Source organism: Somniosus microcephalus, chromosome 8 (assembly GCF_052327205.1).
Source record: "Somniosus microcephalus isolate GS21.2 chromosome 8, FLI_Smic_1.0, whole genome shotgun sequence".
NCBI lineage: Eukaryota > Metazoa > Chordata > Chondrichthyes > Squaliformes > Somniosidae > Somniosus > Somniosus microcephalus.
Window position 1 is genome coordinate 18,247,368 of NC_140994.1, and position 124,217 is coordinate 18,371,584.

The 124,217-nt window shown below is 49.8% G+C and overlaps 1 long non-coding RNA gene across 2 annotated transcripts; it reads left to right on the plus strand.

The window, feature by feature from the left end:
• Positions 1 to 7,308: 7,308 nt before the first annotated feature.
• On the plus strand, positions 7,309 to 109,366 carry LOC147113352 (uncharacterized). 2 transcript variants are annotated; one of them, XR_015079134.1, is made up of 3 exons: positions 7,309 to 7,430; positions 9,320 to 9,419; positions 109,150 to 109,366. It is a non-coding gene; the product is annotated as an uncharacterized LOC147113352 (long non-coding RNA). The 2 variants fall into 2 exon arrangements; XR_015079135.1 differs by lacking the exon at positions 7,309 to 7,430 and adding an exon at positions 7,571 to 7,827.
• Positions 109,367 to 124,217: the final 14,851 nt, after the last annotated feature.

The window sequence follows — 124,217 nt, forward strand, 5'->3', positions numbered from 1 at the left end:
AATCGGAGGATGACATTTTTAATTGTAAATGCTGTGGTTACAAACACCAGTTAAGACAATGCCCAGCGTTTGGGAAAATGTGCACAAAGTGTAATGGAAAGAATCACTTTGCCAAACAATGCTTTTCAAAAGTACAAACTAAGAAAGGGCAACGAGTTAATGTAATTGAGGACACTAATTTAAGTGAGACATATTTTGTAGGAATGGTGTCATGTGACAATATCAAAAAGGATACAGAAAATGTGCAGCCCTCAGAAATGGACAATGCTGAACATAAAGTTAATGCAGTAAAAGAGGACAAATGGATGATCCCACTGCAGGTAAATGGAGCATTAGTTACCTTGAAACTAGACACTGGGGCAAAAGCAAACTTAATCAGTATGAGTGACATTAACAGTATGAAAGAAAAGCCCAAAATACAGAAAAAGTCAGTACTACTGAAGGACTATAATGGACAGAAAATAGATAGCTTAGGTGTATGCAGACTTAAAGTGGCAGTCAAAGACAAAGTGCATCATCTCATGTTTTCTGTTGTGGCTGAAAGGCTTGATTCACTACTGGGTGACAAAGCTTGTGAGGACTTAGAACTGGTCAAAAGAGTCTACCGTATAAACTGTGCCATAAGCAGACCAGATGACTCGGTGGATTCTGTAGTGAATAATTTCCAGGATGTGTTCAAAGGATTTGGAGTTCTACCATTCACTTACAAGATCCAGCTAAAGCAGGATGCTCAGCCAGTGGTACATGCTCCACGAAGAGTTCCAGCACCCCTGCGTGACCGGCTCAAGAATGACTGGACAGAATGACCACACTAGGAGTCATCAGGAAAGTCGAAGAGCCAACAGACTGGGTTAACTCCATGGTATGTGTAAAGAAAAAGAACAATGATCTAAGAATATGAACATAACATGGTACCAGGGTGGTGAAGATCTGCTGAAAATTGTGAAAAGCGACATGGAGAATTTGAAGACACCAGAGCGTTTGAAATGCACAGAAAAAATCGGCTACAATTGGCAGACTTTTAAACAGCAATTCGAACTCTACATTGCAGCCATCGGATTCGGTACAAAGCCAGACGCAAGGAAGACTTAAATGCAAACATAAAACGTGAACACTACCAGATTCCCAAGCGAGAAGAAATCACCAGTGAAATGTCAGGTGCCAGATACTTTACAAAGCTCGATGCCTCACAAGGATTTTGGCAACTAAAACTGGATGAAGAGAGCACCAAATACTGTAACTTCAACACACCATTTGGCAGGTATTGTTTCCTCAGAATGCCTTTCGGGATAATATCTGCATCTGAAATCTTTCATAGAGCGATGGAACACATAATTGAAGGTCTGGAAGGAGTTTGGGTCTATGTTGATGACATCATCATCTGGGGCTCCACACTGAAAGAACACAATGAGAGACTGACTAAAGTGCTACAGAGCATACGCCGGAATGGACTGAAGCTCAACAAAGCCAAGTGTCAGTTTGGCGTCCAGGAAGTCACTTTCCTAGGAGATAATCTAGCTGGTAAAGGAATAGAGCCAGGTATGGAAAAAGTAAACGCCATACTCAAAATGCCCTGACCCACTGACAAAAAAGGAGTGCTACGCATCATGGGGATGATAAACTTCATTGGAAAGTTCATTCCTAACTTGTCAGCCAAGACAGCCTGTCTGCGAGACCTGCTACATAAAACAAATGAGTTCGTATGGACAGAAAGACATGAACAAGAGTGGATAAACCTCAAAACAGTGCTGACAACCACACCTGTACTCACCTTCTTTGACCCAACCAAAAGAATCAAAGTGTCAACGGATGCATCAAAAGATGGCCTAGGTGCGGTCTTGCTACAAGCAGAGGGTGAAGATTAGAAGCCTGTTGCCTATGCCTCCAGGTCTATGACTGATACTGAGTGTCGATACGCCCAGATTGAAAAGGAATGTCTAGGCTTGGTAGTTGGACTAGAAAAGTTTCATGGCTACATATATGGACTTCCCACCTTCACAGTTGAGACAGACCACAGCCCTCTGGTTGCCATCATAAAAAAAAAACCTGAATGAGATGCCTCCAAGGATTCAATGACTCATGATGAAGCTGCAAAGATATGACTTTGAACTGATCTACACACCAGGCAAATACATAGTGTTAGCAGATGCGCTATCCCGAGCACCCACAATGAGTCATGTGAGCTCTACTGAAGAAGACGTGGATGTTCATGTGAGTATGGTCGCTGCTGCGCTGCCCGTGTCAGACACAAAATCAAAGCAAATAGCAGAAGAAACAGTAAAAGATACAGTATTACAAACAGTAATAGAGAACATTCATCATGGTTGGCCAAAAGGTTCCTGTCCAAAATATTTTCACATAAGGTCAGAATTGAGTGTCGCAAGTGGACTATTACTAAAACAGAACAGAATAGTCATTCCACAGGCTCTACGTCAAGACATGCTCAAAAGGATTCATGAGGGACACCTCGGAATTGAAAAATGCAAAAGGAGAGCAAGAGACACTGTTTATTGGCCTGGCATAAATAAGGACATTGAGCACATGATAGGCAAATGTGAGACATGTCAGAAACACCAAAACAAACAAGCAAAGGAACCAATGATAGTAGCTGACATACCAACAGCAGCATGGCAAAAGGTTGGTATGGACCTTTTTCATTTAAATGGTAAAGACTATCTAATAGTGATTGACTACTATTCTAACTATCCTGAGATGGCGCTGCTCTCAAGCACCACAGCAAGCAGTGTCATAATGCATGTGAAATCCATCTTCGCCAGACATGGAATTCCCAGGATTGCCGTTAGCGACAATGGTCCGTGCTTCAACTGTAAGGAGTGGCAACAGTTTGCAGCACATTATGACTTTCAGCACATCACATCCAGTCCTTTGTATGCTCAGTCAAATGGTAAGGCAGAGAAAGGTGTTCAAGTTCTCAAGCAGCTACTGAAGAAAGCGACAGAAAGCAAGTCTGATCCTTATCTCGCCCTGCTGAGCTACCGAGCCTCACCTTTAGACTGTGGTTCTTCACCTGCTGAACTACTAATGGGTCGCAAGTTGTGCACCACGCTGCCCTGCTGTGCAAAAGAACAGCAAAGTGAGGAACTGAGACAGAGACTTCAACTGTTAAAGCTGAAACAGAAATCATACTATGACAAGTCAACCAAAACTCTAAAACCACTAACAAAGGATGATGTTGCCAGGATTGAGGATCCAGATGCATGGAACAGGAAAGCTACAGTTCTTGAGGAAGTAGGACCAAGGTCATACACTGTTAGAACTGAGGAAGGACAGATTCTCAGGAGGAACTGCCGTTCCCTCCTAAAAACACAAGAGACTATTCAAGACCAGATTGATGACAATGCCGCAACTGCATCTTGTCATTCACCGCCAGAACAATCTCATGAAGACACATCAGACTTACCCGTGTTGAGAAGATCCACATGTGAAGTAAAAGAGCCTGATAGACTTAATCTTTGAGTACAATGTAAAGCTTTGAAAATGTGTTGACTGTTTTGAAAATGTGTATGTTTATAGAGCACTAACAAAAGTGTTACTGATATTATCTTTATTGTTTTCTTGAAAGTTGATTGATATTGATTTTGTTAAACCTCAAAGAAAGGGGATGTAGTGATCAATAGCATGTCATTCTATAGTGGACACTAGGTGGAGCCTTAGAGCTGTATATAGCTGTATGTATAAGACTACACTACCCAGCTATATATTATATTAAGACTACATTACCCACAAGGCAGCAGTCAAGATGGAAGCCTCTACAAGATGCTGTACAAGTCCACATGGGCTCAATAAAGTAACTAGCAAAAGCTAGCTGTGTTCATAATAAGAATGTCTATTTATTAATGAACATAACACCAGAGAGTGGTGAACCTGTGGAATTCTCTACCACAGAAGGCAGTGGAGGCCAATTCATTAAATATATTCAAGAAGGAGTTGGATATATTTCTTAAGGCTAAAGGGATCAAGGGATATGGGGAGAAGGCAGGGACAGGGTACTGAATTTGGATGATCAGCCATGATCTCATTGAATGGTGGAGCAGGCTCGAGGGACTGAATGGCCTACTCCTGCTCCTATCTTCTATGTTTCTATGTAGGTCAGCGGGCACTGGAGGTTGCCTGTTGCACGGCTATCGATACGCCTTAACACCCCTATCAGCCTCATTATCAGTGGTGTAGGAATTGTGGCCGCATGCGTCACTCCCCTTTGAGAAATTATCTGCGAGCCAATGATTTTTTTTTGTGTGTGTAAAGAAGTGAAGCATGAGCCCAGTCCTGCTGCCGATACTTGTGTAAAACAGCACAATAACTGCAACGTACACTTTTCATCTGCCGGATGTCATAGAGGCGCAGTCAGAAACATGCCTTCTGCTTGTCAGTTTCTGTTCAGTGCCAGCTTCACAGTTCTGCAAATGAAACTGACGTGATGGTATTTTTAGTCACAGCTTATTGTGGATAGAGACAATTCAGACAGCAGTGACACAGCGCCTCATTAAACTGCGCTCATGTGCATCATTTCGACGGGGAAGATAAAAACAATTTACAATCAAATCCAATTTCCTGCAAATGTGACAAATGCCAAACCTACTGGTGACGGTTCTTTGGTTAAAGTCCCATTTTAACCACATCATTCATTCCTTTTTACTCACACCTCAATACAGGAAAAGTTCAATTCTAGAGCGAGACAGCTTTCAACTTTGTGGAATGGCTTGCTAATTCCCATTTGAAGCCTTATAAAAAAATGAAAATGAGGAGCTCCAACTCATGCAGGTGTCTGTTTTCACTCTCGGGGACTTGGGTGGAGGTGGCGATTGTACTGTAACAATACCAACACTGCTCAGGGCTACAAATTATGAAGAGAGACTCACATGATCCAGGCTCTTTAATAATTAAAAAGAATTGATAGCGTGCCTATTGCTAGCTTTTCTTTTTTTTTAAAAACTTGATCTGCGAAAGGGAGGCTGGGGTTTTAAATTGAATAGCATAGAGTGCGAGCAGAAATTAGAAGGTTTTTTTTTTCATTCCGCGGGCTGGTGGAACCTGTCAGACTCACTTTCAGTGAAAAATAGTCGATACTGTGCCAATCAACGTTCTCGTTAATTTTTGTTGCGGTGCGTGGCCCGTTTAAGGGATCAGTGCTTGGGCCCCAGCTATTCACGATATATATCAATGATTTGGATGAGGGAACCAACTGTAATGTTTCCAAGTTTGCTGACAACACAAAACTAGGTGGGATTGTGAGTTGTGAGGAGGATGCAAAGAGGCTTCAAGGCGATTTAGACAAGTTGAGTGAGTGGACAAATACATGGCAGATGCAGTATAACGTGGATAAATGTGAAGTTATCCACTTCGGTAGAAAGAACAGAAAGGCAGAGTATTATTTAAATGGTGATTGGGAAATGTTGATGTACAGAGGGACCTGGGTGTCCTTGTACACCAGTCACTGAAAGCAAACATGCAGGTGCAGCAAGCAGTTAGGAAGGCAAATGGTAGGTTGGCCTTCATTGCAAGAGGATTTGAGTACAGGAGCAAGGATGTCTTACTACAGTTATACAGGGCCTTGGTGAGACCACACCTGGAGTACTGTGTGCAGTTTTGGTCTCCTTACCTAAGAAAGGATATACTTGCCATAGAGGGAGTGCAGCGAAGGTTCACCAGACTGATTCCTGGGATGGCAGGGCTGTCGTATGAGGAGAGATTGGGTCGACTAGGCCTGTATTCACTAGAGTTTAGAAGAATGAGAGGGGATCTCATTGAAACGTATAAAATTCTGACAGGGCTAGACGGACTGGATGCAGGGAGGATGTTTCCCCTGGCCGTGGGGTCTAGAACGAGGGGTCACAGTCTCAGGATACGGGGTAGGACATTTAGGGCTGAGATGAGGAGAAATTTCTTCACTCAGAGGGTGGTGAACCTGTGGAATTCTCTATCACAGGAGGCTGTGGAGGCCAAGTCACTGAATATATTTAAGAAGGAGATAGATAGATTTCTAGACACAAAAGGCGTCAAGGGGTATGGGGAGAGAGGGGGAATATGGTATTGAGATAGAGGGTCAGCCATGATCATATTGAATGGTGGAGCAGGCTCGAAGGGCCGAATGGCCTACTCCTGCTCCTATTTTTCTATGTTTCTATGTTTCTATTCAAAATACGGCACATGCGCAGTTTTTTGCATTGAAAAGCCGGCGAGCCAGCTGCGCGGGAGGTCCAGAGAGCTGTGCGGTCATGCAGCTTAAAGGGAACAGTGGTGCCGATTTGTTCATTCAAAAAGGAGCTGAGTAAAAATCTGGTTAGGAATGGAAATTGAAGGCAATCATTATACGTGTAGACTAACATAACCAGCCACTGCATGGAACTTAATGTTGGGATAAGGCAACCTGCTATAGCCACACTATCAATTCTTCCTAATTATTTAAAAAAAAAACTGGATCATGTCCCCTCTCCATTGACTTTTCCCCAATGAAAACAAACTCAGTTCCGTCAGTCGCTCTTCATGATTTGAATATTGTAGCTGGCGGTGTAGATAAATATTGTGTAGTTTGGCTTGACTATCTGTTGTGGTCAGGGAGATACTTTGCATAAGTCTTTCCCTCGTCAGCTGTGGCTCAGTGGGTAGCACCCTCGCCTCCTGAGTCAGAAGGTTGTGTGGTTCAAGACCCACTCCAAGGAACTTAAGCACATAAAGCTAGGCTGACACTCCCAGTGCAGTGCTGAGGGAGCTCCGCTGTACTGTCAGAGGTGCCGTCTTTCGGATGAGACGTTAAACCAAGGCCCCGTCCGCTCTCGCAGGTGGACGTAAAAGATCCCATGGCACTATTTTGAAGAAGAGCAGGGGAGTTATCCCTGGTGTCCTGGCCAATTATTTATCCCTCAACCAACATAAGAAAAAACAGATGATCTGGCCATTATCACATTGCTGTTTGTGGGAGCTTGCTGTGCGCAAATTGGCTGCCGCGTTTCCCACATTACAACAGTGACTACACCGCCAAAAGTACTTCATTGGCTGTAAAGCGCTTTGAGACGTCCGGTGGTCGTGAAAGGTGCTATATAAATGCAAGTCTTTCTTGAAGGATTGAATGAGTGGCGCAGAACCCACATTAGAATAGATTGCACACAGTCTGTGGAAGGAGCTCTGTGTGTCAAATAGCCATTTCTTGACTTAAGCATGCTTATTATGAACATCACACTTCCCATTGTGTACATCACAGTCCCCATTGTGCGTAGCCCAGTTTTTCAGTTACACCTCAGAAGACATTTGACGCGTTTTGCTTTTTGGAGCATTGTTTTGTCATAATGTTCAATGAAATGGAACCAACTCATTACTTTGAGGACTCAGCGATTTTTTTTGAGAGTCTCACTGGTTTGGAACAGTTTGTACAATCTCACTTAGAAACTGCCACTTATCCTTTGATTCGTAACGTAAGTACTCTAGCCGTGCTCGGATGCACACCTCCTGTGTTCTTTGAGGTAGATGGCAAAAATGACGCAATTTCAACTTCAAGCTAGTTCTCGGAACATTTAAACATTTAACGGCTCGCACCTCCCAGAACATGCTCCATTTTGCACTGTCCCTTTCACTAGTGGGCTGGGAACTGGGCTTAAAGCAGCCCAGCCGGCTGGGTGAAGGGTCCTGTTTTCAGGGCGCAAGAGTCCCATTGAAATGAATATACAGCACAGAATGTACAGCACAGAACAGGCCATTCGGCCCAACTGGTCCATGCCGGTGTTTATGCGCCACACGAGCCTCCTCCCACCACTCTTCGTCTCACACTATCAACATAACCCTTCACTCCATTATATATGACAGAGTGATAAGGTAGGTGGGAGAAGACTGTGGCTGGGATTTTCTTCGGGGAGGCAGGTTGGGAGTGGGGGGGTCTGGGGCAGACGGGAAACCCGGCAGGACCTAATTTGAGAGGCTGGCTGGCTGCGGGCGGGTAGGCCTCAGCTGTGAGGGGTCGGTCCGGGGGTGGGATCGCGAGAGGGGGGTCGGCAATCAAAATCGGGAGGGGGTCGGCAATCGGCAGGGGGTGGGAGAGAGGATCGGCGGGGGGGTGGTGGCTGCAGGATCGTCAGGGGATTGTCAGGCGATAGGGAGTGGTGGGGGTTCAGGGAGGCCGGGGATTGCGGGGGATCGGGGATCGCGGGGGAGGGGTCAGCCAGGGATTGGGGTGGGGGGGCGGTGGCGACAGAGGATCATGGCCAGCTTCATCATCATCGTTGGGGGGGATGGCCTGGGGTAGGGAGGGGAGGCCTGGGAAGGTGATCGGAGGCCTTGTGGTAGGGTCTCCAATCGCGGGGGGTGGGTTAGGCAGGCACCCTGGATCCAGCAGGTCGGTATAAAGCCACTTACTGCCTGGATGCAGCAGCTCCCACCTCTATTTAACTGCCGGGTTCCATGAATTGTGTGAAACCCATCCCAAAACAAAATGGAGGGGAAAATAGAGGCTTCCAGCCTCATTATAATATTTAAATTGAGGTAAGGCCCCCCTGGTAGCGGGTTGGTGGCCCGCCCCTCTGTCCCGCCTCCAGCAAAACCGGAGGTGGGCAGGTTGGAGTCGGGATCAGGTCAGGAATCCCACTTTTAACAATTTAACTGCCCCCACGCTCCAAACCCACCCGTTTTTTAATGGGAAAATTCTGGCCTGTATTTCTACATGTGACTCATTTGCAGTGCAATATTGATAAGCCATCCAGCATAGGTGGCAGCATTGAGAAAACCCCTGGCCTAGAAGCTCCATCCCCTTGTAATGGGGAGATGGAACATTCTCAATCCAGTTCCGAGCAAGAATGAGCCCACAGTAAAAAAGAAATGCCTCTAATTAACCATGAATTGACTCTGTGTGGGCAACGTCACTGAGGTGTGCCACAAGCTGGCCTGTGTAGGAAATGGATACGTGTCACACTGGTACAGTGTAGTGCTACACACTCCCAGTGCAGTGCTGAGGAAGTGCTGCACTGTCGGAGGTGCCGTCTTTCAGATGAGACGTTAAACCGAGGCCCCGTCTGCTCTCTCAGCTGGATGTAAAAGATCTCACACCACTATTTCGAAGGAGAGCAGGGGAGTTATCCCCTGGTGTCCTGGTCAATATTTATCCCTCAATCAACATCATTAAAACAGATTATCTGGGTCATTATCATATTGCTATTTGTGGGAGCTTGCTGTGCGCAAATGGGCTGCCGCGTTTCCTACATTGCAACAGTGACTCCACTTCAAAAAGTACTTCCTTGGCTGTAAAGCGCTTTGAGACGTCCAGTGTTCGTGAAAGGCGCTATAGAAATGCAAGTCTTTCTTTCTTTTACTGTAGGAGATGCCCTTAAGTGTTTGGAGCCAAAGGTACCTCATTGTGATGAGCACCAAATTCAGCAAAATATGAGTTAATGAAGCACATTGAGGGACATGGAGAGGTGAGTGCTAGGCGGGATTAAAAGGTGGGCTTTTAATGGTCCAAGGGGCCTTTCCTTGTTCCTAAAATTCTTATGTTCTTACGTAAAACACTGATAAAGTGCTTTAATGGATACATAGAGGGCTTGGTCATTTTGTGGCTGAATCCAATAAAGTTGTGTGGAGTATGCTGAAGGTGGTTCAGTCTGCGTGAAGCCTGTGGATCTTATTGAAGGTGCCAAACTATTGTCCTTCTCCTAGTTCAGCCCAGTGTCAGCTGTGGCTCAGTGGGCAGCACTCTTGCCTTCCAGTCAGAAGGCTGTTGGGTCACAGTCCCACTGCAGAGGCATGAGCGCAAAATCCAGGCTGACACTCCAGAGCGGTACCGAGGGAGCGCTGCACTGTCGCAGGTGCCGTCTTTCGGATGAGACGTTAAACCAAGACCCCGTCTGCTCTCTGAGGTGGACGCAAAAAGACCCCATGGCACTATTGGAAGAAGAGCAGGGGAGTTAGCCCCGGTGTCCTGGGGCCAATATTTATCCCTCAATCAACATCATTAAAAACAGATTATCTGGTCATTATCACATTGCTGTTTGTGGGAGCTTGCTGTGTGCAAATTAGTTGCTGCATTTCCTACATTACAACAGTGACTACACTCCAAAATGTACTTCATTGGCTGTAAGGCGCTTTGGGATGTCCCGAGGTCATGAAAGGCGCTATATAAATGCAAGTCTTTCTTTCTTTCTTCCTATTTTTTCTGTGAGCTCTTGAAGGCAGAGATGTTTAAAAATGTATTCATTCCATTTTAAACTCTTCTTTCTCAGCAGTGACCACTCATTTAACTACAGAAATGAAGACAATAAGGATGAACTCATCTCTTCCCTACTCAAAAAAACACCCTCACCAAGCATATATTTACAAAAAGGCATTTCAGTTAAAAGATCATTTGGGGTGAAGGAAAATCTTATTAGAACGAAAGCAAAATACTGCGGGATGCTGGAAATCTGAAATAAAAACAGAAAATGCTGGAAACACTCAGCAGGTCAGGCAGCGTCTGTGGAGAGAGACACAGAGCTAACGTTTCAGCTCGATGACCTTTCGTTAGAGTATTAGAAACTGGAAATAAAAGCAGAAACAGCTTGAATTTCAGAGCAGCTCAGTCAGCATCTGAAGGAGGAAGCATCGGTCATCTTTAAGGTGGGATCCGTCATCTAATCTGGCTTGCCCAATAAGTCTGGGCTCCAAGTGCGATTCTTTCCTAAATCTCCCTGTGGGATCCAAAATGTCTCTGTGGGATCTGAAATGTCCCTATGGGATCCTAAATCTCCCTATGGGATCCTAAATGTCCTTTTGGGATGCTAAATGTCCCTGTGGGATCTGAAATGTCCCTATAGGATCCTAAATGTACCTTCGGGATCCTAAATGTCCCTTTGGGATGCTAAATGTCCCTGTGTGATCCTAAGTCACTCCATGGGATCCTAAATGACCCTTTGGGATCTGAAATGTCCCTGTGCGCTCCTAAATCTCCCTATGGGATCCTAAATATCCCTTTGGGATGCAAAATTTCCCTGTGGGATCCTAAATCACCCTGTGGGATCCTAAATGACTCTTTGGGATCCTAAATGTCCCTGTGGGATTCTAAATCACTCCATGGGATGCTAAATGTCCATGTGGGATCCTAAATCTCCCTATGGGATCCTAAATGACCCTTTGGGATCTGAAATGTCCCTGTGCGCTCCTAAATCACTCTATGGGATGTTAAATGTCACTGTGGGATCCTAAATCTCCCTTTGAAATCCTAAATCGCTCTATGGGATGCTAAATGTCCCTGTGGGATTCTAAATGTCTCTGTGAATTCCAAATCTCTTGTTCAATTTGGGAACCAGAAATTTCACGTATACAGTGTTATTAAAAAAATTTTAGAACACTATTGGGATCCAAAGGGTTAAAAAAAAAAATTCAACAGGGCATTGGAGGTAAATTTTCAATTTCTTCAATCAGCAAGTTCAAACTAATGACGGGAGGAATAAACAATTTTAAAAAAAGCAGAATGTGAAAAGTCAGTCAGTCTTCTTAACACAGAATGAATCTTAAATCCCACTTTTAATTAAAAAAAGACTCCAGCAGTATGTGCTGTTGAGCACTGGCCTATTTTCCAAGTCGAACTGCAAGACAGCAGATGATTGGAGAACTGCTTTATTTACAAGTAAATCTGCCTAGCATCTCTGCTTTATTACTGAGCAAAAGGATCTTAGTGGAGGCGGAGGAGTTGGGGAGGAGGAATAATTCAGCTGTGCCTTCAGCCGCCTGGGCCCTAAGCTATGGAATTCCCTCCCAAAACCTCTCCGCCTCTCCATCTCTCTCTTTCCTCCATTAAGGCGCTCCTTAAAACCTGTATCACAGAACGGGCAAATGTTGCTCTTGTATGAAGCATCTGACGGTGATATTTGGACAGTGACTGAAGGGGGCCAAACAGAATTCACCGCCCAAAAAAATAAATAATTGCTGCTCAGAAAGGCTCTGAAGAAAACTGGAATATTTTACATGTTCGATAGGCCCAGGCTACTAATTTGCTGCCCGCTGTCTGCGCGGCTTGTGACGAGTACAGTGCCCGTAAATGTAAACATTAAGGGGGAAAAATTCAGCATCGCCCCGTTTGGGGCGCCGTTATCGGCCGTGCGCAAAGTTTAGCGCCTGGCGCTAATTATCGCCTCCGACAGCAAACTCGTCTTTTATCGCCCCTGGAGGTGATTGGAGCACTAAATCAGGCGCTTCACACCTGTCTTAAGGCGCAAAGGCTGAGGAGCGAGGTGCTACCTCAGAGCGCTGGCGAAGCAAGGAAGAGCAAATCAAAATGAACCTGCAAAGTGCTGCTCAGTACTCAAAACTCCTTCACACAGCGTTGAATCTCTCCAGAAGTCTCTCTCTCTCTCTCAGAATACGTGGTGCAAAAATGTCACCAACAAAAAAAGGCAGGAAGCGATCGCCTTTACATAGCGCTCCCCCAGTCCCTTCCTGACTGCAAACCGCTCCCCTCTGACGTTGCTAGCGGCAGGCGGTAAGGCAGGGGGCGCCACTCAATATCCGGTCCGGGGCGCTACCGGGGCGTTGCGCACTCGACTGACGTCATGATCTGCCGGCGCAGGAGATCGTGGCGGTAGTGTTTAGTGCTGCCGCAAAATGCCTAGTTAATTTCGCGAGCGGTGCAAACATCGCCTCGCCCAGGCGCTAGTTGCTCTGTGCCCCATTAGCGCCCTCTTAAGGCGCTAATGGGAGGCGCAAACAACTGAATTTTCCCCCCTAACTTCCTCGCAAACAGCACGCGCTTCCAAAACCTAAGCGCACAGGTGGTGAATTCCTGCGGGGGTTCTCCTAATAATCGGCTGCTGTAACTTTGGTCGAAGATCCGCGGAGACCCTGGAGAAACCTAGGAGGTAGGAACAGGAGGAGGCCAGTCAGCCCCTCGAGCCTGCTCCCTCATTCAATTAGATCAGGGCTGATCTGTACCTCAAAGAACCAGTTAAAGTTACAGCAGTTAGTCGAAAGAATCCCCTGCGGAAAATCCCCACCCCACGTGCCTGAGTGCGGGAGGCGCTGTTAAAGATCTCTGGATTTACTAGTGATCAATCTTTTTTCCAATTTCCCCCGCTGAAGGTGTGACCTCTTTGCTCAGGCTTGCCACCACGGCTGCCGGCTGCGCTCCGCTATTTTCCCAAGTAACCACTCTTGGTGTGTGAGCCGGGACAGTACGCCAAATAATTTTCCCAATCGGTGTCATTTTATTGCCAGTGGTAACCCATTCATTTTACAATAACGGCAATTGGAAAATCCAGATTTTAAGTGTGACCAAGCAGAGTGGGAGGCAGCATCAAAAGCAAACCCAATCCTGTCCTCATCTGATGTCCGTCAATTATTGGATGGCAAGGAACCTAGTTTGATTTTTTTCCTTCTTTCTAGCCTAGGGATGCGGAGTTATTTTTATTCATTCGTGGGATGTGGGCGTCGCTGGCAAAGCCAGCATTTATTGCCCATCCCTAGTTGCTCTTGAGAAGGTGGTGGTGAGCCGCCTTCTTGAACCGCTGCAGTCTGTGTGGTGATGTTAGGGAGGGAGTTCCGGGATTTTGACTCAGTGACGATGAAGGATCGGCGATATATTTCCATGCCAGGATGGTGTGTGACTTGAAGGGGAACTTGGAGGTGATGGTGCTCCCATGCACCTGCTGTCTTTGTCCTTCTAGGTGGTAGAGGTCGTGGGTTTGGGAGGTGCAATCTCAGCAGGATTAGTTCCAGTAGGCAATCACCAGCTCAGTAGACTGGAGATTGGATGGGGTTTACTATAGATAGATATACAATTTATATGGCATATTCACTGTTACAGAGGTGTACACTTTTCATGGGACCTCAGGACGTCCCAAAGTGCTTTACAACCAAATACTTTTGAAGGGTAATCACCATTGTAATGCAGAAAATTCAGCAGCCAATCTGCAAACAGCAAGGTCCCGCAAACAGCAATGTGATAATGACCAGGTCATTTGCTTCAAGGTGTTTCTGAGGGATAGATATTGGCTAGGACACCAGGAAGAACTCCCCTGCCCTTTTTCAAGATAGTGCCACGGGATAGAGTCATAGGGCTAAATATTGAGTAGCGCCCCAATTAAGGCGCTAACTTCGCCGGGGCGCTAAAAGTAGCGCCCCAGAAAAATGAGCGCCTCCGCGCCAGAAATTGAATGGTTGCGCCCCAGGAGGGAAGCGGGGCGCTACTGGAAGCGCCCCGCCTCCCTCTTGGGGCGCTGCGAGTGAATATCGTGGCGCTACGTGCCACAGCGCCACACGCTGCGGCACGTCGCGCTGCGGTATTGCAGGCCTTCCTCCCCTTCTTAAAGGGGAGGGCCCTTGTGCAGAGCGACCTGGGGCCCAGCTGGGCCCCCGGGGATCGGGAGTGCAGGCAAAAGAGCCCGGCACTCAAGAGAAGTGCCAGGCTCTTGGAGCGCAGCCGGCACGGGGGGGGGGTGCTCAGGAGGCCGGGGACGGGAGTGCAGACAGGTGCTGGTAGGCGCCCAGCAACAAAAATGGCCGCCCCACTCCTCGCCTTTAAATTGCACCTCCCCGGCCGCAGGTACGTCACCCTGACCCTGTCGGACATAGCGCCCGGCGGTAAATCAGGGGGCGCTCCCGAAGATCGCGGCCGGGGCGTGAGCAGGGCGCTGCGCACACCAATGACGTCATCGCTAGCAGCGCAGCGATACCGGTTAGCACCACCATTAACCTCCCGCTGAATTTGGCGGGAGGCGTGGGCAGTGCCGCACCCGGGCGCTAGTTGGTTTGCGCCCCACTTAGCGCCCTCCTAAGGCGCTAACGGGTGGTGCAACCAACTGAATTTTCCCCCCATAGAGTCAGAGTTATACGGCACAGAAAGAGGCCCTCCGGCCCATCGTGTCCGCGCCGGCTATCAAGCCCTGTCTATTCTACTCCCATTTTGCAGCACTTGGTCCGTAGTCTTGTACGCTATGGCATTTCAAGTGCTCATCTAAATGCTTCTTGAATGTTGTGAGGGTTCCTGCCTCTACCACCCTTTCAGGCAGTGAGTTCCAGATTCCAACCACCCTCTGGGTGAAAAAGTTTTTCCTCAAATCGCCTCTAAGCCTCCTTCCCCTTATCTTGAAACTATGGCCCCTGGTTATTGACCCCTCTACTAAGGGGAAAGGTTCCTTTCTATCTACTCTATCTATGCCCCTCATAATTTTGTACACCTCAATCAGGTCCCCCCTCAGCCTTCTCTGCTCCAAGGAAAACAACCCCAGCCTGTCCAGTCTCTCTTCATAGCTGAAGCGTTCCAGCCCAGGTAACATCCTGGTGAATCTCCTCTGCACCCTCTCCAATGCAATCCCATCCTTCCTATAGTGTGGTGACCAGAACTGCACACAGTATTCCAGCTGTGGCCTAACTAGCGTTTTGTACAGCTCCATCATAACCTCCCTGCTCTTATATTCTATGTCTCGGCTAATGAAGGCAAGTATCCCATATGCCTTTTTAACCACCTTATCTACCTGTCCTGCTGCCTTCAGGGATCTATGTACATGCACACCAAGGTCCCTTTGATCCTCTGTCCTTCCTAGGGTCCTACCATTCATTGTGTATTCTCTTGCCTTGTTAGTCCTCCCAAAATGCATCACCTCACACTTTTCAGGGTTAAATTCCATTTGCCACTGTTCTGCCCATCTGACCAACCCGTCTATATTGTCCTGTAGCCTGAGGCTTCCCTTCTCGCTATTTACCAATCCACCAATTTTCGTGTCATCTGCGAACTTACTGATCATACCTCCTACATTCATATCTAAATCATTAATGTACACTACAAACAGCAAGGGACCCAGCACCGATCCCTGTGGTACGCCACTGGACACAGACTTCCAGTCACAAAAACAACCTTCGACCATCACCCTCTGCCTCCTGCCACTAAGCCAATTTTGGATCCAATGTGCCAAATTGCCCTGGATCCCACGATCTCTTACCTTCTTGACCAGTCTCCCATGCGGGACTTTGTCAAAAGCCTTACTGAAGTCCATGTAGACTACATCAACTGCACTACCCTCATCCACACACCTAGTCACCCCCTCTCAAAATTCAATCAAATTGGTTAGACATGATCTCCCCCTGACAAAGCCATGCTGACTATCCTTGATTAATCCTTGCCTCTCCAAGTGGAGACTAATTCTGTCCCTCAGAATTTTTTCCAATAATTTCCCTACCTCTGATGTTAGGCTCACTGGCCTGTAATTCCCTGGTTTATCCCTACTACCCTTCTTGAATAATGGTACTACGTTAGCTGTCCTCCAGTCCTCTGGCACCTCCCCTGTGGCCAGAGAGGTTCTGAAAATTTGTGTCAGAGCCCCTGCAATCTCCTCCCTTGCCTCACACAGCAGCCTGGGATACATCTCGTCTGGGCCTGGGGATTTATCCACTTCTAAGCCCGCTAAAACCGCTCCTCCTGACCTCCTTCCTTACTCCTAAATACTTCATTTTTAACTTGTGTCTCCTTTTATTTGAACCCTTGAGAAAAAAAAAACCACGGCAATCTAAACGGGTCGGCAGGGGTCTTTTATGTCCACCGGAAGGGACCTCAATTTAACGTCTCCTGCGAAAGAGAGGAACATCTGACAGTGCGGCACTCCCTCAGCACTGCTCTGGGAGTGTCAGCCTAGATTATGTGCTCAAGTCCCTGGAGTGGGACTTCAATCAAAACCTACTGACTCAGAGGCGAGGGTGCTAACAACGAAGCCATGGTGAAACCTAATAGATACTTAATGGGTATATGCATACAGGAGTAAACAGATTACGTGGGATATACACTTAATTGGTATATTTTTCTGGAGGTATACACTTGAGACATACCCGCTTAGAGGAATGCATGCTAAATTGCCGTGGTGTTTTTTTCCCTGAAGGGTTCAAATAAAAGGAGACACAAGTTAAAAATGAAGTAATAACAACAGAAAACGCTGGAAAAGCTCAGCAGGCCAGGGCAGCATCCGTGGAGAGAGAAACAGAGTTAACGTTTCAGGTCGAAGACCCTTCGTCAGAACTGGAAAAAAACGCAGGAAGAGGGAATAGATTTTAAAGCAAGTTTGGGGCTGGGAAAAGGGGGAGGGGATGAAAGAACAAACGGGAAGGTCAGAGATAAGATAGAAAGCGGGAGAGATTAAGAGACATTGAGAGACATTGAGATTTAAAAATGAAGTATTTAGGAGTAAGGAAGGAGGTCAGGAGGAACGTTTTTACACAAAGGATAATAGATTTTGGAATAAATTACATGGGGAGGTCACTGAAGCAGACAGTATAAGAGGCTTCAAGAAACATTTAGATGTGTTTCTGGAGGGAGAAAGGGTTCAGGTTCAGCAAAGGCAAAACGAATAAAATTAAGGTTTTGTTTTAAATTGTCAATCCTATTTTTTTAACAATAAGAGATGCACTAATTGGCAGTCTCTCCACAGGAAAATAACTCGGCATCTTTGCCATGTCTGATGTTTGAAATGGGATATTGCCATTTAAAGCCTGAAAGTGACACAGTGGACATAAAATACTTTTCGAAGTGTAGTCACTGGTTTTGTAGGATTTACAGCACAGAAACAGGCCATTCGGCCCAACTGATCCATGCTGGTGTTTATGCTCCACACGAACCTCTTCACCTAACCCCATCAACATAACCCTCTATTCCTTTCTCCCTCATGTGTTTACCTAGGCTTACCCATTAAATACATCTCTGCTATTCGCCTCAACCACTCCGTGTGGTAGCGAGTTCCACATTCTCACCACTCTCTGGGTAAAGAAGTTTCTCCTGAATTCCTTATTGGGTTTATTAATGACCATCTTATATTTATGACCACCAGTTATGGACTCCCTCTACCAGTGGAATCAGCTTCTCGACGTCTACCCTAGCAAGCCCCTTCTATTCTGGAGAAAAGAGCCCCAGCCTAGGAACTTACAGCACAGAAGGAGGCCATTCGGTCCGTTGTGCCTATGCTGGCTCTTTGAAAGAGCTGTCGCGCTGAGTTCCACATCTGCACTCGTTCAGTCTCCCCTGATAGTTATAGCCTCTCAGTTTTGGTATCATTCTTGTAAATCTTTTTTTGCACCTTCTCCAGTGCACCTTATCCTTTTTGTAATACGGAGACGAGAACTGTGGGAATTCCAGCCCACCGGGGGAAAAAATCCCTGCTCTTCTTTGAACAAGTGCTGTGGGATCATTAAAGTCACTTGAACATGCAGACAGGCTTCAGTTTATATGAACTTGGCACTCTCCATATCAAAGGCAGGGCAGACATGATAAGGAGCTGCATAAATGTAACTATCTATTAACTATACATTCTGCTCAATTATAAGGTAAGTAACATAATCTCATTCCAGTTATGCCAATTGAGATGAACAGCATTTGACAAGAATATAACAGGAAACAAAATTCCATTTGCGGGCAGGGCACAGAGGGATGGATGTAGGAGAATTATATATTGTCTGCCGTAATGAAGACAGAAAACCGTGTATTATAATTACTTTGCTGTGATGTGCATCAGTTTTCTTCTCAAGCCTTTGTGGCTGCCTGTATTTATTTGAGCAGATGGCTCCGCATTTGGGAATCGCAGCTGTTGTATTGTGCGCTGCCAACTTAATTCTAAAAATGCCAGCCGCAACCCACTGTCTGCATGTAAAAGATTTCCCCCTGACAAAAACAGTCATTAAGCTTGTGGGATCTGACCACACCTTGCACTGTTGCAAAAAAAAAAGCAACTGTCCCAAATACGAGCAGGGTAGACGCATGACTACCCGCCATTTAGAATATTTCAACTGGGGCACCAGCGAAATTGGCATTATAAAAAATATGGGACTCTGAGTTCAAACTCTTAAATGATTCACTTTCCTCCCCTCACACTGAAAGCGATCGGAAATCTATTATTGGCTGGAGCTCGGCAGTGGAATTAGAGAGCGATTAGTGCAGTAGCTGGCAGACTAGTTGGGTGAGAATCCCAGCTCATGTTCCACACTCCGGCTTGCCGCCCACGTGCGTGAACAGTTTCATTGGCCCTCAGCTGTGTTGCTAGGTCAACCATCTTGCGGAGAGTGTTGTGACAAAGGCATTTAAACTGGGGAGATGCGTCAAGTTGCCTGACACTTGTCACCGTGTGGTTTTTTTTTTTCGTCATGCTCTGCCAGGCTAGATCTTTTGGTAATCTAGAGGGATAGAATTGAAAAGTAGGGAAGTTATGCTAAACCTGTATCGAACCTTGGTTAGAACCACACTTCAGAATTACAGAATCACAGAATCTACAGTGCAGATAGAGGCCATTTCGGCCCATCGAGCCTGCACCGACACATATCCCACCCTATCCCCATAACCCCACGTATTTAATCCCCGAACACTAAGGGTCAATTTATCATAGCCAAATCAACCTAACCTGCACATCTTTGGACTGTGGGAGGAAACCAGAGCACCCGGAGGAAACCCACGCAGACACAGGGAGAATGTGCAAACTCCACACAGACAGTCGCCCGAGGCCAGATTTGAACCCGGGTCCCTGGCGCTGTGAGGCAACAGTGCTAACCACTATGCCACTTGTGGAGTATTGCGTGCAGTTCCGGTCGCCATATTATAAAAAGGATATAGAGGCACTGGAGAGGGTGCAAAGAAAATTTACAAGGATGATACCAGAAATGCGAGGGTGTACCTATCAGGAAAGGATGAACAGGCCGGGAGTCCTTTCTCTTGAAAAGAGAAGGCTGAGGGGTGACCTAATAGTGGTCTTTAAAATGATGAAAGGTTTTGATAGGGTAGACACAGAGAGAGCATTTCCACTTGTGGGGAAGAGCATAACTAGAGGCCATCAATAGAAGATAGTCACCAAGAAATCCAATAGGGAATTCAGAAGAAACTTCTTTCCCCAGAGAGTGGTGAGAATGTGGAACTCGCTACCACAGGGAGTGGTTGAAGCGAATAGTATCGATGCATTTAAGGGGAGGCTGGACAAGCATATGAGGGAGAAGGGAATAGAGGGTTATGCTGATAGAGTTAGATGAGGAAAGATGGGAGGAGGCTCAAGTGGAGCATAAACGCCGGCATGGACTGGTTGGGCCGAATGGCCTGTTTCTGTGCCGTATATCCCGTGTAATCCAATGTAACATTTTGTGGTTTATAGAACAATAAAGACCAACTCTTAAAAGAGCATCACCACTGTACTAAGGAGGTTCACACTCTCTCCTAGTCCCTGGAATTAACAGAGATATCAGCGTAAGGAGATGGGAAAAATCGAGGATGGGAAAAGGCTATCGATGCTATTGAAGCTCGCCCCGCTAACATCCTCCCGTTGTACATCCAGCTTTGGTTTCCATCGGGAGAAACGGTTTCCACTGGCAGGAGGGTCAGTAACCAGAGGATACAGGTTTAAGATCATTGGCAAAAGAATCAGGGGGGAGATGAGAACTTTTTTCACGCAGCGAGTTGTTGTGATCCGGAACACGCTGCCTGAAAGGGCGGTGGAAGCAGATTCAATAGTAACTTTCAAAAAGAAAGACTTGCATCTCTATAGCGCCTTTCACGACCACCAGCCATCCCAAAGTGCCTTACAGCCATTGAAATACTTTTTGAAGTGCAGTCACTGTTGTAATGTAGCAGCCAATTTGCGCACAGCAAGCTCCCACAAACAGCAATGTGATAATGACCAGATAATCTGTTTTTCAGTGATGTTGATTGAGGGATAATTATTGGCCAGGACGCCGGGGATAACTCCCCCTGCTCTTCTTCGAATAGTGTCATGGGATCTTTTACGTCCATCTGAGAGAGCAGACGGGGGCCTCGGTTTAACGTCTCATCCGAAAGTCAGCACTGACAGTGCAGCACTCCCTCAGCACTGCACTGGAGTGTCAGCCTAGATTTTTATGCTCAAGTCTCTGGAGTGGGACTCTAGACCCACAACCTTCGGACTCAGAGGTGAGAGTGCTGCCCACTGAGCCACGGCTGACACAAAAGGAATTGGATATATACTTAAAAAGGAAACATTTGCAGGGTTGTAAGGAAAGAGCGGAGAAGTGGGACTAATTGGATAGTTTTTGCCCCTTTGTTCTGCATTCCACCACACCAGAGGAAATGGTTTCCCTCTATCTACTCTATCAAATCCTTTTATCATTTTGAGCACCTCGATTAGATTACCGTCAACCTTCTAAACTCAAGGGAATATAAACCAAGTTTGTGCAACCTGTCCTCATAATTTAACCCTTTAAGCCTTGATATCATCCTGATGAATCTGTGCCGACCCGCCAACCCCGCCCCCCCCCCCCCCCCCCGCTCCCACCCCCCATGGCCATTATATCTCTCCTGAGGTGTGGTGTCCAACAAAACTGAACGCAGCACTCCAGGTGGTATCTAACCAAGGCTCTGAACAACTGAAGCATCACTTTGGCACGTTTGTATTCCCGCCCCCCTTTGAGGTAAAGGCCAACATTCCGTCTCTAATTTTTTTCTCTCAGTTCCGGTGAAACATTAACTTGTCTGTTCTCGCTACAGATGCTGACTGACCCGCTGAGTGTTTCCCAAGATTTTCTGCTTTTGGCTCAAAACCCACTTTGCTTTGGGTCTCTCCCCTCACTTCCTAAGACCAACAAACTCACTGTTCCAACAGAAGCAGCGCGACCCCGACATCTTGACATTGGGGCGGGAGGTCCTGTCAGGGGTACGGTACAGTGGTTACGTTACTAGACGAGTAATTTAAGAGGCCTGGCCTACTGATTCGGCGAAGTGAGTTCAAACCCCCATCCACAAGGCAGCAGAGAAATTTAAATTCAATTAATTAAATTAAATTAAAAGCTAGTATCAGTAATAGTGACCATGAAACTACTGGATTGTCATAAAAACCCCGTCTGGTTCACTAATGTCCTTTAGGGTAGGAAATCTGCTGTCCTTACCCGGTCTGGCCTATTTCTATATTCAAGAAGGAGTTAGATATATTTCTTAAGGCTAAAGGGATCAAGGGATATGGGGAGAAGGCAGGGGAACAGGGTACTGAATTTGGATGATCAGCCATGATCTCTTTAAATGGCGGAACAGGCTCGAGGGGCCGAATGGCCTACTCCTGCTCCCATCTTCCATGTTTCTATGTGTGACTCCAGACCCACAGCAATGTGGTTGACTCTGAACTGCCCTCTGAAATGGCCTAGCAAGCCACGCAGTTGTGTTTAAGAAGGCGGCTCATCTTCTCGAGGGCAATTGGGGATGGGCAATAAATGCTGGCGATGCCCACATCCCGTGAATGAATTAAAAAAAAAGTAATTATCATATGTATATGCAGGCGATGATTCCCTGTAGTGGTGTCATGACATCACCTGTTGCTGATATCTAAAATGTACACTGCCCAAATTGACACGGCCATGCATAAAAGTACCATTTTGCAGCCAGTATAGTCTACTATTACGATGTAAATGTGGCAGAGCTGTGCAAGTGGGTAACTCCCCTGGGCCCCTGGCCTATAGTGTAAAAGCAGCCTACGCAGCCCATCATTAGGTGCAAGTGGTACTGTTTAGGATGTAAATGAAGTTCAATTAATTCAGCCTCTCCTCTCGCTGAGAGCTTGAATGCCATTCACGTCCCTGCTTTACTATCTCAACCCTGCTTAATTGGCCCTTTAACCCACCTCAACCCACGTCCAGGGTGATGTGTAAAATGAGATCTAATAATAACAGACTCATCCCAGGAGGATATGAAACGGCAGCACTGAGGAATGAGCCCACATGGCACCTTATTGAGCAAGTTCAGCTCTGATTGCACTCGGAGTGAGTGCCTGGGGCATGAAAATATAATTTCGTCCAACAGGGACTTCTTCTATTTGCTGTTTCAGTTGGATTGTCCAAGCAGTTTAGAAGGAAAAAGTCCCATGGGAATAAACAGGGTGCTGCCCTCTTATAGTGCCTATCATTGTTATAGTGCCATCTCATTGAAACTTATAAAATTCTAACAGGACTAGACAGACTAGATGCAGGAAGGATGTTCCCGATGGTCGGGGAGTCCAGAACCAGGGGTCACAGTCTAAGGATAAGGGGTAAGCCATTTAGGACTGAAATGAGGAGGAATTTCTTCACCCAGAGAGTGGTGAACCTGTGGAATTCTCTACCACAGAGGGCCGTTGAGGCCAATTCATTAAATATATTCAAGAAGGAGTTAGATATATTTCTTAAGGCTAAAGGGATCAAGGGATATGGGGAGAAGGCAGGGACAGGGTACTGAATTTGGATGATCAGCCATGATCTCATTGAATGGCGGAGCAGGCTCGAGGGGCCGAATGGCCTCCTGCTCCTATCTTCTATGTTTCTATGTTTCTATAAGCTATGATAATCCAGCCGATGTGGTGGGAGGTGGGAGGTGGCGGGGGGGGGTCCTAATTGTGAACTAGCCTGGCACCCTTATTCCGCTGACAATGTGGACCCACTAAAATTTGGGTCTCTGATTCTGCTGTCAGGATATTGGAGCAGGTTCGATTTTAAAATTTCTCATCCTCGTGTTTCAAATCCCTCCCTGGCCTCGCCCCCCCCCCCCCTGCACCCCCCCACCCGCCCTATCTCTGTAACCTCCTCCAGCCCCACAAACCTCTGAGACCTCTTCATTCCTTCCAACCCTGGCCTCTTGTTGCGTCCCTGGCTTCCTTCGCCCCACCATTGGCGGCCGCGCCTTCAGCCATCTGGACCCTAAGTTCTGGAATTGCCTTTCCAAACCGCTCCACCTCTCCCTCTCCTCCTTTAAGATGCTCCTCAAAACCAACCTCTTTGACCAAGCTTTTTGGTCACCTGTCCCAAAGTCTCCTTCTTTGGCTCGGTGTCAATGTTTGACTGATTACGGTCCCGCGAAGGGCCTTGGGGCCTTGTACCAAGTTAAAGGCGCTATATAAACGCAGCTTGTTGTTGTTGTAATGTCACTATAACTAGCTGGTTTTTTGGTAGTGCAGCGGTTGTGGCACTGAGATAACAATGCAGATGTTATGAGTTCAAATCCCCTGGTGGCAAATTGTGAAAGTAAATTGAATAAAATCTGTCATTTTGCGGGCTCGCGCCAGATAAATGTGATGATGAAGGCGGCTGGATTGCTGTAAAAAAACGCAAGTGATTCATGAATGTCCTTCGGGGAATTGAAGCTGTCACCTCTATCCAGTCTGGCCTACACCTGCCTCTAGGCCTATGCTTCAAGGTTGGCTCTTCTTGCCCTGTGAAGTGGCCTAGCAAGCCACGCAGTTGATAGAGAACAGCAATAAATGCAGTCACATCCTAAGAGCAACCAATAATTAAAAAAATCTGGGAGCTGGTCCTTCACACTTGCTCTCTGTAGGGCTGTCTGGCGTCAGCCTTGGCTCATTGGTAGCACACTTAGCTCTGAGTCAGATTGTTCTGGGTCCAAGCCTTACTCCAGAGACTTGAGCACATAACCTCGGCTCTCACTTACGTACAGTACTGAGGGCAGTAGTGTCACAGGTGCCGCCTTTTGGATGAGGCGTTAAACCGAGGCCCCGCCTGCTCTCTCAGGTGGACGTGAAAAATCCCATGGCACTATATGCAGAAGTGGGGATGTTCGCTGATGACTGCACAGATTTCAGCGCCATTCACAACTCCTCAGATAATGAAGCAGTCCATGCCCACATGCAACAAGACCTGGACGACGTTCAGGCTTGGGCTGATAAGTGGCAGGTAACATTCGCGCCACAGAAGTGCCAGGCAATGACTATCTCCAACAAGCGAAAGTCTAAGCATCGCCCCTTGACATTCAACGGCATTACCATCACCGAATCTTCCACCATCAACATCCTGGGGGTCACCATTGAGCAGAAACTTAACTGGACCAGCCACATAAATACTGTGGCAACAAGAGCAGGTCAAAGGCTGGGTATTCTGTGGCAAGTGTAAGATTTGCAAAATTTTTACATTTCCCCAAAGGTTATTAATAATAAAAGGGACCCTGCAATGGACATTTTAATGAAAAGGGTACCCAAAGATGGCGTCCACACCTCGTGGCCAAAAGCCTGCAAGATTTAAAAAGCTTGGGCTCTGTGGCACAAGCAGCTTTTTGGGAAATCGAAACCCAAGCTGCAGTTTCTGTGAAGAGAGATTTTTGTATTTTGAAAGCAGACAGGACTTTGAATTATGCATTAAGTCAAATCGGAGACAGATCAAAACCAGTGAGGCCTATACTTAAGGCCATCAAGTTGTTTGCATAAATAATCGGAAACAGCTTAGGGAAGCCATCAAAGCTGGGCAGGCCGATTAAGATGTATTAATGACAAAAGCAACTCAGGAATCGGGCTGGTAGGTGCGATTACCGACCATCTAAAAATGGTTAGTTTAGATTGCTACAATTATTTAAACTAGCCCGCCAAGATTGGGACAATGAACTAACCTGATTTGGCACGCAGATAAGGGCCATCCGAAGGAGTATAATTGTAGGCCCACTGGCAACCTTCTCTCTCTGCTCTCTGTCCTTGCTCCTGGCTCCTGCTCCGGCCCCTCGCCCTCGTGGCTGCTGCTCTTCCCCCGTCCCGCACTTACCGCCCGGCCACTGCCCGTGCCTCTCCCATTCCACCAGGAACGCCCGGCATTGCACCAGGCGGACACGGACAAACCAGGCCAGGCGGGACGCGACGAGGCGAGGTGGTGAGGAAGACGAATGGAAAGACGATTGAAGAAAAGCTTCGAATAATCGGGCCTTCAGTCCAGCTGACCTGTGACTATCTTCATGCAAACTCCAACTGCCGGCCGAGGAAGAGGAACCATCATCCCTGCGAGGTAAATTACCCAAGCAGAGACTTTAACTTTGGGGTACTCGTACCTGGACAACGCCCTTGCAGCACCCAGAGACCACGTGACAACGGCAGGCTCCAGAGAGCACAAAGAGCGAACACCAAACCCCACCGCTGTTTTGAATTCAGCAGATCTTTGGATTGGTGAGCATGAATTCTGGCCCCTCATAGCTTAATCTAGTTAGGTATAGGGGGTGGGATAAGGATAAGGGGGTTGTTAAGATAGTCATTTTCCCTCGATGTGCCGTGTGTTCCCCATTCCCTGTATAAGTATAGTTATTTTGTATTTACCTACAATTTTTATACTAGTAACTTTTCATAAGATTGTGTTAATTTCTATTCCAATAAAAATCTTGGTTTTCTCACATCCGAACCACCTGTCTACCCGAGTCTTTTCTGTATCGCCGCCTGTACCTAAGTCCAGTGTCTAGAACCCAGGGGCGTGGGAGAGATTCGAACCGCTCATAAACAGTCAGAGGCATAACTGACTGGGCGCACATGCCACCCCACACCACCCCCTAATCAAGTGTCTCACCTCCTGATTCCCCAAAGCCTTTCCACCATCTACAAGGAACAAGTAAGGAGTGTGATGGAATACTGTCCACTTGCCTGGATGAGTGCAGCTCCAACAACACTCAAGAAGCTCGACACCATCCAGGACAAAGCAGCCCGCTTGATTGGCACCCCATCCACCAGCTTAAACATTCACTCCCTCCACCACTGGCGTACTGTGGCTGCAGTGTGTACCATCTACAAGATGCACTGCAGCAACTCGCCAAAGCTCCTTCAACAGCACCTTCCAAACCCGCGACCTCTACCGCCTAGAAGGACAAGGGCAGCAGGCACATGGGAACACCACCACCTGCAAGTTCCCCTCCAAGTCACACACCATCCTGACTTGGAAGTATATCACCATTCCTTCATCATCGCTGGGTCAAAATCCTAGAACTCCCTAACAGCACTGTGGGAGCACCTTCACCACATTGACTGCAGCGATTCAAGAAGGCGGCTCACTACCTTCTCAAGGGCAATTAGGGATGGGCAATAAATGCTGGCCTTGCCAGCGACACCCACATCCCATAAACGAATAAAAAAGAAGGGTAAGGGATCTCTCCCAATATTTATCCTTCCACCAGCCTCACTTAAAAAATAAACAGATTATCTAGATGTTTGCCTTATCGCTGTTAGCGGGAGCTTGCTGTGTGCAAATTGGCAGCCAGGTTTCCCTACATTACCACAATGACTACACTTGAAAAGTATTTAATTGGCTCGGAAACACTGTGGGATGCCTTGAGCATGTGAAAGGCGCTGTATAAATGCAAATTCTTTAAGTGCAGAAATGGTGCCCTCCCAAAATTGGATGAGGCTGCATGCAATTACAACGGTGCTGATAGGCAGTTAATGAGAGGAAAGAAACTCCATTTGCCTGATTTATTTTAAAAAATCCTCCTTTTATTTGTTTCACTTTTTCTTCATTCCTTCTTTAGCTTCATCGCACCACATAATCTTCCCCAATCAAGAAGGGTGAGCAGGGATCAGACCTGCTCCAGTGCTGACGTGTCTGTGACATAGAAACATAGAAGATAGGAGCAGGAGTTGGCCATTCGGCCCCTCGAGCCTGCTCCGCCATTCAATGAGATCATGGCTGATCATCCAAATTCAGTACCCTGTCCCTGCTTTCTCCCCATATCCCTTGATCCCTTTAACCTTCAGAAATATATCTAACTTCTTCTTGAATATATTTAATGAATTGACCTCCACTGCCTTCTGTGGTAGAGAATTCCACAGGTTCACCACTCTCTGGGTGAAGAAATTCCTCCTCATCTCCTAAATGGCTTACCCTTGACGTAATAAAACTCACTACGCACTTGGTTTGAGCATAAAGCAAGGCTTTAATCAACTTGTTTCAGAACATGGAGGTCTAGTTGTATCCACTAGCTGATAACAACCTGGCCCTTAACATCAAGAAAACCAAAGAAATCATTGTGGACTTCAGGAAGTCTAAAGGCGGAAGTCACACCCCCATCCACATCCATGGGGCTGTGGTGGAAAGGGTGGACAGCTTTAAGTTCCTCGGAGTCCACATCACGGAAGACCTCTCCTGGTCCCTCAATACCTCCTCTCTGGTGAAGAAGGCCCAGCAGCGCCTATATTTCCTAAGGAGGCTGAAGGGATGTAACCTGTCACCCCTGATCCTCTCTAACTTTTACCGCTGCACAATAGAGAGCATCCTGACAAACTGTATCACAGTATGGTATGGCAGCTGTAGCTACTATGACCGGAAAGCCCTGCAGCGGGTAGTCAAAATTGCCCAACGCATTACCGGCACCCGGCTACCGACCATAGAGCACATATACCAGAAACGCTGTTTACAGAGGTCACGGTCCATCATCAAAGACCCTACCCACCCCAGCCACAGTCTGTTCGCCCTCCTGCCATCTGGGAGACGCTACAGATGCATTCGCACCCGTACGACCAGATTTAGGAACAGCTTCTTTCCCAGGGCTGTCATCCTACTGAACTCCACAAATAAACTCTAAAGCCTGCACATCTGCCAATGCACTTTATTATGGTTATGTTTATGTTAATGTATTACAAGCCAAATGTATGTTGAATGTTTAAATGTCTTAATCTAAATGTACACTCTCGGGAGCCGCAAGCCTACATTTCGTTGTACTGCACTTGTGCACTAACAATGACAATAAAAGTTGATTTGATTTTTGATTTGATTTGTCTTTACAAAATGTCCCTGGCAAGCTGGGACCAACGCTCGAGTATTTATACTCCTTGGACGGCGCCACCAGCTGGCCGTCCAGTGTTATTTCATAGGTAGTTTCTCGATGATGAGATTTATGACACCACTTATCTTTAGACTGTGACCCCTGGTTCTGGACTCCCCCGCCATCGGGAACATCCGTGACCGGTTCCCTCATATTAAAGCGGCGAAACAGGAACAGGCCATTGAGCTCATTCCTCCCATGCACCAAATACAGCCAATTGTATCATTGGACCCACCGCATTTCACCTCCTGCAAAGCTGCCCCCCACCCCCCCGGGCTCCAAGTGTAAAGCAGGCAAAGCCTCCCATCACCTACCCGATCTGACACCCTATATTATTGGCCTTGACAAGTTGCCTTCCTCAGCAGGATATTCCTATGGGCCCAGCAGCTATGGGTCTTCGCAGCATTCACTCATCTCTGTCCCCCCGTCCTTATCCTCACAATACCCAGGGTTTAAGCAGGTGATCTAGGCTGACATCGCAGTGCAGTGCCGAGGGAATCCAGAATTACTGGAGCCGCCATCCTTTTAATTAAAGAAAGACAGACTTGCATTTCTATAGCGCCTTTCACAACCACCGGACGTCTCAAAACGCTTTACAGCCAATTAAGTACTTTTTGAAGTGTCGTCACTGTTGTAATGTGGGAAACGTGGCAGCCAATTTGCGCACAGCAAGCTCCCACAAACAGCAATATGATAATGACCAGATCATCTGTTTTTTGTTATGTTGGTTGAGGGATAAATATTGTCCAGGACAACAGGGATAATTCCCCATCTCTTCTTCGAAATCGTGCCATGGGTTCTTTTACGTCCACCCAAGAGGGCAGACGGGGCCTCGGTTTAACATCTCATCCGAAAGACGGCACCTCCGACAGTGCAGCACTCCCTCAGCACCGCACTGGGAGTGTCAGCCTGGATTTATGTGCTGAAGTCCCTGGAGTGGGAATTGAACACACAACCTTCTGACTCAGAGGCTAGTCATTGAGCCATAAACCCAGGCCAACCGCCCCCCTCCCTCCTCCTCCCCCTCCCCCTCCCCCCGCTCCCCCCGCCCCCCCGCCCCATCTGCTTTTTCTGGTGGTGTGGGCAGGATATTAAGGAACCCTCGGCACTATTCAAAGGAGAACAGGGAGTTCTCCCAGCATCTTTCTCCAATATTCATCCATCAGCCGAAACTGCCACAAACAGATTAACTTGTCATTCATCTCATTGCTGTTTGTGAACCTTGCTGTGCAGAAAATTGCTGCTTCAATTGCCGCAGTAAACTCAAAAGTAATTGAAGCACGGAATGTTTCTGAAGTCTGTGATCAGATGTTGTATAAACACAAGTCTTTCTCTCTCTCCTGCAGTACAGTGTTCTTTGCACCCCCCACAGTGCAGACTGCAGCTGATCAGCCCCATCCTCCCCCTGTAGCACACAGCACACAGTGCAGACTGCAGCTGATCAGCCCCATCCTCCCCCTGTAACACACAGCACAGTGCAGACTGCAGCTGATCAGCCCCATCCTCCCCCTGTAGCACACAGCACACAGTGCAGACTGCAGCTGATCAGCCCCATCCTCCCCCTGTAGCACACAGCACAGTGCAGACTGCAGCTGATCAGCCCCATCCTCCCCCTGTAACACACAGCACAGCGCAGACTGCAGCTGATCAGCCCCATCCTCCCCCTGTAACACACAGCACAGTGCAGACTGCAGCTGATCAGCCCCATCCTCCCCCTGTAGCACACAGCACACAGTGCAGACTGCAGCTGATCAGCCCCATCCTCCCCCTGTAGCACACAGCACACAGTGCAGACTGCAGCTGATCAGCCCCATCCTCTCCCTGTAGCGCACAGTGCAGACTGCAGCTGATCAGCCCCATCCTCCCCCTGTAGCACACAGCGCAGAGCGCAGACTGCAGCTGATCAGCCCCATCCTCCCCCTGTAACACACAGCACACAGTGCAGACTGCAGCTGATCAGCCCCATCCTCCCCCTGTAGCACACAGCACACAGTGCAGACTGCAGCTGATCAGCCCCATCCTCTCCCTGTAGCACACAGCACAGAGCGCAGACTGCAGCTGATCAGCCCCATCCTCTCCCTGTAGCGCACAGTGCAGACTGCAGCTGATCAGCCCCATCCTCCCCCTGTAACACACAGCACAGAGCGCAGACTGCAGCTGATCAGCCCCATCCTCCCCCTGTAACACACAGCACAGAGCGCAGACTGCAGCTGATCAGCCCCATCCTCTCCCTGTAGCGCACAGTGCAGACTGCAGCTGATCAGCCCCATCCTCTCCCTGTAGCACACAGCGCAGAGCGCAGTCTGCAGCTGATCAGCCCCATCCTCTCCCTGTAGCGCACAGTGCAGACTGCAGCTGATCAGCCCCATCCTCTCCCTGTAGCGCACAGCGCAGAGCGCAGACTGCAGCTGATCAGCCCCATCCTCTCCCTGTAGTACACAGCGCAGAGCGCAGTCTGCAGCTGATCAGCCCCCATCCTCTCCCTGTAGCGCACAGCGCAGAGCGCAGACTGCAGCTGATCAGCCCCATCCTCTCCCTGTAGTACACAGCGCAGAGCGCAGTCTGCAGCTGATCAGCCCCATCCTCTCCCTGTAGCACACCGCACACAGTGCAGACTGCAGCTGATCAGCCCCATCCTCTCCCTGTAGCGCACAGCGCAGACTGCAGCTGATCAGCCCCATCCTCTCCCTGTAGCACACAGCACACAGTGCAGACTGCAGCTTATTATGTCCGTGTATAATTGAGACACGGACTGCAGGAGTTGATTATAACAAGTCTTTACTGAATGGAGACAACCTGGAAACTGAAACTACAGAAGCCTGCTAGGGCCTTTTATACAGGGGTGGTCACTGCCGGTACTGCAGTCTGAGACCAGTTATTCCCTTAAAGGTACATACACAACAATTCCTCCCCTTTTAGATAAACAGCACATAACATTCATTTAACAGCTAAATAATAACTAATTACAATTACAATTACGGTTGCTAGATACTTTGGTTGAAGTTAAGCAATTATACGTTCAGTCTTTGAGGAGGCTTCCTGATTCTGTCTGGATAACGCCTCTTTGGGATATCAGGTTCTTCTGGCATGGTTGAGTCGGGATCAATGTCGTTGTTTGGTTCGTCTGCTTCCAATATCACCGATTCTGCGGTAGATGCAATTGGTACTTCGGTTTCATCGCCAGGTGTATCAGATCGTGGTGTGGAGTTGACGTTTTCCAGTGACTCTAGAATCTGGTCAGCATGGCGTCTTACAATGCTCTCTCCAACGTCCATGGTATACATGAGAGGTCCTTGCCATGTACAGATCGTTCCTGGCTGCCATTTCTCTGTGCGGTAGTCCCGGGCCAAAACTGGTTAACCTATCTTAAAACTCCTGGTCGGCCTTTCATTCATATTCTGAAACTGCCTGTTCTCCACATCTCTTCTGACGTTTGGCTTAACCAAATCCAAGCGGCATCGTAGTCTTCGATTGAAGAACATCATGGCTGGAGTTTGGTTGGTAACCGCATGTGTCGCATTCCGGTAGGCAAACAAGAAGTTATCCACCTTGTGTTGTAGGGGTATATCTTCATTACACATTGCCTTGATAGCCTTCTTGAATGTTTGAACAAACCTCTCGGCCAATCCATTAGTGGCTGGATGATATGGGGCGGATGTGTAATGCTTAACACCATTGTTCTTTAAGAACCTCCGGAACTCTTCAGACACAAACTGTGGTCCATTGTCAGAGCAAATCTGTTCAGGCAGCCCATTCCTGGCGAATATGGTTCGTAAGACTGTGATAGTTTTTTCTGTGGTGGTTGAGGACATTTTTATTACCTCTGGCCACTTTGAATGTGCATCCACCACAATTAAAAACATCGAGTCCATAAAGGGACCAGCAAAATCAAAGTGCACCCTTTGCCATGGAGATGAGGGCCACTCCCATGGATGTAGAGGGGCTTGTGGTGGGGCGTTTTGGACCTTCTGGCATCCTGTACAGCTCTTGGTCATCTCTTCGATTTCTCTATCGATTCCCGGCCACCACACAATCGCTCTGGCTAAGTTCTTCATTTTTACCCCTCCCAGATGACCCTCATGAAGCTCATTGAGCACTCTACCCTTCAATTTGGGTGGAATTACTACTCTGGATCCACACATCAAGGTTCCTCTGCACACTGACAGCTGTTCTCTTCTCGGCGAGAATGCTGGCAGCAGTGGTTCGCCTTGTGCTGGCCATCACTTCACCGTTAAATCATAGACCCAGGAGAGTGTTGGGTCATTTCGTGTTTCCTTTTCTATGTTTGCATTCGTCACAGGGAGACATTCGACTATAGTCGAGTGGAATAACTCCACTGGATCCACTGCCAGTTCTTCTTCCACCGTCGGCAACGGTAGGCGCGACAATCCATCAGCATTCCCATGCTGTTTAGTTCCTTTGTACTCGATGTCATATTGGTGTGCCCCTAGGAAAAGGGACCACCTCTGTAGCCGTTGTGCCGTCATTATCGGTACGCCCTTCTGAGGGTTGAAAATGGAGTCGAGAGGTTGATGATCAGTTAGTAGAGTAAATTTCTGACCGTGCAGGTAGTGATTGAACTTCTTCACCCCCCACACCAGGCTGAGGGCCTCTCTGTCAATCTGGGTGTAGTTACGCTCGGCTGAAGTTAACGAGCGTGATGCAAAAGCTATCGGCCTCTCTGAAGCATCAAGGAATTTATGTGACAGTACCGCCCCAATGCCGTAGGGAGACGCATCACACGCCAGTCTTATTGGTAGTGATGGGTTGTAGTGAGCCAATACTTCTCTTGAAGTGATTAGGTCCTTACTCTTCTGAAAGGCCTGCTTACATTCATCGCTCCATTTCCATGCTACTCCCGTTCGTAGTAGGGCGTTCAGTGGATGCAGAATTGTGGACAAATTCGGCAAAAACTTATGGTAGTAATTCACCAATCCGAGGAATGACCTCAGTTGCGACACATTTTCAGGCACTGGAGCCTTAACTACCGCTTCAATTTTGTCAGGGGACTTATGCAACCCCTCTTCATCAATCACGTGGCCACAATACGATATCTGTTTCTTAAAAAACTCGCACTTGGGGCGATTGGCTCGTAGCCCATGTTCACGTAGTCTAGTGAGCACCTGCTCTAGGTTGGCAAGGTGTTCACTGTCATCTTCACCTGTCACTAGGATGTCGTCCAAGTAACACTGAGTCCCCGGAATCCCTTGCAGGACTTGTTCCATCGCTCTTTGCCATATCGCCGGAGCTGATGCTACTCCGAATACCAGTCGATTATACTGGTAAAGACCTTTGTGAGTGTTTATCGTGAGATACTTCCTAGAGGATTCTTCAACCTCCATCTGCAAATATGCTTGTGCTGGGTCAATTTTTGTAAAACGCTTCTCTCCAGATAGTGAGGCGAAGATATCTTCTATCTTTGGAAGAGGATATTGTACTGTGTGAAGGACTGGGTTCACCGTCACCTTGAAGTCCCCACAGATGCGAACCTTCCTTGGCTCCTCAGACTTATTGTTTAACGTTTTCTTCATGACAGGAACGATGGGTGTCGCCCACTCGCTCCAGTCTACCTTAGATAACACGCCTGCATTCTCCAGATTCTCCAGCTCTGCCTCGACGGCTGGGCGAATTGCATATGGTACCGGTCTTGCTTTGAAAAACTTGGGAATTGCATTCTCCTCTATTTTTATTGAGGCGGTTACGCCTTTAAGAGTGCCCAGTTCTTGTTGAAATACCTCTTTGGCGTCAGCTAAGATTGTTGACAATCGTCCAGGAGTGACGTCGTCATCCTTTTTACCAGCCACCGTCAGTGCCTGAATGGAGTGCCAGTCTAAACTTATCTTTCTGATCCATTCCCGTCCCAATAACGGTGGTCCACCATCTTGCAGAATGTAGAGATACAATTTCCGTATTTTCTTGCCGTTGTATTCGACAGGCACCCTTATTTTTCCTCTGGGGTATACTTTTTGCCCCGTATACGTCCTCAAGACAATGGATGTCTCTCTCAAGGGTATGTGTGAGAACAGCCGCTCGTAGTCTCGTCGATTCATGACGGTTAGAGCTGATCCTGTATCCAATTCCATTTTGACTTGGACCCTGCTATCATGAGGGTGACCCAAATGGTTCGGTGATCCTCTTTTGCGATTACGTTGTGAAGTTTGAGACAGCTTAGTCTCCTGTTCCCGGATTCACTATCGCTCATCTGGTCTTCGGAACTACTGTCCGTCATCTTTTGTACTTTCCTGTACGGTTCCTTAGTAGCCTTTTTGTTGTCGTTGGTCTTCTTCCCAGACCTGCAAACTCGTGCAATGTGTCCCATCTTTCCGCATTGCCTGCATATTTTGTCCTTGGACCAGCAGTCCTTCTGGTCATGGTTTGCTCTGCCGCAGCGATAACATTTTGCAAATCCCCGTGTCATTTCGTGGGTGCCGTATTCCTGTGGCTTTTGTTGTATTTCCGCAGCTCCCCTTGCTGCTGCTTCGTACGATACTGCCACGCTGAAAGCCTTATCTAGCGTCAGCTCTTTCTCTGAGAGTAACCTCTTCTGGGTTCCTTCACTCAGGAATCCACAGACAAATTTGTCCCGTAGGGTATCTGCCAGTCCTGCTCCGAACTGGCAGTGCTTTGATAGCTTGCGTAGTTCCGTAAGGTAATCAGCATTGCTCTCATTTTTATGCTGATTTCTCCTGTGGAATTTAAATCTTTCTGCTATCAGCAGCGGTGTAGGATTTAGGTGTTCCTGTAGGATAGCAACAATTTCGTTAAACCTCTTCGCCTTCGGTTTGGCTGGAGTAATCAGGTCCCGCAATAGGCCGTACGTTCTTGCGCCCATTAAACTTAGCAATACCGATGCCTTTTTCTCATCGGCTATTTCGTTTGCCTCGCAATATACCTCGACTCTTTCCACATACGTGGTCCAGTCTTCTATTGCATTATCGAAGGCAGTGATATCGCCAGTCTTTGGCATCTTGGAAATCTAAGATGGCGCCTCCCGCGCTTTGCCTTCGTTCCCGATGGATCAAAACGGCGCCTCCTGCGCTTTTCCTTCTTCCCCGCCGAGTTAAGATGGCGCCTCCCGCGCTTTCCCACCGCTGCCGCTGCCAACGCCGCTCTCCGCGGTATTTTTATTTTTCTATCGCTCAATATTTGCTCCATTAATTGAAGAACCGTTCCCGTCGTGGAGCGGACCCTCTGGGACACTTCCCTCCCTCTTCTTAGGTCCGAACGCTGCCCGACTTCGAAGCACCGGCCGCGCCCTGTGTGCTCCACCCTTTCTCTCTCTCTTTGCTTCCCGACTCGCTGCCCGGCCCCGTTGCAGAGCCACCCGATTGAGCTCTAGCCCGCCGCAGCCCAGGAAGGATCAGTGCACTACCTGCCACCAGCCCGATTAGCTGGGAAACCACAGACTGGAGAACCAAGCCTGGCTCTCGACAGTCTCTCCTGCACTTTTCAATTCGATGATTTGGAGGGCGATTGCCCACGGTTGACGCCCGTTTCTCGAGTTTCTTTGGATTATTATTTTTTTTTTTTTCTTCTGGCTTCGACCTTCAATAACGTCGTCTGAGGTGCTGCCGAGTTGCAGGTAAGTTCGTTTCTTACTCGTCGCCAGCATTATGTCCGTGTATAATTGAGACACGGACTGCAGGAGTTGATTATAACAAGTCTTTACTGAATGGAGACAACCTGGAAACTGAAACTACAGAAGCCTGCTAGGGCCTTTTATACAGGGGTGGTCACTGCCGGTACTGCAGTCTGAGACCAGTTGTTCCCTTAAAGGTACATACACAACACAGCTGATCAGCCCCATCCTCTCCCTGTAGCGTACAGCGCAGGCTGCAGCTGATCAGCCCCATCCTCTCCCTGTAGCGTACAGCGCAGACTGCAGCTGATCAGCCCCATCCTCTCCCCACATCAGCACAGACCTCTGAGCCTTACAGCCCATGGCCTATAAACTGGGCCGAGCTGCACCCATTTTCTTGGGGCGCTAACTGGCCTACTGAGCCTTCAATGCGGCGAGCAGGAAGTGGGCCGCCCACCATAAGGGTGAAGGAAAGAAACAAATAGGTGTCCAGGGCCCACTCCTGAAAGAGATGCAAATATCAGCATTGCCCTGAGGCAGCCAGAGCCAGTTCCTATCTTCCCACCCTGGCTTCCGATCCCTTCCCCCGGATTCCTATTCACCCCCACCCCGCCTCCCCATGGGTCTCCAATCGCACTCCTGGTCTCCTATCTCCTGGGTTCTGTGTATTTGATATTGTGTGAATGTATGTGCATGTATCGCCATAAAAAATGAACTGGTTGGGCATCTCAGAGACTCTCCTAGCGGTATAAACGAGCGCCTCATGACTCTTCGGCTCACCCTAGCCCGGAACCAGTGCGCTACGGTCATCAGTGCGTACGCCCCAACATTGGAAGCCACAGACGAGACCAAAGAGGAATTCTACTCCAGCCTCAAACAATCCCTGTCGCGAGTTCCAACGGGCAACTAGCTGATCCTCCTTGGCGACTTTAACGCCAGAGTTGGAAAGGACACAGACCTCTGGGGAGGTGTCATCGTCAGAGAGGGGGTAGGGAAAGCCAACTTCAATGGTACCCTCCTCCTGTCGAAATGCTTAGAATATGGCCTTGTCATAACCAACACCTTGTTCCGTCAGAGAGTCAAGTACAAGGCTTCATGGCAGCACCCTCGCTCCAAGCACTGGCATCTGCTGGACTACGTCATCGTCCGAGCAAGGGACTGCAAGGACGTCCGCATGACCCGCGCCATGACAGTAGCTGATGACTGCTGGACAGACCACCGCCTAATCCGCTCTGTCATCTCCATCAATGTAGCTCCAAAACAGCGGCGGCAACAGAAGCAATGCCGCAGGAAAATCAACGCTGGAGGACTCAAAGACCCCGCTAAGAAAGCCCTATTCAGCCTGCGCCTCACAAACAGCCTGACGACTCCCAGTGATGCAGAGACACAGAGTGCCCACAGTGCCTGGTCTGCACTCAAGGCCTCCATAATCAGCACCTGTGAAGAGATGCTCGGTCACTCGACCAGGAAACACCAAGACTGGTTCGACGAGAACGACCAGGAGATCCAGGAGCTAATAAGCTGCAGGCGCAAGGCATTCCTGATCTGGAAACAGCAACAGAACTCAAGAGCAAGAAAGCAGCTCTACAGACGCCTGAAGGCCGAGGTCCAACAAAAAACTCGCGACCTAAAGAACAGATGGTGGGTGGAGAAAGCGCAGGAGATCCAGCAGCTAGCCGACAACCACGACATGCGTGGATTCTTTAGCACAGTCAAGACCACCTACGGCCCAAGCACCCAAGGTCCTACCCCACTGCAGGCCAAGAACGGAGAGGTACTCATCAAGGACAGAGAGGCAGACAGTGCCCACTGGAAGGAGCACTTCGAAGATCTCCTTAACCGCGACTCTGTCTTCGATGCGATTGTCCTCTACCCGCCACCATCTCAGCATCAACCCCAGCCCGGCATGAGGTTGAAAAGGCCATCTGACAACTGAAGAACAACAAGGCCTCAGGAGCAGATGGAATCCCTGCCGAGGCACTAAAGCATGGCGGAGAAACAGGACTGGCGCCAATTCATGAACTAATTTCTCTTATCTGGAAGGAGGAGAGCATGCCAGGGGATCTCAGAGATGCCGTAATTGTGACCATCTTCAAGAAAGGTGACAAGTCCGATTGCGGTAATTACAGAGGAGTTTCCTTGCTGTCTGCCACAGGGAAAGTCATCACAATAATCCTCCTCAATTGCCTTCTCCCAGTGGCCGAAGAGCTCCTCCCAGAGTCGCAATGCGGATTCCGCCCACTAAGGGGCACAATGGAAATGATCTTCACCGCACGTCAATTACAAGAGAAATGCAGGGAACAGCACCAACCGCTGTACATGGCCTTCTTTGATCTCACAAAGGCCTTCGACACTCAACTGTGAGGGATTATGGAGTGTCCTCCTCAAATTCGGCTGCCCTCATAAGTTTGTCACCATCCTCCACCTGCTTCACAACGACATGCAAGCCGTGATCCTGACCAACGGTTCCACCACAGACCCAATTCATGTACGAACCGGGGTCAAACAAGGCTGTGTCATTGCACCAACGCTCTTCTCGATCTTCCTTGCTGCAATGCTCCATCTCACCCTCAGTAAGCTCCCCACTGGAGTGGAGCTAATTTCTTCTTAGGCAGTCACTCGGAACCGAGGATGACTTGCTTCCACATTAAAAATGAGTTTGCAGGTTATAGTGTATGTACCTTTAAGAGAGAACTACTTTTACAGCTCCTGTATACTGTAGTACCGGCAGTGACCACACCTGTATATAAGCCTTGAGCATGCCTCTGTACTGTTAGTCTTTAGACTACCCTCCTCCAGTAAACACCTGTTGATTGTTAAGTTACAGCCTCCGTCTAGTTATTGTAAAACATCATACTTTAAGAATCACGGATTCAACAGTGGCGACGAGGTCGATTCGAATCTACCTGCAACTCTGCATTTCCTTTCAAGGATTTGCTCCAGGAGGACGGTGGAACAAAGTCGAGGCCAGAAGCACAGGCGTCGACCACGAGAAACCGCCCAGTCATCCGGCAGAGAGTGAACATCGCAGGGGAGGCTGTTGAGAGCTGGGCTTGGTTCTCCAGCCACTACGATCCAGCAACAGACTGGCAACAGGTACAGCGCAGACCCTTCCCGGACAGCGGCGGCTGGAGCCGACCGACGGCACAGAAAAGGCCGAGCAGCGTCGACAGGGTAAGAGAGAGGGTGAAGCGCACAGGGCGCAGCCGGGGGTTGAAAACTGAGCGGCGTCGACGGAAAACAAAAAGAGAGAGAGGGTAAAGCAGCAGCCGGGGTTCAGGACCGAGCGGCGGCAACGAGAGAGGCGCACAGCCAGGGCTCAAGGGCTGAACAGCGTCCGCGGGGGAAAGAAAGGAAGCGCGGGAGACGCCATTTTGTGCCAGCGGAGAAGAAGGGAGAGTGCGGGAGACGCCATTTTAGACAGTTTAATCACACCCAGGGATGCCGAAGAGTGGCAGTATCACTGCATTCGACAATGAAGTCGAAGATTGGGCGACATATGTGGAACGCATTGAGGTGTACTGCAAGGCAAATGAAGTGCCAGATGCTAGGAAAGCACTGGTTTTGTTGAATTCCATGGGTGCAAAAACTTATGGCTTACTGCAAAACCTAATAACCCCAGAGAAGCCAGTGGATAAGAATTTCGAAAGCATAGTGGAAATCCTACAGGACCACTTAAGCCCCACACCGCTGCTGATAGCAGAAAGATTTAATTTCCACAAAAGGAACCAGCATAAAGACGAAAGTAATGCTGAGTACTTAACGGAACTGCGCAAGCTATCGAAACACTGCCAATTTGGATTGGGACTAGCAGATACGTTAAGGGACAAGTTTGTGTGTGGGCTTCAAAGTGAAGGAACCCAGAAACGGCTTCGATCAGAAAAGGATCTTACGCTGGACAAGGCTTTCAGCATGGCAGTATCACACGAAGCAGCCGCACGGGGCGCTGCAGAGATACAACGGAGACCGCAAGAATATGGCACCAATGAAATGTCATATGGAGCAGGGAAGTGTTATCGCTGCGGCAGAACAACACACGACCAGAAGGATTGTTGGTGTTGTATCCGTGTGTTAATAGAGACACTGAAGGCAGGAGTTAGTTTCACAGGTGTTTACTGAACAAAGTCTGGAGGTGAACTAACTGATACAACACAATATACAGGCTTATATAGCCCGAGTGGCCATTACCGGCATTACAGTACACAGGGGGCTCTTAAAGGCACATACACTACAATTCCTCCCCTTTTAGCCAACCAGTACATACTATTTTAAGTAGTCATTAATTACATGTTACAAGAGCAATAATCTACACATTGCTGCAGTTAATCAATTCTCTCTGGAGGCTTCCTGACTCGGTCCGGATAACGCCTCGGTGGTGTAGTAGTTTCTGGTGGTGTAGTAGGTTCTTTTGGCAAGGCTGATTCGGCTTGAATGCCAGTGTCGGGTTCATCTGGTTCCAGTATCACCGGATCGGAGGTAGATACTATGGGTATCTCTACTTCATCATTAGGCGTATAGAGTTGTGGTGTAGGTTGTCCCTTTTCGGATGATTCTATGATCTGGTCAGCATGGCGCCTTATTATGCTTTCTCCAATGTCCACGGTATACATCAGCGGTCCTAGTCGTGTGCAAATAGTTCCAGGCTGCCATTTCTCGGTACGGTAGTCCCGGGCCAAAACTTGTTGACCTATCTGGAAGGTTCTAGTTGGCCTTTCATTCATGCCTTGAAATTGCCGGTTCTCCACGTCCCTTCTGATGTTTGGCTTGATCAAATCCAGCCGGCATCTTAGGCTTCTATTGAAGAACATCATGGCGGGAGTTTGGTTTGTAACCATATGTGTTGCATTCCTGTATGCAAACAAGAAGTTATCTACCTTATGCTGAAGTTTTATGTCTTCATTACCCATGGCTTTTATGGCCTTCTTGAAGGTCTGGACAAACCTTTCAACCAATCCATTGGTGGCGGGATGGTATGGGGCGGACGTGTAGTGCTTAACCCCATTGTTTTTTAAGAACTTCCTGAATTCTTCGGACACAAATTGCGGTCCATTATCAGAACAGATCTGTTCAGGCAGCCCATTCCTGGCAAATATGGTCCTTAATACTGTGATGGTTTTTTCCGTGGTGGTGGAGGACATCTTTATTACCTCCGGCCACTTGGAGTGTGCATCAACCGCGATTAAGAACATTGAGTCCATAAATGGACCAGCAAAGTCGATGTGTACCCTTTGCCATGGAAATGAGGGCCACTCCCATGGATGTAGAGGGGCTTGTGGTGGAGCGTTTTGGACCTTCTGGCATCCTAGACAGCTCTTGGTCATTTCTTCGATGTCTCCATCGATACCTGGCCACCATACAAACGCCCTGGCTAGGTTCTTCATTTTCACTCCACCCAGATGCCCCTCGTGAAGCTCCTTTAGCACTTTATCCTGGAGTTTGGGTGGAATCACCACTCTGGATCCACACATCAAGGTTCCTCGGCACACTGACAGTTGTTCTCTTCTTTGCGAGAATGCTGGCAACAGTGGTTCGCCATGTGCTGGCCATCCCTTCACTGTTAAATCGTAGACCCGTGAGAGAGTCGGGTCATTTCTCGTTTCCCTTTCAATGGCAGAATTTGTTACTGGTAGACATTCCACTATGGTAGAGTGGAACATCTCCACTGGGTCTACTGTAGGTGCCTCTTCTACCGTTGGCAACGGTAGGCGCGATAAACCATCAGCATTCCCATGCTGTTTTGATCCTTTGTATTCTATGTCATATTGGTGTGCCCCTAGAAAAAGGGACCACCTCTGTAGTCTTTGCGCTGTCATAATGGGAACACCCTTTTTAGGGTTGACTATGGAGATGAGGGGTTGATGGTCAGCCAACAAGGTAAATTTTTGTCCGTGTAGGTAATGGTTGAATTTCTTCACTCCCCATACCAGGCTGAGTGCTTCCCTGTCGATTTGGGCATAGTTACGCTCAGCTGAGTTCAATGAGCGTGACGCAAAAGCTATTGGCCGTTCCGAGCCATCAGGGAATCTATGCGATAATACCGCTCCTACGCCGTAAGGGGATGCATCGCACGGCAGTCTGATTGGCAGTGATGGGTTGTAATGAGCCAAAACTTCCTTGGACGTGATTAAGTCTTTGCATTTATGGAAGGCACGTTTACAGTCTTCGCTCCATTTCCAAATTACTCCTGTTTGTAGCAGTTCATTAAGAGGGTGCAGAAGAGTTGATAAGTTCGGTAAAAATTTATGATAGTAATTTATCAATCCCAGGAACGACCTTAATTGTGAAACATTTTCAGGTGCTGGGGCTTTTATGACCGCTTCAATTTTTTCAGGTGACTTATGCAACCCTTCCTTATTAATTATGTGGCCACAATATGATATTTGTTTCTGGAAAAATTCGCACTTGGGGCGATTTGCTCGTAGGCCCCGTTCTCTCAGCCTAGTGAGCACCTGCTCCAAATTGGCAAGGTGCTCGTTGTCGTTTTCTCCTGTTACAAGGATGTCGTCTAGGTAGCATTGAGTCCCCGGAATCCCTTGGAGGACTTGCTCCATAGCTCTTTGCCAGATAGCTGGAGCTGATGCTACTCCGAAAACCAGTCGATTGTACTGGTACAGGCCTTTGTGTGTATTTATCGTGAGATACTTTTTAGAGGCCTCTTCAACCTCCATCTGTAGATATGCCTGTGCTAAGTCAATTTTGGTGAAACGTTTCCCTCCGGATAGTGAGGCGAAAATATCTTCTATCCTCGGAAGAGGATACTGTACCGTGTGAAGGACCGGGTTTACAGTCACCTTGAAGTCTCCACAGATGCGAATTTTTCTCTGTTCTTCAGATTTATCATTATTCAACGTTTTCTTCATGACCGGGACGATGGGTGTTGCCCACTCGCTCCAATCTATCTTGGATAATACGCCTGCCTTTTCCAAATTCTCCAGCTCTGCCTCGACTGCAGGACGAATTGCGTATGGCACCGGCCTTGCCTTAAAAAACTTGGGAATTGCCGCATCTTCCACTTTTATTGAGGCGGTGATGCCTTTCAAGGTTCCTAGTTTCTCTTGAAACACTTCCTTGGCGTTGGCCAAGATGTCTTTTAATCGTTCAGGTGTGACGTCATCATCATTTTTTTCCTTACTGGTCACCGTCAGTGCCTGAATGGAGTGCCAGTCTAAACGTATCTTCCTGATCCATTCACGTCCCAACAGCGGTGGACCACCATCTTGTAGAACGTATAAATACAACTTCTGTATTTCCTTGCTGTTGTATACAACAGGCACCCTTATTTTTCCTTTGGGGTATACTTTCTGCCCCGTATATGTTTTCAAGATAATGGATGTGTCTTTTAAAGGTATATGCGGAAATAGCCACTCGTAATCCCGTCGATTTATGATGGTCAGAGCTGATCCTGTATCTAGCTCCATTTTAACTGGGGACCCTGCTATCGTGAGGGTAACCCAAATGGTCTGGTAATCTTCTTTGGCAATTACATTATGTAATTTGAGACAGCTTCGTCTCTTGTTTCCGGAGTCGCTATCGCTCTTCTGGTCTTCGGAGCTACTGTCCGTCATCATTTGTACTTTTCTGTACTTTTCTTTATTGATTTTGTTTTCCTGTCCGTGGATTTTTTTTGTCCAGATCGGCATACCCGTGCAATGTGTCCAATCTTTCCGATTGCCTGCATGCTTTGTCCTTGAACCAGCAGTCCCTCTGGTCATGGGTGGATCTGCCGCAGCGATAACATCTCTCGAAACCCTGTGTCATTTCATGGGTGCCGAAGTCCTGTGTCTTTTGCTGTATCTCTGCAGCTCCTCTTGCGGCTGCTTCGTATGATACAGCCATACTGAAAGCCTTGTCCAGTGTCAAATCTTTCTCAGAAAGCAGCCTTTTCGGTGTTCCTTCACTTAGGAGACCGCAGACGAATTTGTCTCGAAGAGAATCTGCCAGTCCTGCCCCGAATTGGCAGTGCTTTGATAGCTTTCTTAATTCGGTGAGGTAATCAGCGTTACTTTCATTCTTGTGCTGATTCCTCTAGAAGAATTTGAATCATTCCGCTATCAGCAGCGGTGTTGGGTTTAAGTGCTCCTGTAGGGTGTCAACAATTTCCTTAAAATTCTTGTCCTTTGGTTTGGCTGGAGTGATTAAGTTTCGTAACAGCCCGTATGTCTTTGCGCCCATTAAATTTAGAAGTACTGACGCCTTTTTATCATTTTCTATTCCATTTGCTGTGCAATATACCTTCACTCTTTCCACATATGTGGTCCAATCCTCTATATCGTTATCAAAAGCATCAATATTGCCAGCCTTAGGCATCCTGGAAAAAAAATGGCGCTTCCGCGCTTTCCTTTCTTTCCTGCAGAAAAAATATGGCGCTCCCCGCGCTTTCCCGCCGCTGCTGCTGACAACGCTGTTTTCCGCGTTTAAAAAAAAATAAATTATTTACAGGTGGAGACTCGTTCCCGCCGGACTCTCTGGGACTTTTCCCCCCCCTCTACTAGGTCCGACCTGCTTTGCAGCGCCGGCCGTCTCCCGAGTGCTCCCCCCCCCGTCTGTTTCTGCTTGCCTCCGCCTTCACTGCTTGGCCTCGCTGCAGAGCCAGCCGATGGAACCCCAGCCCGCCGCCCAGGAAGGATTATTGCAGTACCTGCCACCAGCTCGGCTAGCTGGTGAAACCACAGTTTTGGTTTTTTTTCTTGCTTTTCTTCGACATTGGACGTCTGAGGAATCGATGTCCTTGAGGTGCTGCCGAATTGCAGGTAAGTCTGTTTCCAATTCGTCGCCACTGTTGTATCCGTGTTTTAATAGAGACACTGAAGGCAGGAGTTAGTTTCACAGGTGTTTACTGAACAAAGTCTGGCGGTGAACTAACTGATACAACACAATATACAGGCTTATATAGCCCGAGTGGCCATTACCAGCATTACAGTACACAGGGGGCTCTTAAAGGCACATACACTACAGTTGGTTCAAGGACCAAGTGTGCAGACAGTGTGGAAAAGCAGAACACATAGCAAGAGTCTGCAGGTCAGGGAAGAAAACCAGCAGCAAGAAATCTCCACAGGAGAAGTACAAAAAGGTACATAAGGTCATGGACAGTAGTTCAGACGAACAGAAAAGTGACACAGACTCCGGAAGCAAGGAGCTGGGTTGTCTGAAACTACATAAGGTAATCAAAATGGAGGATCACCAGACTATCTGGGTCACGCTCAAGATAGACGGAGACCAAGTGAAAATGGAATTGGACATAGGATCAGCCCTAACAGTCATAAACCGAAGGGACTACAAGCGGCTATTTTCACATATACCCTTGAAAGCTACAGAGATTGTCTTGAAGACGTACATGATGTGCCTCAATAAGTTCCGAGACTCGATGTTAGCGAAACAAAACAAGGCTTTTATTAAATTAGAAAGTAACACGTAAAAGAGAGAGATGTCTTCCTTCTGGAGGCTGAGGCCAGACTGAGCCAGCTTACAAAAGGGGCCAGGTATGGGCGGAGCCCTACACACAGCACATTCCAGCACATTCCAATACATAATACAATGAGGACTGGGGAAAGGGAAATGACACTGAAACCGACCACAGTCACAGGCAGTGATGAATGGAATATATTTCATCACATTCACCCCTTCTATAGATTTAGTCTGTTCGGGGGTTTGATAGTCCTCTGCGACCGACGTGGTGCCGCGGGTGTCGGCTGGGTGTCCCCGGTAGCCTCCTGGGTCTCTGCCAGGGGTGCCGCCAGGGTTGTTGAAGGGGTAGTTGGTGGGGGTGCCGTTGGTCGATGTTCTTCCGGGGGTGATGAAAGAGTAGTGGGTGGGTAAGGGTTGCTGTGATCGTTGAAAAGAGTAGTGGGTGGGTAAGAATTGCTGTGATCGTTGTCGCTGCTATTGCCGTGGTTGTTGTCGATGCCGGCTGGGGCGACGTCTTTTATGGACACGGTGTCCTCCCTTCCGTCGGCGTGCCGGACATATGCGTATTGGGGGTTGGCGTGGAGTAGGTGTACTGGCTTCACGAGAGGGTCCGTCTTGTGGCCCCTCACATGCCTTCGCACGAGTACCGGACCTGGGGTGGAGAGCCATGACGGCATGGATACACCTGAGGTGGATTTCCGGGGAAAGACAAACATACGTTCATGAGGCGTGGCATTAGTGGCCGTACACAATAGCGACCGTATCGAATGGAGCACATCCGAGAGGACTTCCTGCCAGCGGGAGATAGGGAGGCCCTTGGTCCTTAGAGCTAGAGTGACTGCTTTCCACACTGTCCCGTTCCCTCGCTCCACCTGGCCGTTACCCCGGGGGTTGTAGCTGGTGGTACGGCTCGTGGCGATCCCCTTGGACAGCATGTACTGGCGTAGCTCTTCACTCATGAAGGACGCCCCCCTATCCGTATGGATGTAGCTCGGCATACCGAACAGGCAGAACAGGCTGTTGAGGCATTTAATGACCGTGGCGCTGGTCATGTCTGGGCAGGGGAAGGCGAATGGGAGCCGGGAGTATTCGTCCACAATGTTCAGGAAGTAAACATTGCGGTCGACGGACGGGAGGGGGCCCTTGAAATCTAAGCTGAGCCGCTCAAAGGGCCGTGTAGCTTTGATTAAGTGGGCTCTATCTGGGCGGTAGAACCGAGGCTTGCACTCAGCGCAAGTGCGGCAGTTCCTGGTCAGAGACCGAACTTCCTCAATCGAGTAGGGTAAGTTACGGGACTTTATGAAGTGGAACAGCCGCGTGACCCCTGGGTGGCAGAGGTCGTTGTGGAGGGTCTGTAGCCGGTCCCCGGTGGCGCTGGCACACATCCCTCGTGAGAGGGCATCAGGGGATTCGTTAAGGGCCCCTGGCCGGTAAATGATGTCGTACTCGAAGGTGGAGAGCTCGATCCGCCACCTAAGAATCTTATCATTTTTAATCTTCCCCCTCTGTTTATTGTTGAACATAAACGCTACCGACCGCTGGTCGGTAAGTAGGGTGAAGCGTTTGCCGGCTAGGTAGTGGCGCCAGTGGCGCACTGCCTCCACGATGGCTTGGGCCTTCTTTTCCATGGAGGAGTGTCTGATCTCGGGGCCTTGGAGGGTCCTCGAGAAGAAAGCTACGGGCCGCCCCGCCTGGTTGAGGGTGGCCGCCAAGGCGAAGTCAGACGCATCACTTTCCACTTGAAATGGAGTGTTCTCGTCCACTGCCTGTAGCGTGGCCCGCTCAATATCCTGCTTAATGCTTTTGAAGGCGGCGTGGGCCTCAGCAGAGAGCGGAAAAGAGGATGCTTTCAAGAGGGGGCGGGCTTTGTCGGAGTAGTTGGGGACCCATTGGGAATAATAAGAAAATAACCCCAGGCACCTTTTCAGGGCTTTGGGAGTGTTGGGCAGGGGCAGCTCCCGTAGGGGGCGCAATCGGTCGGGGTCTGGTTCGATTTCCCCATTCTCCACCACGCTGCCTAGTATGCAGAGGCGCGTGGTGTTGAAAACGCACTTGCCCTCGTTGTAGGTGAGGTTGAGTTTTTGTGCGGTTTCCAGGAACCTCTCGAGGTTCGAGTCGTGATCCTGCTGATTGTGGCCGCAGATGGTGACGTTGTCGAGGTAGGGGAAGGTTGCCTGCAAGTGGTGGTCATCGACCATGCGGTCCATCTCCCTCTGAAAGACCGAGACCCCATTCGTCACCCCAAAGGGGACTCTGAGGAATTGGTAGAGGCGTCCGTTCGCCTCGAAGGCGGTGTACGGGCGGTCCTCTGGTCTGATAGGGAGCTGGTGGTACGCTGACTTGAGGTCGATGGTGGAGAACACCCGGTATTGGGCGATTTGGTTCACTATTTCTGATATGCGGGGTAGCGGGTAGGCGTCTAGTTGGGTGTACCTGTTGATCGTTTGACTATAGTCGATCACCATCCGTTTCTTCTCGCTACCCCTTACCACTACCACTTGGGCGCGCCACGGGCTGTTGCTGCGTTCAATAATGCGCTCTTTCAGGAGCCTGTCTACCTCGGTCGCGATAAACCGCCTGTCCTCCCAGCTGTACCTCCTGCTTTTGGTCGCTATTGGCCGGCAGTTAGGGGTAAGGTTCGCGAATAGCGAAGGTGGCTTTACCTTCAGGGTAGCCAGACCGCACACTGTGAGGGGCGGCTGGGACCCACCGTACTTGAGCGTGATGCTTTGGTGGTTGCACTGGAAATCCAGGCCCAAGATCACGCTCGCACATAGGTTCTTCATGATTAACACTTTAAAATTATCGTATACAGTTCCGTTAACGCCCAATTGTACCGTGCAGTAACCCAGAATGGTCGATGTCTGGGTTTTATCAGCCATAGAGATGGTACCCTGAGTAGGGACCACCTTTAGGGAGAGTTGCTGTGCCAGTTCAGGGTGGATAAAACTCTCCGTGCTTCCACTGTCAATTAAGCATTTAACCCGGCACCCGTTTACCTCGATGTCCACCATTGATTTGGATAGCGGGTGCGGCCTGGTCTGGTCCACTGTGACCGATGCCACTGTAGGGCCCTGATCGATACAAGATGGCGTCCACGCTGTCTGCTTATAAGATGGCGGACCCCACGAGGTCGGGCAAGATGGCGTCCAAGATGGCCGCTCCCACGGCGCACACGCGGCGGTTGCGGGTTTTCCGGCGGTTGGTTTTCCGGCGGGGTTCCCTCTGCACACCTTCCCGAAGTGCCCCTTCTTACCGCACTTAAAGCAGGTGGTGCCTTTCGCCGGGCACAGGTTTCTGGTGTGCTTTGGCTGCCCGCAGAAGTAGCAGTTGGGTCCCTGACGCGTCGCGGCTGTCGTAGGGCTTCTGGGGGGAGAGCTGGGCCCCGCCGGTGTCGGGCTGCCGGGCGGGGAAGATGCCTTCCAAGATGGCGGCGCCCTCGGTGCGCACGTGGCGGCGTGGACGGCGCGGGCTGAAGAGCAGGCGTCCGAGTTTCTCTGGGCCACATCCAGGGACCGCGCGGTGTTCGCAGCCTGTTTCAGGTCCAACCCCGTTTTTTCCAGCAGTCTTTGCCGGATGTAAGTGGAGCTGAGGCCTGTGATAAAGGCATCGCGAACAAGCTCGTCGGTGTACACTGCGGCTTTTACATCTCGGCACTTACAGTCTTTGCCAAGCATTTTCAGGATGCTTAGGAACTCCTCCACCGATTCCCCAGGTCGCTGTGCGCGAGTAGCGAGTAGATGCCTAGCATACACCTCATTCGTAGGCTGCTGTGTCGCAGGCGGCCAGGTACGTATCGGCGTCTTGGATGAGGGGGTAAACCCGGTGGCTTACCCAATTCCGCAGAATTCCGAGTCTCATCCTCGCAGCGTCCGTAGCGTCTTTGACGGCTGCGGAATTGTCCAGGAAGAATTCCATACACTCAAACCAGTGTCCGAAGCGTGCTGATGCGTCCGGAGCATGTTGATCCAAATCCAAACGTTCGGGTTTCAGGAGTTGGTCCATAGTGTTGAAAAATAATTTAATAAAATTGAAGTGCCTCAATAAGTTCCGAGACTCGATGTTAGCGAAACAAAACAAGGCTTTTATTAAATTAGAAAGTAACACGTAAAAGAGAGAGATGTCTTCCTTCTGGAGGCTGAGGCCAGACTGAGCCAGCTTACAAAAGGGGCCAGGTATGGGCGGAGCCCTACACACAGCACATTCCAGCACATTCCAATACATAATACAATGAGGACTGGGGGAGGGGAAATGACACTGAAACCGACCACAGTCACAGGCAGTGATGAATGGAATATATTTCATCACAGTACACGGGGCAAAAAGTCTACCCCAAAGGAAAAATAAGGGTGAACGTGATATACAAAGGCCAGGAAATACCCAAAATGGACCTATATGTATTGCCAGATGGAGGACCACCACTACTAGGACCATACAGGCACTGAAGGTTGAGGCCAAAAAGGATGACGACGTCACACCTGGACGACTGTCAAAAATGCTAACTGACGCACAAGAAGTGTTCCAGGAGGGACTCGGAACACTAAAAGGCATAACAGCGATGATTAAAATAGAGGAAAATGCAAGCCCAAAGTTATTTAAGGCCAGACTGGTGCCTTATGCGATCCGACCAGCCGTCGAAGCAGAGCTAGAAGGGTTGAAACGTTCAGGAGTACTATCCAAAGTAGACTGGAGTGAGTGGGCTACACCCATCATTCCTGTAATGAAGAGGTCGTTGAGTAATACGCCTGGGGAACCAAAGAAGGTCCGCATCTGTGGGGATTTTAAGGTGACAGTGAACCCAGTTCTTCACACGGTACAATATCCACTTACGCGGATTGAGGATATTTTCGCCTCGCTATCTGGAGGTAAACGCTTCACCAAAATTGATCTGGCCCAGGCGTACCTGCAAATGGAGGTAGAAGAAGCCTTGAAACAATACCTCATGGTCAACACTCATAAAGGTCTCTACCAATACAACCGGCTGGTGTTCGGGGTAGCATCGGCTCCGGCTATTTGGCAAAGGGCAATGGATCAAGTCCTGCAAGGGATTCCAGGGACCCAGTGTTATTTGGACGACATCCTGGTCACGGGCGAAAATGACAGTGATCACCTCGCCAACCTGGAGAAGGTGCTCATTAGATTAAAGGAATATGGGCTACGAGCTAATCGCCACAAGTGCGAGTTTTTCCAGAAGCAGATCTCGTATTGTGGCCACGTTATTGATGAAGAGGGGTTACATAAGTCCCCTGAAAAGATTGAGGCAGTAGTCAAGGCTCCAGCACCGGAAAATGTGTCACAACTGAGGTCGTTCCTCGGGCTGGTGAACTACTAGCATAAGTTCTTACCAAATTTGTCTACAGTATTACGCCCACTGAACACCCTACTGCAAACGGGGGTACCATGGAAGTGGAATGACGAATGTAAATGAGCTTTCCAGAAGTGCAAAGAATTGATCACATCAAAAGAGGTGTTGGCCCATTTCAACCCAGCACTACCAATTCGGTTGGCATGTGATGCATCACTCTATGGTATTGGAGCGGTGCTGTCGCACAAATTCCCAGACGGGTTGGAGAGGCCAGTAGCCTTTGCGTCTCGGTCACTAACCTCAGCCGAGCGCAACTACGCCCAGATCGACAGGGAGGCCCTCAGCCTAGTATGGGGAGTAAAAAAATTCAACCACTATCTGCATGGGCAGAAGTTCACCTTGCTGACTGACCACCAACCACTTGTCTCCATCTTTAATCCAAAGAAGGGCATTCCGGTGATGACTGCACAACGGCTACAAAGATGGTCCCTTTTTCTAGGGGCGAACCAATATGAAATCGAATATAAGGGCATGAAACAGCATGGAAACGCTGATGGGCTATCACGCCTGCCACTGCCTACTGTGGAGGAAGCACCAGCAGTGGACCCTATCGAAATATTTTATTCGTCGATAATTGAACGATTGCCAGTAACGAGCGCGGATATAGAGAAGGAGACCCGCAATGATCCGACACTGTCTCGGGTATATGATTTGACGGTGAAGGGATGGCCAACACATGGCGACTCACTGTTGCCAGCATTCTCATCCAGAAGAGAACAGCTGTCAGTATGCCAGGGGACAGTGATGTGTGGAACCCGAGTGGTAATTCCACCCAAGTTAAGGGAGAGAGTGCTCAATGGGCTTCACGAAGGCCATCTGGGAGGGGTGAAAATGAAAAGCCTTGCTAGGGCTTATGTGTGGTGGCCGGGGATCGATCAACAAATCGAGGACCTAACAAAGAGCTGCTCAGATGCCAGAAGGTCCAAAATGCACCACCAGAAGCCCCTCTACACCCATGGGAGTGGCCCTCCTCTCCATGGCAACGGGTGCATATTGATTTTGCTGGTCCATTCATGGACTCAATGTTCTTAATAGCAGTGGATGCGCACTCGAAATGGCCTGAGGTGATCAAAATGTCCTCAACCACTACAGAGAAAACGATTGCAGTCCTACGGACCATATTTGCCAGGAACGGCTTGCCAGAGCAGATTTGCTCTGATAACGGACCACAGTTTGTGTCCGAAGAGTTTTGGAAATTTATGAGAAGGAATGGGGTAAGGCATTACACATCCGCCCCGTATCATCCAGCCACAAATGGATTGGCTGAGAGGTTCGTACAAACCTTTAAAAAGGCGATAAGGGCCATGTGCGATGATGAAATTCCACTACAGCATAAGGTGGACAATTTCCTGTTAGCCTACAGAAATGCGACACATGCAGTTACCAACCAGACCCCAGCCATGATGTTCTTTAACCGAAGGTTGAGATCTCGGCTGGATTTGCTCAGACCAAATGTGCGAAGAAATGTTGAGGATAAGCAATTCCAGCACATCAATGAGAAGCCGACAAGGAGCTTCAATGTAGGACAACCAGTCTTGGCCCGCGACTACCGAACAGAGAAATGGCAACCCGGAACGATATGCACACGGCAGGGGCCATTAATGTACACAGTGGGTGTCGGGGAGAACATTGTGAGACGCCACGTCGACCAGATCCTAGCGTCACAGGAACGAGTCAACCCCATGTCTCGCGTACCTGGGGATGAACCCGACATACCGGTAGCATCTACCTCAGAAACAGTAGCAGCGGAAACTGATGAACTAACCGACGAAAGGGGGCCAGAATTGCCTCCGCACCAAGAACAAGAACCTCAGGAAAGGCGCTATCCAGAAAGGATCAGGAAGCCGCCCCAAAGACTGAATCTATAAATGGACTATTTCAGTTTAATGTGCATGTTAAAGTGTTAACTGTTATTTGAATGTTATGGGTACTGTTAATCTAAAAGGGGAGGAATTGTAGTGTATGTACCTTTAAGAGAGAACTACTTTTACAGCTCCTGTATACTGTAGTACCGGCAGTGACCACACCTGTATATAAGCCTTGAGCATGCCTCTGTACTGTTAGTCTTTAGACTACCCTCCTCCAGTAAACACCTGTTGATTGTTAAGTTACAGCCTCCGTCTAGTTATTGGAAACATCATATACTTTAAGAATCACGGATTCAACACAGGTGACTGATGAGTCCAATGCGGGACCTACAGTCTCTGTCACAGGTGGGGCAGACGGTGGTTGAAGGGGCGGGTGGGTGGGGTGCTTGGGTTGACGTGCGCTCCTTGCGCTGCCTGCGCTTGGCTTCCACTTGCTCCCAGCGAAGAGACTCGAGGTTTTCAGCGCCTTCCCGGATGCTTCTCCTCCACTTTGTGCGGTCTTGACCCAGGGATTCCCAGGTGTCGGTGGGGAGTTACACTTTTTCTAGGAGACTTTGAGGATGTCCTTGAAGCATTTCCTCTGCTCACCTGGGGCTCTCTTGCCGTGTCGGAGTTCCGAGTAGAGCGCTTGTTTTTAGAGTCTCGTATCGGGCTTGTGGACAGTGTGACCCGTCCATCGGAGCTGATCAAGCGTGATCAAAGCTTCAATGCTGGGGATGTTGGCCTGAGCAAGAACACTGACGTTGGTGCGCCTATCCTGCCAATCGATTTGCAGGATCTTGCGGAGGCAGCGTTGGTGGCACCTCTCCAGTGCTTTGAGGTGCCTGCTGTACATGGTCCATGTCTCTGAGGCATACAGCAGGGTGGGTATCACTGCTGCTCTGTAGACCATGAGCTTAGTGCCGGGTTTGAGGTCCTGGTCTTCAAACACTCTCTTCCTCAGGCGACCGAAGGCTGCACTGGCACACTGAAGGCGGTGTTGGACTTCGTCATCGACGTCTGCCCTTGTTGACAGTAGGCTCCAAAGGTATGGAAAGTGGTCCACATTGTCCAAGGCCTTGTCGGGATTTTGATAATCGGGGGGGCAGTACTGTGTGGCGGGGGCAGGTTGGTAGAGGACCTTTGTCTTACAGATGTTTAGTGTAAGGCCCATGCTCTCATACGCTTCGGTGAAGGTGTTGACGAGGGTTTGGAGTTCGACCTCCGAGTGAGTGCAGACGCAAGCGTCGTCTGCATTCTGTAATTCGACGACAGAGGATGGGACGACCTTGGATCTGGACTGGAGGCGACGGAGGTTGAACAGTTTCCTGTTTGTTCTGTAAATTGTTCACTAAGGGGCACAATGGACATGGGCCTAGAAATTCAGTTGGTTGCGCCAGCCGTTAGCGCCTTAGGAGGAGTAGATTCCGGGCGCGAGGCGGCTTGCGCCCGGGCGAAGCGCGAACTGCGCCTCGCCCCAACTTCACTAGAGATTTAGCGGCGGCGCAAAGTCTTTGCGCGCGCTCAGCTGCGCGCACAGATCATGACGTCATTTCCTCGTGCAACGCCCTTTGTGCGCCCCCAACCGGAACTTCAGTCGTGCCGCCCCATTGTGCGCCTGGCGCCCCTAGCGACTGTGAAGTGGAACGGTGCTCAGCCGATGCGGGGGGCACAAATTAAAGGGCACTCATCCTGCAATATAAAACGCTGCCATTTTGCAGCACACCTTCTTGCGAAACGGATCTTTGGAGAGAGACCAAGGTAGATAGCTTTCTGCTTTGGCCCAACACTCGGACAGGTACCTCTGGCTTCAGGCCACAGCTTTCAAAAAGTTTTTGCCTTCATTGACATCTCATTGTTTGCCAGCATATTATGGGGGCTGCAATGGGTGTAAACGCTGGCTTTCTCAATTACATCCAAAGGGCTCAGAGACGCCATGAGAGACTGGCAGCCCTGGCTAGACGGAGAGGGGGCAACAGGCGTCAGCAAAGGAGGCCTTACCCACCCAGGGTATACCGCCAGCAGTTCTCCTATCTCCAGATGTCTGAGGAGCAGTGTGTTCGGAGGCTGCGATTCAGAAGGGACGTGGTCACAGAGATCTGCCAGCTGCTTGCCGGTGATCTGCAGCCACAGCTGAGGTGCAGGACGTCTCTGTCGGTGGCAGTGAAGGTGACGGTGGCTCTCAACTTTTATGCCACCGGCTCCATCCAAGCCGCTACTGGCGACATTGCCAACATCTCCCAGTTCGCCGTGCATTGCTGCATCCGCCAGGTGACCAATGTCCTTTTCAAAAGGAGACGTCAGTTCATCTCCTTCTCCATGGCCCTTGACAAGCAGCAACAGCGTGCAATGGGCTTTGCAGCATTCGCGGGCTTCCCCATGGTACAGGGCGCCATTGACTGTACGCATGTGGCTTTGCGGGCACCTCTGGAGAATGCCGAGGATTACTGCAACCGGAAGGGCTACCATTCGCTGAATGTACAGCTGGTGTGTGACCACAGGCAGCTCATCCTAGCTGTCAATGCCCGCTTTCCAGGCAGCAGCCACAATGCCTTCATCCTCCGACAGACTTCCGTGGCAGACATGTTCCAGGCCCAGCCTCACCCACAAGGATGGCTTATCGGGGACAAAGGCTATCCTTTGTGTACCTGGCTGATGACCCCGCTCCATGCGCCCAGCACCCCTGCTGAAGAGTGATACAACGAGAGCCATCAATCGACCAGGAACATCATCGAACAAACAATCGGCGTCCTGAAGCAACGGTTCTGCTGTCTCGATCGTTCCGGGGGAGCACTGCAGTATTCGCCGGAGCGAGTCTCCCATTTCGTCGTCGATTGCTGCATGCTGCACAACCTGGCTATCCGCAGGACTCAGCCACTGCCACCACACATTGGAGGACCACCTGAGGAGGAGGAGCAGGAGGAGGAGGAGGAGGACCAGCACAGGAGGGAGGCACAAAGTGCAAGGGCCGCCCGTCGCCGGCTTATTGAACGTCGGTTCTAGGCCCCCTCTCAGGGACTGGCTTGTGCCAATGTCAGCAGATGAATGTAGCCACTCCACAAGCCCTCAGCCGAGCAGGGCAACCAGGACTTAACCAAAAAACCATGCACACTTCAATTTAACAACAAAAATTTATTGAAAACCTCTGCCCTTCTCACATTACATGCTCATGTGGAGAAGCCCCCTCCAAAAACACAAAAATACCAGTCTCGGCCTTACAAAAAGAAAGAAAGACACCAGTCTCTGCCTTACACAAATAAAGAAAGACACCAGTCTCGGCCTTACACAAATAAAGATAGACACCAGTCTCGGCCTTACACAAATAAAGATAGACACCAGTCTCGGCCTTACACCCAAACAACTGCACAAGTGTCGGCCTTCCAACAAGCACCAGGCATTTGTGCATACCTCTACTTTTTGCCCTTCAAGGGCGATGCCTTGCGCATCCTTGCCTGGCCCCTGCCCGCCCTGCTGCTCCTCCTCAATGGGAGCCCAGTGGCTGCAGCAAGGCTGGGGGAAGGCTGCTGAGGGGCAGATGGCGAGACGGCAGATGCCCTTGGGGGTCGGCCTGCACCAGCTCTGGCCTTGGAGGGGCCGGCTGCTGACTGCTCCAACTGTGGCTGGGCGGCAGCAGTCTGTCCAGCAGCTCGTGGCAGCTGCAATGGCGGAGTGGCAGTGTCGGCTGCAGGAATGGTGGCAACCTGGCAGATCGCAGGTGCTCGCTGGTCGCCTGACACATTGGCACTCGCACGGGCCAGCAGTGCAGCATGCGCAGCAACCAGCTGAAGGACAGATTGCTGGGCTGCTGCTGCGCGGCGAGTGCCCTGGCGAGGCCTGGCTGATCCAGCGAGGGTGGCAGCAGTTAGTGCCCGTGTGGCCCTGGTCTGTGTCCGCAATACACCAGCCAGTGAATGGACGGCACGACTGAGCACTTGGCTAGAAGCCGACTGTGCTGCCGTGAAGTCCTGCAGACTCATGGCCTGTGCTGCCGCGATGTCCTGCAGACTCCTGGCCTGTGCTGCATTGATGTCCTGCACACTCCTGGCCTGTGCTGCATTGAATTGTTCCAGACTCCTGGCCTGTGCTGCACTGAATTGTTGCAGACTCCTGGCCTGTGCTGACCCGAATTCCTGCACACTCCTTGCCAGTGACTCTATGGAGTCAGGCATCCGTGCCACTGCAGCCATGAGCTCAGTGTGCCTGCGCTCAGCCTGGACGGCCATTTCCTCTAGAAGGCGCACCTCCTCTGCGCTGACCGTCGCAGGACTGGAGGCCGCACTCACTGTTTTGATTTCTTTTTGGGTTCAATAAAGACTCATTTCTGAAAGAGAATGTTGTTTAATCTAAAGTCTTGTTCAAGACTTTCTACAGCTTTTTACAGAACACACTATGCTGTGATGCATCTAGAATGAAACTGAAAGTAAAAACTCCTCTGGACTGCTTGTCTCTCACATGACCTCTGCTGGTCAGGCACAAGTAATCAAAAACACAGACAAATATGCTGTAAGGCATAAGTAATCAAACACAGACAAATATCATCACTATTTGCTGATATCATTACATCTCCCTTTCTTAAAACAAAAGTATTTTCCTTTTAACTAACAACATTTAATGAACTTACATTATCATTATCATGATCAAGGTTTTTTACCCTTGCTTTGTGTGTTCACATGAAATATGTCAATACACTAGAACTTGAAGAAAGAATAAGATAACATTACTTCCTTCTTTAACAATAGTCCTTAAATTTGCTCAATGTGTCTCTCAGGAGGCTTCACGTGTCTTGAGGATTTTCTGATTGATTGTCCTTGAATCTGAGTTGTTGCCTCAGATGATTGGTTCTCAGCTGTGTGATCAGGTTGTTCACCAGTATCAGTCGCTTGACCTGCTGTGGCTGGTCCCATGAGAAGATCTCGACGATTTCTTCTCAGAACAGCACCCTCATCTGTCTGAATGGTGTATGATCTTGGTTGAACTTCACTCAGGACAGTTCCCTTCTGAGTCCATGTGTTTGTTTTGTCTTTCAACCTTACTTGGTCACCAGTGTGGAGTTCAGGTAGGTTTTGTGTTCCTCTGTCATAGTAGTACTTTTGCTTTTCTTTCTGTTGTTCTTTGAACTTCCTCACTTTCTCCCCCTCTTTTGTTTTCAGGAGGTTCTCCGGGATGGGTAGGTTTGACCTTAGCCGACGTCCCATCAGGAGTTGGGCTGGTGACATACCACACTCGAGCGGCGTTGTGCGGTATACAAGCATGCTTTGGTAGAAGTCAGTTCCACTGTCTTTTGCCTTGTACATCAGTCTTTTCACTGTCTGGACTGATTTTTCCACTAGTCCATTGGACTGTGGATAGTGAGGACTTGACATTGTGTGGACAAAGTCCCACTCTTTGGCAAAGTGTCGGAAATTTGCATTGTTAAACTGGGGTCCGTTGTCTGTGAAGACCTCGCTTGCCACGCCATGTCTGGAGAATATGGCTTTCATACTTCTTATCACAGCTTCTGCAGTGGTGGTGTACAGTCTACAAACCTCTGGATACAGGGAGTAATAGTCTGTGACGACAAGATAGTCCTTCCCTTGACATACGAATAGGTCAGCGCCTACCTTCTGGTAAGGTCTGTCTGGTGCTGGGTGTGGCTTTAGTGGTTCTACCGGATTGCTTGCTCGATATTTCAGGCATATTGTGCAGTTTGACACCTCATTTGTCACATCTTGGTTGATTCGTGGCCAGTACATCACCTCTCGTGCTCTTTTCTTACACTTTTCGATTCCCAGATGTCCTCCATGGATCTTTTTTAGCATCTCTCTTCTCAGACTCTTTGGGATAACTATTTTACTTCCTTTGTAGATGATGTCTTCGACCACTGATAGTTCCACCCTGCAGTTCCAGTACTCTGCTATATCAGGTGAGCAGTCTTGCTTCATGTTGGGCCATCCATCCAAGATGCTTTTTCTCAGTCGTCTCATTGTTTCATCTTTGTTTGTCTCAGTCTTTATGAGCTCCATTTTTGCATCTGCTATGGGCAGTGCACTTGTGATCATGTCCATGTAGGCGTTCACTTTTTCATCCATTGTGGTGTTTGCGGGCTCACTTGGGTCAACAGCTCTGGACAACGTGTCTGCTGTATACATCAGCTTACCCGGTGTGTACGCAACATTCAGTGTATAGCGTTGCAGCCTGATCATCATTCTTTGTATTCTAAGCGGACAGCTATTCAGTGGCTTTTGGAACAATGCAATCAAGGGCTTATGGTCAGTCTCTACACTGATTGCTTGTCCTGCCACAAACTGGTGAAATCTTTCACAGGCGTATGTGATGCTGAGCAGCTCCTTTTCTATTTGAGCATATCGCGTCTCCGCGTCTGTCATTGAGCGCGATGCATATGCAATAGGTTGCCAGTAGTCATATTGTTGCAGAAGAACGGCACCGAGCCCACTCTGTGATGCATCTGATGATATCTTGATGGGTCTCGCTGGGTCATAAAACCTCAGAACTGGTTCCTCTGTGAGCAGTTTCTTTAGATCGCTCCATGACTTCTCATGCTCATGATTCCATTCCCATTCTATGTTCTTTTCAGTTAGTCTTCTCAGTGGCGCTATTTTTTCTGAGAGGTTGGATATGAATTTACCCATGTAGTTGATCATTCCATTAAACCTCTGCACGTCCTTTTTGCATTGTGGCCTTGGCATATTCTCAATGGCGGACACCTTTCTGGGATCTGGTCTGATGCCCTCACTGCTAAGGATATCTCCCACGAATGTCAGTTCTGTCACCCCGAGCTGGCATTTCTCTCTATTCAGCTTCAGGTTTGTTTTCCTTGTTGCTTCCAGCACTTTTTTCAGTCTCTCGTCATGCTCAGTTCTCGTGGTTCCCCATATTATGATGTCATCCATTGATGTATCAACTCCCTCCAGGTGCTCATAGATCATATGGATAGTCTTGTGATACACTTCAGGAGCTGAGGCAATGCCAAATGGTAACCTTAGGAATCTGTATCTGCCAAATGGAGTGTTGAACGTGCACAGTCTTGAACTTGCTTCGTCCAGCTTCATCTGCCAAAATCCTGAGGACGCATCTAACTTGCTGAAATATTTTGCATTTGCAAACTGTGCCATGATTTCCTCACGTGTAGGAAGCTTGAAGTGCTCTCTCTTTATTGCTCTGTTTAGATCTCTTGGATCCAGGCAAATTCTGAGCTTTCCATTCTTTTTGTCCACTACGACGAGGGAACTCACCCACTCAGTTGGCTCATCTATCTTCTGAATCACGTTCAGGCTTTCCATCCTGTCCAACTCTGCCTTCAGTTGCTTTTGAAGAGCAAACGGAACTTTTCTGCATGGATGTATGACCGGTGTCATACTTTTATCTGCTCTGACCGTGTGTTCTCCTGGAATGCAGCCTAGACCCTTAAATAGGTCTTTGTACTCTTTCATGAGTGCATCATAGACTGTCTCTCCTTCGCTTTCCACAACGAGGACTCTCTTTACCAGGTTCAGTCTCTCACAGGCTTTTAACCCTAGTATGGCTTGCACATCCTTTGGCACCACGATTAATGCTAGCGTGTGCTCTCTGTCCTTGTGTGTTACTTTGACAATGCATTTTCCTTTCACTGGTATATCAGTACCTGAGTATCCGGTCACTTTCACTTGTATTCCATGTAACTTTGGTCTGGGTCTAATTCTCTTAAAATCGGTCTCTGATATCACATTAACTTGTGCTCCAGTATCCAATTTAAATGGAATGTGTATGTCGTTCACTTTTAGTGTCAACATCCAGTCTCTTTCTTCTCTTTTGTTTTCAGACACAACATCTACATAGAATTCCTCTATCTTGCTTTCATCTACTGTATGGACCTTGCTTTGTTGCACTTGGTTCTTACAGCAACGGGCATAATGGTTGTTTTTGTTGCATCTATTGCATGTTTTACCATATACTGGACACTTTCTTGGTGGATGCTGTGTACCGCATCGACTACATGACTTCCGATTGTCCCTTTGATTTTCGTTTGCTGGCCACATCTCTTTTTTCACATTGGCGTTCTCTTTGTTAAACGGTTTGTATCCGTTCTTTCTCACTGCATCCACGTTGCAGCTACTGTCACTGAACAGCTCCTTTGCCTGCAACTTCACAGTCTCTGTAACCCTACACAGTGCTATGGCTTTTCCCAGGTCTAGATCTTGCTCTCTTAGCAGTCTTTCCCTTAGACCATTATCTCGAATACCACACACCAGTCTGTCTTTTATCAGCGAGTCTGTGAGTCCCCCAAATTCACACGATTTGCTCTGGTTTCTCAGTTCAGTCACATACTGATCAATAGTCTCGCCAATTTTCTGTACACGTGTGAAAAATTTGTGCCTCTCAAAGGTCACGTTGCGTTTAGGTATGCAGTGGGCCTCAAACTGTTCCATTATTTTATCTAGCTTCATTTTGTCTCCATCAACAGCGAATGTGAAGTTATTATACACCTCCAGCGCTTCATCACCCACGACATGCAAGAACAGTGACGATTTCTGTTTATTACTTTTCTTGTCAGCTCCGATTGCCGCTAAATACAACTCTAAACGTTGTTTGAACCTTCTCCAATTTTCAGCCACATTACCGGTTAATTGAAGCGTCGCCGGTGGGTGTAAACCTTCCATTTTTCACTTCGTTAGCTATTCTCTAATGGTAAGCAACGATGTTCTCTTTTGGCTTGCTAATATGTGGAGAGCTGATTTCGCTTACTTGCCACAACTGCTTTCACTGTCCCATCAAGTTGCTAACTTCAGATTTTTTCTCTTTCAGCCACTTCTGACATCATGTTTTGATTTCTTTTTGGGTTCAATAAAGACTCATTTCTGAAAGAGAATGTTGTTTAATCTAAAGTCTTGTTCAAGACTTTCTACAGCTTTTTACAGAACACACTATGCTGTGATGCATCTAGAATGAAACTGAAAGTAAAAACTCCTCTGGACTGCTTGTCTCTCACATGACCTCTGCTGGTCAGGCACAAGTAATCAAAAACACAGACAAATATGCTGTAAGGTATAAGTAATCAAACACAGACAAATATCATCACTATTTGCTGATATCATTACACTCACCCTCTGGGGAGAAGTCCGCCGAGCTTCCCCACCCCTCCCGCGTTGCTGCAGGCCGCTGGGCCCCGGAGCTTCACTCTCCTCCGACCCTTCCCCCCGGCTCCCCTCCAGGGAAGATGTGTCCCCTACATTGGCATGGGCTGGCACGGCTCAGGGTGGCACTGATGGGCCGGCTTCCTCTTCCTCCTCCTCGTCTTCCGAAGGGCTGACAGTGGCAGCTTGAGGGCCCGTCTCCTCACCTGGCGATTCACCATCTGAAAGCAGGAAGGCACAAGAGTAGCTTTAGAGTGAGGACAGGGCGGCAGCGAGGGAGGCATGAGTGCTGCCATTCACCGCATTGGTCGGACAGTGGCAAAGGATGCTGATCTGATGCGCAAGTGGAACGAGAGAGGTCCAAAAGGTCATGCCCTTACCATTGGTGCCCAGAACAGGGTCGGCATCTCCAGTGGCGATGGGGCCAATCAGCCGGCCTCCCATAATGCGCTCCACACGCTGGTCGAACTCGGAGAGCTCTTTGATGTCAGGACGGCCTCCCCCGGTCTCAGTTTGGTTGCGCCGGTTGTACGCAACCTTGGCCTGCAAGAGAAAGGACGGCCTCTAAGTACAGTGTGTAGCCCTGATCTTGTCTGCACTGCCTCCCACGGTCGAATAGCTTGTACAGCGTGTAGCCCTGATCTTGTCTGCACTGCCTCCCATGGTCGAATAGCTTGGACAGTGTGTAGCCCTGATCTTGTCTGCACTGCCTCCCATGGTCAAATAGCTTGTACAGTGTGTAGCCCTGATCTTGTCTGCACTGCCTCCCATGGTCGAATAGCTTGTACAGTGTGTAGCCCTGATCTTGTCTGCACTGCCTCCCATGGTCGAATAGCTTGGACAGTGTGTAAAGTGCTGAATGTGCAAGTGATTTTCTTGCCAGTCCCATAGCTGCTGGATGAGGGCTGGCCATTAGGGCTTTCAGGTCCCTTTGCCCATAATGTGAGGTGCACATGCAAGGATGAGGAGGACACTGGAAAGGGTACTCACCCTGACAACCCGAGTGAGGTCGTTGAACTTCTTCCGGCATTGCACAGCAGTCCTGGCAACAACGCTGTTGGAAGAGACCCTGTTGGACACCTCCCTCCAGGCTTTCCGGTAGGCGCTGGGCAGCGTCCTCTTGCCACCTTCTGGGTACAGAACATGGCGCCTGCGCTCCACTCCGCCAACCAGCACCCTTAGGTCACCGTCGCTGAAGCGCTGCGCTCTCTCCCTGGCCTTCTCCATAGTCCTGGGCGTTGTACAGGTGAAGCTGAAGTAGTCAGGCCTAGGTTGAGGGCTGCAGTGTGCAGGGCGTGGCAGGCAAACAAATCGACCCTCCCCCTTTAAGAGCTGACCGGTGCCAGAGTGTCTGCCGTCAATCAAAAACTTGCCGCACCTGCGCTGCGCCCGGCCTCGGTGGTATCGCTCAGCACCGCCGGCTTAGCGCCTAAAGATAGTCGTGCATCGCCTGTTTTAGCGCAGCAGCAACCTCTTGGGGCGTTGCGACTAAATATCGGCGAAGGGGGCGTGACTTTGCGCCGGGCGCAAACTTTAGCGGCCGCCCGACTTTACCGCCCCAAAAGTGGCTATACTGAATTTCTAGGCCATGGTCTTTACCACATGTCAATCACAAGAGAAATGCAGGGAACAGCACCAACCGCTGTACATGGCCTTCTTTGTGTGAGAGTGTGTGTGTGTGTGTGTGTGTGAGGGTGTGTGTGTGTGTGAGAGTGTGTGTGTGGGTGTGTGAGTGTGTGAGAGAGTGTGTGAATGGGTGAGTGAGTGTGAGAGAGTGTGTGAGAGAGTGTATGAGTGGGTGAGTGAGTATGAGAGAGTGTGTGTGTGTGAGGGTGTTTGTGTGAGAGAGTGTGTGCGTGGGTGTGTGAGTGCGAGAGAGAGTGTGAGAGAGTGTGAGTGGGTGAGTGAGTGTGAGAGTGTATGAGAGAGTGTGTGTGTGTGTGTGAGGATGTGTGTGTGTGAGAGTGTGTGAGTGTAAGAGAGTGTGTGAGAGAGTGTGTGTGTGTGTGAGGATGTGTGTGTGTGTGAGAGTGTGAGTGTAAGAGTGTGTGAGAGTGTGTGTGTGTGTGAGGATGTGTGTGTGTGTGAGAGTGTGTGAGTGTAAGAGAGTGTGTGAGAGAGTGTGTGTGTGAGGATGTGTGTGCGTGTGAGAGTGTGTGAGTGTAAGAGAGTGTGTGAGAGAGTGTGTGTGTGAGGATGTGTGTGCGTGTGAGAGTGTGTGAGTGTAAGAGAGTGTGTGAGAGAGTGTGAGAGTGTGTGTGAGTGGGTGAGTGTGTGTGTGTGTGAGTGTAAGAGAGTGTGTGAGAGAGAGTGTGAGAGTGTGTGTGAGTGGGTGTGAGAGAGTGTGTGAGAGTGTGTGTGTGTGAGAGTGTGTGTGAGTGTGTGTGAGAGAGTGTGTGTGAGAGTGTGTGTGTGGGTGTGAGAGTGTGTGTGTGTGAGAGTGTGTGAGAGAGTGTGTGTGAGTGTGTGTGTGAGAGAGTGTGTGTGAGTGTGTGTGTGAGAGAGTGTGTGTGAGTGTGTGTGAGAGAGAGTGTGTGTGAGTGTGTGTGAGTGTGTGTGAGAGAGAGTGTGTGTGAGTGTGTGTGTGAGAGTGTGTGTGTGAGAGTGTGTGAGTGGGTGAGTAGTTGTTTTTGTGAACGTCTGCATCTTTTAATATTGTGGCGAGGCTGTAGGTGGTGGCTCCGGGATGATCTGATTAGATTTAATTTGCGTTATGTAGTACATGAGGTGCTGCCGGCGATATTTTTATTCTGGGCCTGAATATAGTTTTTGTGCTGCTTAAACAATGAAAGTGTGTCAGGTTCTGGACTGCCAGCCCACGTGTCTTTGTAAGATGTGGTATTTGTTCTGCTCGGTAGCAGTCCCTGCGGGGGGGGCGAGGGGGCTTCACCGACCCAGAGGGAAATGATTTGAAGTAATTTTGCTCCGATTGTTAAAGGAAAGGTCACAATGCTGTGTTGTTATAAAGACCCAGTACGGCACAATTTGGAATAAAGTTTCTGATATTCCTATTGTAAAAGGAACATTAAAAAATTACATTTGAGAACTTAGGCTGAGAATTGACTACGACTGGTTGAAGCCATGCAGCGAGTTAACTAGTTTACTGCTTAAGATTAATAACATTTGTAACAAAATTACTCTGGTTGCTTTGCGTCATGACATTGGAAATATATTCATGAAGATTCCTTTTGGGTTAGCATTTTTACAGGGAAGAGTTGCATTTGTATAGCACCTTTCTCATCTGCAGTCCTAAAGTGCCTCACCGCCAACTAATGTGATTTTCATGTGCAGTCATTGTTGGTGTTTGAGCAAAGGCAGCAGCCAAATTGTAGACAGCAAGATCCAGCGAACAGCAAATGAATTAAATGGCCAAGTAGGCTCTTTCGATATTCACGGTTAAGGGAGTGAACAGGAAGACATAAAAGACGGTTGTGGCCCAATGTGCTGCCGAGCTCTGGCAACCTGTTGCTTGGAGCCCAGGCAACTCAATCATACTTGCACTTATATTAGGAACATAGGAATTGCTGGACGAAAAATGACCGCGGCCCATCTAGTTCACCTTCTACCACCCTGGTAGTTGCATGATACCATTCCTATCTCCCCTGTGCTCGCTGACCTCCATTGGCTCCCGGTTAAGCAACGCCTCGATTTCTAAATTCTTATCCTTGTTTTTACATCCCTCCATGGCCTCGCCCCCTCCCTATCTCTGTAACCCCCCTCCAGCCCTACAACCATCCCCACCCCCAGATGTCTGCGCTCCTCTAATTCTGCCCTCTTGCGCATCCCTGATTATAATCGCTCCACCATTGGTGGCCGTGCCTTCTGTTGCCTAGGCCCTAAGCTCTGGAATTCCCTCCCTAAACCTCTCCGCCTCTCTACCTCTCTTTCCTCCTTTATGACGCTCCTTAAAACCATTTGGATTCCCAGAAGGCATTCGATAAGGTGCCACAGAAAAGGTTACTACACAAGATAAGAGCTCACGGGGTTGGGGGTAATATATTAGCATGGATAGAGGATTGGCTAACTAACAGAAAACAGAGAGTCGGGATAAATGGGTCATTTTCAGGTTGGCAAACTGTAACTAGTGGGGTGCTGCAGGGATCAGTGCTGGGGCCTCAACTATTTACAATCTATATTAATGACTTGGATGAAGGAACTTAGTGTAATGTAGCCAAATTTGCTGATGATACAAAGATAGGTGGGAAAGCAAATTGTGTGGAGGACGCAAAGAATCTCCAAAGGGATATAGATAGGCTAAGGGAGTGGGCAAAAATCCGGCAGATGGAGTTTAATGTGGGAAAATGCGAGGTTATCCACTTTGGTAGGAAAAATAAAAAAGCAAATTATTATTTAAATGGGGAGAGGTACAGTGGGATCTGGGGGTCCTTTTACATGAATCACAAAAAGTTAGCATGCAGGTACAGCAAGTAATTAGGAAGGCAAATGGAGTGTTGGCCTTTATTGCAAAAGGAATGGAGTATAAAAGTAGGGAAGTCCTGTTACAACTGTGCAGGGCGCTGGTGAGACCACACCTGGAGTACTGCGTACAGTTTTGGTCTCCTTATTTAAGGAAGGATATACTTGCATTGGAGGCAGTTCAGAGAAGGTTCACCAGGTTGATTCCTGGGATGAAGGGGTTGTCTTATGAGGAAAGGTTGAACAGGTTGGGCCTATACTCATTGGAGTTTAGAAGAATGAGAGGTGATCTTATGAAACATATAAGATTCTGAAGGGGCTTGACAGGGTAGAGGCAGAGAGGATGTTTTCCCTCGTGGGGGAATCTAGAACTAGGGGGCATAATTTCAGAATAAGGGGGCACCCTTTTAAATCGGAAATGAGGAGGAATTTCTTCTCTGAGGGTCGTGAATCTTTGGAATTCTCTTCCCCAGAGAGCTGTGGAGGCTGGGTCATTGAATATATTTAAGGTGGAGATAGACAGATTTTTGAACGATAAGGGAGTCAAGGGTTATGGGGGGCGGGCAGGGAAGTGGAGTTGAGGCCAAGATCAGATCAGCAATGATCTTATTGAATGGCGGAGCAGGCTCGAGGGGCCGAATGGCCTACTCCTGTTCCTACGTCTTATGTTCTTGTGTATGTTCTTATGTACCTCTTTGACCAAGCTTTTGGTCATCTGCCCTAATTTCTCCTTATATGGCTCGGTGTCAATTTTTTTTGTCATATAATACTGCTGTGAAGTGCCTCGGGGCGCTTTACTACGTTAATGGCGAAATACAAGTTGTTGTTGTTGTTGATACAACGATAATGGAGTTGTTGACTAATCACTCTCTGTCAATTAGTCTGCAATACACCCAGACATGACCTGTCTCAAATTATTCACATACTCCCTTACAAAATATTATTTTCTGAAAGAAATCTATTCAATTTGCATTTGATTGAATCAATACGAACTGCTTCCACCATCGCTGCAGGGCGCTTGTTCCGTAAATTTACCACCAGTTCGCTGAAATAATGGGCTGGATTTTGTCAATGGGGAGCTTTTGGAGGTGGGACTCCCACTTGTCGGGTTTTAGTCCCGCCTCCATCGACTTGTGGCCAACCCACGCTATTTTCCCTTGATTGACCTTGTTAAGCCCACCCAGCGGGCTTAAGCCAGCCAATTAAGGGAAAGCCAGTTACAGGTGACGTCAGCGATTGACATTTCAACTGTCAAGAGCTCTTGACAGATGAAATGTCAGCGTTTGACGGCTCTGTGAAGCTGTCAAACACTGACAATCTGTCCACTAAGTTCAGTCCTGTCACTCTGGCTGAGTTAGAGAGCTCTCCTGAGCAGAAAGCAGAAGGCTGCAGCTTTTGACAGTTCAGCGGCCATTCTGCTTTCTGTGCCGGTGAGCTGAGGGACTCCCGAGACCTGAAGGGAGGAAACCTGCAAGAAGAAGTAAAGATAGGTAAAACTTATTAAAACACTTTACACACACCTCACACACTTACCTCTGCACACGTGCACCCATCACTCACCTGCACACCGGACATCTCAGCCCCTCCGACCCCCTGCAGACCGACGGCCTGCCTCGCTGACCCTGGCGAGGTACGGAGCTGTCGGGAAGCTCACACTTCAGGGCTGAAAATAGGGATTAGCCACAAAAACTGTCTGTTAACAGGCTCCCAGCGCGGGTCGGCTACCTGCCTCCTGAGAAGATGACACTGAGGCGGGTTGGGGGGCGGGTACCAGATTCTGCCATTTTCCCAGCAGTCCCACCTTCAAACCTGCCTCCCCAGGGCTGGCAAAATCGCCCCAACATTTCTGCAGATTTGTTTTTGCATTTACCCCCCCTCCAAGTGCAGGCCTTGTTCGCTGGTTTGTTCTGTTAGAATGGTGCAGGTCTGGAGTTTTGGAAATGACTATTTTGAATGAGTACTGTTGCTTCATTAGTGAAAACCAAGAGTTGTGACTATCAACAACTTGAGCTTGGGCTCAATTTTGTCAATAGGGAGCTTTTGGAGGCGGGGCTCCCACTTTTTGGGTTGTAGTCCCGCCTCCATCGACTTGTGGCCAACCCACACTATCTTCCCTTGATTGACCTTGTTAAGCCCGCCCAGCGGGCTCAGCAGGCTAATTAAGGGACACCTGGTTACTGGTGACATCAGCGATTGACATTTCATCTGTCAAGAGCTTTTGACAGCTGAAAAATCAGCGTTTGACAGCTCTGTGAAGCGGTCAAACACTGACAATCTGTCTTCTAACTTGAGTCCTTCTACTCAGACTCAGTTAGAGATCTCTCCAGACCAGAAAGCAGAGGCTGCAGCTTTTGACAGTTCAGCAGCCATTCTGCTTTCTGTGCCGGAGAGCTGAGGGACTCCCGAGAACTGAAGGAAGGAAGCCCGCAGGAGAAAGTAAAGGTAAGTAAAACTTATTAAAACACTTTACACTTACCTCACACACTTACCTCTGCGCACATGCACCCATCACTCACCTACATAACGGGCATCTCGACCCCTCCAAGCCCTGCAGACCCACGGTCCGCCTCGCTAACTTGGTGTGGTTCGGAGCCGTCGGGCAGCCCACACTTCAGGGCTCAAAATAGGGATTAGGCAAAAAACTGCCTGTTAACAGGCAGTTAATTGGCACTAATCCCCTTCCTGCCTCGGGGAGGCGGCTCCCAGCACAGGTCGGGAACCCGCCTCCTGGGACATTGGCACGGAGGCGGGTTGGGGGTGGGATGGGTTCCTTCCCCCCCGATTCTGCAATTTTCCCACCACTCCCGCCTCCAAACCCGCCTCCTCGGGGCTTGGAAAATCGAGCCCGAGGTATCTGCAAATTATTGGGAACACTGATTTTTCCATTTAATATGCAGCCCTCGCGACGCCATGATATGCAGACACCAGCTTCGCTAGCCCCACATTAGAGTGCGGGATATCTCTGATTGACTGGTTGGTACCAATGGGCAATTCTTTCTGATTCCTCCACAACCAGGTGAGTCAAAACCATAGGTCTTTGCATCTAAAGGTCTTTGGCTATACACAGTTGATAGACTACAAGTTGATATACCAACATAAAGGTGTGAAATATGAAGAAAGTTGTTTGCGAATGGAAGCACGATGAGATTTCTCATGATTTTGTAAGAATTTTTTTTTACTGAATCTCGCTTCAATTGTCAGTAGTTTCTTTGGTCCTGAGACGTATTTAGCAATAGGGGTCCTCAAAGTGTTGATGTCTTAATACGCCTAAAAACTAGGACAAAAATGAAAATCATAACTACAAATTGCAAGACATATTGGGAACGGTAGCATAGTGGTTATGTTGCTGGACCAGTAATCCAGAGGCCTGGACTAATGATCCAGAGACGCGAGTTCAAATCCCACCACGGCAGCTGGGGAATTTAAACTCAGTTAATTCAATAAATCTGGAATAAAAAGCTAGTGTCAGTAATGGTGACCATGAAACTATCGGATTGTCGTAAAAACCCATTTGGTTCACTAATGTCCTTTAGGGAAGGAAATCTGCCGTCCTTAACCGGTCTGGCCTATATGTGACTCCAGACCCACAGCAATGTGGTTGACTCTTAACTGCCCTCTGAAATGGCCTAGCGAGTCACTCAGTTGTAACAAACCGCTATGAAAAGCAATAATAAGGATGAAACCGGATGGACCACCCGGCTTCGGACATAACAACGGCACACCCAGCCCAGTCGACCCTGCAAAGTCCTCCTCACCAACATGTGGGGACTTGTGCCAAGATTGGGAGAGATGTCCCACAGACTAGTCAAGCAACAGCCTGACATAGTCATACTCACAGAATCATACCTTTCAGCCAATGCCCCAAACTCCTCCATCACCATCCCTGGGTATGTCCTGTCCCGCCGGCAGGACAGACTCACCAGGGGTGGTGGCACAGTGGTATACAGTCGAGAGGGAGTGGCCCTGGGAGTCCTCAACACTGATTCCGAACCCCATGAAGTCTCATGGCTTCGGGTCAAACATGGGCAAGGAAACCTCCTGCTGATTACCACCTACCGCCTTCCCTCAGCTGATGAATCAGTACTCCTCCATGTTGAACACCACTTGGAAGAAGCACTGAGAGTAACAAGGGCACAGAATGTACTCTGGGTGCGGGACTTCAATGTCCATCACTAAGAGTGGCTCGGTAGCACCACTACTGACCGAGCTGGCCCAGTCCTGAAGGACATAGCTGCCAGTCTGGGCCTGTGACAGGTGATGAGAGAACCAACACGAGGGAAAAACCTACTTGACCTCGTCCTCACCAATCTACCTGTCGCAGAGGCCCATTACAGCATTGGTAGCAGTGACCACCGCACAGTCCTTGTGGAGACGAAGTCTCGTCTTCACACTGATGACACCCTCCATCGTATTGTGTGGCACTACCACCGTGCTAAATGGGATAGATTCAGAACAGATCTAGCAGCTCAAAACTGGGCATCCATGAGGCGCTGTGGGCCATCAGCAGCAGCAGAATTGTATTCCACCACAATCTGTAACCTCATGGCCTGGCATATCCCTCAAGCTAGGGGACCAATCCTGGTTTAATGAGGAGCGCAGAAGAACATGCCAGAAGCAGCACCAGGCGTACCTGAAAATGAGGTGCCAACCTGGTGAAGCTGCAACATAGGACTACATGCATGCTAAACAGCAGAAGCAGCATGATATAGACAGGGCTAAGCGATCCCACAATCAACGGATCAGATCAAAGCTCTGCAGTCCTGCCACATCCAGTCGTGAATGGTGGTGGACCATTAAACAACTAATGGGAGGAGGCTCCATGAATATCCCCATCCTCAATGATGGCGGAGCCCAGCATGCAAGTGCAAAAGACAAGGCTGAAGCGTTTGCAACCATCTTCAGCCAGAAGTGCCGAGTGTATGATCCATCTCAGCCTCCTCCTGAGGTCCCCACCATCACAGAAGCCAGTCTTCAGTCAATTTGATTCACTCCACATGATATCAAGAAACGGCTGAGCGCATTGGATACAGCAAAGGCTATGGGCCCCGACAACATCCCAGCTGTCGTGCTGAAGACTTGTGCTCCAGAACTAGCCGTGCCTCTAGCCAAGCTGTTCCAGTACAGCTACAACACTGGCATCTACCTGACAATGTGGAAAACTGCCCAGGTATGTCCTGTCCACAAAAGGCAGGACAAATCCAATCCGGCCAATTACCGCCCCATCAGTCTACTCTCAATCATCAGCAAAGTGATGGAAGGTGTCGTCGACAGTGCTATCAAGCTGCACTTACTCACCAACAACCTTCTCACCGATGCTCAGTTTGGGTTCCACCAAGACTACTCGGCTCCCGACCTCATTACAGCCTTGGTCCAAGCAAAGGAGCTGAATTCCAGAGGTGAGGTGAGAGTGACTGCCCTGGACATCAAGCGAGCATTTGACTGAGTGTGGCATCAAGGAGACCTAGTAAAATTGAAGTCAATGGGAATCAGGGGAAAACTCCACTGGCTGGAGTCATACCTAGCACAAAGGAAGATGGTTGGGGTTGTTGAAGGTCAATCATCACAGCCCCAGGACATCGCTGCAGGAGTTGCTCAGGGCAGTGTCCTAGGCCCAACCATCTTCAGCTGCTTCATCAATGATCTTCCCTCCATCATGAAGTCAGAAGTGGTGTAAGGGGTGGTGGTGTGTGGTCAGCTTCACCTCTGACTCCTTTGAGTGGTTCGAATCGCTCCCACTCCCTTTTTGTTCTAGACTTTGGACTTATTTGGGGGTTGTATTAAACTTGCAACACACACTTGGGTTAGTCAAAAGAATTCAGATCTTTATTTTGAGACAGGAAAATATACAATACAATAAAACTTATACTTTAAAAGGGTGGGGAACACTCGGAAATAAGCTAGGGAGAATTACAATACACAAAATCCCTTACCCTCCCAACCCCACTACACTAGCTAGGCTGGAATCCAGAGGACCAGGAAATGCTCACCAAAACGACTTTCTTGACAGACTGTAGAGGTTCGCGATTTCGGGGTTCTCTTTAGTTGTGGTGGTTGGGGACTGCCGTACCTCGGACGTGGTAGAAGACTGCACCTGCGTTGGGTCTTCAGTTTGGGTTGGTCCGCTGATGTGGTTAGTCGCTCTGTTGGATCTATCGGGTAAGTACCCAATTTTCTTTGGTTAGGGCTAGTTTTAGGGTCTTTTGTGTCCAAATCTTACCCAGGGGTAAGTCAGACTAGCCTGTAGAGTGGAAACAAGTCTTTGGTTCGTGAGTTTTCCGACGATTGGTTTCTTGTTGGTCGCGGTGGCCCAATATTACCTGGTTGGTGGTAATATTGGCGGTAGTTGGTTTCTGTAGGCCTTTGGTTGTCGCGATCTCTGTTTCTTCTTTCTTCCTTCGAGTCTCCGATGATGATCTCTCTCTTGAGCTGTACTGTGCTCTCGCTGACCTTCTGACGAGCTGACCGACAAATTGAACCGTTTAGCTGAACACCGTTAAACTGAAAAGGCAGGCCTCAATTATACTAATTTGGGGCCTGGCTTATCTGACTGCCAAATCTCTGGTTTCTTTGTTAAATTTGGCAGGCTCGTTATTTTTAATGTCTTTTAAAACTTTAACGAGCTTCGGGGATGGCCCATCCAAACCTAATGAGTTTAGGGGATGGCTCACCTAAACTTAATCGGCCTTTAACTGGTTTCGGGATTGCCTTGAAACCAGTTTAAAATGCAAAACGTTTGTCAATCTCTTTAAATGACTTTGGATTGTGGTTTGTTTGTGGTAACCTGTGGGGCTAATGTCCCTTCCTTTGTATGGCTGGGGACATGTCCTGTTTACTCGATACCTGGCTCTGCGACTTCTTGGCGGGAAAACAGGCTTCATTATCCTTATGTAAAACTGGGGTGGCCCTGGACATTCCTCAGACAGGCCAATATCCAAACTTCGGGGGCCCACCCCGCCTCCCCGTTATTCCAGCTTTTTGCAAGCCTGAACATGTCTTTTAAACCAGCCAAACTTCCTGGGATTTTTATTTTAAATCCCTTTTGCCCAATAACTTTCTAAAACAGTCCAAAAGTCTCTTCCTTAAATTAATTCTTTGAAATCTTCTGTTTGGCCCAACCACACTTTTACCTCTTTTCCAGATCTCTTCTGTGATGTTCCCAAAATCATTTAAAAAATGACTTTCCTTGTGTTCTGGGGTTGTGCAGAAATTTTCGAACCTTACAGTGGGGATGTTCGCTGATCATTGCACAGTGTTCATTTCCATTTGCAACTCCTCAGATAATATAGCTGTCCATGTCCGCATGCAGCAAGACCTGGACGACATTCAGGCTTGGGCTGATAAGTGGCAAGTAACATTCGCGCCACACAAGTGCCAGGAAATGACGATCTCCAACAAGCGAGCGTCTAACCACCGCCCCTTGACATTCAATGGCATTACCATCGCCGAATCCCCCACCATCAACATCCTGGGGGGTCGCCATTGAGCAGAAATTTAAGTGGACCAGCCACATAAATACTGTGGCTACAAGAGCAGGTCAGAGGCTGGGTATTCTGTGGCGAGTGTCTCACCTCCTTACTCCTCAAAGCCTTTCCACCATCTACAAGGCACAGGTCAGGAGTGTGATGGAATACTCTCCACTTGCCTGGGTGAGTGTAGCTCCAACAACACTCAAGAAGCTCAACATCATCCAGGACAAAGCAGCCCACTTGATTGGCACCTCATCCACCACCTTAAACATTCACTTCCTCCACCACCAGCACACCGTGGCATGTGTGTATCATCTGTAAGACGCACTGCAGCAACTCGCCAAAGCTTCTTCAGCAGCACCTCCCAAACCTGCAACCTCTACCACCTAGAAGGACAAGAAGGTGCATGGGAACACCACCACCTCCAAGTTCGGCTCCAAGTCACACACCATCCTGACTTGGAAATATATCAGCCGCTCCTTCATCATCGCTGGGTCAAAATCCTGGAACTCCCTCCCTAACAGCACTGTGGGAGTACCTTCACCACACGGACTGCAGCGGCTCAAGAAGGCGGCTCACCACCACCTTCTCAAGGGCAATTAGGGATGGGCAATAAATGCTGGCCTTGCCAGCGATGCCCACATCCCGAGAATGAATAAATAAAAAAATACTAGCTGAAGAACTTGATGATGCAATACGAATTCATTTAATCTACTTGTGTGGAAATATCAGGAGTAGGTCTATGCATGCTTTTATGTAGGGGATCTGATCAGACTAATACCAGCCCTGCTAGAAGACATTATTTCATCACCAAATATTTTTACAGCATAGACTGTAGTTTGTCTAGTCGTCTGGGTGAATTCTGTACTCAGCATTTGAGGGACATCGGTGCTAGGGAACAGACATGCAAGACTTTCCCCATTGGGCACCCAATGGCAGCAAGGAAAGAAAGAACATGCCTTTATATAGCGCCTTTCACAACCTCAGGATGTCCCAAAGTGCTTTACAGCCAATGAAGTACTTTTGAAGTGGAGTCACTGTTGTAATGTGGGAAACCCAGCAGCCAATTTGCGCACAGCAAGCTCCCACAAACAGCAATGTGATAATGACCAAATAATCTGTTTTAGTGATGTTGGTTGAGGGATAAATATTGGCCCCAGGACACCGGGGAGAACTCCCCTGCTCTTCTTCGAAATAGTGCCGTGGGATCTTTTATGTCCACCTGAGAGGACATCTTAACATCTCGTCCGAAAGACAGTGGAGCAGTCCCTCGATGCTACACTGAAGTGTCAGCCTGGATTATGAGCTCAAGTCTCTGGGGTGGTTACTCACCTCACATATGGGTTTTGCACCGCTGTACAGACACACAACATGACAATTGAAAGAAAGAACTTGCTTTTATATGCTGCTTTTCACTAGCTCAGGGTGTCCCAAAGCATTTCAAGAATGTGCGTCAGCCAGTGGCTCAGTGGGCAGCACCCTCGCCTCTGAGTCAGAAGGTTGTGGGTTCAAGTCCCACTCCAGAGACTTGAGCAGTAAACATCTAGGTTGACACTCCCAGAGGGAGTGCTGCTCTGTCGGAGGTACTGTCTGTCGGATGAGAATTTAAACCAAGGCCCCGTCTGCTCTCTCAGGTGGATGTAAAAGATCTCACGGCACTCTTTTGAAGAAGAGCAGGGCAGTTATTCCGTGTCCTGGTCAATAGTTATAGCTCAACCACCATCACTAAAACAGATTACCTGGTCGTTATCACATTGCTGTTTGTGGAAGCTTGCTGTGCGCAAATTGGCTGCCGCATTTCCTACATTACAAACAGTGACTCCACTTCAAAAAGTACTTCATTTGCTGTAAGGCACTTCGGGATGTTTGATGGTTGTGAAAGGCACTATATAAATGCAAGTCTTTCTTTTCTTTTTAGAAATTAATTGACGTTTGACAGATTTCTAAACAGCTCCTAGTATAATCAATAAGAAGAATATTGCTCTTTAAATGACTAGACTACTCTAACATGCAGATAGCTAGAATTTATAGCTGTTATCAACCCAAATAGAATTCAAGAGCTTTTGGGATTAGTGTGAATGCATGCCTCGGCTTGAAGGGAAATGCCATGGATTGTAGTCTACCAAGCACACATTAGAGTCGCTGTATTCAGGAAATGTTTGCGAGGATTAAGACCTGCACAGATTGATTCATGAACCAGCCGTTTAGCTCTGAATGTGAATTCTCAGTTTCAGTGGAAGGTGGTGGTGACATACTACAAATATCTCTGGAAAATATCTCGTGTCACAGAAGGTGCTGAAGTGAAGTTAATCTTCAGAACGCAACTGATGTCTTGGAATTGAATGTAAGACGATACTCTTCCCTGCCAGAACTTGGTCACAAAGTTCCTTCGGTGCTCCAGCTGAGAGTATAGAACACCAAACCCCCTAAGTTGCCGGGGGAAAATATTGTCAACAATAATGAAAGGGGAGCCACAGAGTTTGAAGCCCTTCATTGCAGCTTCTTATTAAATTGAGGAGCTTGAGCAAAGAGCTAAGGCCCTTAGTGCGGGAACCAGTCAAGTTGGGAACAGTGAGGATATAAGGCAAGGTAATTCAGAAAACAGTGGTTCGCTTCCACCAAACCTGGAGTTTAAAAGCCTGTAGATTGTACAGGGAAGGAAAGACTGAGGAATGTAAGAACCATAGAAACATAGAAGATAGGAGCAGGAGTAGGCCATTCGGCCCCTCGAGCCTGCTCCGCCATTCAATGAGATCATGGCTGATCATCCAAATTCAGTACCCTGTCCCTGCCTTCTCTCCATATCCCTTGATCCCTTTAGCCTTAAGAAATATATCTAACCCCTTCTTGAATATATTTAATGAATTGGCCGCCACTGCCTTCTGTGGTAGAGAATTCCACAGGTTCACCACTCTCTGGGTGAAGAAATTCCTCCTCATCTCTGTCCTAAATGGCTTACCCTTATCCTTAGACTGTGACCCCTGAAAGGAAGGAAGGAATTTCTTGCATTTATATAGCACATTTCACGGCCTCAGGACGTCCCAAAGGGCTTTACAGCTAACTTTTCTTTTGAACTGCAGTCACTGTTGTAATGTAGAAAACGCAGCAGCCAATTTGCGCACAGCAAGCTCCCACAAACAGCAACGTGATAATGACCAGATAATCTGTTTTTTTAGTGATGTTGATTGAGGGATAAATATTGGTCCATGACACCAGGGATAACCCCCCTGCTCTTGGTCGATATAGAGCCGTGGGATCCTTTACATCCACCTGGGAGAGCAGACGGGGCTTCGGTTTAACGTCTCATCTGAAAGACGGCACCTCCAACAGTGCAGCACTCCCTCAGTACTGCACTGGGAGTGTCAGCCTGGATTTTTGTGCTCAAGTCTCCTGGAGTGGGACTTGAACCCACAATCCAGAGGCAAGAGCCACCCACTGAGCTACGGCTGACCAAGGCAGTTACCAAGGTATGCCATTTGCTGTGAGATGATGTTTTTAGACCTTCAGTGCCCATCCTGGCTCTTTGCTAGAGCCATTCCAAACTAATCCCACTGCCACCGCCCCCCCTCTCTCTCCACATCCCTGTAACTTCCTCTGCTTCAAATATTTATCTATTCCTCCTTTCAAAGATGCCATGGTCTCTCCTTCCACTACTCCCCGTGGCCAAGCATTCCATGCTCCAACAGCTATCTGCATAAAGAATGATTTTCCGAACATCTATTTCCACTCTCATAGTGACAATTTTAAATTGATGACCCCTTATCACTGAGGGAGCAACCAGAGAAAATTGTTGTTTTTTTCCTATTCACCCTATCAAAATCTTTCAGAATTTTAAAAAACCTCTATTAAATCTCCACTTAGCCTTCTTTGCTCCAGGGGAATCAGTTTCAGTATCTCTAGTGTCTCCTCATAACTATAGTTCCCCATCTCTAGTATCATCCTGAGGAATCTATGCCGTATGTGTCAGGGTTGCTGTCACGGGGCCGTGTAGACATGGGGCCGTGCTGTCCGGGCGAGGCTGGTTCAGGACCCAAGTGCAGACAGATGAGGCGAGAAACAGATATGCAGTCTTAAATAACAGTACTTTACTAGAATATCACAGGTAAACAGTTACAAAACATAGGAGCTCAAGACAAGCTACCACATAGGCAAATGGCTAGTCAAGATAGGAACTCAAGACAAGCTACCGAGAGGCAACCGGCTTGTCAAGACTGAGCTCAAGACAAGCTACCCCAGGGCAACCGGCTTGTCCAAAACTGAGCACCTTATCAAGACTGAGAAACTTGTCAGCACCTTGTCAAGACCGAGAACAAAGGGAAAAACCACAGAACTTAAATACAAGCAAAACATAACACAGATAAACAGTTATAGACATAGGAGCTCAAGACAAGCAACCACTAAGGCAACCGGCTTGTCAAGGCAAGCTACCACAGGGCAACAGGCTTGTCGAGACTAAGCACCTAGTCAAGACAGAGCACCTTGTCAAGACTAACTCCCTTGTCAGGACTGAGCCCAGAGGGAAGAAACCACAGAACTTAAATACAAGCAAAAACAGGTGAAACCAATAAACCAGATAAAAGGCAGTTAAATATTAAACACAGGAGAAACTAGTCAATTAACAAAGGGAAACCAACCAGTGAAGGTGCCATCTAGGGGTTACTGAAGGAACTGACCGGCACCCTCACAGGACCCCCTCCCCTAGGAACGGCTCCTGAAGTTCCTCCTGGATGATCAGGGTGGCAACGGCGAAAATCCCTGATAAGTCCAGGATCCAAAATGTCCCGGGCCGAAACCCAGGAACGCTCTTCAGAACCATAACCCTCCCAGTCGACCAGGTATAGAATGCTCCTCCTAACCCGGTGACTCTCAACGAGGCGACGGACCGTGTAGGCTTGCTGACCTTCAATCATGCGGGGGGTGGGGGGGAAGTCTGGAAGCAGGAACCAAAGGACTGATAAGGCAGTACTTGTGGTCCTGGTGTACAAAACTCCGTGCTTGTACGGCCAAAAAAGCGTCATTTAGCACAGTCCTTGCCTCTACCTTAAAACACTCAGCTTCAAACATTAAAAAAAACCACGAGATCAATTACTCAAGACAGAACTACCAAGAGCACATTTAGCAAAACAAAAAAAAACCCCAGAAAGCTTGCTGCCCAAGAGCAGTGGTGAAATGGCCAATACACCTCCTGCAATTTGGGTAACCAGCAACATGAGAGCAAACAAGCAGCAAAACATTGCTCAAAACAAACCATAAAGCACATAACCAGAAACAGACAATTATAAAATGGCCCTCATTTCATTATAAATACATAAGGCACAGGATAATCATTTAACTGAAAATAGAGCATATGCTTAAATTATCCACACTTCTATATTATAGTGGTATGGATAGCCAAAGGGGGAAAAGACTTAAAAGGCTCAAACTTGATAAATCCGAAGTCACAGTCACACGTTTACAACAATAGCCAGCCACACACCCTCCTGGGCATTTAGAACTAGAAGTCAAAAATGAAAAAGTCTGTATTAGTACACATAGCGAATTTTCTTGGCTTTTCAAGCAATGATATTTCCCATTCCGACTGATCACGAACTGCAGATGTTCAGAAATCTCAAGGCAAAATCATCCTCCTCATCCACTAGCGGCAGGTACATGTCGTGGCGATCATATGACCATAATCTTTGTAAACGACAGAGCCATCGTTTTCCAGAGTTAGCACGCTCAATGGATTATATTCCGAAGGGACGCAAGAAGGGTGAGGAAAGCACCTTAACGGACGAGAATAGAACAAAATTCCTCCATCGCTGCTGGGTCCATACTGGCTCAGTCCTACTGTCAGGGTTGCTGTCATGGGGCTGTGTAGACATGGGGCCATGCTGTCCGGGCGAGGCTGGTTCAGGACCCAAGTGCAGACAGATGAGGCGAGAAGCAGATATGCAGTCTTAAATAACAGTACTTTACTAGAATCACACAGGTAAACAGTTACAAAACATAGGAGCTCAAGACAAGCTACCACATAGGCAAATGGCTAGTCAAGATAGGAACTCAAGACAAGCTACCGTGAGGCAACCGGCTTGTCAAGACTGAGCTCAAGACAAGCTACCCCAGGGCAACCGGCTTGTCAAGATAGGAACTCAAGACAAGCTACCATGAGGCAACCGGCTTGTCCAAACTGAGCTCAAGACAAGCTACCACAGGGCAACCGGCTTGTCCAAAACTGAGCACCTTATCAAGACTGAGCAACTTGGCAGCACCTTGTCAAGACCGAGAACAAAGGGAAAAACCACAGAACTTAAATACAAGCAAAACAGAACACAGATAAACAGTTATAGACATAGGAGCTCAAGACAAGCAACCACTAAGGCAAGCTACCACAGGGCAACAGGCTTGTCAGGACTGAGCCCAGAGGGAAGAAACCACAGAACTTAAATACAAGCAAAAACAGGTGAAACCAATAAACCAGATAAAAGGCAGTTAAATATTAAACACAGGAGAAACTAGTCAATTAACAAAGGGAAACCCACCAGTGAAGGTGCCATCTAGGGGTTAGTGAAGCAACTGACCGGCACCCTCAGAGGAGCTCATTGTGTTGCAGCAGTGAGAGGAGAAGGCTGTGCTGTTCCTGAGCTCCTGCTGCTGTGGGGAGCACCACTACTACTAGCAGCCTACATCATTTACAGAGGTGCCTGGAGAGGACGGAGGAGAGGACAGAGGAGGAGGCCAGCATTCCAACAGGAGGGGCTTTTTTTTTCATCACTGCCTCCCAAGTCGGCCTCCAGCCCAGGAGAGGGAGGGAGGAGACCAAACAGCTCCACGTGGAAGGAGGGGAGGAGCTGCAACTCGAAACATCTGCAGGTGGGTGTCAATGTGCATTCCCCCCTAAAAACTTTACATCCTAGGCGGGGGGAGGAAAGAAGATGGGCCGAAAGCCTGGCCTGGGTTGGCTGGAGCCTGCCCAGGTGAAGTTTTGTTTCCTCCATACCAAGAAGACCTGGTGTGGGCTGAGCCTGGGTTTTTTTTCCAGCCTACCCAGGTGAAGACATCTTCTCCCCCTGCCCGAAGACCATCGGGAAAGACTTTTTTATTCCATCGGGGGAGTGCACCCAGCTGACGCCCACCCACCGACCAACACCTTAAGTGGGGACCCTGCCTTTGCGGCCCCCCTCCTTCCCATCCCCCTCTTTCTCTCTCCTTGTCCTCTCTCTGCCTCTCCAAAAGGCACCTCTTTTATTTTTTCTAATTACCCATTGAGCAGAGGGAAGGAAGGGCCCCCCTCCCAATTAATACCATCAGGGGGAGAGGCGGGCCAGTTAATTTACACTCCCTCTGCTCTGGGAAAGACACACTTACTGAGGCCATTAACATCTTGGGGCCTGTGACTTTTGGGGGGTGTGTAGCTCTTCCTTAAAAACCGCCCCATGATGGCGAGCACTTCTTCGGCGGTGACGGGGTCAGCAATGACCTATGCGGCGGCGGCGGCCAAGGCCGGGGCTGCTCCCGCTGCTGCTGCGGCCCCGTCGCCGTTCCGACTAATGACCATGAAGCTCGGGGTGAAGAGCTACACCCACCCCAACATGACTATTGAGGCGTGCGTGAAGGCTATGGCCGGGGTTGTCGGCCCTCCGGCCATAGTCGCCGCCTCAAAAATGTACGGGAAGGCTGTCTTCTTCCTGGAGTCCAAGCGGGCGGTGGCCCTGGCCATCGCCCAGGGGCTCACCGTGGGCGGGACTTTCCTGCCGGTGGACCCGCTGGAGGCCACCGCGCAGAGGGTTGTCCTGTCGAATGTCCCGCCCTATATCGCCGGTGAGCTCCTCCTCCCCCACCTTCGTCAACTTGGGGAGGTGAGGTCGGGGATTTCCCCGATCCCGCTCGGGCTCCGGGAAAGCAGCCTTCGCCATGTCTTCTCCTTCCGGCGCCAGGCCTTTGTCCAGCTGGCGCGGGAGGGGGAGACGGACGGGGCTTTCACGGTCCTCCACGGGGGGACCCCGTACCGCGTCTTTTGGACCACGGACGGCGTGCGGTGCCACGCCTGTAGGGAGGTGGGGCACGTTCGGAAAAACTGCCCCACCTCCAAAGCCGCCAGGGTGACTGGCGCGACCAAGGCTGGCGCCGCCGCCGCTCCTCCCTCCGGGTCTAGCCGCGCCCCCTCCCGAACAAAAGCTAACGGGGCGCGGTCGTCGTCGGAGGCCAACGTCATCCAGGCCTCCGGCAGGGGGGAGGAGGGAGGTCCGGTCGGAAGGAAGGCGCTGGGCAAGAACAAACACCATAGGGTGGGTCCTCCCGTGGAGGGCGAACCCTTTGATATGGACCCCCTGACGCCCGAGAGCATCGCGGCATTGTTCGTGGAGTGCGGAGCTGGGGGGGACCCCGTGCCTGAGCCCGTGGCCGCGACCGCCGAGGCGGGACCACCGGAACCTGCGGCCGGGCTTGGGTCCGGGGGACCCAAAGAACTCGCTCCTCTGGAGGGAGCAGGGGAGGCCCCTGAAGACATGGAGGCCTCCCTCTACCCCTCCGCACTCAAGCGAAGGCGCAACTCCCGGGACGAGGGGGGGGACCGGGAGCTGGAAGGTCCCTCCGGTCAGGGGGTGTTGTCGCCCGCCGCGGGCGCTGCGCCCCACCCCACCGCTATCACCATCGCGAGCGAATGGCAGGGGACGCCTGTCCCCGGGGAGGCTGAGGCAGAAGCGTCTGCCCAGCTCGTGCCTCCCGGGGACGGGGACGAGACCCTGCCCATGGGGGGGGTCGCGGAACAACCCGCGGCGGGGATTGACCCTCTAATGGTGGCATGACCCCTCGACGGGTCGGGCGGCCAGGGGACCGGGCCGGGCGAGTCATCCGATGATGAGCTCGCCCAGAGCGGCCCGGACCTTTCCCAGGTGCTGCTCGACTTCGTCGAGGTCTGCGGGAAAATCACCCCATCTGCTGGGTCGGAGGCCGGTGGCGTAGCAGAGGAGGGCCCTCTGTCTGTGTCTCCGGCGCCGGGCGACTTGGAGGAGGCCGGGTCCACGTATTCTCCCGTCTTTCCGATTTCTCCGGTCGTCCCGGCGCCTGGGGCGGAGGGGGTCTCCGAACCGCCGCCGTCTTCTGGCCCGGCCCCCCTAGAGGAGCCCAGGGAGGAATCCTCCGCTACCGATCCTGGGGGTGGGATCCGGGCGGAGGCGGGGCCGGCCGTCGCGGCCGGGCCGCCCGATGCGCACTGCGTGGCGGACGGTTCGGCCGCCAGTGGCGACCCCCCGGAGGAGGACGGGGACTCGGTGGTAGGGGCGGAGGAGGACTTAGACTCCTTCGCCGATGAGGCGATGGATGACCTCGCGCCCCTCGCCGGGAACCCCCTCATTCTTATTCCCATCAGGGAGCTCCGGGACTTTGTGGCCGCGTGCCAGGGTCGCCACAGCACCCGGCGGGCCCTCGACAGATGGTCAGAGCTGGCGCTGCTCATCGGGTCGGCCCGCGTCGCCTACAAGACCATGGGCGAGGACGCGGGCGTGAACCCGCTCGAGCTGCGTCAGTTCCGGTTGTTTCTCACTGGGCTGCTAAGGAAGTGGCGGTCGACTAGCGGCCGCCCTTCCTTCCCCCGTTAGTGATAAGTAGGGGTTGGTTTATGCTTCTGAAATGAAGATAACCATAGCCAGCCTCAACATCAACGGCAGCAGGGAAGCTAGCCGCAGATTTAATAACTTTTCGGTCCTTCGGGACGGGAAGTATGCGGTGTGCTTCCTGCAAGAAACCCACACCGTTCCGGGAGACGAGGCCACGTGGCTCCTGGAGTGGCAAGGAGGGGTCAACATGAGTCACCTCTCCAGTGTTTCCAGTGGGGTGGCTATCTCGTTGGCCCCGCATTTTCAGCCGGAGATCTTGGGGGTCAAGGAGCTCGTGCCGGGCCGCTTGCTCCAGGTCACTGTTCGCCTGGGGGGCGTGCCGTTCCATCTAGTGAACGTGTACGCCCCTCGGGCCGGTGCGCAGCAAGCGCGCTTCTTTGAAGAAGTGTCCACTCTTTTGGGCTCCATCGACGCGGGCGAGTGCGTCGTCCTCGGGGGGGATTTTAATTGTACCCTCGAGGCGAGGGACCGCACGGGTACCCAGCCGAGCCCGGCGTCGGTGGGGAAGTTGAGGGACCTGGTCGGGTCCCTCGACTTGGTGGACGTCTGGCGTAATCTCCATCCCGACTCCAGCGCCTTCACTTTTGTGAGGTCTGGGGGAGGAGCGTCCAGGATCGACCGCCTCTACATTTCCCGGGCGTACGTCTCCTGCGTTCCGACGGCTTCCGTGCGGCCGGTGCCGTGCACGGACCACCACCTGGTGTGGGCGGAGCTCGTGCCGCCGCGCGCCGGGGGGCGGTCCGCGTACTGGCACTTTAACAACCTGCTGCTGGAGGACGCGCGGTTCCGGGATTCGTTCGGTCGGTTCTGGGCCGGCTGGAGAAGGAAGCAGGGGGGCTTCCCCTCCTTGAGGCTATGGTGGGATGTGGGCAAGGCTCACATCCGTCTCTTCTGTCAGGAGTACGCGAAGGGGTCGACCAAGAGGCGGGAGGCCAGGGTCGGGCAGTTGGAGAAGGAGGTGCTCGACCTGGAGTCCCGTCTCGGTCAAGTCGCCGAGGACCCGGCCCTGCGGCTGGCGTACGAAGAGAAGAAGGGCGCGCTGAAGGACCTGCAGCTCGTCGGGTCCCGAGGCGCGTACGTGAGGTCGCGGATCCAGTTCCTGCGGGACCTGGACCGCGGCTCCCCCTTCTTCTACTCGCTGGAAAAAAGACGGGGGGTCCGTAAGCAGCTTTTGGAGCTGCTGGCCGACGACGGATCTCCGGTCTCGGATCCGGAGGGAATCCGCGCGGAGACCCGCGCCTATTACGGGGCTCTGTTCTCTCCGGATCCGTCCAGCGAGGACGCGCGTGGAGTTTTGTGGGAGGACCTGCCGAAGGTCGGCCTGGAGGGCGCCGAAAAATTGGACGCTCCTCTGAGTTTGGAGGAGCTGTCCGGCGCCCTCCGCCAGCTCTCTAGGGGGAAGTCCCCGGGGCTGGACGGGCTGACCGTGGAGTTCCACAGGGCGTTCTGGGGCGTCCTGGGGGGCGACTACGTGCGGGTCCTGGGGGAATGTTTGGCGACCGGGGAGATGCCCCTCTCGTGGCGCAGGGCGGTGATCGTCCTGCTGCCTAAGAGGGGTGATCTCCGCCTCCTTAAGAACTGGCGCCCGGTCTCCCTCCTCAGCACGGATTATAAAATCTTTGCCAGGGCCATGTCTGTTCGCCTTGGCACCGTGCTGGCCCGCATGATCCATCCCGACCAGTCCTACACGGTCCCGGGCCGGACCATTCACGATAATATCCATCTGGTCCGGGACCTGGTCCACCATTCCCAGAGGGCTGGTCTGTCGGTCGCCTTCCTTTCCCTGGATCAGGAGAAGGCGTTCGACAGGGTGGATCACGAGTATCTTTTCGGGACTCTGCGCGCTTTCGGGTTCGGGACGCATTTTGTCGCCCGGATCCGACTTCTGTACGCTGCCGCGGAGTGTCTGATTAAAGTTAACGGGTCCTTGACGGCGCCCCTTCGCTTCGGGAGGGGGGTGCGTCAGGGATGCCCCATGTCCGGCCAGTTATATGCCATTTGCGTGGAGCCTTTCCTGCGCCTCTTGCGGAAGAGGTTGGCGGGATTGGCTCTGCAGGGGCCGGGCGTGGAGGTGGTCCTCTCGGCTTACGCCGATGACGTGCTCCTCGTGGTCACGGATCCCGTTGACTTGCGGAGGATGCGGGAATGCCAGCAGATTTACTCGGACGCATCCTCCGCCAGGATCAACTGGGGGAAATGTTCTGGACTCTTGGTGGGTCAGTGGCAGGTGGACTCTCTGCCGGAGGAGTTCAGGCCCTTCGCCTGGAGTACTACGCACCTCCTCTACTTGGGAGTCTACCTCAGCCCGGCCGAGGACGCCTGGCCGGCGAACTGGCACGAGCTGGAGGCCAAAGTCACCGCTCGCTTAGGACGCTGGACAGGATTGCTCCGAGTGTTGTCCTACAGGGGTCGGGCGTTGGTCATAAACCAGCTGGTGGCCGCCATGTTGTGGTACCGGTTGGTTACTCTGACCACCCCCCCTGCGTTTGTCGCCAGGATACAGAAGAAGCTCGTCGACTTCTTCTGGAACAACAGGATGCACTGGGTCGCTGCTGCGGTTCTGAGTCTCCCGCTTAGGGAGGGCGGTCAGGCGTTGGTGTGCCTCCGCACCCAGGTTGCGACTTTCCGTCTTCGGACGCTGCAGAGATACCTGTACGTCGAGAATCCTCCAAGATGGTGTGCGCTGGCGACGTATTTTTTCCGCCAGCTGCACGGCCTCAATTACGACACGCAGCTCCTGTTTTTGGAGGGGAGCGGCAGGCGTGAGAGCCTGCGGGAGCTGCCTGTCTTTTACCAGGAACTACTATGGGTTTGGAATCACGTCGCCTCCAGGCGGAGCTCTCCCCCGTCAGGAGCGGCGGCTGTCCTCCGGGAGCCGCTGTTCAGGAATCCGCACCTCCACGTCCGCGAGTTCGGGTGGCTGGCGGAACGCAGGGCTGTGCCTGCCAGGGTGACTAGAGTCGGGGACCTACTCGATGGCGGAGGAGCGGGCTGGATGGCGCCAGAGGAGCTGGCGAGGCTCATGTCGTGGGACGACGTCCGGCTCGCGGTCAATGCCATCGGGGCGGTGAAAGCGATGCAGTGATTCAGAGCCGGTATAAAAACCGGCGACCGGCGAGGCCCGAGACCAGTCGGGACCAGCGGGAGCAGCGAGGAGGAGCTCGGGAGAAAACCCGGCGACCAGCGAGGCCCGAGACCAGTCTGGAGCAGTGATTCAGAGCCGGTATAAAAACCGGCGACCGGCGAGGCCCGAGACCAGTCGGGAGCAGTGATTCAGAGCCGGTATAAAAACCGGAGAGAGGCGAGGCCCGAGACCAGTCGGGAGCAGTGATTCAGAGCCGGTATAAAAACCGGAGAGAGGCGAGGCCCGAGACCAGTCGGGAGCAGTGATTCAGAGCCGGTATAAAAACCGGAGAGAGGCGAGGCCCGAGACCAGTCGGGAGCAGTGATTCAGAGCCGGTATAAAAACCGGAGAGAGGCGAGGCCCGAGACCAGTCGGGACCAGCGGGAGCAGCGAGGAGGAGCTCGGGAGAAAACCCGGCGACCAGCGAGGCCCGAGACCAGTCGGGAGCAGTGATTCAGAGCCGGTATAAAAACCGGAGTGAGGCGAGGCCCGAGACCAGTCGGGAGCAGTGATTCAGAGCCGGTATAAAAACCGGAGAGAGGCGAGGCCTGAGACCAGTCGGGACCAGCGGGAGCAGCGAGGAGGAGCTCGGGAGAAAACCCGGCGACCAGCGAGGCCCGAGACCAGTCGGGAGCAGTGATTCAGAGCCGGTATAAAAACCGGCGACCGGCGAGGCCCGAGACCAGTCGGGAGCAGTGATTCAGAGCCGGTATAAAAACCGGAGAGAGGCGAGGCCCGAGACCAGTCGGGAGCAGTGATTCAGAGCCGGTATAAAAACCGGAGAGAGGCGAGGCCCGAGACCAGTCGGGAGCAGTGATTCAGAGCCGGTATAAAAACCGGAGAGAGGCGAGGCCCGAGACCAGTCGGGACCAGCGGGAGCAGCGAGGAGGAGCTCGGGAGAAAACCCGGCGACCAGCGAGGCCCGAGACCAGTCGGGAGCAGTGATTCAGAGCCGGTATAAAAACCGGCGACCGGCGAGGCCCGAGACCAGTCGGGAGCAGTGATTCAGAGCCGGTATAAAAACCGGAGAGAGGCGAGGCCCGAGACCAGTCGGGAGCAGTGATTCAGAGCCGGTATAAAAACCGGAGAGAGGCGAGGCCCGAGACCAGTCGGGAGCAGTGATTCAGAGCCGGTATAAAAACCGGAGAGAGGCGAGGCCCGAGACCACAGCTGGGGCAGTCGGGAGAGCAGGAGGCCAGTAACTGGTGAGTTTAAAAGCTCACCTTTCGCGGGCTTTTTCTTTCACAGCTGGTGCAGTCGGGAGAGCAGGAGGCCAGTAACTCTTATATAGGTGGAGCTGTTGCTAAACCCGAAACACTACAGTGTAGTGTCTCCCACCCTTCCACCTCCTCTAACCTTTTAGGGGTTAGGGGAAGTTGAAAAGGTAGGTTCAATTTATTTTATTTCAGGAGCCTAACCTAGGTGGAGAAGGTTCCAGGACAGGAGGCGGCAGTGAAAATACAACACCAGAAAACAGGTAGGTGACTGGTTGGTGAGTACTTTCACAAACTTATTCTAAGTAGAATTCAATAATTAAGCTAAATCGTAGTAAATAAAAGGGTATTGTAAGGGTTAAGTCATGGAAGGGCAGCTCGGACCCGTGTCATGCTTCTCCTGTGCCATGTGGGAAATCAGGGACACTGTCCCTGACAACTATGTGTGCAGGAAGTGTGTCCAGCTGCAGCTCCTAGCAGACCGCATGGCGGCGCTGGAGCTGCGAATGGACTCACTCTGGAGCATACGCGATGCTGAGGATGTTGTGGATAGCACATTCAGTGAGTTGGTCACACCGCAGGTAAAGGCTAGCTCAGACAGTAAATGGGTGACCAAAAGGCAGGGTAAAGGCAGGAAGGTAGTGCAGGAGTCACCTGCGGTCATCTCCCTCCAAAACAGGTTTACCGTTTTGGGTACTGTTGGGGGAGATGACTTATCAGGGGAAGGCACCAGCAGCCAGGTTCAGGGCACCATGACTGGCTCTGCTGCACAGAAGGGCGGGAAAAAGAGGGATAGGGCTATAGTGATAGGGGATTCAATTGTAAGGGGGATAGATAGGAGTTTCTGTGGCCGAGACCGAGACTCCAAGATGGTATGTTGCCTCCCTGGTGCAAGGGTCAAGGATGTCTCGGAGCGGGTGCAGAGCATTCTGAAGGGGGAGGGGGATCAGCCAGTTGTCGTGGTACATGTAGGTACCAACGATGTAGGTAAAAAGAGGGAGGAGGTCCTACAAGCTGAATTTAGGGAGTTAGGAGCTAAATTGAAAAGTAGGACCTCAAAGGTAGTAATCTCTGGATTGCTACCAGTGCCACGAGCTAATAAGTTTAGAGAGAGTAAGATAGATAAGCTAAATACGTGGCTTGAGCAGTGGTGCAAGGGAGAGGGATTTAAATTCTTGAGGCATTGGAACCAGTTCTTGGGGAGGAGTGACCTGTACCAAGGGGACGGTCTACACCTGAACTGTGAGGGAGCCGATGTCCTCGGGGTAATATTTTCTAGGGCGGTTCGGGAGGATTTAAACTAATTTGGCAGGGGGATGGGAACCTAGATAGTGGAAAAGAGGGAAGTCATATGAAGTCAGAAATAGATGGTAGGAAGGTGAGAAGCAATAAGCAAAGGAGAGAAACACAAAGGGCCAAACTAATTCATAATGAGAGTGTGAAAAAAGCAAGCCTGAAGGCTTTGTATCTTAATGCTAGAAGCATTAGGAACAAGGTGGATGAATTAGTTGTGGAAATAGAGGTAAACAAGTATGATTTGATTGGGATTACAGAAACGTGGCTGCAGGGTGGGCAAGGCTGGGAACTTAACATCCAGGGATATACAATATTTAGGAAGGATCGGCAAAAAGGTAGGGGAGGTGGGGTAGCATTGCTGGTAAAGGAGGGGATTAATGCAATGGAAAGGAAGGATATTAACTCGGATGAAACGGAATCTGTATGGGTAGAAATGAGAAATAGCAAGGGGAGGAAAACGTTAGTGGGTGTGATATATAGGCCTCCAAATAGTAATATGGAGGTGAGGGAAGGCATAAAAAGGGAAATTAGAGAAGCGTGCGATAAGAGCACAGCTGTCATCATGGGTGACTTTAATTTACATATTGATTGGACTACCCAAATTAGTAAAAATTCTGAGGAGGAGGAATTCCTGGAATGTTTTCGGGACGGTTATCTGGACCAATATGTCGAGGAGCCGACTCGAGATCAGGCCATTTTAGACTGGGTATTGTGCAATGAGAAGGGACTTATCAACAATCTTCTTGTACGAGGCCCCTTGGGTCAGAGCGATCATAATATGATCGAGCTCTCAGTCGAGATGGAGAGTGAGGAAATTGAATCAGAGACTAAGGTCCAGAACTTAAATAAAGGGAATTACGAGGGTATGAGACGGGAATTGGGTAAGATTGATTGGGTGGTGTTTCTGGGGGGATTGACAGTGGATAGACAATGGCAAGCATTCAAAGATAGAATGGAAGAATTCCAGAACATGTTTATACCGGTTTGGCATAAAAATAAACCTAAAAAGGTGGCTCAACCGTGGATAACGAGGGAAATTAGGGACAGCATAAAATCAAAAAAAAGGGCATATCAACTGGCAAAAAAAAGCACCAGACCGGAAGATTGGGGGCAGTACAGGATACAGCAAAAGAGGACAAAGGGATTAATCAGGAAGGGGAAAATAGAATACGAAAGTAAACTTGCAGCAAACATAAAGACAGACTGCAAAAGCTTTTATCGGTATATCAGGAGGAAAAGACTGGTAAAATCCCAAGTCGGTCCCTTGCAGTCCGATTCGGGAGAATATATAATGGAGAATAAGGAAATGGCAGACCAATTAAACTCATACTTTGGTTCTGTATTCACAAAGGAGGACACAAATAACCTCCCAGGAATATCGGCAAACATAGGGACTAATGAGAGGGAGGAGCTGACAGAAATTAGTATCTCTAGGGATATGGTGTTGGGTAAGTTGAGGGGACTGAAGGCCGACAAATCCCCGGGGCCTGATAAACTACATCCTAGGGTACTTAAGGAGGTGGCCCTGGAGATAGCAGATGCTCTAAGGATCATCTTCCGGAACTCCATTGACTCGGGAACAGTACCCGTGGATTGGAGGGTAGCTAATGTTACCCCAATATTTAAAAAGGGGGGTAGAGAGAAAGCAGGGAATTATAGACCAGTAAGCCTTACATCGGTTGTGGGCAAAATGCTAGAGTCCATTATTAAGGATAAAATAGCGGAGCACTTGACAAATGGGGAAAGGATCGGACAGAGTCAACATGGATTTACAAAGGGTAAATCGTGTTTGACTAATCTGCTGGAATTTTTTGAGGAAGTAACTGGTAAAATAGATGGGGGAGAGCCAGTGGATGTGGTGTACCTTGACTTCCAGAAAGCCTTCGATAAGGTTCCACACAAAAGATTATCATGCAAAATTAAGGCTCATGGGATTGGGGGCAAAGTATTAACGTGGATAGAGAACTGGCTGGCGGATAGAAAACAGAGAGTTGGAATAAACGGCTCGTTTTCGGAGTGGCAGGCAGTGACCAGCGGGGTGCCGCAAGGATCTGTCCTGGGACCCCAGCTGTTCACAATATATATAAATGATCTGGATCAGGGAATTGGATGCAATATTTCCAAATTCGCTGACGACACTAAACTAGGAGGAGGGGTGGGCTCTGATGAGGATGTCAGGAGGCTACAGTGCGATTTGGACAGGTTGGGGGAATGGGCGGATACGTGGCAGATGCACTATAATGTGGATAAATGCGAGGTTATCCACTTTGGGGGTAAAAACAGGAGGGTAGATTATTATCTAAATGGCAATAGATTGGGAGATGGGGAAGTGCAGAGGGACCTGGGTGTTCTTGTGCACCAGTCACTGAAGGAGAGCATGCAGGTGCAACAGGCGATTAAGAAGGCAAATGGTATGTTGGCCTTCATATCAAGGGGGTTCGAGTATAGGAATAGGGATACCTTACTACAGCTGTACAAGGTGCTGGTGAGACCGCATCTGGAGTATTGTGTACAGTTTTGGTCGCCCCATCTGCGGAAGGATGTTCTTGCCATGGAAAGAGTGCAGCGGCGATTCACCAGGCTGATACCTGGAATGGCGGGAATGACCTACGAGGAGAGATTGAATAGTTTGGGCTTGTACTCACTGGAGTTTAGAAGATTGAGAGGGGATCTCATCGAAACATATAAAATTATGGCAGGCCTGGACAGGCTGAATTCAGGGAGAATGTTTCCAATGGCAGGGGAGCACAGAACCAGGGGCCACAGTCTAAAAATAGCGGGCAAATCATTTAAAACAGAGATGAGGAAGAATTTCTTCACTCAAAGAGTGGTGAGCCTGTGGAATTCCCTGCCACAGAGGGCTGTGAAGGCTAATTCAATAAATATTTTCAAGAGAGAATTGGATATATTTCTGAAGGCTAAGGGGATTAAGGGTTACGGAGAAAAGGCGGGGACGGGGTACTGAACTGGTAAGATCAGCTAAGATCTCAGACGAAGATCAGCCATGATCTCATTGAATGGCGGAGCAGGCTCGAAGGGCCGAATGGCCTACTCCTGTTCCTATCTCTGTTTCTATGTTTCTATCACCATCGCGAGCGAATGGCAGGGGTCGCCTGTCCCCGGGGAGGCTGAGGCAGAAGCGTCTGCCCAGCTCGTGCCTCCCGGGGACGGGGACGAGACCCTGCCCGTGGGGGGGGTCGCGGAACAACCCGCGGCGGGGATTGACCCTCTAATGGTGGCATTACCCCTCGACGGGTCGGGCGGCCAGGGGACCGGGCCGGGCGAGTCATCCGATGATGAGCTCGCCCAGAGCGGCCCGGACCTTTCCCAGGTGCTGCTCGACTTCGTCGAGGTCTGCGGGAAAATCACCCCATCTGCTGGGTCGGAGGCCGGTGGCGTAGCAGAGGAGGGCCCTCTGTCTGTGTCTCCGGCGCCGGGCGACTTGGAGGAGGCCGGGTCCACGTATTCTCCCGTCTTTCCGATTTCTCCGGTCGTCCCGGCGCCTGGGGCGGAGGGGGTCTCCGAACCGCCGCCGTCTTCTGGCCCGGCCCCCCTAGAGGAGCCCAGGGAGGAATCCTCCGCTACCGATCCTGGGGGTGGGATCCGGGCGGAGGCGGGGCCGGCCGTCGCGGCCGGGCCGCCCGATGCGCACTGCGTGGCGGACGGTTCGGCCGCCAGTGGCGACCCCCCGGAGGAGGACGGGGACTCGGTGGTAGGGGCGGAGGAGGACTTAGACTCCTTCGCCGATGAGGCGATGGATGACCTCGCGCCCCTCGCCGGGAACCCCCTCATTCTTATTCCCATCAGGGAGCTCCGGGACTTTGTGGCCGCGTGCCAGGGTCGCCACAGCACCCGGCGGGCCCTCGACAGATGGTCGGAGCTGGCGCTGCTCATCGGGTCGGCCCGCGTCGCCTACAAGACCATGGGCGAGGACGCGGGCGTGAACCCGCTCGAGCTGCGTCAGTTCCGGTTGTTTCTCACTGGGCTGCTAAGGAAGTGGCGGTCGACTAGCGGCCGCCCTTCCTTCCCCCGTTAGTGATAAGTAGGGGTTGGTTTATGCTTCTGAAATGAAGATAACCATAGCCAGCCTCAACATCAACGGCAGCAGGGAAGCTAGCCGCAGATTTAATAACTTTTCGGTCCTTCGGGACGGGAAGTATGCGGTGTGCTTCCTGCAAGAAACCCACACCGTTCCGGGAGACGAGGCCACGTGGCTCCTGGAGTGGCAAGGAGGGGTCAACATGAGTCACCTCTCCAGTGTTTCCAGTGGGGTGGCTATCTCGTTGGCCCCGCATTTTCAGCCGGAGATCTTGGGGGTCAAGGAGCTCGTGCCGGGCCGCTTGCTCCAGGTCACTGTTCGCCTGGGGGGCGTGCCGCTCCATCTAGTGAACGTGTACGCCCCTCAGGCCGGTGCGCAGCAGGCGCGCTTCTTTGAAGAAGTGTCCACTCTTTTGGGCTCAATCGACGCGGGCGAGTGCGTTATCCTCGGGGGGGATTTTAATTGTACCCTCGAGGCGAGGGACCGCACGGGTGCCCTGCCTTGCCCGGCGGCGACGGAGAAGTTGAGGGACCTGGTCGGGTCCCTCGACTTGGTGGACGTCTGGCGAAATCTCCATCCCGACTCCAGCGCCTTCACTTGCGTGAGGTCTGGGAGAGGAGCGTCCAGGATCGACTGCCTCTACATTTCTCGGGCATACGTCTCCTGCGTTCCGGCGGCTTCCATGCGGCCGGTGCCGTGCACGGACCACCACCTGGTGTGGGCGGAGCTCGTTCTGCCGCGCGCACGGGGGGGGTCCGCGTATTGGCACTTTAACAATCTGCTGCTGGAGGACGCACGGTTCCGGGATTCGTTTAGTCGGTTCTGGGCCGGCTGGAGAAGGAAGCAGGGGGGCTTCCCCTCCTTGAGGCTATGGTGGGATGTGGGCAAGGCTCACATCCGTCTCTTCTGTCAGGAGTACGTGAAGGGGTCGACCAAGAGGCGGGAGGCCCGGGTCGGGCAGTTGGAGAAGGAGGTACTCGACCTGGAGTCCCGTCTCGGTCAAGTCGTCGAGGATCCGGCCCTGCGGCTGGTGTACGAAGAGAAGAAGGGCGCGCTGAAGGACCTGCAGCTCGTCGGGTCCCAAGGCGCGTACGTGAGGTCGCGGATCCAGTTCCTGCGGGACCTGGACCGCGGCTCCCCCTTCTTCTACTCGCTGGAAAAAAGACGGGGGGTCTGTAAGCAGCTCTTGGAGCTGCTGGCCGACAACGGATCTCTGGTCTCGGATCCGGAGGGAATCCGCGCGGAGACCCGCGCCTATTACGGGGCTCTGTTCTCTCCGGATCCGTCCAGCGAGGCCGCGCGCAGAGTTTTGTGGGAGGACCTGCCGAAGGTCGGCCTGGAGGGCGCCGAAAAATTGGACGCTCCTCTGAGTTTGGAGGAGCTGTCCGGCGCCCTCCGCCAGCTCTCTAGGGGGAAGTCCCTGGGGCTGGACGGGCTGACCGTGGAGTTCCACAGGGCATTCTGGGGCGTCCTGGGGGGCGACTACGCGCGGGTCCTGGGGGAATGTTTGGCGACCGGGGAGATGCCCCTCTCTTGGCGCAGGGCGGTGATTGTCCTGCTGCCTAAGAGGGGTGATCTCCGCCTCCTTAAGAACTGGCGCCCGGTCTCCCTCCTCAGCACGGATTACAAAATCTTTGCCAGGGCCATGTCTGTTCGCCTTGGCGCCGTGCTGGCCCACATGATCCACCCCGACCAGTCCTACACGGTCCCGGGCCGGACCATTTATGATAACATCCATCTGGTCCGGGACCTGGTCCACCACTCCCAGAGGGCTGGTCTGTCGGTCGCCTTCCTTTCCCTGGATCAGGAGAAGGCGTTCGACAGGGTGGATCACGAGTATCTTTTCGGGACTCTGCGCGCATTCGGGTTCGGGACGCATTTTGTCGCCCGGATCCGACTTCTGTACGCTGCCGCGGAGTGTCTGATTAAAGTTAACGGGTCCCTGACGGCGCCCCTTCGCTTCGGGAGGGGGGTGCGTCAGGGATGCCCCATGTCCGGCCAGTTATATGCCATTTGCGTAGAGCCTTTCCTGCGCCTCTTGCGGAAGAGGTTGGCGGGACTGGCTCTGCAAGGGCCGGGCGTGGAGGTGGTCCTCTCGGCTTACGCCGATGACGTGCTCCTCATGGTCACGGATCCCGTTGACTTGCGGAGGATGCGGGAATGCCAGCAGATTTACTCGGACGCATCCTCCGCCAGGATCAACTGGGAGAAATGTTCCGGACTCCTGGTGGGTCAGTGGCGGGTGGACTCCCTGCCGGAGGAGTTCAGGCCCTTTGCCTGGAGCACTACACACCTCCTCTACTTGGGAGTCTACCTCAGCCCTGCCGAGGACGCCTGGCCGGCGAACTGACAAGAGTTGGAGGCCAAAGTCGCCGCTCGCTTAGGACGCTGGACAGGATTGCTCCGAGTGTTGTCCTACAGGGGTCGAGCGATGGTCATAAACCAACTGGTGGCCGCCATGTTGTGGTACCGGTTCGTCACTTTGATCCCTCCCCCTGCGTTTGTCGCCAAGATACAGAAGAAGCTCGTCGACTTCTTCTGGGACAAAAGGAAGCACTGGGTCTCTGCCGCGGTTCTGAGTCTCCCGCTTAGGGAGGGCGGTCAGGTGTTGGTGTGCCTCCGCACCCAGGCTGCGACTTTCCGTCTTCAGACGCTGCAGAGATACCTGTACGTCGAGAATCCTCCGAGATGGTGTGCGCTGGCGACGTATTTTTTCCGCCAGCTGTACGGCCTCAATTACGACATGCAGCACCTGTTTTTGGAACTGAGCGGCAGGCATGCCAGCCTGCGGGAGCTGCCTGTCTTCTACCAGGAACTACTATGGGTTTGGAGCTGCGTCGCCTCCAGGCGGAGCTCTCCCCCGTCAGGAATGGCGGCTGTCCTCCGGGAGCCGCTGTTCAGGAATCCGCACCTCCACGTCCGCGGGTTCGGGTGGCTGGTGGAGCGCAGGGCTGTGCCTGCCAGGTTGACTAGAGTCGGGGACCTACTCGATGGCGGAGGAGCGGGCTGGATGGCGCCAGAGGAGTTGGCGCGGCGCATGTCCTGGAACAGCGTCCGGCTCGCGGCCAATGCCATCGGGGCGGTGAAAGCGATGCTGCCCCCCGGCGCCACGAGGTGTATCGAGGCGGCTCAGGCGCGTGGGGCGATTCCGTCCGAGCTTACCCCCGTTCGGACGGAGTTCCTTATCGGCGCCCTGCCCCGAAACTCCCCTCGGGGATCGGCGCCTCACAACCTGAGCCGTCTCGAGGAAATGCCCTCCGTGCCTTTTCATTCCGCACGGAGGGGTTTCCTGTACGGGCTGCTCCTGCACACCTTCCACTTTGCCATCTTCGCCTGCCGTCCGGACACGCCGTGGCGTGCCGTTTTACCTTCCGACGGAGGCGGAGGTCCCCAGTGGGGGGCTCTCTATGCGGGAGTCCTCCCTTGTTCTATTGGGGACTTGGCCTGGAGGGTGTTGCACAGAGCAGTCCCGTGCAATAGACTCTTAAGTTTGTTTACGGACTCCCAGGCCGCCTGTTTGTTTTGCGGTCTGGAGGAGTCCGTGTTTCACGCATATAGTGAGTGTGAGAGGTTGCAGCCCCTCTTTCATTATTTGAAGGGGCTGCTCCTCAAGTTTTGGTTGCACTTCAGTCCCACGCTCTTGATCTACGGTCACCCGGTGCGGAGGGGAGCAGGCAGGTTGGAGGACCTCCTCGTGGGTCTGCTCCTGGGCCTGGCCAAGAAGGCCATTAATTGGTCCAGGCAGCGGGCGGTCGAGGGGGTCGTCCGACCGGATTGCCTCCCTCTCTTCCGTGGCCATGTTTGCGCCCGGGTGGCCCTAGAGATGGAGCACGCGGTGTCCACCGGCGTGCTCGAGCAATTTCGTGACCGGTGGGCGCCGCGGGGACTGGAGTGCATAATTAGTTCAAACAACCAAATTTTAATTTGATTTGTTAAGGTTTATTTAAAGGGTTATTAGAGTTTTGTTTACAGTTTATTTGTTTAACTTATTTGTCTCGCAAAAAGAGGAACCAACCAGTGAAGGTGCCATCTAGGGGTTACTGAAGGAACTGACCGGCACCCTCACAATATGCTCTCATTGCCTTTACTACCCTTTTCATCATGGAGTGCCCAAAATGCTATTTGCCTTTTTTATGGCTTTATCTACTTGCTCTCACACCTTCAGGGAAGTATCATGGTTTTGAATTGTTGAGATTGGGTCGATTGGGCTTGTACTCGCTGGAGTTTAGAAGAATGAGAGGGGATCTCATTGAAACTTATAAAATTCTAACAGGACTAGACAGACTAGATGCAGGAAGGATGTTCCCGATGGTCGGGGAGTCCAGAACCAGGGGTCACAGTCTAAGGATAAGGGGTAAGCCATTTAGGACAGAGATGAGGAGGAATTTCTTCACCCAGAGAGTGGTGAACCTGTGGAATTCTCTACCAAAGAAGGCAGTTGAGGCCAATTCATTAAATATATTCAAGAAGGAGTTAGATATATTTCTTAAGGCTAAAGGGATCAAGGGATATGGAGAGAAGGCAGGGACAGGGTACTGAATTTGGATGATCAGCCATGATCTCATTGAATGGCGGAGCAGGCTCGAGGGGCCGAATGGCCTACTCCTGCTCCTATCTTCTATGTTTCTATGTTTCTGTCTTATCCTTGCTGTAGCCTTGAAAAGTATGGCAATGTTTTCCCTCTTAAAATCCCCCCGCCCTTACTCTGTGCCTGAATGTGCTGGGGCGTGTAAAGTCTGTGGGTTGTTTAGTTAATTAATACACAGACTACCAGAGTAACTTAAAACAGGACTTTACTATTCGAAGGTCAGGGCGAATCTGCCCAATAAATCCTGACACAACGCTTATATACTGGTGTGGTCACCGTCGGTATTACAGTATACAGAAGCCAAACAAAGTAGTGCCACACCTAAAATAGTTCTCTTAAAGGTGAACGGTTACATACAATAGTTCTCTTAAAGGTAGACGGGTACATACACTACAATCCTCCCTTTTTAGCTTACAACATACTTATTCCCCATTAAACATAACATATAATCAACTTCATGTAAAACAATTCACAGATATAGTCTCTGCGGGAAACAGTTCACAGATTCAGTCTCTGGTCTTGACTCGGTCCGAACAACATCTCTGTGGTGTAGTCGGTTCACATTTCTAGCGTGACTCATCCAATAGTCTTTCCCTTGGCTTAACAGCTTGAACTTCCGTCCTGCTGAACCAGCAGTGCTGACTTTTACAACAGCTGGACTGCCTTGGTAATTTTTCCTACTTTCCAACTGATTTGGCCCCCTTCGTAGGGCCCACGTGCATGATCTGATAGAAGTGATAATGATTTAGATGGTTATCGTCTTCTGCTTCGTCTTTTTCTTCTCTGCTTCTTGGAGACTCTCGGGGCTCCCTTATCCGCTGCCAGCTGTAGCGCCACCATCTCCCTATGTTCCTTAGACTTTAAGTGCTTCATCCTGATTTCTGCACTTTGGGAGTTTTCATCACAAGCTGGGCAGACCAAGTCATCGTAATATTCCGTGTCACTCAACAGGTCATGGTAATATTCGGTGTCGTCCTGAGCTAGTCTAGCGAGAGGGCCTGCTACTTCTTCCTTACCCAACTGGACGTTAGCCGACTGTTGTTCCCTCCCTAGACATCTTTCCTGAAGAGACTTCTTCATGCATTCATATTCATCCCACTCTTCCTGGGTTTCCTGCCAATCCTTCACTAATGACCTCATTTGTGATTCCAATACTTCCCCTTCCATCGGGGATTGATTGATCGGGCTATTCAATCCTTCTACTGGAGCAGCTGTTTCAACATTCTGTAGTTCACATTGACGTGATTCAGTGTACTTTCGGCAGCCCCGTAAAATCTGTGTTGCAACCTCAACTATTCCCCAAACTTTTGAGAGCTCCGAACCCCTTCCCTTTGAAGATTGAAGCTCGTGTTCAAATGGTTCCCCTTGCAGAGTCTTGTCTCTCAGCATATGAAGGAGTTGGCTGACCGTTAACTCTTCCACGGGGACCCTGTGGATCAGAGTCTTCTCCATTTCATCCACCTTTTCCTCCAATGCTTTCACCTTTTTTTCCTCTTGTACTTTGGCTTTAAGTGCTCGGAGAAGTTGCGCCTTGATGCTCTCTAGCTCATGTTCAGGGGCCATTCTTACAGTCTCTGTGTTTCTTACAGTCGCCTTTTCTTTCACTGAAAGAATTCCCAGTTGAATCTGTTCTTCAAGTTGTTGAACCTCGGTCATTGCCGCCTCATATTTGTCTTGGGTTTCCTTCAATATTTTTATGAGTTCTTGGACATCTTGACTTTCATGTTCTGCCATGTCTTTCACCTCTAATTTCTCATCTATGGATGGAACTTCTACCGATGAGTCTGTCTTGGCCTTGAGCTCATTAAGAATTTCCTGCAGCCTTTGGACTTCTTGTTCATGTTCAACCTTTAGTTGCTCATATGCTTCCACTGAAACTAGCTTTTCGGAGGTTGCTGAGTTAACCCCCTCCAGGATTGTAGCCTGAGCCTGTTCATACTGTTCCTTCAACTTCTCAAACTCTGCTTGTAAGGAGTCGTAGAGAAGAACTGGAATAAAATCCTGGCTTCCTGAAGATTCCTCTTCATTTGCTTCTTTCTGCAAATATTCTAACTCCTGAACATCATAAGGGAGATGTGATCGGTGATTGGTCACGATGGCTCTATGGTCGCTCTCTGCTTGAGCTAGCTGCTTCTGTTGTCTTTCCAGATTCTCCCATTCGGTGTCATAGAACTTTTTCATTGTTTTCATCTCTTGTACGAGACGGTAACTCAATTGTTCTAATTGTTGTCGTGATTTGAAATAAAGTTGAGTCCGAGCTCGGTGTTCTTCCGTCATGGATATGTCCTTAAACCGAACAGACTCAGAATTCTCTGTCAAACTATGTTGTCGTTGTTCGGTGGAGATCTGTTCTGAAACTTTGTTCTTCTCTGAAGCATAAGCCTTTCTGCATGCCTTCGTTTTTCCAACCTTAGTCGGCAAGTCCATTTTAGCCTTGTCTTTCACATTTGGGTTGGTCTTGTCGTCATCCGATTCAGAATCTGAGCTGATTGTCTGCACCGAGTCCTCACTCGTTATGGCTTTTAGATAGTGCCATTCCATGTCTATTTTCTTGATCCACTCCCGTCCTCGAAGTGGTGGTCCTCCCTCAGGTAGTACGTATAAGTTCATTCTTGGGTGTTCTTTACCCCTATCTCTCACCTTGACTCTTATCTTTCCCATGGGGTATACTTTATGCCCCGTGTATGTCTGCAATACGAACTTGGTATCCCTTAAGGGTATATGTGAGAATAGCTGGTGGTAATCCCTTCGATTTATGACTGATAGAGCTGATCCAGTGTCCAACTCCATTTTCACTTGGACTCCAGCTATTTTTAGCATGACCCAGATAGTTTGTAGGTCAGCTTCCTTACTCACATTGTGAATTCTCAGACTACTCAGCTCCTGGCCGTTTGGGTCTGAGTCCGAATTCTGTTTGTCTGAACTCTTCTCAGCCACCTTGTGTACCTTGTTGTACTTTTCCTGTGATGGCTTCCTTTGGTTGTTGGTCTTCTTCCCTGACCGGCATACCTTAGCTATGTGACCCAGTTTGCCACATTTCCTACATTCCTGGTTCTTAAACCAGCATTGGTTCTGGTCGTGTGTTGTCTTCCCACAACGATAGCATTTTGTTGTTGTCGAGGTAATTTGATCCACACTGAGTGCCGCTGTCTTTAGCTGCATTTCCGCAGTTCCCTTCGCTGCGGCTTCGTGCGATGCTGCAATAAGGACAGCCCTGTCAAGTGTAAGGTCGTTCTCTTCGAGTAGTCGCTTTTGCATTCCTTCCTTTGCCAATCCGCACACGAACTTGTCTCGCAATGCCTCTGTCAGATTCCCTCCAAACTGGCAGTGTTTCGCTAGTCTACGCAGTTCGACCAAGTATTCTGCGTTGCTTCTGTCTTTCCGTTGCGTTCTCGCATAGAATTTGAATCGTTCCGCCAACATCAACGGTGTGGGGTTCAAGTGATCCTTCAGAACAGTCACAATATCATCGAAAGTCTGATCCGCCGGTTTAGCTGGTGCTAGTAGATGCTTCAAGAGCCCGTATGTCTTCGCGCCCATCGAGTTTAGCAAGGTTATAGCTTTGTCATCTTCTTCTATTTTATTGGCCTCACAATAGATCTCAATGCGTTCCACATACGTGGCCCAGTCTTCTACCTCGGAATTAAAATCATTGATGTTACCACGCTTAGGCATCTTCCTCTCTTCCTGATAACACCACGAATTATTTCTTTAAATTTTCTTTTATTTATTTTATTTTTTTTCCAAGATGGCGGTTCCCGCGAAAATGGCGGTTTCCCGCGCTTATCTTCTCTCCCTGCCCACTTCAATGGCGGTTTCCCGCTTCTGTCTTCTTCCCCGCCTAATGGCGGCTTCCCGCGTTTCTTCCCTAGCGGGAGGGGTACACTTTCCCCACAGGCGACGGCCGCTGGCTTTCAGGTTCACAGCCTGCGCATCGGCTTCAGTGCTTTCCCTTTTCTCGGCAGGGCAACCGGCGCTGGGTACACCCCATTGACGGCGAACAGTTTCAGCCGCTGGGCTGGCTCTCGCTCAGTTCCCCTTGCTCGGGCTCTGTCTCTCTCCCGCTCGCTCGGCTCTACCGGCGCTGGGTACACCCCGTTGACGGAGAATAGTTTCAGCCGCTGGACTGGCTCTCGCTCAGTCTCCCTTGCTCGGGCTCTGTCTCTCTCCTGCTCGCTCGGCTCTACCGGCGCTGGGTACACCCCGTTGACGGAGAACAGTTTCAGCCGCTGGACTGGCTCTCGCTCAGTCTCCCTTGGTCGGCTCTGCCTCTCCCGCTCGCTCGGCTCCCAATCGCGCCTCCCAGCCCTCTCGCAGTCCGGTGCTTCCCTCCCCGGCTGCGGCTGAGTTTATCTCTTCCCGCTCCTACGTTCCCGGTCGCAGCGCTTCGTGGCTTCGGTCGCTGCCCGGCCTTTTTCGCCGGTCGCGGTCTAGCTGTCTCACGACACCGTTGCGTCCCCCAGCCTGTCTGTACCGCGGCTTCCTTGCTCCACGCTGCCCCAGTCTCAGCGCCTCTGGACCCGACTTCTGTCCGGCTCCTTTCCCCCTCGACCGTGGTCGAGTGCACCGCCCTTATCCTCCAGTTATTCTTTTTACTTTCCCTTACTCACAGTCACCGTGGCCGCCTTGCTTCTCGTGCTGATCGGCTCACTCCTCACCGTGGCAGAAGGGACGGTCAGTGCCTGTTGCTGAGGGAAGTCTTTGTCTCTGAATTCTTCTTCCTTTCTAGTTCTGCAGCCTCGAGTTTTCTCCCAGCAGAATGACGAGGGCGGTTGCCTCTTCTCGATGCTCGTTAACTGCTTCGGAGGTATTGTTGCCGCAGGGTACGATCGGACTCGTCGCCACTGTAAAGTCTGTGGGTTGTTTAGTTAATTAATACACAGACTACCAGAGTAACTTAAAACAGGACTTTACTATTCGAAGGTCAGGGCGAATCTGCCCAATAAATCCTGACACAACACTTATATACTGATGTGGTCACCGTCGGTATTACAGTATACAGAAGCCAAACAAAGTAGTGCCACACCTAAAATAGTTCTCTTAAAGGTGAACGGTTACATACAATAGTTCTCTTAAAGGTAGACGGGTACATACACTACAGGGCGATGTTACAATTCCATTGACACCACCCAACCTCTGGCACCTCGCCCAAGTGACCATTCTTCATGGCTGAGTCTAGGCAGGGAGCGACAAAAACTATTGCGGGGGAGCATTATAGCTCTTCCTGATCTTGGCTGTATCCAATAACTACACACACACACACACACACACAGACCAGGAGAGGGAACCCTGGCTGATTTTATTCCTTTCCTTGCCCAAGGTTACAGAGCCCAGTTGTAGCACCACAACGGTCAGCTTGGCCAATGATTAAGATGTGGCAAACAGCCAACTAGAGTAAAACCAGGATGGTAGAACGCACGTTTGTGTCCCACAAGGTGAATTCCTGATTTTAGTCCCGCTGACAAGAATGAGGGGAATATACTGAGTGACATAAGAAAAGGCCATGCAGCCCATCACAAACTCAACCCTCTATTATCTTAATTCCCCCCCATTAAAGCATCCATCTGCACGTTGAACATCCCCGACGATTTTGTCTCCACTACCCTACCTGGCAGAATATAGCGACACGCTCTTGGGCATTTCCTGCCATTTGGGTTCACAGCGTCACAGAGACACAGAGCTGACAGGCTCTCTCCTTCACCTTGGCCAGGGGCAGGGAGCTCGGAAGAATGCACTTTAAAATAACTTACTAAAGAACAAAAAAAAAGTGAATCTTTACATCTGAAAATTAGGGCTTCATGAACTGGCAGGCTGACAATTTGATGAAATAGCAATTTCTAATTGGGTTGTCGAAAACTTGAGGTTTGTTACATTTTCAATCTCTATTTTAAAGATTCTGTGATTATAATAAAGGTGCAGCAGTCTCTGCCTTCAGAAGGTAATGAGCCTGACCTCGTATTGACTGCATACTTTGCAAAAAAAAAGGATTAAGCTCGTGAGACTGACTCGTTCTTGCAGCTGAACACAAATCATTGCTTTCCAAAAAGTGTAATTAAGGCATTGGATCAGTATGGCTGGATTAAGTGCTTCGCAACGGGAGGCAATTCTCTGCTGCTCCTCACGAGCTAAACACTGGGAGATTGTTGTTGGGCGAGACATTAAAACTGTCTGCCTCTTCAGGTGGGTGATAAAAGATTCCGTGGCACCGTTTGAAGAAAAACAGGGCATTCTGCCAGTGGCATGGCCAACATCTGGCCCTCAACCAAGACCAGCAAACAAACAAAAAAGAGATTAACGAGTCGTTCGTCTCATTTGCTGTTTGTGGGATCTTGCTGTGTGCCACCGGCGGCCAGGTTTGCCTACGTAACAACAACGACGCCACACTATAGGAAGGATTTGATTGCTTTGGAGAGGGTGCAGAGGAGATTCACCAGGATGTTACCTGGGCTGGAGCGCTTCAGCTATGAAGAAAGCCTGGACAGGCTGGGGTTGTTTTCCTTGGAGCAGAGAAGGCTGAGGAGGGACCTGATTGAGGTGTACAAAATTATGAGGGGCATAGATAGAAAGGAACTTTTTCCCTTAGTAGAGGGTCAATAACAAGGGAGCATAGTTTCAAGGTAAGGGGCAGGAGGTTTAGAGGGGATTTGAGGAAGAACTTTTTCACCCAGAGGGTGGTTGGAATCTGGAACTCACTGCCTGAAAGGGTGGTAGAGGCAGGAACCCTCACAACATTCAAGAAGCATTTGGATGAGCACTTGAAATACCATAGCATACAAGGCTATGGACCAAATGCTGGAAAATGGGATTAGATTAGACAGGGCCTGATGGCTGGCGGTAACGCGATGGGCCGAAGGGCCTCTTTCTGTGCTGTATAACTCTATGACTCTATGACTGCACTTCAAATGTAAATCATTATCTGTGAAGCACTTTGTGTCCTGAGGAGGAGAACGAGGCACTACAGATGCTCAGTCGTACTGGTGCTCAGATTGACACAATAAACGCTGAGTTATTTGTGGATTATTCTGTTTGATTACATCAGTGACACTCTTAACAGAACAGAGACTACTTGCAGCCCTCCTCCAACAATCCCCCCCCCCCAGCCAACCCCCGCCCGCAACCCCGCAGCATTGCAGAACCTGAAACCGTCGGCAGATCCGCTGTCCCATGTGTCTCTGGGCCTTGAGTCACAGCTTTGCAAGCTCTTTTACGTTGCTGGAGTGGGGATTCAGAGGTGGAAGAGAGGAAGAAAGAATGGTGTTGCTCCGCACTCACGCTGCGAGTATGGCCTTCGAGCATGGCCGTGGCTGCAGTGTGCACCATCTACAAGATGCACTGCAGTAACTCGCCAAGGCTTCTTCGGCAGCGCCTCCCAAACCCGTGACCTCTTCCACCTGGAAAGACAAGGGGCAGCGGGCGCATGGGAACGCCACCACCTCCAAGTGCCCCCTCCAAGTCACACACACCATCCTGACTTAGACGTATATCGGCCGATCCTTCATCGTCGTTGGGTCAAAATCCTGGAACTCCCTCCCTAACAGCACTGTGGGAGTACCTTCACCACGCGGACTGCAGCGGTTCAAGAAGGCGGCTCACCACCACCTTCTCAAGGGCAATTAGGGATGGGCAATAAATGCTGGCATTGCCAGCGACGCCCAGATCCCATAAGTGAATTAAAAAAAACTATATTCTAGTTCGCTATCAATGCACTACATTAATTAGTTTGTTTTTATGGAATATTGCACTATATAATAAACAGTTTACTGGGAACTTAAATCAGATAAAGAAAAAAAAGAAGGACTTACATTTATATAGCGCCTTTCCCGAACACCGGATGTCTCAAAGCGTTTTACAGCCAATGAAGTACTTTTGAAGTGTAGTCACTATTGCAATGTGGGAAACACTGCAGCCAATTTGCGCACAGCAAGCTCCCACAAACAACAATGTGATAATGACTGGATAATCTGTTTTAGTGATGTTGGTTGAGGGATAAATATTGGCCCAGGACATCGGGGATAACTCCCCTGCTCTTCTTCGAAATAGTGCCATGGCCTCAGCTTAACGTCTCATCTGAAAGACAGCACCTCCGACAGTGCAGCACTCCCTCAGCACTGCACTAGGAGTGTCAGCCTAACTTTATGTGCTCAAGTCCCTGGAGTGGGACTTGAACCCACAACCTTCTGACTCCAAGGCGAGAGTGCCGCCCACTGAGCCACAGCTGACGCTAAATAGAATATTTCCCCCCCAAAATGTGCTCACAATGCAGCAATGCACCGCGATGATTGTGAAAGGTTCCGAGGGTAAATAGTGAAAGATAATTTCTACAGTAACAAGGGGATAAACTTAGAATTATCACCAAAAGAATGAAGGGTGAAGTTAGAAAACATGTTTTCACACAAACAGTTGTTAGAACATGGACTGCTCTACCACAAGTTGCTATTGAGGCAGAGTGTGGAACATCATTTGGATAATCACATACACAAATCTTTGAAGGTGGCAGGACAGGTTGATAAAGCTGTTAAAAAAAACATGGGATCTTGGGCTTTATAAATAAAGGCAGAGAGTAGAAAAGCAAGGATGTTACGTTAAACTGTTACAAGTCACTGGTTAGGCCTCAGCTGGAATATTGTGACCAATTCTGGGCACCACACGTTAGGAAGGATATCAAGGCCTTGGAGAGGGTGCCGAGGAGATTTACCAGAACTGTGCCAGGGATAGAAACATAGAAACATAGAAGATAGGAGCAGGAGTAGGCCATTCGGCCCTTCGAGCCTGCTCCGCCATTCAACGAGATCATGGCTGATCATCCAAACCCTAGCACCCGGTCCCTACACCGACAGCCATCCCACCCAAGCCCTATCCCCGTAACCCCGTAACCCCACGTATTTAATCCCCCCTAACACTAAGGGCCAATTTTTTTTAATTTTTTATCATGGCCAATCAACCTAACCCGCACATCTTTGGACTGTGGGAGGAAACCGGAGCACCCGGAGGAAACCCACACAAACACGGGGGTTTCAGAAGCTGAGGGACTTCAGAAGCTGAGCTTGTTCTCCTTAGAGCAGAGAAGGTCGAGGGGAGATTTAATAGAGGGTGTTCAAAATTCTGAGGGGTTTGGATAGGGTAGCTAGGGAGAAACTGTTTCCACTGGCAGGAGGTTCGGTAACCAGAGGACACAGATTTAAGATAAATGGTAAAAGAACTGGGGGTAAAGATGAGAATTGTTTTAAGGCAGCGAGTTGCTTTGATCTGCAATGCGCTGCCTGAAAGGGCGGTGGAAGCAGATTCAATAGTGACTTTCAAAAGGGAATTTACTTGAAAAGGAAAAATTTGCAGGGCTGTGGGGAAAGAGCAAGGGGGGAGCAGGACTAACTGGATAGCTCTACCAAAGAGCCGGCACAGGCACGATGGGCCGAATGGCCTCCTTCTGTGCTGTAAGATTCTATAAGCATTTGAAAAGGGAGAATACAAAAGGGAGGGGGGGTGGGATTAGATTAGAAAGCCCCAGCAGACCAGCACAAGCACAACAGGCTGAAAGGGCTTCACCTGTGCTGCAATTTCTACTGTCTTAGGGTCTTTCTCAATCCCGTGCGCACCTATTGCAGGGTATAAGAACATAAGAACACAAGAAATAGGAGCAGGAATAGGCCACTTGGCCCCTCGAGCCTGCTCCGCCATTCATTAAGATCATGGCTGATCTTGGGCTCAAAGCCACTTCCCTGCCCGCTCCCCATAGCGCTTCACTCCCTTATCTTGCAATAATCTGTCTATCTCCACCTTAAATGTATTTAATGACCCAGCCTCCGCAGCTCTCCGGGGCAGAGAATTCCACAGGTTTACGACCCTCTGAGAGAAGAAATTCCTCCTCATCTCAGTTCTAAATGGGCGGCCCTTTATTCTGAAACTATGCCCCCGAGTTCTAGATTTCCCCACGAGGGGAAACATCCTCTCTGCATCTACCTTGTCGAGCCCCCTCAGTATCTTATATGTTTCAATAAGATCACCTCTCATTCTTCTAAATTCCAGTGAGTATAGGCCCAGCCTGCTCAACCTTTCCTCATAAGTCAACCCCCTCGTCTCAGGAATCAACCGAGTGAATCATCTCTGAACTGCCTCCAATGCAAGTATATCCTTCCTTAAATAAGGAGACCAAAACTGTACGCAGTACTCAAAGTGTGGTCTCACCAATACTTTGTACAGTTGCAGCATGACTTCCCTGCTTTTATACTCCAACCCCCTTGCAATAAAGGCCAACATTCCTTTTGTCTTTTTGATTACTTGCTGTACCTGCATGCTAACTTTTTGTGTTTCATGCACAAGGACCCCCAGGTCGCTCTGAACTGTAGCATTTTGTAATCTCTCTCCATTTAAATAATAGTTTGCTTTTTTATTTTTCCTGCCAAAGTGGATAACCTCGCACTTTCCCACATTATACTCCATCTGCCAAATGTTTGCCCACTCACTTAGCCTGTCTATATCCCTTTGCAGATTATTTGAGTCCTCTGCACAACTTGCTTTCCCACCCATCTTTGTATCATCCGCAAACTTGGCTACATTACACTCGATCCCTTCATCCAAGTCATTAATTGTAGATTATAAATAGTTGAGGCCCCAGCACCGATCCCTGTGGCACCCCACTAGTTACCGTTTGCCAGCCGGAAAAATGACCCATTTATCCCGACTCTCTGCTCTCTGTTAGTTAGCCAATTCTCTATCCATGCTAATATATTACCCCCAACTCCGTGAGCTCTTATCTTGTGCAGTAACCTTTTATGTGGCACCTTATCGAAGGCCTTCTGGAAAAAAGAGAGAGAAATATTTTTTGAATGTTTGTACTGACCAGGATGCACCACAATGGTCTTTCCCAATCCAGTACATTCTTAAAGGAACACCACCTTCATGAAAAATACCTGGTGAATATCTTTTTGTTTTTTTAGTATGAAAAGGCACGTGATTTGCATCATGATAGTGCCAGGTGGAAATTACACAACAATGTGATTTATGTCTCGTGCTTTACAAATGAGAGTTTCTGATGTATTGTTCATTGAGACAAATCAATGAGGCGATCCCTTTAAGTTTGTTGGTAGTTAAAAATAACTCGCTGGCACCGCGGGTCCAGTCACCAGAACAAACACTGCAGTGTCAGCCGCGGAGCAGTGGTTAGCTCACTCGCCTCTGAGTCAGAAGGTTAAGGGTTCACAGTCCCACTCCAGGTACTTGAGCACAAAAATCTAGGCTGACACTCCCAGTGCCAGTGCTGAGGGAGTGCTGCACTGTCGGAGGTGCTGTCTTTCGGATGAGACGTTAAACCGAGGCCCCGTCTGCTCCCTCAGGTGGACGTAAAAGATGCCGCGGCCACTATTTCGAAGAAGAGCAGCAGAGTTCTCCCCAGTGTCCTGGCCAATATTTATCCCTCAATCAACATAACAAAAAACAGGTTATCTGGTCATTATCACATTGCTGTTTGTGGGAGCTTGCTGTGCGCAAATTGTCTGCTGCGTTTCCTACATTACAACAGCGACTCCACTTCGAAAAAAAACTTAATTGGCTGTAAAGCGCTTTGAGATGTCCGGTGGTAGTGAAAGGCGCTATATAAATGCAAGTCTTTCTTTCTTTAGACTCCAGGTTGTCACATTCGGTAACACCCTTTCTCCAGGGGCAGGCGGTCCCATATATCATCATCGAACAACAATGGAAAAGGGGCGGCTGAAAAGCAATGGCAAGAGATGTTTCCATCTTACCTGTATGTTAAAAATAGCACGTTGGCATGTGCTGCTGTCAAACCTGAATGAAACTGCTAACATGAACCTCATGTTATGAACGATAAAATATAATAAAAACCTTGGAGTAAGCTTGAGGCTGTAACATCACTTCAGGCTTTAGATGATGCAGAATTACATAGAATGTACAGCACAGAAACAGGCCATTCGGCCCAACTGGTCCATGCCGGTGTTTATGCTCCACACGAGCCTCCTCCCACCCTACTTCATCTCACCTTCTCAGCAGATCCTTCCATTCCTTTCTCACTCATGTACTCATCTAGCTTCCCCTTAAATGACTGTTGGTGCATGTGACACCTCCCTGGACAGATTTAGTTCAGCGTTTCTTTAACCCTCCCGACTCTCTTATTTTAATCTCAATGAAACATTGGCCAAGTGGTTGGTGTGACATAATAGGGGGAAAAAAACAAACCATGATCTTAGGCTGGTCAAGTGTTTACTGTGAAGTTGTTCAGGTTTAGGAGTTCCTCAGACAGAGAGTCATCACAGAGCTTTCAACAGAGTAGATCAACCAATTCAAGTTACTACAGGCTCAAAACGTCCAGTAATGCTGCCTACATTAAGTGCCTCCTGCTGGGAAGTACGCGTGTGGCTATCAGGCGGAAACATTATTGGGATCCGCTGTTTCCGCCCTCCTGTCCACGGTATCGGCCATGGCTCAGTGGGTAGCACTCTCTCACCTCTGAGTTGGATAGGTCGTGGGTTCAAGTCCCTCTCCAGAGACCCGAGTCCATAATCTCGGCTGACACTCCAGTGCAGTACTGAGGCTGGGAGCGCTGCACTGTCAGAGGTGCCATATTTTGGATGAAACATTAAACCGAGGTCCTGTCTGCTCTCTCAGATGGACATTAAAGATTCCATGGCACTATTCCAGGAAGAGCAAGGGAGTCCTCCCGGTGTCCTGGCCAACATTCATTCCTCAACCAACATCTAACAACAGATGATCTGGTCATTTGTTTGTGGCAGCTTGCTGTGCGCAAATTGGCTGCCGTGTTTTCTACATTATAACAGTGACTACACTTCATTGTTTGTAAAATGCTTTGGAATGTTTTGAGGTCGTGAAAAGCGAGTTCTTTCTTTCTGCACAGTCGAATAGCTTGCCAAAACTCTCTATATTCACAGACATAGAATAGTCATTTGGGGTGAGGTATTGGAGGCTTGCCAGAAAAGGACAGTTAGTTTGGGAACTGAAGTTTACACACACTTCGCAATCTGCAAACTTCCCTCCCCAAAGAGCAATCTCAGGGTCTGTTTGCTTAAAGCAATTAGACTCTGACATAAATCGTGCCATTCATGTAGAAATGACTTATGAAATATACTGGGCGGCCTGCTGGTGGCGCTGTCCAGGGAGAGTGTAAATACTCGGGCACGGGCCCAGCTTGCTCAGGGACATTTTGTAAACAGGAACTAGTGAAGGATAACTAGACTTCCATGTTGTGAAACAGTTGATTAAAGCCTTGTTTAATACTCTGACCAAGTGCCTCGTAGTTTTCTTACATCAGACTCTATGGCCATAAAGAACAGGCCAGGTTAAACACAATGACGTAGTAGCAGCAGAATAATACACATGTGCACTACATGGTGTAACCTCCTGTCATTAGAAAACAGCGGATCATTCAATTTACTGTGAGCAATGCCACAGGAGATGCATTAGTAAGCTAGTGACCCAGCTAGGCTCAAAGAGTTGGGATTCTGTATTTTGGAGAAGTGTAGCTTTAGGGACGAGTTGATCCAAGGTTTATAAGGTACTGAAGGGATTAGATTGCGTTTGCGCAGATTTGAGAGGCTAGACGTAGAGAAGATGATTCCATTAGTGACCAGAACTAGGGGCCATAAATATAAGGTAGTCACTAATAAATCTAACTCCGGAATTCAGGAGAAACTTCTTTACCCAGAGAGTGGTGAGAATGTGGAGCTCGCTACCACAGGGAGTGGTTGAGGCAAATAGCATAGATGCATTTAAGGGGAGGTTAGATAAACACATGAGGGAGAAAGGATATGCTGATAGGGTGAGATGAAGAGGGGTGGGAGGAGGCTTGTGTGGAGCATAAACACCGGCACGGACCACTTGGGCCGAATGGCCTGTTTCTGTGCTGTACATTCTATGTAATTGTTTCAACTGAATAGGTTAGGGAAGGACCAGGGGTCACTCTTACAGGTTATGTTAGGGCAAAACTAGGTTAGATGTCGGGAGGTGGTTCTTTTCCCAGAGAATAGCGGGCCTCTGGAACAGGCTGCCATCTTGTGCGGTGGAGGCCGATTCGCTGGATTCCTTCAAGCGAGAGCTGGACCTGTTTCTGGCTGGGGCGGAGATCACCCCGCCCAAGAGGTCAGTACCCTGTAAATTTGTTGACCACGAGGGCCAGGGCAATCTCCCGGACGAGCTTCGATCGCCTAAAGGCATCGGAGAGGAACTTTCCGGATTGCTTCCCCCCCGCCCCCAAATTGACCCGTGTTTTTAAGCTGGTTTTTCCGTCTCTCCCAGGAGATCACGTGGCTCTGGGTGGGGTGGGTTGTGTACTTATGTATTGTGATGCTTAATCACAAGCATAACGGGACAGGCTGGACGGACCAGTTGGTCTTTTCATGTCCCATCACTTTTCGTATGTTCGTAAACAAATTAAGGCTCTCAGATTTCCAGGGAGGTGGGCTCACTTGCTATCATTTTGAACATGCCAATCGATATTGTGCAGCGTTTGCGAATGCCAGGCCCCTCTGTCTACCACCAGAAGAAGTTAATCTTATGCTGATTGTCTGGCTCGATGCTACATTTTGTGAATCCTGTTGCTGACACTTGCCAATTACTGCCTGATCTGGGCTGTGTGCCTAGAGCAATATCTAATAATATTCAAATACAACTTCCACCTCCTAAAACGTTGAATGGGGAGGGAAGTCTATTTCGGGTAAGGGCAGGGAAATGTTATTAAAACTTTGAAGGTTGCTGAAGCTTACTGACCTTTAATGTATTAAGTAATGACATCAGTGTTACCATGGCACAGGGCAGGAATACAGATTGTTTACCTTGGAAGCTGATTGCTGTTTCTGCACCTTGCTATACTCTAGAGTTTAACTGAAGGCAGCTTTGTGAGGTAGGCATTCAATTGTCTTTTGGATTTTACTGGTCTCTGCCCCCTTTTTTTTGGCATCTGTGTGTCTGACCAGCCAAAAGACTGGCAGCACATATAGGGTACGGTGGCGTAGTGGTCCTGTTACAGGAGCAGTAATCCAGAGGCCTGGACTAATAATACGACAACAGCTTACATTTATACAGCGCATTTAACGTAGTGAAATGTCCCAAGGCGCTTAACGAGAGCGATAGCCATAAAAAAACATTTTTGACACCAATCCACAAAAGGAGATATCAGGACAGGTGACCAAAAGCTTGGTCAAAGAGGTAGGTTTTAAGGAGCATCTTAAAAGAGGAGAACGAGGTAGAGAGGCGGAGAGGTTTAGGGAGGGAATTCCAGAGCTTAGGGCCCAGGCAGCTGAAGGCACGGCCGCCAATTTAAAATCAGGGATGCGCAAGAAGCCAGAATTGGAGGAACGCAGAGATCTCGAAGGCTGGAGGAGGCTACAGAGATAGGGAGGGGGGCGAGGCCATGGAGGGATTTGAAAACAAGGGTGAGAATTTTAAAATTGAGACGTTGTCAGACTGGGAGCCAATGTAGGTCAGCGAGCACAGTGGGGGGGGTGATGGGTGAACGAGATTTGGAGCCTGTTAAGATACGGGCAGCAGAGTTTTGGATGAGCACAAGTTTATGTAGGGTGGAAGATAGGAGATTGGCCAGGAGAGCGTTGGAATAGTCGAGTCTAGAGGTAACAAAGGCCTCGATGAGGGTTTCAGCAGCAGATGAGCTGAGACAGGGTTGGAATCAAGCAATGTTATGGAGGTGGAAGTAATCAGTCTTGGCAATGGAGCGGATTAGTGGTCGGAAAGTCATCTCAGGGTCAAACACAACACCAAGGTTGTTCAATACAGAGAATGGGAGTTAAAATCCCACCACGGCAGTTTGAGAATCTGAATTCAGATTTTCTTTTAAATCTCGAAATGTCACTAGCAAGTGACCATGAAGCTGTCGGATTGTTGTAAAAACCGAACGGGTTCACTAATGTCCTTTAGGGAAGGAAACGTGCCATCCTTACCCGGTCTGCCTACGTGTGACTTCAGTCTCACGCCAATGTGGTTGACTCGTTAACAGCCCCCTGAAGGGGCCTGGCGAGTCATTCAGTTGTCTCAAACCGCCACCGAGGAGCTTCACCGCACGGATTTCAGCAGTTCCAGAAGAAGGCTTCTCAGGGCAACTAGAGATGGGCAATTAATGCCGGCCTTGCCAGCGATGCCCACATAAATACAAAAAAAACTGACCTTGCAACATGGGGAAAAACTCTTTTTTGCGCAGCGTGTGGTTGGGGTATGGAATGCACCGCCTGATAGGGCGGTGGATACAGATTCAATAGTAGCCTTCAAAGGGGAATTGGATAAATACTGGAAGCAGAAAAAACTGCAGGGATGTGGGGAAAGAACGGGGGGAGTGGGGCTAACTGGATTGCTCTTCGAAAGAGCTGGCACAGACTCGATGGGCCGAATGGCCTTCTTCTGTGCTGTACTATTCTAGGATTCTATGGTCCATGATTTCTTGAGCAAGCAACTAGGAGGCACTTGAAAAGATACAATGATTTTCCTTGCCTCTTTGTGTAGGGGACTTTGCTTCTGACCCCTTTTCTGGAGGGCAGGCCCAGTGGTATAAGGTGGCCCCACCTACAAATCATATTGAAACGAGGCACGTGGCCCTATTTGAATGCTGGATGCCTCCTAGTCTGAGTATCCAATGTTCAATGGTTGGTGAAGTGGGTGTCAGATTTGTTTTTTGTTGCAGCCGGCCAGTCCGATCGCCCTTACAGTCTCTTAGACCAGAGGGGCCTGTCCGATCGCCCTGATCGCCCTTACAGTCTCTTAGACCAGAGGGGCCTGTCCAATCGCTCTTAGACTCTTAGGCCAGAGGGGCCAGTCCGATCGCTCTTACAGTCTCTTAGACCAGAGGGGCCTGTCCGATCGCTCTTACAATCTCTTAGACCAGAGGGGCCTGTCCGATCGCTCTTACAGTCTCTTAGACCACAGGGGCCTGTCCGATCGCTCTTACGGTCTCTTAGACCAGAGGGGCCTGTCCGATCGCTCTTACAGTCTCTTAGACCAGAGGGGCCTGTCCGATCGCCTTTACAGTCTCTTAGACCAGAGGGGCCTGTCCGATCGCCTTTACAGTCTCTTAGACCAGAGGGGCCTGTCCGATCGCTCTTACAGTCTCTTAGACCAGAGGGGCCTGTCCGATCGCTCTTACAGTCTCTTAAACCAGAGGGGCCTGTCCGATCGCCTTTACAGTCTCTTAGACCAGAGGGGCCTGTCCGATCGCCTTTACAGTCTCTTAGACCAGAGGGGCCTGTCCGATCGCTCTTACAGTCTCTTAGACCACAGGGGCCTGTCCGATCGCCCTTACAGTCTCTTAGACCAGAGGGGCCTGTCCGATGGCTCTTACAGCCTCTTAGACCACAGGGGCCTGTCCGATCACTCTTACAATCTCTTAGACCAGAGGGGCCTGTCCAATCGCCCTTACAGTCTCTTAGACCAGAGGGGCCTGTCCGATCGCCCTTACAGTCTCTTAGACCAGAGGGGCCTGTCCGATCGCCCTTACAATCTCTTAGACCAGAGGGGCCTGTCCGATCGCTCTTACAGTCTCTTAGACCAGAGGGGCCTGTCCGATCGCTCTTACAGTCTCTTAGACCAGAGGGCCTGTCCGATCGCTCTTACAGTCTCTTAGACCAGAGGGGCCTGTCCGATCGCCTTTACAGTCTCTTAGACCAGAGGGGCCTGTCCGATCGCTCTTACAGTCTCTTAGACCAGAGGGGCCTGTCCGATCGCTCTTACAGTCTCTTAGACCAGAGGGGCCTGTCCGATCGCCCTTACAGTCTCTTAGACCAGAGGGGCCTGTCCGATCGCTCTTACAATCTCTTAGACCAGAGGGGCCTGTCCGATCGCCCTTACAATCTCTTAGACCAGAGGGGCCTGTCCAATCGCTCTTAGACTCTTAGGCCAGAGGGGCCTGTCCGATCGCTCTTACAGTCTCTTAGACCAGAGGGGCCTGTCCGATCGTTCTTACAGTCTCTTAGACCAGAGGGGCCTGTCCAATCGCTCTTACAATCTCTTAGACCAGAGGGGCCTGTCCAATCGCTCTTAGACTCTTAGGCCAGAGGGGCCTGTCCGATCGCTCTTACAGTCTCTTAGACCAGAGGGGCCTGTCCGATCGTTCTTACAGTCTCTTAGACCAGAGGGGCCTGTCCGATCGCTCTTACAGTCTCTTAGACCAGAGGGGCCTGTCCAATCGCTCTTACAGTCTCTTAGACCAGAGGGGCCTGTCCGATCCCTCTTACAGTCTCTTAGACCAGAGGGGCCTGTCCGATCGCCCTTACAGTCTCTTAGACCAGCGGGGCCAGTCCGATCGCCCTTACAGTCTCTTAGACCAGAGGGGCCTGTCCGATCGCTCTTACAGTCTCTTAGACCAGAGGGGCCTGTCTGATCGCCTTTACAGTCTCTTAGACCAGAGGGGCCTGTCCGATCGCCCTTACAGTCTCTTAGACCAGAGGGGCCTGTCCGATCGCCCTTACAGTCTCTTAGACCAGAGGGGCCTGTCCGATCGCTCTTACAGTCTCTTAAACCAGCGGGGCCAGTCCAATCGCTCTTACAGTCTCTTAGACCAGAGGGGCCAGTCTGATCGCTCTTACAGTCTCTTAGACCAGAGGGGCCTGTCCGATCCCTCTTACAGTCTCTTAGACCAGCGGGGCCTGTCCGATCGCTCGTACAGTCTCTTAAACCAGCGGGGCCTGTCCGATCGCCCTTACAGTCTCTTAGACCAGAGGGGCCTGTCCGATCGCCCTTACAGTCTCTTAGACCAGAGGGGCCTGTCCGATCGCCCTTACAATCTCTTAGACCAGAGGGGCCTGTCCGATCGCTCTTACAGTCTCTTGGACCAAAGGGGCCTGTCCGATCGCTTTTACAGTCTCTTAGACCAGAGGGGCCTGTCCGATCGCTCTTACAGTCTCTTAGACCAGAGGGGCCAGTCCGATCGCTCTTACAGTCTCTTAGACCAGAGGGGCCTGTCCGATCGCTTTTACAGTCTCTTAGACCAGAGGGGCCTGTCTGATCGCCCTTACAGTCTCTTAGACCAGAGGGGCCTGTCCAATCGCCCTTACAATCTCTTAGACCAGAGGGGCCTGTCCGATCGCCCTTACAGTCTCTTAGACCAGAGGGGCTTGTCCGATCGCTCGTACAGTCTCTTAAACCAGCGGGGCCAGTCCAATCGCTCTTACAGTCTCTTGGACCAGAGGGGCCTGTCCGATCGCTCTTACAGTCTCTTGGACCAAAGGGGCCTGTCCGATCGCTCTTACAATCTCTTAGACCAGAGGGGCCTGTCCGATCGCCCTTACAGTCTCTTAGACCAGAGGGGCCTGTCCGATCGCTCTTACAGTCTCTTAGACCAGAGGGGCCTGTCCGATCGCTCTTACAGTCTCTTAGACCAGAGGGGCCAGTCCGATCGCTCTTACAGTCTCTTAGACCAGAGGGGCCTGTCCGATCGCTCTTACAGTCTCTTAGACCAGAGGGGCCTGTCCAATCACGTTTACAGTCTCTTAGACCAGAGGGGCCTGTCCGATCGCTCTTAGACTCTTAGGCCACACAGATTCCCTTGCAAAGGTTGGGGAAGCCTCCTCCGACAAGCAAATGGCCAGAAAGCCGGTCAGGGGCTGGGGGGCACCTCCGTGAAGTCCTGGGCTGTCGGAGAGGTGTCCAATTCGTAATAACTGAGCCCATGTCTCTGGCCGTAAATTTACTCCCCTGGCTATTTGTGTACTGTCTAGGATGAGGCGCTGATAGTAATCCTGGGATTTTTACCTTTGGGGTCTTGTTCCTTAACTCAATTTCTTAACTTGTTTTTGTGGAACCTAAATCCTTTTTTCTTATTGTCATTAGTTCTGACATAAACCACGACTTTCATCTGATTCCCTTTCACCTCCAACAGTTTGTAACCCCACTTATCCTTACTCTGGTCCTTAGAGGAAACCCACAATGTAGGACTTATGGTTGTAGAAGTGGCACGGTGCTCCTCTCACTATTGAATCTCCCACGACCACTACATTCCTGCAGTCCAAGGAGGGGCCTCCTTGGCCAACCATTCTTTCCATGGTGTTATGGTGCGGCTCGTGGCTTCCATCTGCTGAGATGCCAACTTTCGAACAAGTATTCAAAATTGACAACATGTTTGCCAAAGCAACGTTCTCAGGGATCCCTGCACCTCAAGCCTACTTTTCTTCCCACAAATGGGTAGTCTTTCACTTAGAATCCTTACCCTCCATTACTCTCTGCCTGTCTGTGGGGTGACCACCTCTTGAAACTTGTGTTTCAGAAACCCCTCCAACACCTATGGGTGATGGAGTGTCTCCTAAGGTTCCTCAAACCCAGTGACATTGAGCTCAAGTGAATGCAGCTGGAGACACTTCCTGCAAGAACGTCTGCCCTGGATGCATGAACCATACGGGAACTCCCCATGTCCAGCAAGACTCGCACACCATCCCTCCACCAGTTCTGCTCCATAACCAACAAATACAATTGCATAGGATATACGGCACAGAAACAGGCCATTCGGCCCAACCAGTCCATGCCGGTGTTTATGCTCCACTCGAGCCTCCTCCAGTCTTTCCTCATATAAATCTATCAGCGTAACCCTCTATTCCCTTCTCCCTCATATGCTTGTCCAGCCTCCCCTTAAATGCATCTATACTATTCGCTTCAACCACTCCCTGTGGTAGCGAGTTCCACATTCTCACCACTCTCTGGGTAAAGAAGTTTCTTCTGAATTTCCTATTTGATTTCTTAGTGACTATCTTATATTGGTAGAGTCATAGGGCTAAAAATTCACTTTGGGGCGCCAAGCTCGCCTGGGCGCCGGAATTACCGCTGCGCGCGGAGCCACTTGCGCCATCGGGATATTCAGTTTCTGCGCCCCAAATGGAAGCCGGCCGCTATACAAGGCTTCCCGCGCCCCGCTTGGGGCGCTGAAACTGAATATCGGCGCGCAAAGTGCCGCAGCGCCACCCGCTGCGGCACGGCACGCTGCGGTACTGCAGGCCTTCCTCCCACTGTTAAGGGGGAGGTGCCTGCAACAGCGCGATCCACGCTCGCGAGTGCCGGCAAATGAGCCCGGCACCAAGGAGAAGTGCCGGGCTTTCGGGAAACAGCCGGCAATGCCGCGGGGGGGGGCGGTGTAGGAGGCCGGAGACGGAGGTGCGGGCAGGCGGCCGCACCTCCACCTTAACTCGCGCCACTACTGCCACAGGTAGGCCCCTGTGTACCGGTCGCTATTTGCGGCCGGCGCGGAAGAGGCGGCCGCGACCTAATATGGCGTTCGGGGCGGTAGCGGGGCGTTGCGCACACCTATGACGTCATCGGTGGCGGCGCAGCGCTACAGGCTAATGCCGCCATTAGCGCCCCGCTAAATATCGCGGTGGTTGCGGCCAGTGGCGCTAAAGCCTCTGAGTGGCCTCTTTGGGCGCAAACTGGTGACGCAAGCAACTGAATTTCTAGGCCATAGAGTTATACAGCACAGAAAGAGGCCCTTCGGCCCATCGTGTCCACGCCGGCCATCAAGCCCTGTCTATTCTAATCCCATTTTCCAGCACTTGGTCCGTAGCCTTGTATGCTATGGCGTTTCAAGTGCTCATCTAAATGCTTCTTGAACGTTGAGGGTTCCTGCCTCTACCACCCTTTCAGGCAGTGAGTTCCAGATTCCAACCACCCCTGGGTGAAGAAGTTTTTCCTCAAATCCCCTCTAAACCTCCTGACCCTTACCTTGAAACTATGCCCCCTGGTTATTGACCCCTCTACTAAGGGGAAAAGTTCCTTTCTATCTATCCTATCTATGCCCCTCATAATTTTGTAAACCTCAATCAGGTCCCCCCCTCAGCCTTCTCTGCTCTAAGGAAAACAACCCCAGCCTGTCCAGTCTTTCTTCATAGCTGAAGCGCTCCAGCCCAGGTAACATCCTGGTATATCTCCTCTGCACCCTCTCCAATGCAATCATATCCTTCCTATAGTGTGGCGACCAGAACTGCACACAGTACTCCAGCTGTGGCCTAACTAGCGTTTTGTACAGCTCCATCATAACCTCCCTGCTCTTATATTCTATGTCTCGGCTAATGAAGGCAAGTATCCCATATGCCTTTTTAACCACCTTATCTACCTGTCCTGCTGCCTTCAGGGATCTATGTACATGCACACCAAGGTCCCTCTGATCCTCTGTCCTTCCTAGGGTCCTAGTTTTGCTCTTTCCCACAAGAGGAAACACTCTCTCTGTATCCACTCTTACTTTAACAACAGTGGTGGGTAAAGTTTTGGAAACAATAATCAAAGAAAATATTAACGGGCACTTGGAGAGGTTTAAGCTAATTAAGGAGAGCCAACACGGATTTATAAATGGCAGATCATGTTTGATTAGTCTAATTGACTTTTTGATAAAGTAACAGGGAGGACTGATGAAGGGAATACAATGGATGTTGTCTACATGGATTTTTGGAAGGAGTTTGACAAAGTACCACATAGAAGGCTGGTTAACAAAATTGACGCTCATGGAATAGGTAGGTCAGTGGCAGCTTGGATAAGGAATTGGTTTAAGGACAGAAAACAGTGAGTTGTGGTAAATGGCTGTTTTCCAGACTGGAGGATGGTAGACAGTGGTGTTCCCCAAGGGTCAGTGCTGGGGCCACTGCTTTTTTTGATATATATATATATATATAAATGACCTGGATATTGGAATACAGAGTAGAATTTCTAAATTTGCAGATGACACCAAACTTGGGGGTGTGGCAAATAGTGAAGATGATAACAATCGACTGCAACAGGACATAGAAAGGCTAGCAGAATGGGCAGACAAGTGGCAGATGGAATTTAATACAGAGAAGTGTGAGGTGATGCATTTTGGCAGAGGGAACAGGGAGAGGTAATATACACTTAATGGCACAGTTTTAAAGAGTGTGCAGGGACAGAGGGACCTGGGAGTTAGTGTACATAGGTCCCTAAAGGTGGCAGGACATATTGAGAGAGTGGTTAGCAAAGCATATGGGATCTTGGGCTTCATAAATAGAGGTATTGAGTACAAAAGTAGAGAAGTTATGCTGAACCTTTATAAAGCGCTGGTTCGGCCACAACTGGAGTATTGCGTCCAGTTCTGGCCACCACACTTTAGGAAGGATGTGAAGGCACTTGAGAGGGTGCAGAGGAGATTTACCAGAATGGTTCCGGGGATGGGGAATCTTAGCTACAAGGACAGGTTGGAGAAGCTGGATTTGTTTTCATTAGAGCAAAGGAGGTTGAGGGGTGATTTGATAGAGGTGTACAAGATTATGACGGCTTTGGATAGGCTAGATGGGGAAAGGCTGTTCCCACTAGTTGATGGTACAAGGACTAGGGGGCACAGATTTAAGGTTTTGGGCATGAGATACAGGGGGGATGTGAGGAAAAACTTTTTTACGCAGCGAGTGGTGAGGACCTGGAACTCGCTGCCGACGGAAGTGGTGGAAGCGGAGACATTCAATGTATTCAAGGGGAGACTGGATAGGCACTGAGGTAAATAAACCTGCAGAGCTACGGGGATAGAGCGAGGGGATGGGGCTGACTGGATTGCTCTACAGAGAGCCGGCATGGACTCGATGGGCCGAATGGCCTCATTCTGTGCCGCTATGACTCTATCAAAACCTTTCTTAATTTTAAAGACCTCTACCAGGTCACCCCTCAGCCTTCCCTAGTCCTTGTACCATCAACTATTGGATCAGCCGTGACCTCATTGAATGGCGGAGCAGGCTCGAGGGGCCGAGTGGCCTACTCCTGCTCCTGTTTCTTCTGTTAGACCCAGCCTGTTCATCGTTCCCTGAGGATGGTAGTTCAGAGCCATGTCTGATTTCCGCTCCCTGCCTATTGGGAAGCGCCTGACCTCTACTCACCATTTCCCTACAGTATCAGGAACTCTCTGTGTGCGGGGGGGGGGGGGGGGGGGGGGCGGAATCCCAGCTGCAAACCCACACAGTCCATTCACCTCTTACAGTATATGGAAAGCGAGTTAACCTGAATCGCTCAGGCACCTTCAAGAAACCAGATAGACGGTAGTGTGGAGGCATACGCTCTCAGCTGTGGAATGCTGCTGGGTATGGGAGAGGGGCTATCAAAGCAGATTGAACATTAACTTGCAAAACCTTTTGGGGGAGGCGGGTGCTAGAGAAGGAAACAATGTCAAGCATCCACAATAGAAGAGAAACTAGACCTTCCCAGTATCACAGAATTTAAGGGCAAACCTAAATCGTGAAGGAATGTGTGGCTGCACTTTGTTGGAAAATACACTAAGCTAACTAATCTTTTTCTTCTTCCTTCCTTCCCTTTCCAAAGCCATTGACCCCTTGTGGGAGTGTACTTTCACAGCCACTTGTTCACCTTGCGGCGAAGATACGTGCAAGCCTCGACACGGAATGTGGGCGGGCTATTTGACTGTGACGTCATACCCAGACGGTCAAAATACTATTCGGAATTTTTTTTTTAAATCGCAGAAAATTAGGCGGTGAGTCTGTCCCAGAAATATCACAGGTAGAGACTAGTCGTCAGGGCTGACCGAAACAAAGGAAGGAGGGAGGCGGACAAAAACAGGCAAAGGTTTCCAATCAAATCTGCTAAATACTGGTGTGAAGGGGAGCTGCCGATGGGGTTTAATCATCGGAGAATGGATTTTAAAAAACAAACTGGAAAGAAGTAAAGAAAAAACAAAAGGTGCTGGATGATGCACAGTCCAATTCTGCCTGGCTCTAACAAAAGACATCAGAGGAAGACAAGTGGAGAGCACAGCAGCTGTAGAATGGAAGGGAGTGAGGAAAAACAGGTTTTTGTTAAAATGAAGTTTGAAACTGCAGTGTCACTGGCAACAGTAATGTCCACTGGCGTACAAAGAGGAATGGGGAAAACCAACTTCACTGAAATGTGCCTTCCGAAACTTGGCCACTGTGCAAACTTCTTAACATTAATTATTAAACTAGAACCATAACCACCGCCCACACACACAGAGAGGTCCCCACCCCAAAAGTTGTTGATCGACAAGTTTGGATAAATCATTCCAAGCAAGTACAAATATGCAAATTATACTGTAAAGCAAAAAAGGATCCAATTTTGTTTTGAAAGGAAAGCAAACTTCCGAGCATGCAAAGACAGGTTCGCCCCACGCTGTTTCTGTGGTCGCTAAAATCCGGATTGAATGTTCAAAAGCAAAATTAAAAAAATTACTGTTCGCAGAACTTTTTTGGAAATGACAGGGTTACATTTTTAAATGAGGGAATGAATGCTCGTGGTCTGAACCTGGTCAAACATTTTAGAGCGGACTCTGGGACTTCTCTCCTCACAAGCACCGTGCCAACGGCATGGGCACCAGGTTCTCTGCATGCTTGGGTTTTTTTTTGTTCATGGAAGGGATCCGGCGTCTAAGGAGAGACTTACTGAGGCGATAGACCGATGGTGATCACAAGGGCAGGCGGCCTTGCCATCGTTCTAAAGGAACTCCGGTGTTTGATGTGGGGAAGGGGGCCCCTCCGTTTAGCTGAAATCTAGAGGAAGCTTTTTTCTTCCATTACCAATTTTCTCTCCATCCCTCTGCTGAAGACAGCGACGTTTAGCTGTGGCCGTGCTTCCTTGGGCAGGGGCTGTCCTCTCGCCTTGTCCCAAGTGTCTATTAGTCATACGATAGCAAAATACTGCGGATGCTGGAAATCCGAAATAACAACAGAAAATTCTGGAAAAAACTCAGCAGGTCAGGCAACATCCGTGGAGAGAGAAATAGAGTCGACGTTTCGGGTCGAAACCCTTCTACAGAACGGAGAGAAAAGGCAGGAAACGAAACAAAAGGCAGTTTGGGGGTTGGGAAATGGGGGAGGGGATGAAAGAAGAGACATTAAGAGATATTCAAGGCGAGACGAGATGGTAATAGGACAGGTAAAGAAACAAACAATGGCTCTAGATGAAGTGTGAAATGCGCTGGCAGAGTGAGAGACAGTTGCCATGTGGGAGAGAGAAGGAAAAGTCACAAACCACTTTCCTCTGACCCCCCTTCTCCAAATCTCACTCCCTGCCGTGTTTTCACTATCCCCTCTGACCCCGAACGATCAGTCCTCAGCAAAGGCCTGAGCTTCATTCCCTTACGCCACACTTTTGGTTTGTGCCTTTTCCTTTTTTTCCCTCTCTCTCCCACATGGCAACTGTCTCTCACTCTGCCAGCGCATTTCACACTTCATCTCGAGCCACTGTCTGTTTCTTTACCTGTCCTATTACCATCTCGTCTCACCTTGAATATCTCTTAATGTCTCTTCTTTCATCCCCTCCCCCATTTCCCAGCCCCCAAACTGCCTTTTGTTTCATTTCCTGCCTTTTCTCTCAGTTCTGAAGAAGGGTTTCGACCCGAAACATTGAATCTGTTTCTCTCTCCACGGATGTTGCCTGGCCTGCTGAGTTTTTCCAGCATTTTCTGTTGTTATTTTGTCTATTAGTCATACATTGGCCTTGAGGGCAAGTGTCGGCAGGCTATTTGAGCACGGTGGACCGACAAGATTCACTAACTCAGCACAGAGCAGGAAATTAATCCTAGTCCGTGTGGCGCAGTTTCTCCCCCGATAAACGGCTTTAAAACCATGGGTGAAGTGGAGATATTTAAAACAGAGTGACTGCCGCCAGCGAACCAGAAGCTGCCTTCTGCGCATAAACCTGTGGTGGTTTGATTATTGTGTAATAATATCATAATATCGCATAAATCTGTGGAGCTCTGGGTTGGTTTAATAATAAT